Source organism: Xenopus tropicalis, chromosome 7 (assembly GCF_000004195.4).
Source record: "Xenopus tropicalis strain Nigerian chromosome 7, UCB_Xtro_10.0, whole genome shotgun sequence".
In the NCBI taxonomy this organism is placed as follows: Eukaryota; Metazoa; Chordata; class Amphibia; order Anura; family Pipidae; genus Xenopus; species Xenopus tropicalis.
In genome coordinates, this window is record NC_030683.2 from 36353784 (window position 1) to 36497962 (window position 144179).

The 144179-nt window shown below is 38.9% G+C and overlaps 2 protein-coding genes and 1 non-coding gene across 7 annotated transcripts; 1 reads left to right on the forward strand and 2 right to left on the reverse strand.

Annotated features, from left to right (window-relative positions):
- Window positions 1–4683: 4683 nt before the first annotated feature.
- On the reverse strand, window positions 4684–34654 carry pank1 (pantothenate kinase 1). Of its 2 annotated transcripts, none has more exons than XM_004915882.3 (7): window positions 34215–34654; window positions 22706–23058; window positions 18431–18684; window positions 16610–16786; window positions 14898–15021; window positions 12123–12248; window positions 4684–10148 (listed from the first exon to the last, which is right to left on the reverse strand). In XM_004915882.3, the coding sequence occupies exons 1-7, from the start codon at window positions 34444–34446 to the stop codon at window positions 10089–10091; spliced, it is 1326 nt and encodes a 441-aa protein (XP_004915939.1). In that variant the 5' UTR covers window positions 34447–34654; the 3' UTR covers window positions 4684–10088. The 2 variants fall into 2 exon arrangements, with proteins under 2 accessions (XP_004915939.1, XP_002937231.1); XM_002937185.5 differs by lacking the exon at window positions 34215–34654 and adding an exon at window positions 32536–32959.
- mir107 (microRNA mir-107) lies at window positions 13560–13632 on the reverse strand. Its single transcript, NR_049567.1, has one exon. It is a non-coding gene; the product is annotated as a microRNA mir-107 (primary transcript).
- Window positions 34655–48685: 14031 nt separating the features above from the next.
- On the forward strand, window positions 48686–108639 carry kif20b (kinesin family member 20B). 4 transcript variants are annotated; one of them, XM_012966774.3, is made up of 35 exons: window positions 48686–48833; window positions 52808–52998; window positions 53637–53726; window positions 53811–53930; window positions 55244–55382; window positions 59189–59373; window positions 62064–62133; window positions 64483–64710; window positions 67943–68054; window positions 68787–68858; window positions 69899–70045; window positions 70199–70361; window positions 70939–71217; window positions 71324–71463; window positions 72805–72946; window positions 76110–76317; window positions 77319–77380; window positions 78731–78850; window positions 79601–79718; window positions 83452–84592; window positions 86375–86513; window positions 87725–87847; window positions 90539–90599; window positions 91179–91304; window positions 91482–91615; window positions 92988–93143; window positions 93553–93729; window positions 94226–94348; window positions 96326–96433; window positions 98117–98326; window positions 98882–98950; window positions 103998–104099; window positions 104579–104717; window positions 104841–104986; window positions 107214–108639. In XM_012966774.3, exons 2-35 carry the CDS (start codon window positions 52831–52833, stop codon window positions 107289–107291), a joined length of 5595 nt encoding a protein of 1864 aa, XP_012822228.2. In that variant the 5' UTR covers window positions 48686–48833; window positions 52808–52830; the 3' UTR covers window positions 107292–108639. The 4 variants fall into 4 exon arrangements, with proteins under 4 accessions (XP_012822228.2, XP_012822232.2, XP_004915940.2 ...); XM_012966777.3 differs by lacking the exon at window positions 48686–48833 and adding an exon at window positions 48854–48943; XM_012966778.3 differs by lacking the exon at window positions 96326–96433.
- Window positions 108640–144179: the final 35540 nt, after the last annotated feature.

Consider the following 144179-nt stretch of genomic DNA (forward strand, 5'->3'; position numbering starts at 1 on the left):
GCCTTATTCAATAAACCAAACAGTGAATATATCTGTGAAACTGTATACTTTTATATTAGCTGCACCTTGTCAGAACACATTGTTTCCAAGTGACAAGACTTAATCTCATGTAGGAAGCCCAGGTAAAGCAATGTAAACAATTGTTATCTACTGGGAAAGGCATGTTTGTCCCTGACTCCTACTAATGACTTGGGACACCTGGACTTCTCATCTGTCGCACATTCATTATTCCTTCTTCCGCTCTTTAGCCGCACTTTCATTGTGCCCCTATTATTTGTTGCGCAAAGTCCCCGGAACCTTGAACTTTTAAAGGGGTGGTTCACCTTTACGTTAACTTTTAGTATGTTATAGAATGGCTAGTTCTTAGCAACTTTTCATTTGGTTGTCATTATTCATTTTTTATAGTTTTTTTGAATTATATATATATATATCCAAATAGCTGCTGAACAAAAAATTAAATATTTGAAAAAATAAATACATGAAAAATGAAGACCAGTTACAAAGTGTTGGAGAAATGTACCCTCTACTACATCATACTTAAATGGTGAATAACACATTTAAATACCCTTAGCTGCTCAAATTGATCTGGCCTCTCCTACTTATATCCAGGTTCACATCTGGAATAATTGAGTCAAATATTTGCTCCTGAAATGTGGTCTTGCAACCACATAGCCTGCTGATAGGCCCTTTTTTTTATTTCAATATTTTTTATTTCAAAATATACATGCAAGATACAGGCTACTATATAGATATCGTAGAGTAAACAAGGAATCAATACCATAATATATTGGAGTTTTGAGTAGTCAAGAGAAGCTGACGTACAAGTAATGTATAGTCTGCAAGCATATTCTAAGGGACTAGAGGAGTACCCTTACAGGGCCACTCCAAGACCCTTTATTTTATGGTATTATATATCACATGGGCTCATGAAGCCTTAGATACTGTAATATAGCAAGAAGTGATGAGCCGTGAGCAGGTATTCAAAGAACAGTATAACAAACAATAAAACCATAACTATGTACAGTGAACAGGTCTTAATGGTTACGATATTTTAAAGAAATACAGGGGAGCTGATAGGCCCTTTTATGGAGCCACGACAATCTGTTTCTGGGCTTATTTACACATTCAGGCTTAGAAATTCAGTGTAAAATCCGTATTTGTCTGTGTATGCAGTTTGCAGCCAATTGTACTGCGCTGGCTCCATGGATGGTGCATTGGGCTGAGGCAGGTCAAACCATGAGTCAGGATACTGTGGCAAATCCCTAGCTATAGCCTGGTGGTTATGTTGTTTATGCTGGTATTGTGTAATAAAAAAGGTTTGCATGTTCTCATATGAATGGGAATTTGGATCCAAGCAATTTTGCCCTGAGCTACAAGAGAAGTGTGTAGCTAATTGTACTCACACACAATGGATTCTTTTGTTACTGCAAGTATACACTTGCCTGGGAACTATAATGCTGCTTGATATTGATGAGAAATTGCCTGCTCCGCTAGTAAGGCACCGTGGAAGGTTTCAGAACCAGGGAGGAAAATTCTGGTGGGACCACACACCCCCTGCCCCCCCAGTTCTGATGCCTATGCCCCTAGTAATAAATGATGGTTATTCTGCTACTGAAGTCTACGAAGAATGCCTCAGTCCAGGAAAGTGATACAACAACTCCCATTCATTTGTACATCGAACTCATTGTTATTGGGGCCCACAGCAAAATGCTTTTAGTACCCCTAATAGATGTTGGCAATAAGATTTTTTTTTATAAATATATATTAAAAATGTTTATTAGTTAATGTCCCACCGGGCCCCCCAAATCTCCAGCAGTTGCAGGATCTGCTTCCTCTATAGTTAAGCTCCTAAAAACTTGTTGACCCCTACATTATAGAACATGCAATATAATATAATATATAATATACTGTATCTCATTAAGCAGGCATCCTTACAAGCCATATTTACTCTAACATCCTTTCAGAAACATCCGGGTTACGGAAAAGTTATTTTAAAGCAAATAATAATTTGCCCAATAATAGGTATTCCTTGTTGTAAATGGGCATTTACTATTTTGTTTAATATGCTAAGTTTCAACACAGACACAGGCTATGAGTTGAACATACAGAGCTCTGAAACTGGCTCAAGGGCACTACATAGTGGACATTTGGCAACATTCTGAATTTGTTCAATTAGCAGCAACTAGTCTAATGCAATTTAAATATCTGCAAGGTTTTTGTATCAGTATTTACTGATGTCTAGTGTCAGTCACAATCAGAACTAGATCAGTCCACATGCTGTGCTTCCCAGCATGTGCTCAAGTCACCCACTGTTCAGACAAGGATCAGCACTGGGTTAGGAGTCCTTTCATCAAAAGCAAGAGTGGGGAAGAACAGGTGCGCCACCTTCTGTACAGGACAACTGAAAGCAAGCTAGAACTAGGTGCTGATTTTTACCCAATCACAAGGCAAAATAACAAAATACTATATGCCTGAAACAAAAATTAATTTGCAATATACTTATTCTGACTAGCCTTGGAAAGTCTGTAGGTATGCAATATTGCATGGGAAATTCTTTTGTAGAAAAAGAAAGATTAAAGGACTCACCTACAGTGCCCCACGCAGTATACAAAGTGCAAAAATTGCCCATTTTTTTTGCACTTTGCCCACTGAGTGGGGCATTGTACAAATAGCCTTGAACCAAATGCTGCTGTGTTATATCATTCAGACATGCAAGGAACGGAGAGGAAGGAGGTGCAACCTGTATCGGGGCTCTATCTATACTGCCTGCTCTAAGGCCAGGCCTGGGGTGCACCCTTGACTCTGCTTTTTGCAGGGAGCCCCAGATTTTTTAAAAGCAGCTAGTCTAGGGGTGCGAGTGCTGTATAAATGAGCCCTAAGCCTTTGTGCTCCCTTGCCATATATGAATAAAGTTGCCATTATGAGTTACCCTCTAAAAGTTGCAGTAAAAATGTAGGGGTTTGTTTAAAATGTGTTGGACATCTCCATCAAATAGCAGATGGGTAACACATGGGTGTACACTTACATGCCCCTTAGCTGCATGTGGTTTTGTGGGCACAAAATTGCGCTTCAGAGAATGATGCCCAAAAAAAGCACTTTAATTAATGCTTGGTCATCTGTAAATGATAGCCTCTGTATTAATAATCTGTGCCTTATGCCTCATTTGCATAGATTTGCGTATAAAGAAGAATTCATATGTAGGGTAAGCATTTCTACCCTACTGCTTGGCTTAGTAGGGTTTAGTTCTCCTTTAATCACACATATTGGCAAGCGTATACCAAAAGGGATTGTGCTATTCATTTACAGGGTTGAACTGGGCTGGCAGGACATTGGGAAAGGACCTGGTGGGCCCCGCCGACCCAGGCCTGCTCTCTTCCAGAATCATGGTGGTTATACCCCTACCCCCTCACCCCAAAAGAATGCAGCACAGCGTGTGTGGGCATGGATACAAGTAAAAGAAAGACAGCAGAACACGGCATGTGGAAGGGCTGGGTTGTAGTTGGTGGTGTTTGGAGGAGATTGTGGGGCCCCCAAGGTGACAGCCCCAGACACCCCAGTCCGACACTGTTTATTTAATAGGCTAATGGAGAGATGAGCCAGCACAAAGCTGCTGTCCCACCTTACCTAAAACTGAATGCATAAACACCTCTGATCAGTATCTTTGTATTTATGCTTGTCACCATAACAACATCATTCCCCCCCCCTACCTGTATCAGCTGAATTAGTGTGAGATAAGATTTATGGGATGTTAAGTACAATGTACAGTGAGCTAAAGACAAAAGCGCCAATAAACACAGCCCCGTGCATGGTTTTGAGAGTCTTGGCTAGAGGAGAGCTTACTGCTTCTATATTGTTGCAAAGGTTCATGCAGTCAGGACAAGCAGTGCAAGGAACAGATACTACATTTTCTTTACCCATTCCAAGTTTTATTTTGTATTTTTTAAATCGTTTTGCTGTCAGTGATCAGGTGGGTTTAGTTGCTTTAAATGTGTCCACTAGCATAATCTTAAACCCAGAAATGTAAGCACTACTTTGTTGCTAGGTTTCATATTTTTAATTACTTAGCCTAAGGGTCTTATGTTTTGTACCTGGGGTGGGGTAGTCACTTATAGTAATGAACTATAGGATTGTGTAAGACAATTTGTGATCTGTCAGGTCTATAGTGTCTTGGGTATGTGTAACAGGTATTTATTATTGCTTACATGTGCATTTGCTCCTTTCAAAAGGTTGGTAATACCAATCAGTAATTGAAAAAACACTCAATTTTTTTTCAGCCAGTACATGTGAAAATTGTTTCTGTAAAGCAAAAATCCTTCTACCGTTAATGGGAACCTATACCCACTTGTATAACAATGTAAAATTGGGCAGAATGCTGTTCTGGGCACTTTTGCAATTTAGATTTCTTGATGCTAGCAGTTATCACTTTGCTAATTCCATGAATGTGTAACAAGTGCGCCCCCTTGCTGCATAGGGTGGACAAGGGCCAGACAGAACTGCAAAAGTTTAATTTACTAAAGCAAAAAAAATCTCCTGATGGTTCTCTGCTCAGTTTGATCCTTTCCATCACACTGAGCCTAATGGCTTGCTAAACATAGGCCGAGAATCAGCCCCTCTGCTCTGACCAGCTTTCGGATGTGTCTGCACCCCCAGCCGCAGCGTATTTTATACTAAAATAAAACACAGTTTTTCAGATTTGACTCGTATTTTTTTTTATTTCAAGCTGAGACAAAATTTGTTGGCAAATATTAAATGGTAGCAAGGCTTGAATGACAAGTATACTATACAATTATGTACAAGAAGATAATACATTTGAGCAAACGCTCCATCATACATATTATTCTGAATTGTGTCACAGACCAGGAATCACCATAAATTGATCTATAAACTAAAAAAAATATTATTAGAAATCATCATAAATAAAAACTATGGAATTTGAAAAACACTTTAGGTAACTTACAAAAATAAAACAACAACCACCATTATTGGACTCTCAGCCTCAGTCTGTTTCCCATAAATCATATTTTTCTAACAGCGGAAAGGTTTATGCCTGAGGAAGGGGGGGAAGCAAAACTGGAATCTATTTAGGATTTTAAAGGCGCCGGATATGATTCAATGTAAATTAAGTTTCAAGTCATCATGAAGAGAAATTAGTAAAGCAAATCAATCATATCACCAATAATACTGAGAATACTGAAAAAATAGCATAAGAAAATGCCGTCTTGGAAGTGTCCATTGATCATTTAGGGGGAAAATCCTTAAGAAAGCTAAAAAGATGTTTTTTTCCATTATAAAACAAACTGAAAAGTATTCTACATTGTAGTATAAAACACATTCAAGAAATTCAGTAATGTATTGGCAAGTAAAGTTGAACTGAAGTTCTTATGAGCTATTTATTAGAATTTGGCTGTTGTTTTCATGAAACAGTACTGACTATGGATGAACAGCTACAATAATTAATACAAGCATTTGCAATACGATTATAGGTATGGGATTCCTTATCCGGAAACCCATTATCCAGAAAGTTCCAAATTACAGGAAGACTATCCCCCATACACTCCATTTTAAGCAAATAATTCAAAATTGTAAAAATGATTTCCTTTTTCTCTGTAATAATAAAACAGGACCGTGTAAATTATTTTTTGGTAGACAAGGTATGGAGATGCAAATTACTAAAGATCCCTTACCCAGAAAACCATGGGTGCTAAGCATTCTGGTCCCATACCTGTAAAAGAGGGGCCCTGGTACACATTTTTAACAGCTTAGGTACATTACATACATGGAATTACTATCATTTTCTCCATTGTGGTTACCAGTGTAGTCATCCATGGGTTACAATAGGACAGTGATTCAACAGCTCAGCCAGCTTTGGTCCAGTTGTGCTGAATTAGATTATGTTACCCTTGCCCCAGCCATGGTAAAATGCCCTGGAGTTCTTGTACATGTATTTCCTTTTTCATTGTAATAATAAAACAGTACTTATACTTGATGGTAACTAAGTTGCATGAATCTATATTGGTGGCAAAACAATCCATTGTTTTCATGTTTAAATCAATTGTGCGCAGACAGGAGGGATTTCAACCAATACTTTTGCCTTTCAATGTCAAAATTGATCCTGTCTGTACAATGAGCGGCCAATACGGTACCTGTCAATGCCCAGGGATTTAGGGCCTGGAAGGAAGCGGCTATGCCAGCCTTGTGTCACAGGGCCCTAACTGCAGCCAAGTCTTATAGAGGCTTTGTTTGTGCTGGACTGAACTCAGTGGGTCTTTAGTACCTCAGGGACAGTGGCAAATCTACTTTTTACAAACCGCTTCACTGTTGAACATATTTGGGCTTGTTTCTCAATTTTTGAGCTTCTGACTTTGAGTTCTTCTAAATCAAATAAAATTGTATATCGCATACTCGCTTATTTATAACTAAGGAAAAGATATTTGGTGAAACAATAGATTGTAGGCCCTCCCAATCTGATCTGTGCTGATCAGATCTGATGTTTTACTCTGCAAGTTTTGTTGTTTGTTATAAATTAATGTTATAAATTAATTGTCTGTTTGTTATAAATTAATGTAAAGGGCTCTATAACTTGCTGGCCCTATATAAATAAATGATGATGATGGATATGAATTGTTTAAAAATGTTTTGCAAAGCAAATGCTAAATATTTGTGCATGAGCTAAATCAAAAATAAAAAGCTTTATTACCGGTACTTTACCATTTACAGTGTAGAACTTGTCTTTTCCCTGCTAAGTTTATAGCATGCAGAAATTTGCTTTTACAGAGACAATTTAGGGGTTGTGTACATGGAAGACTGGCCTGATAGAAATCTACAGCAATCTGATAGCAATCTACAGTGTAAACTGGGTCGTGCATGGCTCTAGCACCCATTCATCTACATGGGATGTGAGTTCTGAGTTTGAAATGCAGCACAAACCAACCTGGTGTGTCACTTTAAAGCTGCTGAATCCTGCAACTTTCATGTAACTAGATAACCTGGACTGGGCACTCTGCCATTTCAGTAGAAATCCAATGGCCTTTATGGCTGCAGCACCAATCAGACTTCTTGCATCAGATACACTAGTCAACCTGGGGCAAAGCCTGAAATGTTAAGCCTGAGGGTTAAGAAACCATACCATTAAACATGTATTGGGCATTAAAAATCTCTTCTGAGCGCTAAAACAGAAGAGGTTCCATGTGAGTTTTTAAAAGAATTCTATGTATATATACATCTATGTGTTTACAAGTATATAGTATATTGCTGTTTCTTCTAAAAGCTCCCACTTCAGCCTCTTTCAGGTTAGCATTCTGAATAAATGTTCACAAAAACAGTGCTGAAAGGCAAGTGGCAAGTTATTACCAGATATTAGGGCTCAAGTACAATCACAAGCTGCAAAGAAAAGTGCAAAAATAAATGCACAATTGCATCTATCCAAATGCTTTATCTGCCTTTATACACACTCCTTGACACTTATACCTTGCACCACAATGCCAGTCACATCCACTTTGCTTTATTATAGTATTACACCAAAACATGCCAAGGATTGGCAGCTAATGAATCCCAGAATAACAGTTTCACACATCATTTGCAGGAATAATGCAGTTTGCATTAACACTGAGGAAATCAAACTGCAGACACATAATGTCTGTGATTTCCCAATGAGGAGGCACATTTTGTCTGCATAGGCAAAACGCATACGAGCTGTACCATCTCTTAATTTTCTGCAAATATGTTGGCATTTTAGTTAATAATGCTGCATTTTGGGTAACAAGAAAAAAAAACCGCATAGTGGCTAGGGTGCTTATTCTGTATGTTGCACGTATTACAGAAATGAGCCCTATTATGTATATAAAGCATGTACCGGTATATAGTATGCTATGTACAGAAAGTTATGTGCCTTGCAGGAGCAGGATTAGGTAGCATTACATGGAAAACTTAAAATAGAGAAATATTCTTCAGTTTAAAACACACATAAAACACGCCAGCTTATTGACAATAAAATAATCTTGTAGACTGTTTTGCTGCAATAAAGTGCACCAAGTGTCATCTTCCACAGTATCATCTTCGTTTTTCATTGATGGACAGAAAGGAGGAAACACCATATATGTATTTGTCCAGCGGCTAAACTTGCTTTGCTTTTCTCAACTATGATTGTGCAGGGTGATCTCTCCCTATAGGACCAATTAGCATGATAAGATGATTTTTACACTGTGAACCAGGCCAATTGTGGACAAAGTAGCCAGTGCGAATTAAGCATTAGTATGCTATTATTATGAACATCTATGGTGGTTTAATTCTAGATTTTCACAGTCACTATTGTGGTAACTAAAAAGACACATTGCTATTTATCAGAGGCTGCATTATTCAGGCCCATGGCCAGGGCTAGAAAGAACATGTCCTAGTATTGCAAACTCAGTACACAATGAATAGTAGGCTAGAGGTGATTTCAAACATTACAGACACACTAACATATGTCAGATTTGGAAGACGGCAATAATATCTACTGAAGCCATCTTATGCAGGCCACCACTTCCAGTTTTAGCCTCACAATATATGATGGCAGCTATATTTTGCAGTTCTTGGGAGGGGCACTCTGGAGCTCACTGGCAAGCCGAAAAAATCCCCTAAGCAGTTACTCCCCCAGGATATTGGTCCTTTAAAGAGCTAAAGTTAAAAAAAGCAAAAAAAAAGTCCAAGACAATCTCAATCAAAAGGTGAAGACACACTAGTAGCAGCTACTTTTTCAAGGCTAATAAACTCCAGAAAATATCCTGCCATAGACAATACTGAAAACTGCCTCTGCCAAAACACATGTAGGAATAATGATCAGCATAGTCTATATTAGTATCCACAACAAGTAGCAGCTACTAGTAGCTTTATGTGTCTTCACCCTAAATGTGCAGTAAAGGCAAGCATAGGTTAGGAAACACACAAGGTATAGCACTCTCCTGAAACGATTGCTATACTGAATACAGTACCTTTATATGCTACAATGGGCTTGCATACATGTTTGATAATCTCACTAGTGTATTCTATATGGAAACAAGTATTGGACTGTTGATAAACAGAACAGTTCCTTTGAATGTGCAAATAATTGTTTTCAATTGAGGGTAAGGTTAAAATATATACACCCACGTGTAGCAACACCACAAAGATTGCAGAAATAATTTCATCTAAATCAAAAGAAAAAATAAAGACATCTTAAAAAAATACAGTGGTTAGCAATGAACAGTCAAAACATCCACAGAAACACAAACCCCAGAGAATAAATACTCTAACATCAAGGACTTGTTTAAATATTTGTCAGCTTTTGATGAAAAGCAGCAATTTGATAGGTTGCTCCCAGTTCATTCACAGGCAACCTGTTGGTGTCACTTACTGTTAGGCATTGGTCCATTATTCAAAGCCTATGTTCTAGAGTAGAGTAGTCAAAGTGAAGCCTGGCGAGTACCAATGGACGGCTTGCAGCTGCTCCTGAGTCCAGTTATCCCCACAGCAGGAAATAACTAATAAAGTTACACCTTTTTTTTCTAAGCCAATCAGGATCCATAGAAATTCTGAGTCAAACGGTACCTTGTTTAAAGTGACACCGGGTTGTTTCCAGTACTTATACAGTATATACATACTTCTGATGTCAAGGGATAAAACAGCAGCAGTCCTGCACCTTCAAGGGCAGTTTAGAGACTAATGGGAGAATTAGATTCTGAGCACTAAAACAAAAGAGGTTTCATGTGAGTTTTTAAAAGAATTCTATGTATATATACATCTATGTGTTTATAATCTACAGTATATTGCTGTTTCTTCTAAAAGCTCCCACTTCAGCCTCTTTCAGGTTAGCATTCTGAATAAATCCCCCCCACTAAAAGTTATAAAGATCAAACATCATAAATTACTGCCTTAAATTACTCAACAAATATTACTATGGCACATTTGGCACCATTGCACATTTTAAAAATAAAAGTATAGAGGCTCCCAGTGTCTGTTAAAGGAATCCAAAATATTTACAAGTCACAATGTACAAGTGTGAAAATGGCTTCCCATGTATCTTCCAGAAGTGTTTCTGTTATTCTGCCAGCATTCTTACAGCTGGTTCCTTCTCACTGATCCTCATTCATTTTGAGCAATTCCAGGAGAGCACCCACAGCACCAAAGTAACCCTAAGAAAAAAACAACAAAATGAATATGAATTTGGTTGCCTAATAAAGGGAAAGTAAATAAAGTTTCAATGCTTAACTGCATATCAGGGCACAATGCTGCAAGAAAGTTGAAGGATATTAAATGCATCATTATATATAATACACCAACAGGGTAAAAAGCTAGGTCAATGATGTGACTTAATGGACAGGGCTAGAGCTGAACAAACTTTTTACCTATTGTTTTAATTAAAGGGATTCTGTCATGATTTTTATGGTGTACTTTTTATTTCTAAATGACACTGTTTACATTGCAAATAATTCACTCTACCATTTAAAATCTTATTCTTGAACCAACAAATTTATTTTTTTTAGTAATATTGGTGTGTGAGTCTGAGCTTTCAGAAGAAGCCAACGCTACACATTAGAACTGCTTTCAGGTAACCTATTGTTTCTCCTACTCCCATGTAACTGGAGTCCCAAGCCAGACTTAAATTTCTTACTATTGAGTGCTATTCTGATATTTGCTGGGAGCTGCTATCTTGCTCCCTTCCCATTGTTCTGCTGATCGGCTGCTGGGAGAAGGGGTGATATCACTCCAACTTGCAGCTCAGCAGTAAAGTGTGACTGAAGTTTATCAGAGCACAGGTCACATGGCTGTAGCACCCTGAGAAATGAAGAATATGGCTAGCCCATGTGAAACTTTAAAATTAAATCCATTTATGTTTTTGAAAAACAGATTTCAATGCAGGATTCTGCTGGAGAAGCTCTATTTACTGATGCATTTTGAAAAAAAACATTTTGCCATGACAGTATTACTTTAAAAAAGCTAGAGTTGAAATAAAAGCTATTTATCACTTCTAGTGGCCAGTTATAATTAAGTATGTGTTATACTGAACAATCCTGGCAACTTTATTTGTTTGTACCTGGCACACAATGAAAATATATTCTATGTTTCTTTGAAAGCTCCAAGCAAACCCACATGCTGCCCATCTGACATTGTCCCTCACAGGAGGAAGATGCTCATGAAGGAAACTAGGAAGTAAGTCAACCAGGAAGAAGAGCACATATTTACATGTAATAAAGATGGTACATGATCAGAAGCAGAAACAAAGTTGATAAAATTCAGACTTAACAACTGTTGTCACATACACTGGGGGTTTAGATCTCATTTATTCTAAGCCTCAGTTCAATCCTTTACAAAGGACCTGTTATAAACACCTATTTCTCTGGAGAGAGTGACTTATTTTTTACTGATTGTTGCACACCAGCCTATAATTGTACAAAAATGTACATTTTATGAGATGTAAATATCTGTCTGGTTGTGATAGGGTCAATCTTCTCTTTCAGCCAAGTAATTTGGTGACAGCTGATGTTGGGGCTGCTTTTAGGTGAAAGAGGGGGCTGCCCCCATACCTATGAGCTCTATTGTATGTCTGGAGGAGAGACACAAGTCTGTCAGGTCTGGACTGGCAATCTATGGATTCAGGCAAATGTCAGAGGGGCTGCTGTGAAATACCAGACACTCGCTATTGGGCTGGTGGGGGGCTGTTTGGGCTTCTTGAAATGACAGGGCCTATTATGAATCCCAGTCTGGACCTGCTGGCTGTTACCTCTGTGTAAGACGCTACTGGAGCCTAAGATAGTGCCTTAGGGCCTGTAAAAGAGGCAACCTTTGTGGAAGCAGTTATTGTGAAAGTCTGTGTACTGACTGCTGAGAGAGTACTGACTCCTGGAGAGATGCAGCTTACTGCAGTGAACAGAAAGTTATTGTACACCTTATTTGAGTTTAGGTGGAGAAAACCCATATAGACCCCAGGAAGTGACGGTTATTCGTTTACTCAGAGACTTTTGGAAAAGTGACTTTTTTGTTTGCGAGAAAACTGCTTTAAACTGCAGTTTGGTGCCCCTGTCTCCTGTCTGCCTTCACTCTGCCACTGCCATTTTTAACAAGTCCCCACAATATACAGTTCACACACATTGAGATACTCATCTTACCTCGTGTTCTAAGAAAAGGGCTTTTAATTGCCCTTTTGACCAGTAATCCATTGCATAAGACAGCAGTTTCATGGAGACCATGTTAATTCTGAGGAAGTTTCCTACAAATATAACTCTGTCGATGTTCTGTAAGGCAGAAACAGTATCAGTGTTAATATGTTAATAAACACACACATACTAGTCTATCCTCATAACATTTCCTAACCACTTACACTGATTTGCAAACAAAAGGCTGGGCTGAGCTCAGCCATGATATCTGGGTAGGAATGAATAGAGAGCAGGGAAATTTTACTGTGGTGAGCTATAAATTCACACTTTGATAAATCTGCCCCAAAGTAATATTATAACCTAATAATCTTAACACTGGGGTACTATGGGCTGCAGGCAGCACTCTGGACAAAAGTAAAAAGTGAAAGAGGTTGTTTAATGTAACCAGGATCAACTCTTTGTGAGCCTGACAATGAACTCAATATGAGCACACAACAACTGATCTTTATGAAAGAAATGGAAACACCAGTCAAGTAAATAATCAAGAATAAATCAGGATCATACTGCTGAATTTATTTAGGAACAAATGTAGCAGGCTTAACAACTTCAACTCCACACATTGCATGTTCTACACTGGCATGAAACTGTAAAGTGTGCCATATGCCTTGGGAATTAGGAGTAAATGCAATCCCCTTGCCACATGGGGTGGAGTTTGGGCACAAAACAGCCATATTTGCATTTTCTGCATAAAATGTGATTGTGTGTCGTAGGCCTAAAACTCAATTTCAACTTGAAAGGTGCAGTAACCTCCTTTTTCAGCATTAGTGCATTCAGCTTGTGCTGAACATACCTTTTGCTTATTGTTTTAAAAAGCAAATATGTATGTTTTTGTTATTCTTTTATTAACCAGGGTAAAATTGAAAGCAAAGTTTACAGAAAAGGCTCTGTATGAGATACTCCCTATTTAAAGGCTAACAAAGGATTTAGCTGAGTGGGGGGTTGTTTATACAGAGGTCTTCTCAGGACTGCTTATTTGTTTTGATTTTGTTTGAATGAACAGGATGTTGCCCTGTTAAGGGCAAGCTCAACTAAAACCATTTTTCCTAATTAAGTACTCAATTTATACCAGTTTAGTGCAACAATGCCATATTTTTAAATAGTACCAAAACTTTTTAAATGCTAGTGTAAAGTCTTTTAACTGTGCTCATACTGTGCTTAGCTTTGCTATATTTGCTTATATATATTTTTTTATCATTTTCAAAAATTTCTAGCATTTTTTCATAAAATGTTGCAGCCTCCATCTCTCAACTAAAAGCTTTTATATTAAAAAAAAATGATCCAATATCCCACAACTAGAAACTATTCAAAACCTGCTGTCCCTGTAATCTGTATATATATATATATATATATATATGTTTTTGTCCCAGTGGATCCTGTAGCAGTTCTTAATGCTTTGATAGCCCTGTACAATGCTGCTTGAACTCCATGCCACAAGGCAACACTGTAAAGAAGCTGAAAGCAGTAAGATTACATCTCAAAGGCACTGGGCATCCAATATCAGAAATTTTCTTTCCATCCTAGAAATAAGCAGAGTACTGCAGTACTTTGGCACCCTGTCTTGCACTTCTCTAGTGAGCCTGTGTATTTACAGCTCCTCTGTGCCAGGCTTTCTTTGGCCACATAGCTGCCAGCATCCCACGCAGGTTGAGAAAAATCAAAATGAGTCAGGTATTTTCTGAGTAGAACAATGATGATGTAGCTCTAACCAAAACATAAGCAGAGCTTTTAAAAAGCTCATCTACAATTACCATTTCAGAACCTGGCTTGCTCTGGGTAACATTCAGTAAACAACTTCCGCCCAGCTCCCATCTCCCATTGCAAACATGTAAGTATAAGAAGATCACTTAAAAGATGGGAATTTGGAAAGTTACAACCTTATTTCTCTATGTAGTAAACATAATATAACAAATAGATTCAAAGAAAGAAAAAGATAAACCATAAATCTTCCTTTTGTCCCTGCTTAAGAGTAAATACTGTAGATTTTTTTAACAAAAGAAGCCTATTAAAGGTAATTTTTTTCATCATTTGGAAAATTGACCTTTTCTTAGCAATTTATAAATTTATATTTAATTTATATGGGTTTGGAATTACCTCTATTTACAAGTATGGAATCTATTATCTGGAAATCCAATATCCAGAAAGCTCCAAAATATGTGAATGCAATTTTCACATTTTGAATATTTTCCCAGTTTAGTTTTCTCTTTGTAATAATGAAACAGTACATATTTCCTGATGGTAACCAAGTTGCAATTCATATTCGTAGCAAAACAAATCTTATTGGGAATTTCAATGTTGAAATGGGTCGGTGATCTAAATGGCAGAGAGACCCCTTATCTGTAAAAAAGCATTTCCACTTAATATATCCTGTGCCTGTATAAACATAATTATGCTGCCTATTGAGCCTTTAACTAAACATGCTATCTAAATCTGAAAACCAGAAAACAGGTTCTGAGGGTTCTGGTTTATTATTATTTGTAATTGCTAGTGTTTGCTTTCAGTCAGTCCTACCAATCTTTTATTCGGATGTAAAAAACTAAGAAAATTAAATATTTCAAAAGCCACAAAATATAAGCAGTATATTTTGTACCCCAAACTCTTGGGGGTAGTAAAGGGAAAGGTGAGGTCCAAAGCAGTCAGATTTGTCAAGATCCTAGCCTAGCACTACTATAAAAAACCATATAAAAATTAACAATGATCTTTAAAATATATAATTTAGTGCTGTTCTACCTCATTTAGTGCACACATACGAGCAATAGAGCCAATGTTGTTTGTAATAGTGACTAAAGTTGCTCTCGCCAGATCTTCTTTACTGATGGAATCTCTCTTCTCTTTGCTCATCATGTGACCAAAGCTGCCAAACATAAGAACAGCTATGTTATTTAAAAAGAAAGACCTTTTTTTTTTTATCTATAAACAAATGAAAAATAAAGATGAGGAAAATGTTTGGTGCAATACAGTATTCCACTTTAACTTCACTCCACCTACAGTAAGCAAAGGGTCTGCTCTACACTAGAGCCAGAGAGTTCAAAATATGTGCAATATACACAGTAACTTGAGCAAGTGTCAGAAGCTCCTGTTAGGAGAAAACTGCACCGGCCCGTGGTAAAGCAAGTGAACGTTCCTCTTCTTTCTGTCTTCTTTCTTTAGAATCCCGGGGCCGACACATGCGCAGTTGAGCAAAAACTCTTTTTGACCACATACACCCGGCCGGTGTAGTTTTTTACCTGACAGGAGCACCAGCTAACATTTTGGCACCCCCCAGTGATTTAGCCCTTCCTTGTCCTTTAGGCTAATGTCCAAGGGGAGATTTAGTCACTGCAATTTTAAAAAAGCGGGTTCCAGCAACAAGTCGCTCGTTTTGTCTCTACATAGAGAAGAATATAAATCGCCAGTACCTAAACCAACGATTCTATTTCAAATCGCTTATCGCTATTTTTCGAGTGATTTTACAAAGAAAGCATTGTCGTTCCAAACTATTGGAATCCCTGAAAGTAAAACCCACAGAGTGGAAAGTCGCTGCAATTACCCCATTGCACTGAATGTAATTTCTAATTGTGGGCGGGGAATATGATGAGCGACTTGTCATTGGAACTTGCTTTTTAAAAATCGCAGCAACTAAATCTCCCCGTGGGGCATTAGCCTTAAGAATAAAGAATACAAACGCAATTAATTTATCACTGTTATGGACCAATGCACCAAATCTAGATTCAGATAAATACAGGGGAACGGCACAGCCCTCTATTCACTTGTATTAGATTTTTAGTGGTAGATTTACACTCAGTTTTGAACCAAGAAATCTTTAACATTCAGGAAGTAAAGCTGCTGACGTTATCTGTCATCTAGTGTCAATTCAATTATGCAATAATATGCAGCTAATAGCCAAAACAAATACATAAAAAGGCATAATATGTTAAAGGAACAGTAACACCAAAAAATTAAAGAGTTTTAAAGTAAATGAAATATAATGTACTGTTGCCCTGCACTGGTAAAAGTTGTGTGTTTGTTACAGTAACTGTACTATAGTTAATATAAATAAGCTGCTGTGTAGCCCTGGGGGCAGCCATTCAAGCTGGAAAAAAGGAGAAAAGGCACAGGTTATATAGCAGATAATGGATAAGCTCTGTAGAATACAATAGTGTTTTATCTGTTATCTGCTAAGTGCCTGTGCCTTTTCTCCTTTGAATGGCTGCCCCCATGGCTACACAGCTGTATTCTTTATATAAACCATAGTAGTGTTTCTGAGGCAAACACCCCAGTTGTACCAGTGCAGAGCAGCAGTACTTTATATTGGAATTTCTTTTATACACTTGAATTTTTTTGGTGTTACTGTTCCTTTTATATTACTGTCCATTCGACTGGCTGACTTATGCAACCTCACACAGTACCTTCCTGTAGTAACCCCCCCCCCCCCCAATAGAAGAATAGAAACATAGTTATACCTTGATGCTACTGCAGATCCCTGGAGACTAAACCTTTCATAGTCTCCACCATAGATGTCTTTTACCAATTTGTCAACATTAGTGCTATCACCTTTGGCTGCCATTTCGAGAGCTTCCTCAAATGTTTCACAGCCAGTCAGTAGACAACACAGACCAAGGAATGTTCCACCACCAAGGCTGAAAAAAAAATTGAGGACCGTTTGATTTGATATTACTACTGTACATAAAAACAGATTAATTAAAACAAATACAGATTCCACAATTAAGCAAATAAACACAAGCAGGGCTTGTTTTGCAGGTAACTAAATTTGAGTGGTGTCTTTTCATACTTATTTCAGATAACATGCTTTTTCTCCTCCTATTTTTACAAGCATTATTTCCAATTATTTAAATCACAAGTTAGTGTATATTGCTTTGGTATTATGGAAACCAATTATAACCAGTTGTAGTAAACTGTAAATCTGCATGTACATGATGATATTGTGTTGCCTAGCAACACACTTTTTAATTGAATGTAAAAATGTAGAATTTATGTGGATGGCAATCTTTTTTGTCAACTATGTAGATTCTATGTTGCTTATAGTTAAAGGATTAATAATCTCAACAAAACTACTCATTTGTTTATTTTTTGCATTTGAATTGTGTCACGGATATACTAAGAGCTAAATTTATAATATTTCCCATCTTCTCTTCTCTGGAGCTGTTACTGGTCCAGTTTGCATATAGCCTTACAGGTTAGCAAGCCACAGCCTGGCCTATCACCTCCCGTAGCTGACCTGTTGTGTTAAATTCCCTGCTGCCTTTAGTATTTTCTATAAAGAGTACAGCAAAGAGAACTTAATTATGGCATTTTTGTTTTACATGGATTCGCAACAGGTATTTGCAAGATGTTCCCAATATCAACATTCTGGCAACGCATGAATGGATCAAACATTTAGATGCATGTCACAGAGACAATTAGAGGGAACAAAGTATTGGGAACTTTCCTTGGTTTGGCAGTTGTTCAAACCCACTGCATGCCAGTGGGAATAGCTATGAAATATGAGTGATTAGATAGTCAGCAGTGCCTTTGCATTGCAGCCTTGGCTTACTTTTAACAGTCAGCATGACAGGAACACAAGGAGGCATAATACAACCAGAAAGCATTGCTGTTTGTACACAGCACTACACACAGAACAATGAATGCATTTTAAATCCCTTTATCCCTTCCTCACCTTTCTCATGATATAGTCAGATAAGGTTTCAAGGGGGTTTAACACACAGAGGCTGTGCCTCAGCAATTAGACATCTTTTCTAGATAAAAATTTAAGAGGAACCAAAAGTCTCCCTAGCATCCCTAGATAGTAAGCAGAACATTGCTGAGCATTTCTTCAAGGTGGTTTAAGATGCCACATAACTATGGTTGCCACCCTGCTAGAATTTGACCAGCTAGAGCCACTGCCTGATTGTAGTTTAACCCATTTCCCCACCTGAAGGCCGATATAATGCGGGCCAAAAGGTGGCAGCCCTACACATAAACAACTAATAAGAATATGCCCTCCTATTTGACAGCATTTTGCATTTCACTTGAGGAGAGGCAGAATTAACATATGTACATAATTACATCCACAAAAAGAAAGACCAAAGTTGCTTAGGTTACGTCTATATTCATTATTATTTATGTTAAAAGCAAACTTTCCCATTACCAGCAGAATTCTCCAGCTTGCTTTTCATACAGGTATATCAGCAGAGCATGCATTTTGCTATTCACGGCTTTGTTGATATTAGGAACCTATATTTTCATATGCATTTACTCATAAGAATATGTGCAGGACACTTTACCTGGTTCCAGTTACTCTTTTATAATTGTCTTTTGAATACACTGCAAGGATGCTGACCCCTGAGCCTATATTAACCAGCAACATAGGGTAAGGATTGTCAAGGCAGTACGGCTTCTTCTGGCATTGCTCTGTGTCTGTTGGGTTTTCAAAATAATAACACTCTGGACGGCCATTAAATCCCACTGAGTCAACATAAAGCAGGCCTTGAATCAAACAGTCCAGTTCATCTAGTTTATGGAGCTGGAGGTCAGCTATCTGCAAAATATAAGGAATAAAAAGCAAGTTAATGAATAAGCAGTTGTAAGTAGAGCAAGGGATACAGCTTTGCTAAAGACAAGGCCAAAGGACTATATTACTTTCCTATCTAGCACTTTGAACTGCAGTGGCTGTTGCATAACGGTTTAAACTCTATACAATAAAAATAACAAAGCAACAATAAAAAGAACAGAACAAACATTGGTCTTTGGCTCAAAGCAGACAAACATTAGAAAGTGTCACAAGAAGTATAAGTAAAAAACTTTGACCCCCCATAAAGGTGGCCATACACAATACGAGTAGGAAAGATCGTTCATCCACTCTACTAACATTAAGAGCTGAATCGTGAGATATGCTGGTAAAAAACAAGGAATTCTTTACCTCAACTGATGATTCAGCATTAACGTTATGATGTTCAGGCATCTAATCAAAATCTGCAGTCTTGCACTAATCTTTAAAGGGGATCTAAACCCCAAAAAATGAATTGGGTGCTTCTTCTGAGCTGCTATTGTTAGCAGTTTCTGATATATTAGAAGTTATTTGGGGTTATGTAATAAAAGGCACTAATTTTGCCCATGTGCAAGTAACCCATAGTGGTCAATCAGCAGGTAGTGTTTATTGGTCACATGGTTAAAAGTAAATATCTTATTGGTAGCTATGGGTTACTGCACATGGGCAAAATTAGTGCCTTTTATTACATATGGGGGTTAGACTGCTCATACCAGGCTTCTTGCTTAATTGGTCTCTCCAGATGTCAGACCAACTCTAGGGTTAACTGACCATGTAAAAAGCCCAAACAGAACTGAACTTAGATGCCCTTTAATGTACAGTATGATTCCCTATAAAGATATTAGTCCAGTCAAAATATAATTTTAAGCCGACAGACAAATTTGTTTTAAGGGACAACGCAAGGTTACATTTAGTGCTGTGGATGCATTGGCAACATGCCCTATCCCCAAACCGTCTGGTAATTTAAGGGAAAATATACCAATAAACATGACATTTTTTCTCTTTATATATCCCAATCATAAAATAAATAGGAGATTATTGCTGATAACAGCATTTTGTTGGGTGAGCGAGTGGCTGGAATTCTCATTCTGTTGTCCCTCAAACCTTCTGATGATGTGAGTTCCGGATCTTTTGTTTCTGGGGATTTGGAGAGATAGGGGGAGCGCAGTGAGGAGTTTTGCTTTCCATTCATGCTCTGTTGCTATGCAACAGGCTGCGGTTAGGCAGTCTTCTCCACAGCCACTTTGTGGCTTTCAAATGAAATTGACAGGATTATTCTAATGAATGTGCAGGAAATGTCCCCAGCGCCAAGTGCTACCATATTTACCACAGACACAACCTACTTTAGGCAATATTGGTTTTAACATTATATATAAACCTGCCGCCCAGCTGTCAGATGGTTAAAGCAGGACAAATATCTCTGTTTTAAAACCAAACATATATTATTATTGTTTGTGGACAATCCTTCTGTTGCAAGCAAAAATGCTACAAGTAAAACCTTAGAAAAAATTCACTGAAATAAATTTAAATGAGGCAACCTCCTATATCAGACTTATATGCTGATTTATATTTTTTTCCAAATACTACAGTGCACAGGATATGTGAGCAGCAGGTATTTAAGTAGATTAACAATGCGGTGCTTAAACCAGAACTTGTCAGGCAATAGTTGCTTAGAACACCATCATTCACAGTTGACTTCAATACATGTCTTTGAGTGGCAATTTTAAATGCTTTGGCACTTTAACTCTTTAAACCGGTCACAGAGAGCGCTGGCTCTGCTTCTCTCGGCCTATGTTTTGAGAGAAGCAGATTTGCGCTTTTCCTCAGCTCTGCTTTTGCATTTTTGACTGATCTCTGTTCCATGAAGCTGCACTCAGGCTGAAGCTGTGCCTTGAGCAGATCCGCTTCTCTCCGACTGCGTAGAAAAAGCAGGCAGAGAGAAGTAGAGTCAATTCTCTATGTGACTTTGCTCTTACATTACGAATAACCATGCCGCTCAGCTTTCTTCCATTACCTCTGGTGCAATTATATTCTACATAAAAGTACTTTTTCTTCTGATATCATTAAATCTACCAAAAATAATGCCCTTAAGGGGACCTGTCACCTTTTTTATCACGTTAGTTGAGCAAAATAAACTTGACATACACTTCATAAATTATATCAATTTTGTTTCCTTGCAAGTACACAGTCACAGCAAGCAGGCAGCTGCCATTTTGTTATTAAGCTTTGCATCATCCCAAAATCATGTTTATGCTCCACAATGTGGCACCTCATTTCTAGATATCATTACATTTTTGTATCCTGTACATGGGCATCATGAGGCATAGAGGCGGGGCAAGCAATATATGATCGACAGCTTAGATCTTTAAATGCATTTATAACAGGTATGTTTTAATAAAAAAAGAATGTAGGTTTAATGTTTAATTTGCAATGGACTTTTTTTTATTCAACTTTCTATGTGTGGGTGACAGGTCCCCTTTAGACACAGAGCATGATTTCTTGTTTCTTATTAGCCAAACTTAAGTGAACCTGGGCCATGCATTACAGCTATAGAGGTTTGTACATAAATAAGTAGTAAACATATAGATTACCACAGACTGCTGGTATGGCAAAGGTCATATTGTGACGTTCAAACATAGAATAGCAGAGGTTATCAGACTGGTATTACTCCTTAAATGAGAACTTAAGCAAAATAAGTAGGCTAGAAATGCTGTACATTATGTTTTGAGATCTCGTACCAGCCCAAGGCGACCACAGCCCTTTAGCTGATAAGATCTGTGAATCAGAATAAGCCTAAAGTGGCTCAACTTATTTTTTTCTATGATTCCAAGAACAATCTGGGCTTTTGTCTGTTACCTGATCAAGGACTCCCCTGCCCAATTGACCCCCACCCCCCGTGACAGGAGGGCAAGGTGCCTCATATCGATGACAGGACAGTTGGGTGGGAGAAAGATGACTTGGGCTGGAGGGGAGAGCTGGAGTGAGATCTGCTGTGCAAAAGCCCCGCTTGAGCAGGAGTAAATGAAAACAAAACCCCAATTTTAACCTACAGCACGTCATACAAGTTCCCCATCAATGGCATGACTGACTAATGAAAAAATAGCTTTCCTTATACCTATTATCTTTAAAAAGGAAAAGAAAAAAGACAAAAAATTTTAGTTCTTTTTTTATTACTATAATCATAAGCAGAAACCAACCATATGGCAAAATGTGAGGATATAGAGGAAAGGCTCTCAGGTTAATGGATTCAAGCTCCTCTTGCGTCTGCATAATTTAGTTTGGTCCTTTTTAATTATAAAAAGGTTATAGAAGAAATGGCAATAGTGTTCAAATGAAATATTAAACATGCACAATAAAGTGCACATGTTCTGATCTAGTACATTGCGATACAGTTCTGATGACAGAACGCTGAAAAAGTTAGAACACTGTAGCAACAAACAGGCCGAGACTGGGATTCAAATTGGGCCCTAGCATTTCAGGTACACAGAGGCCCAATAAATAGTCACTGTCTACGGCATCTTACAGCAACTTCTCTAGTATATTTCCAGTATGGGCCTGGCGGCAATCAAACCAATTGCCATTGCCCTTACACATTGCTTTCAGGCACAAATTAAATCTTTGTATGTTGATAATAGTATATCTTTGAGTGATTTTGAGTGCTACATAAAATAATTTGTAATAAAACACAAATTTTTACCAAGTAAAGAGGCAGAAGACAGAAAAAACAAGAAAATGGCCATATGCACTGAACATACAGATTTACATACAAAACAGCCAAACACTGATGCAACTACCTCCAAAATAGCTAACAATCTAAGATTATGCCTGTATTCTTGTTCTCCTGCAGTAGCAATTTGCTCTAGAACTTTATCATACCTAAAATTCTAATATGTCTCCTTATTAGAACCATTCTACTAATAATGGTATTTTTTATTCCTGTATTAATTGTAAGAGGTAATTATTGACTTACTGAAAGAGATCAGAAACATATAATACCTTTTACCCCACATACCGTTCTAAAGTCTTCTTCAAACTTATAGGCCCCACCGCCAGTAGCACATAATGTGGTGTGCAAGCTTGAGAAGTTCTTCTCACTTCCCATCTGAATGAATCGGTGCATGGCGCACGTTGGAAAGCGGATAAAGTGCAAATTGCCTTTGCGGCCGCACATGGTCAAGTTTTTCAGTTCTAGGTGCACATCTCTGATTCCAGTTTTCCCATAGGCTGTGTTGGATGTCAAATACTTTCTTATGCTTTTTAAGTTCTCAACCTCTTCCTGTTCCTCTTCTGCTGTAATGTCTTTGGGCTCAAAATAGACTAGCTTCACCAATGTTCCTCCAATATCCATGCCAAACCATGGGAACGCTGTCAGAGGAAATGCAGAAACCATTAATGATAACATAAATATCTACATTAAACAGCTGTAGATAAGTATAAAATAACATTTTAAATCAATCAAATGTATAGAGTGTTAGCTTGAAGTGACACCAGAGATAAATCACAGGATGCCCCTATGTGAACACCTGTCATTTACCCACCTGCATATGTGTTAATGTGTGCTCTTGTGGTCCCATTGAGACCAAATACTGCATTATCAATGTGCTTGCACGTTATGTTGGAATTTTTTGATCTTTTTATAGTTATCATTGCCTTTGCAGGTTGGAACAAAATAGGCAACATGGAAGCCTCCAGCTTTTCAAATAGCAGTAAAGTGGCAACAAGCTGTCACCTACCTTGGTCCTTAATACTTTAGGTGAAAATATGGAAATGGACTTCCTGCTGTGGTGCTAGTCACGCAAATTATTATCAGGACTAGGCTTTTATATGAACCTCGTGCTCGAGGCAGGTTCTGCAGTTGTCTAACTGTTGTTTACCTACAACTTCCCACAACTCATGAAGGCCAATGGCTAATTGCTGCAATCTTGTAATTTGGACAACCTCAATGTTAGCAGGTCTTTTGATGGAACTGACCATCTTCTCTAATTTCAGCACTGGTTTTCGGTAGGTATATGTATATAACAAGTTGCTCTTTCAAATAGAGTGCCCTGATATGTTTATAATCAACTCGCTCATTGCCTACATTTGAACATTGACTTTTTCCAGAAGAGATGGCTGTTTAAATACCCTTCCTGACCAATTTATCTGTATTTTAACTGAAGAATGGGATTTTAATAACCACTTCACAGATGTGACTCACAAGCAGTACAAGGAGAGCCAAGCAGAATGCAAATGTCAGACATTTCCACTGCTGAGTATAGAGCTAACTTGGCAATGTACACAGAAAAGGCAAGTGCTACGTTGTGCTCCTAAATATAGTGGTGACTCTGGAATAATGGCACTACTACTACTACTACGGACTACTTTCTCTCTCTAAGGCTAAGCACTAGGTGGAATCATGCCTAAAGCACCAACTGCCAGCTTTCTACTCCACATATACTGCTGAGCAGTGCCACTGTGAGTCATTATGAATTATCTCACAAAAAGTAGTGTTCCTTGAGAACACATACCAGTCATCACTCCTCATAGAAATTAATAAAAGCTACTGTCCTGGATGCAAACAGAGCTGTAAAAAAATGGACTGTGTCACAGAAAAAAAGTATTTGCTATTGGATTATAGTACTGCATTGTAGGTTGTCAGCCAATCCACATCTGATGGGTGGGCAGCCAATGCCTTTATGGACCAAGACAGGAATATAGTGCAAGAAAACCTGTTTCAGGTCATATAAAGTGGGACTTTCAGGAGGACAATGGTAAAAAGTAAAAGCTCTGATCTTAGTCCACCTGATAATGTGAGGCACTTTTTAAAAACTAAGGAGGTGCAGAAAGAATGCTGGGTAGACAATTCAGCATTGCTTCAAGAATTTGCACATATGCAGGCTATGAAAGTAAAGACTAGAGAGTAGAAACATTACTTACTTAACAGGAATGAGTGCTGAATGCTTGTAATAGTTTACCATGAGAGGCGTTAGAAGGGGGAGACAGTTTATTTCAGGAATGCCTGTGATAAATATCTTAAATAATAAGCGCATGAAGAATGGAGCAGTGTAAAAAGGCCAGCTACTTCTTATCTGGTTAGAATATACTTATTCATTGATTTTAAACTCTATAGGTTGTATAGTGATTCCTAGCTGTTTTTTTTTTTCATCTTGCTTTATAATTTGGCCACCATGGAGAAGGTTTTATGTTCTACTGCAGTCAAGAAAGAAATGATATAAAGTGTTATCATTGTAAATTTCCTTTTTATCCTAATAATAATAATAATAATAATAAAACAGTACTTTGTACTTTTAAAGTTTAAATGATTTTGTAGTAGACTTTGGGGCACATTTACTAATCCATGAATCCGAATCCCGAATGGAAAAAATCGGATTGGAAACGAAAATTTCGCGACTTTTTCGTCGCCGTCGCGGTTTTTTCATCGCCGTCATGACTTTATCGTATTTTACGCGACTGTTTCATCGCCGTCATGACTTTATCGTATTTTACGCGACTATTTCATCGCCGACGCGATTTTTTTCGTATTGCGCAATTGTAAACGGTGGAAAAACCAATCTGATTTTTTCACGACGGCGACGAAAAAGTCGCGACAATTCGCGAAAAAGTTGTGACACAGACGAAAAAAAAAATCGCAAAAATACCGATCATTACGGAAAAAACGCATTCGGACGCTTTTCGGACGTTCATGGATTAGTAAATGTGCCCCTTTAAGTATGGTGATTCATATTACGGAAAGATCCCTTATCCGAAAACCCTAGGTAACCAGCTTTCTTATTGCTTAAGTCAAATCTAATTAAAATCCCTTTAAAGCCACATTTGAACATGGATATTAGTTTTGAGTTCAATTTGGTATTTGGTTAAATCCAAAAAATGACCTTTTGGTGCATCCCTAGTTTAAATATGCAAAAAATAAAGACAACCACATTGAAAATATCCTACAATGTGATCTGCTTTCATGAAAATACCCCTCAATGTTTCCTTCGCTTGACTTTACTTTTAGCAAGACCTTTGCTCTAGATAGTTGTCTGCGAAAGGGAAGATCAGATTTCTACATTATGTCATCTCCCTTGATGTTCAGTAGATTTATTCTGCTGGGTAATAAATGAAGCAGGAATCTATGGCAATACACTAATGGCTACGCTTGTACTACAACTGCTAATGATTACTCGAGTTGGATGCTGGGGGTATTAGTTCAACATTTGAAAATACAAATAAGTATTTCATTAGGTATTGGGCCAAATCGTTTTTGAAAAATTCAGTATTTGTCCAAATACAAAAATGATTTGTTAAAAAGCAAAGGGCTCCTATTATGCATTAACTCTGTGTAATATGTTAAGTATTATGAGATTTTTAGTCAAGCAACAATACAAAAATATGACAGAACAATACACCAATTAATAAGAAACTTTTTTTATCTCAATTATTCCATTGCTAGTTTAAACAAAGGGATTCCAAACTTACTTACTTCAACCTGTTCTTTATCTATGGCCCCCAAGCTTTAAAGCAGATTAATCATTGGCAGAACAAGAGCGGCCATGAGTCTGCAGTTAGAATCCCTGCCCAGTGTATTACCCTCCAGAATAAATCTTTTGAACATGTAGGCAGATGGCATAATGTAGAGATGTATTGCTGTGCGTTGCTGTCACTTTACTTCCAATAGTGAAAAACACCAAATCCCAAATATTTGGATTTTGGTGAATACTACATTTTTCCAGAAAAGATTCAGATACTTATCTAATGAATCCTAGTATGTATATTCGAATATGAAACACATGACTTCAAAGGTTCTTCAAAGATTCCAAACTAGTTTGACTAAGGATTTGTTAAAATTCAAACAAGTTTTGATTCAGCCTTAAAAGAACAGTAACACCAAAAAATAAAAGAGCTTTAAAGTAATAAAAATATAATGCACTGTTGCCCTGCACTGGTAAAACTGGTGTGTTTGCTACAGTAACACTACTATAATTTATATAATATGCTGCTGTGTAGCCACAGGGGCAGCCATTCAAGCTGGAAAAAAGGAGAAAAGGCACAGGTTACATAGCAGATAACAGATAAGTTCTGTAGAATACAATAGTGTTTTATCTGTTATCTGCTATGTGCCTGTGCCTTTTCTCCTTTGAATGGCTGCCTCCATGGCTACATAGCAGCTTATTTATATAAATTATAGTAGACTTTCTGAAGTAAACACACAACATTTACCAGTGCAGGGCAGCAGCACATTATATTTTAGTTTATACACTTTCATTTCTTGGTGTTACTGTTCCTTTAAGGAGGCCATACAGGGGCTGATTTTGTTGTGTGAAACAAACTATTTTAGGGTGATCCAATAACAATTTTCTACTTATTGTTACACTGATGGAATGCAAACGATTGTTTGTTCCGATCACATCAGCCCAACAGTTAATTGGACAGGTTAAAACATTTTCGTTGCGAAACCATAAAATCGGTCAATCGATGGGATGAACAGATCATCATCGTTATATGAACTTCCATTGTACATACCTTTATTTTGAAGGGTTGGGTTAAATGCAAAAGTAGACAAAGGAACAGATATCCATCGGTTAATATATGTATGATCTTGCAGGCAACTCAACAAAGATACCACAAAAGTCTCCTCACATATCGTTAACGATTAATAAATGGTTTGTTAAGATGATTAGTTAGCCAATAAGATCATTAGTAGGGTGGCAACAAAATTTACCCATGTATGCCCAATGTAAGCCTGAAGTGAATCCTGGATTAGGTACATTACCTGTATATCTGTATATTATGTGTTATAGAAAAAGCGACAACAAACTGAAGTCATATTTACAGAAACACTATGGTGACCTCCAGGGATGGATATTCAATTTATCTTAATAGATTATTGCAACTGATTAAAAACCACTAAATTCTTTATCATTTAGCATTCCTTCAAACTATGAACTTTCCTCCATTCTTCCTTTCCTATTTTTATTTGCACATTTCATGACTCTTTTTCATTGTAAATTTACTTAATAAAAATGTTTTGCTGGCAAAAGAATCAATATTTACTGTTGTCATTTTAAAGGGCTCACATTTGTTTGTACAGTGGAGTGGTTGAGCCTTGGGCAAAGTCTATGGAATAAATAAACCAGACATTTTGCTGGTGACATACAGTATTCCAAATTAAAGATAACCACAATGTACTTTCCTAAACTCAGCAGGGCCCATGAAGGTTTCAATTTTCTGGTAACAAGAAAATAAGGGAAACTACAAAAAGTAAGCTGTGAGGGAACTCGCAGAAATGCTCTCGTTACACAGCATACAAGGTTGAGAGTAGAGCAACACAATGGTAACGCTGAACACTCTTGCAAACAAGTGGATCTTTACCCAATTAGGCCACACAACTGGGCCAAATCAAGATGATCTGATCATTTGGACCCAGGGTTAATCAACAAACTGGCACCACCCTGATGCAGACTAAGGGCCACTTTAAATGAGTTGGACTACACCATTTTTAGGAAGACAGGTATGGGATCGCTTATCCAGAAACCTGTTATCCAGAAAACTCAGAATTACAGGAAGGCCATCTCCCATAGATTTCATTTTAAGTAAAAATTCATGTTTTTTAAAAAATTTTATTTTTTCTCTGTAAAAAGGAAAACAGTACCTTTTATTCAATGGAAACTAATCTGCATGAATCCATATTGGTGGGAAAACAGTAGTGACCCTATTACTCTAGCTGTATTACTTCCCCAAATTACAATATAATAATTACAATATAATGTACTGTTGCCCTGCATTTCTACAACTGGTGTGTTTGCCTCAGAAAGACTACTATAGTTTATATAAGTAAACTGCTGTGTAGCCATGGGGGCAGCCATTCTAAGGAGAAAAGGCACAGGTTACTTAGCAGATAACAGATAAACCCCCATTATATGGGGCTTATCTACTATGTAACCTGTGCCTTTTCTCCTTTTTTCCAGCTTGAATGGCTGCCCCCATGGCTACACAGCAGCTTATTTATATAGTAGCTTTTCTGTAGCAAAAACACCATTTTTTTGCAGAGCAACAGCACATTATATTTTAATTACTTTAAAACACTTTATTTTTTTGATGTTACTGTTCCTTTAACACTGGAACTTGTTCCACTATTCCTTTAAATTCCACTTGTGTGGATTCTCTTGTTAGGGGTCAAAGGTAACGCACAATCTTAAGCAACAATCCTATTTACCTTGTTTTTCTCTCGAGGCAACAGAGAGATGAAAAACATAATCAAGGCTTTTGCTGCAAGTAAGTGACCTCTAAACCCTACTCACACTAGTAGCTGAAAGTACACAAATATAGTTTAAATGAAAAAAACACATTCATGCAGTTAAAAAAAACATTAGACAACTTAAACACACCAAAGCAGATGTTCCAAAGTCCAAAATCACATTTTAAAAAAACAAGCTTTAAAATAGTATACTTGTAACTTTTGCTCCCACACCCCAAAAAAGGTATACTTTTTAAGCTCTTTAGAGGCAGATATATCAAAGTTCGTATTTTATTTTAGTTTCCCTGAGTAACAAAAAAACTGGCAATTTCATGTAAAAGTCAATGGCAGCTGTCCTTAGCAATTTTTAAATATGTATTTACTTTGAGGGTTATTTTTCACTTGCAATTGCACAAAAATATGTATGAAAACAAGGATTTTGAGGTATTCCTATTATTAGTACTGTATTTTATTTGATCGTACTTTTTAAATTCAGATTTTTCAATATATAATAACTTTCGTACATTTTATAAAATGTGATTATTTCATGCTAAATACTCAGATTTTGGCTGTGCACCCCACAGAATACTAAAAGCCTTGGAGTGCAGACACCATCAGGACTGATATATATATATATGCACTGGCCTGGGGTATTTTTTTCTGCTGCTGCCATCCTGACCCCAGCTTCCCAGTCATCCCCTGCACCCCCTCAGATTTGAGGCATGCACAGTACTGAACACTTTGGAAAAGTCCTATACTACAAATGCACACAGGTCTTAAAGCCTGACTAAGTTATAGGGGATGCCTTGAAAGCTAGGGGAAGACAGCAGTGGCCCACCCTGGTGAAAAATACCATGGGCCAGCGACCCAGCCTGGGGTAAGTAGTAATGCTTCATATTATGACAGTGGAATGCATATTTGAGGACACAGGGGAGCACACAGACACCACCTGGGCTTGTATCACCACATATAATGCAGTGATGGAAAAGAAACAGCTCCCAGCCACTCTCAAAGTGTAGGCCAGGGAATAGCTATGCCATAGTTCTTAGGTGGTTATTAGAGTTCAGGCTGAGATTTTTTTATCTAAATACACTAACAATAAGGAAATTTGATCCTTGGTGCAACTGATGCGAAAGTGCCTTACAGGTGAGGTTAAGGGCAGGCTTCCCTGGTTACTACATGAATATCTGTGTGTGTCAAAGCTACTAACCACTTATTTCTGAGTCATAATTTTCCAGGATCACGTTTCTATTAGGTGATACCAGAAATGTACAAATGATAAGGGTAAGTAAACTTTAGTCTAACAGGACTATATAGGATGTATCATGGATCAACAACCTACAACCCTTCAGTTTAATTAAATAACAGCTCCCAGTCATCTGGATAGAGTATTGCTGCATCCTCCCATAACCTGCAGATGCTGTACCTCAATTCACACTATCTACTAATGCGTAAACTCAGAAAAGTAATAAGAATATAGTAAATGTGAATTTCTTGTGCTAATTTCCCCACATTTGGCCTCTCCTAGACTGATAGGAAACAACAGATCCCCAGCCAAGAAATTGGAAGATATAGTTTAGGGTTTTAGAGTGTAGAACTAGTTTTTGGTCTACACTTAATATGCAATATGTGACAGGTCAAAAAAATGAATTATCTGTGCTGGTGCCTGCCTCTCTGCCTGCAGCAATAAAAGTGAATGAGGTGCAGGCAGGGGAGGAATTAGGCAGCAGAGTGTATATTGGGTTCAGCAGACCAGCCCAGGACCGCCTGATTTTCCCCAGTGGGCCTGTGGGACACACATTGGGTTAGCAGATAATAGATAAGAAAGTTATAATAAAAAAAATTCAGTACTTTAGAAATGAAAGAAGGATCCCACACACCTATGGATCCACTATTAGGAACATGCCGGCTGAAAAAGGAGAAAATGCCTTGTGTACTGTTGACCTTCTGTGAATCATGCGCATATTGATTTGGACTGGTTTTTTTCCACCCTTAAAATGTAGTGTAAGAACTTCCCAGTTATCCTGCCATTGCCCCCACTGACGTCTCGGAGAATACAGTAAAAATGCCAATTCTTGCCAGAAAACACTCTTGAAAAGATACAATTCTCACAAGTTTCACTCTGACCAAAATCAGGTTGGGCATTAGGAGGGCTCTAAGGAAGTTTATCATTGCGATACACAACAGCCAGAAAAATTCCACAAAATAATTGGGGTTCCAATATAACGGGAGCGTTATGTTAATGCATATTTACACATCTTTGCCAAAAATAAATAACATATACATTTATAGCCAAACATTTTTACTCTTGTTAATGGTCCTTTAAGCATCTCCACTTACAGGGGTGATCAAATGATCTTAATCCTGTGAAAAAACTAAAAATGCTGTCAGAGGATATAACCTAGTGCTTGTAAAACTGGAATGTGTCATTGAGACTATGTTCAACATAGACCCTTGCCAGGTAACACATAAAAGATAACCCTCCAAACCAGAAAAACAGGTTTTTACTGAAAATAAACAGTTGTTTAACAAGTGCATCCCATGACCCTATCCTGTATCCACTCAGCTTCAATCTTTATTGCCTGATACACAATACTAAAGTTCATTCTGTATGCCACTTTTGGGAAACAATATACCATGTGCGTAACTAGACAGAGGGCTTGTTCCTTTACAAGATCAGATTCCTTACAGTGATGCAAGTAACAGACACAAATCCACCAGGTTCAGCCATTGAAAAGAGCAGTGTTGATCCAAAGTATTCTCCTGGCTTAGTACATCCAGAGCATTCTCATGATAATGACAATAAACTGTGTAAATGCAGAGACCTTTGTCCGTACGGATGTTGGAAGACTTCAAATGCCAGAATGCCCCGGAAGCTGAATGCTTAAGGACACTGAAAGGTACAATTGCTTAGGGGTACAAAGTTGTTAGGGTCCCCGCACCAGTGATTCTAGTTGATTTCTTCTGTGTGCTTTCCCTCTCATTGCTGCAAGGCCCTGTAGGTCTGGTTTCCCAGCAACTCCTGTGCCACCTTGAATGAGCACAGATATTCTGCGTCGATTTCTGTACTGTGCATGCGCAGGCAGGGGTTGTCTGGGACACGGGAAAAATATGGCTGTGCAACGCATACATTTCCTTTCATTATGCAAAATCAGTTTTTAGATGGAGATCTCCTATGAAGTTTTATAAGCAAAACCTCCATCATGTTTACATTAGCAGAAAAAGAAACATGCTAAAGGCTATGTGACAGTGTATATCTAATCACACACTGATCACAATCAGATTGTACCTGGGGTACACTGTTGCAGCTAAATCAGTATTGTGATCCAGTTTCTACTAGGGATCACCACTTCAAGACCCCTAGCTACCTTTTTAAAGTTTTTCTGTCATTTGCAATCAATGTCTCTAAGAACAGGAGTACACTTTATAGTAAATACATGGCTGTCAAGGGATGCTGGGAGTTGCAGTGAAACATCAGCTGGACAGCTACTTCCCCACTGTGAACTCTCACCGTTCTATATTGTACAGTGGATATATGAATGCACACTCTGTGCAGGCTTCCAACTAAGTACATGCATAGACAGCTGTAAAAAAAAAAAGGGAGAAATATTGGATATTGTACTCACAATGCTTCTTGCCATCAATAAGCTTCATTGTAAAGTGCTCTGGGGGTTAAATACTGAGTGTGCTGGACTTAGTCTTCTACTGAGCACCAAGGCAGATCCAGAGATGTCCCCTACACCCTTACATTTCAAGAATGCCCTGTGTGAAATCGCTGAGAACAAGGTGACTTTTTTCCCCTGCATATAAATTGCGAAACGTCTCATGAACTGAGCTTTCTGCACACGGTATTTACCATGCAACCACAATAGCCATGCTCTCTGGCTACCTACTGGCTGCTAACCAGCCCAGCCTCCTATGGTGTCAGTGGGTGTGTCGGACTTCCTCTCTCCCCATTGGCTCCGCTCAGATGGCATTTAACTCGGCATTGATTTCAAGCAGTCAGACTACACACCTACTGACTGAGCGAGCACCAATCCATCCCCGCTTTGCTTAATGGTGTCAGGGAAAAGCAAGGGGGGGGGGGGGGGGCAGAGAGTAGCTACAGTCAGAGGGAAAAGAAAATGCTGCATTATAGCATCACATTCCCATAACATGACTTTCCTGGTAGCAAATAGGGCTTTCCAATTGTCAATGTCTGTTTTTACTGGCAGCTACTATCAATGTTAGTACAATACAAAGGCATAATGAGCTCTGTGGGTGGGGGTGAAGTAGATGAATAAGGATTACAGGGCCAGGGGGCACTTCATCCTGGATCAGTAGGTTTAAATAGGGAGAACAGGTTGCCACAAGACATATATATCAAGTTCAGTTGTTTACTCACGTAATTCCTCTTTAACTATTGGCTAAGTGTGGTCTCCTGTTACCTTTGAGGGGTAGCAGAAACCAGCCCCTGAATGCAACACACTGTATTAGATTACTGATACTGTACCAGTAAATCCTGTCTTTCTGGTTTGCCATTCACACATTCGTTATGTTTGCATATTGGGATTTGAGAGGTGGGGGGGGGGGGGGTGGTAATTTCTCCATTCATGGGCTGCCGGTACTGAAGGTGTTACAGCTCTGTGAGAGAAGCTAGATTGCCACTCTGCAGTGCCCAGCAGACAGGGAGGGCATAGAGGAGGATGCACAATCAGTGAAAACTGAAGGAGATGGAGGGGAGGGGTGATACCTTGTCATCCAAACGCCCATAGAGTGAGATGGCACACTGTGCAGGCCAAAGATAGATAACCCCCAGAGCTGGGCACCCACCTGGCTCAATGAAAATGGCGTTCTGTCCGTCACAGTCCCAAAGCAGTATTCAGGCCATTCATTTAGCAGTGGGCATACATGGTCACTGCTGCAGAACATCTTAGCTTAGGTGTCAATCTTCATTTATGAATGAAAGGTTGCTCTGTGTGTCCCTGGCCAGGAGCTTTCCATGCTCACATTATCCTATTACATTTTGCATTTAAATGATATAGGGCTATTGATGACCCCCCCATAATAAACATGGATGATCCTATTAGCCCCCTTATGAATAAGAATGTGAACAGGGGAAGCTGTAGTTCTATAACAGCTTTGGGTCACATGAATCTATGCTGTCACATTCCTCCCTTCAGCTGTTACTTAACTACAACTCCCAGATACCCCTATGCCATTTCTCATTAACAACTCTAAGGTCATAGGCTGATTTCCTAGCTCCGAGGGAAAAGAATTGGGGACGGGCATGCACCATTGTGGGACCACCAAACTGGCCACTTACGGGGTCTGTTCCTTCTGCCTGAATCCATCCTTCTCCTCACCCTGCTCTTCTTGGCCGGGGATCCCTGGTGGAGCGGGTCTGGCTGCCCTCGGTGGTGTTGCATCGGTGTATGGTCAGGGAGGCTCCGGCTCGATTCTCCATTGCCCAGCAGGAGGAGGGCTGGCGGCAAGTGGAACCCATTCTGCATGCAGGAATTGTCGGGTGCCTTGGACTGCTTGCACTGATCTCCCATTATTGTTTGGTATCGTGTCCCTGCCTGACAGCAGCCTTGGAACCCCCCGTTATGCTCGGTCCTTTTGTCTTTTCCACCGACACTAACGCTGTTCTTGAAGTAGGTGCCACCGTGACACAAATGCAGTTCTTCGTGACATCATGGTCACACTCGTGTTCGGACTGCAGCCAGTGCAGTTACCAGTGACGTCATGCACCTCCCACCGCATGACAGGAGAAAGGCGTGTTCCTGGAGACAGGGACAAGCTGTAGGTGGGATAAATAGGCTTATCATGGAACTGGAAGCAGCAAGGGCAGCCATTAGGGGGGTTAGAGTGGGACAACTGTAGGGGGCTCGGTCATTGCCGAGGCCTCAGTATTGCTGAAACGCAGTATTTTATCTTGTTTAGTATTAGCATGACACAGGGCCCCAGTGATAGAAGACCTGGAAGCAGTCTGTAATACCTAACTGCGGAAATTGGACTGTGCAGCAGCTAATATACAGCACTGGCCTCAGTAACACGGGACCACGTTATCATTTGCACTCAATTTGCTACATCCTGCTTTGTATGTTATTTGTGCTTTAGTAATTAGAATTCAATGAATCGGCCATTCAAATTGATGACATATTCAATCATCTCTAAAGGTAGTAGGTAAAGGAATATTTTGTTGTCTGCATGGTTTCTAGTTTGCAGGTGGAAAAGTGCTGTAAAACATCTTTTCAATGGCAATAATATAAATAAAATACATTTGTTGTGCTCAAGTGCAGATCATAGAGGCACAGGCAGGGCCGGAACTAAGAGTAGGCAGAGGAGGCATGTGCTGAGGGCACAATGATAGGGGAGTGCTGGGAATATTCCTCTTCTGCCTGCTTTCCCCTGGGTTCAGCCCTTTTGCCCTGAGCACAGCAAATCTTCCTTCCCTGTCAATGCCCCTGCCCCAATCGTGGGGGAAGGGCATCAAGGCAGGGGTTAAACTTGGGCGCCCCCACCTGGGCACAGGCACCACACAGCAGACACTGTAAACAAAAAGCACTCTGCTCCTGAGGCCTGAGTAATAGCATATTCTGTTTAGTAGTTTAATATATACAGCCCTCACCGGTGCTAGAATTAGAAATGTGCATGGATGAAAGCACTGAATAACCCATTAAAAGAACACACACACAAAAAAAAGCCTTAGTAATAAACACGGGCGATCCTATTAACCCTCCAATGAACTGGGCATGCACCCCACTCCAGACCATGTTTTTCTTGGTTGGGGATCCCTGGTGGAGCAAACCTGGCTGGCCGCGACATTGTTGCAGCAGTGCATGGTCAGGGAGACTTTAGCTCGATTCTCTGTTGCTCAGCAGGATGAGGGTTGGTGGCGCATGGAACCCATTCTGCGTGTAGAAATGGTTGGGTGCATTGGGCTTGCTCTGATCTTCTATAATTGTTTGGTATCAGTGTCCCTGCCTGACAGCAGCCTTGGAAACCACCCCCTGGCCATGCACTGAAAGATACGTTTGTTTGGTTAGGTTGCCAAATGAGTGGGCAATAATGGATTATTCCGATTGCGTTTGCCCATCGGATCACACTGACAGGATGCAGGCCGTCAGGGTGAGGACCACATTGACGAGCTGACACACTCCTCACTCAGATGGGATTCTCCATGGACATCTGCCCAATTGTAGGAGGGCTCCATACAGGGGCCAATAAGCTGCCAACATGACCCTTTGGCATTGTTTATTAGCCTGTGTATGGCCACCATTACCCTTGGTGTTTTTGTGCTTTCCAACAGCGCTAACACTGTTCTTGAACTAGGTACCACCACAACACAAACGCAGTTCTTTGTGAGATCATGGTTACAATTGTGTTCAGACCGCAGTCAGTGCAGTTACCACAGTTTCCAGTGACGTCATGCACCTCCCATTGCATGACAGGCCAAGCTATAGGTGGGATAAATGGGCTTATCATGGAAATGGAAGCAGCAAGGGCAGCCATTAGGGGGGTTAGAGTGGGACAACTGTAGGGAGCTTGGTCGTTGCTGGGGCCCTGAAACTTTGTATACTTATTCTAATTATCTTCTTCAGTTTCAGCAGACAGCATGACACAGGGCTCCAGTGATAGAAGACCTTGAAGCAGTCAAAGAAGGTCATAAAAGTTACCAGGGAACTGTATTATCAGTAGGACAAATTGGACTGTACAACAGCTAATTTACAGCACTGGCCCCAATAATAAAGGGCCACAAATTACCATTTGCACCCAGTTTGCTAAATCCTGCTTTGTATGGTGGCTATGCTTTAGTAATTATGAGTGAAAACACACAGGGCAATTAGTCACCACATATTAGTGTGTGATTAGTTGCAGCAACTTGATATTTGCCCATGGTGGCTAATTCACCGCGACTACGGCCTCTCCATGTGTCTTCGCCCTAATTAAATTAACTGAAAATTCAGAAATCAAAGTGTTGCACGTGCACGTATGTGATCATCTCTTAAACATAGTAGGTAAAGAAGTGTTTTGTTGTCTGCATGGTTTCTAGTGGCAAAGTGCTATGTAACATCTTTTCGATGACAATAACACAAATAAAATACATTTGTTGTGCTCATGTGCAGGTCACAGAGGCACAGGCAGGGCTGGAACTAGGGATAGGCAGGAGTGGCACATGCTGGGGGCACAATGATAGGGGGGTACTGGGAATGTACATCTTCTGCCTGCACTCCCCTAGGTTTATCCCTTCTCTGAACTTGGCAAACCAAATCTCCCCTGATTTCCACTGCCCTGATTGTGGGGAGCCATTGGGCACCCCTGTCAAGGCACAGGCACCACATGACACACTCTGTAAACAGAAAGCACTGCTCCTGCAGGCCAAGTCAAAGTATATTAATTCTTTGCATATTTTTTACTTATCCATATGGGTTCAGCATGGCACACCTGGACACCAAGTGTAATTCAGTAGGCACAGACCATTTATTAGTTGTTCACCTTATGTTATTTAGGAACTCCTGCTTGGGGGTAGTACTAACACAAGTTTCTTAAGGCAGTTGCAGGGGTCCAGCCTGTTCTGATGCACCTTTTACCAGTATAAGTTGAGCTGCTATATCACCTGTACTGTATCAGGCTTCTGTGATTAGTTAGATCAGAGATAGCCTTTCATATGTCTCCCTTTGGGAACTCAGGGCCTGAGCTCAGATATAGAGTAAAAACGTCATTGGCATGAACTTGGCAGGGCTGCTCCTGCCTTGAGGCAATAGCGCTTTCAGCACAAGCACTGTTGTACCCCTTGACCTGCTCCAACACCACAGCGGTAAGCTAGGAGTTGGTTGGGGGCATAGCATTGGGACTGCACTTAAAAAGTGCTGGAGTAGAAAATTCAGAGCAAAAGTCCTAAGGGTTTAGAGTAGGGGTGGCCAGACCTGGTCCGGTCGCGATCGGCGCCGGGCCGCCGCAGAATGCAGAAGTGGGGCGTGCGTACGTACGCATTCACGGAGCACTTCCGCATCCCCGGCTTGATCGTGGTCCACCAGGAATCCTCAGCGGATCGAATGGTGGACTGCAATTGACATATTGGCCACCCCTGGTTTAAAGTGAGCATTCTTAAACCAATTACAAGCTTCTTGGAAAAACAAAATGATTGTAATCCTTGGTGACATTAGGACAAAATGCATGAACTACAGTCTACCAACTCCCCATATGACCAGCCAGAGACTCATCACGGACGAGTTGAAGAGACTGTCCTTGAATTAAAGATCAACAAAAAATGACAAAAAGACAAAGCTTTTTAGCATTTTATTCAGTTTGTAGTAGAAATTTCTGATGGTGAAGAATATTGTCTTCCCCAAACATTTGTCAGCTTACATATGAGAAAAAGAATAAGCCTTTTAATTTAAGAGACAAAAAAAATAACCTTACACTCACCCATAATCAATATATATAAGACATTCTGTGCATTAAGCTACCAAGAAGTGCCCTTCCCTTAAAGGACATGTCAACCCCCCAACCAAAAATTTTAGCAGAGACAAGCCTCACAGCACTGTTTAAATACCTGCCACTCCTGTCCCTCAGAAGCAAACACTGAAGCTGCAGCGATTTCTTGGAGCTTCTCTCACTGCATAGCTGGGTAACTCCCTCTGCCCCCTCCCTTCAGAATCTCCTTGTCTGCCTGGCATGGTGCACATGCGCAGTTCCGAACCGATATAGTGACTTACTAGAAGGAAATAGTGCAGGGCAATCGATGTCTATTTGGAGTGTTAACAAAGCTTGTTTAAAAAAAAAAAAAGCTTAAAAAAAAATCCTTAAGGAGGTCAGGAAGGGGGGGCAATGCGCACATGCGCATTTGTAACATACACGTGCGCTCTCGATGACGTTCCCCGTCAAAATGGCCGCCGGGTGAAACACTGAACGGAGAAAGGAATAATGCGACGGTGCGGGTTGCAGGAGGAAGTGGGGGGAGCGGTATGTATGCGGTTAGGGTGGGGGTAAGGCGCCCTTGGTGTTAGACTTTATTTAAAACTTAGCCCTGACATCTCCTTTAAAACAAAACAGTGACTGTTTGTCCATATAATGCAATATATTTAATCTGGCCAACAATTCAGAGATCGTGGTCTATAGGTAATATGAACATTAAAACAGGAAAAGGATAAGGTCCATCTGACCAGTCAGGGTGTGAGAGGCTTGTCAATACAAAGATATTCCAGGTTCTTATAGTCAGAGAAAACAAGAACAGGGTGAGATAACCCTTTCAACAAGTGACCCTAAAAAGCTGCTTTAATGGCAAAAAAACGTTTTCCTCTCATCTCCCTTGCTGATCCTGACAAACTTAGAAGTATTTAGGTCAAGTTTAAAAAACACTTTAGCCCTCACAAATTCTAGAACAGTTCTGGAATCAGGGGGAGCTGATAACAGTTTTTAAATAGTTATTTTATTAAGTTGTCTGTAGTTCATACAAGTCTGTAGGAAATAGTCTTTCTTATACACCAGAAGTAGGACTAATGAAGCCTTTTTTTCATCAATGTAGTCTTTAAGAAGCATCAGTGTTACCAGTGCCGGGAGAAACAGACGTGCTGGCATCACTTTGGCTCCAAATTCAAAGTTAAAAGCGCTACTTTGTGTATTTTTGCCCAAGCTGGTTCTAAGTTTCTAGCTAAAGCCTGTTTTTGTTTGCCTGTTTTTTTTACTCTGTCTGGTTTTTGATGCTGAATCTCCTCTGCCTGCCTTTGACCATTGCCTGTCTATGACGTTGCTTCTTCCTGATCCCTTTTGTACTGAGTTTTTGCATCAACCATGGCAGTGTTTACAATCCCTGTCTTCCCCACAGCAGAAAGTCCGGGGCCCCAAGAGGGAGTTGATGAAAACCAGGGTTGCCGGTTTATGTTCAGACAACACATAGTTTAAAGAAGAAGAAAAGGTAAAAACTGGGTAATCTGTATAAGAAAGGTCTATGTAAATACAGCCATAAACCGAGTTCTCTATCAAAAGAAACACAATATTTATTTTCTTCTTTTGTGTATACATGTTCTTCTGTGTCACACTTCCTTCTCTCAGAAGAATCCTTCAGGGCACGGCATGAGTCTTCTCAGTTTGCTTCTCTCACCCCCTCCCTTCTCCTCCTTCCCCTGATCTCTACTCTACTACCAGCAGCTAGAGCTGCAGCACGAAAGCTACTGAGACAAAGCTAAAATGGTAGTTGCTATCTTAAACAGAGTGAGCTCCTAGGTCTGTTTACTCAGGTATGGTAAAGCTTTCTGCAGAATGAACACAGTGTTCTAGCTTGCACTATTCTGACTAATCTATTGGCAATCAAATGCTAAAATGCCTTTCCTTCTCCTTTAAGAAACAGTTACAAACTCCAGAATAAAACCTTAGCAGATTCTGAACCCACTGCAGAGAAACACAAACAGATAAATAAGGATCTAGATCTGCCTAAAAGACAGGTGAGACAATCAAACTTGGTATACATGTGATATAATAAAAAAATACTGGGATTAAATACAAGAAATAATAAATACAATATGCTATCAATGATAAAAAAAATACTTACCTCAGCAAAAGCTTTACTTGCCAGCAAACGGAAATCTGTAGAACCTGCTGCAATATCTGAATGCAAAATATGTTAGAAGATCTTACGGCAATGGAAGAATCTATAAGCTCAAGGTCAGGCAATACATTTAAACACTTTCAAATTTAGAGGCTCTAGAGTATACAGAGAAAATTAAGCAGACCAACTGATAATATTTGATGAAAGCATCTCCAGCATTCATTTCACCATTTTACAATACATGAAACTTTTTGATAATTAATAATTACATGTATATTATTCAGAATTCTCTATAATATCAAAATCAAGAGCTAAATATGGGATTACGGTTCAGGCTTTGATATAATAAGAACTTTTTATCCCCATCCTTTTCCTTTATTCTGTACCCCTTATTTGTCTATCTAAAAATCAATAAAAACTGAATTGAAAAAACACAATCTTGCAAGAAATGCCCAGAGAGATCACAGTACAAGCAACGTTTTAATTGGCATCTACAAAGCCTTTATAAATTTAGGAATAATATTTAGGAAATATCAGATCGTATCAGGCCAATTTGCATCGGTTCTGTATTATCTAGAGAAAATAGTGGATAAGGAGGTCTTGAAGCCAGGAGGTAAAGGCTGGATTGAATCTTTCAAAACATCTTTCTCTGAGATGTCAGTCAATCTTGCTGACTATATCTATAACTTTTTCAAAGTCTCCAGGGACTCCATCACAAGCTACTTCATCCATCAAGGACTCTGAACAGATGTCTTATGGCCCTCTCGTTCCACTCAGTGTTTGCTGCATGTCTATGAAAATCTGCCACATACTCCCAGGGCTGTGGAGTCGGTAGATAAATTCTCCGACTCCGACTCCTCAGTTTCTGATACTTCCGACTCCGACTCCGACTCCTCTGTTTTTAATATGCTTATGTATTTTATACATCCAGGAAGGGGAAGGGGCACTTAAAGGAACAGTAACACCAAAAAATTCAAGTGTATAAAAGAAATTCAAATATAATGTACTGCTGCCCTGCACTGGTACAACTGGGGTGTTTGCCTCTATGGTTACACTACTATGGTTTATATAAAGAATGCAGCTGTGTAGCCATGGGGGCAGCCATTCAAAGGAGAAAAGGCACAGGCACTTAGCAGATAACAGATAAAACACTATTGTATTCTACAGAGCTTATCCGTTATCTGCTATGTAACCTGTGCCTTTTCTCCTTTTTTCCAGCTTGAATGGCTGCCCCCAGGGCTACACAGCAGCTTATTATATATAAACTATAGTAGGGTTTCTGTAGCAAACACCCCAGCTGTACCAGTGCAGGAATGGCTGCCCCCATACTACACAGCAGCTTATTTATATATATTATAGTAGATTTTCTGAAGTAAACACACAGTGCGGGGCAGCAGCACATTATATTTTAGTTACTTTTATTCCCCTTTATTTTTTGGTGTTACTGTTCCTTTAAACCAGTGCTGTCCAACTTCTGTTGACCCGAGGGCCGGAATTTTTCCAACCTACGTGGTGGAGGGCCGATAATGGAAGCCAGTTTTGACCACTCCCCTTTTTGAAACTGCACCCACTTGAAACCACACCCATGTTATCACATGACCATACCCATATTAATGGTTGTAGTACAGCAAAAACCTGCCATACTCTGCCTGCCCTACCCTGCCTTTGTGTGTGCCCTACTCTGCCTTCCCTACCCTGCCTGTGTGTGCCATACTCTGCCTGCCCTACCCTGCCTGTGTGTGCCATACTCTGCCTGCCCTACCCTGCCTGCGAGCCATACTTTCACTGTGTGTGCCATTCTTGGCTGGTTTGTGCCATACTTGGCCTGTGTGTGCCATACTCTGCCTGCCCTACCCTGCCTGTGTGTGCCATACTCTGCCTTCCCTACCCTGCCTGTGTGTGCCATACACACAGGCTTGCCCTATGCTGCCTGTGTGTATGGCACACACAGGCAGCCTACAGTGACACAATGCTGGCACTGCTCCTACAGTCTGCACAATAACTATATATTAAAAAACTTTTTAATTGCAGTACCACCTCAGTATATGTTCTTTTTGTAGTATGCAGGGATTATTTGTGGGTTTCTACTGCTCTGAGGTGTGAACAGGGGAACAATGTGGGTGATTACATCCTGAGCCTGAGGTGTGAACACTGCAGGGGGTGAACAATGCAGAGGTTAAAAGGTGTGAACGACACAGGGGATTACATATTTAAACAATACAGGGGGATTACAGCCTGAATCTGAGGTGAGAACCATGCAGGGGGGGGGCCAGTTAATCACAGTACTGATACCATTTAAAGCTTACACAAGAGTAAGCCATCAAAGCAGCCAGACAGGTGGGGGGCCACACAGAGGGGGGTCAAGGGCCGCGTGCGGCCCGCGGGCCGCCAGTTGGACAGCACTGCTTTAAACTATTGACTATCCATTCCCTTCACGTATACAAGTATTTCCAGTCCTGCAAATTTATTTTTACTTAATTAGTTATCAGTAAGAGTTATGCTAGGTTCCCAGTGGGCATTGGGTTCTCTGTAACAGAGGAACACGACGCAGTGGAGCTGCCGCACCTTAACTGTGCGTTACGTCCCATTTAGTGAAGCATACAGTCAATGAAAAGCATGCTTCATGGTCGCTTAACGTGTTCGTTTATGTACTGCGTGCATTGGGCTTTATTCTTATAGCAGAGAAGTAATTAATTATGACTGTTTGTGAATTGGGACATTTAAACTTGCTTTATTTTTTTTATTCCCATTTAAATTTAGTAGGAGTAGGTTAATTTTTTGCCGACTCCGACTCCAGGTACCCAAAATTGCCTCCGGCTCCTCGACTCCGACTCCACAGCCCTGCATACTCCTCCTAGATACAAGGAATGGAGGACCTTTTTAGCAATAACATTTTTCTTATCATCATAATAGCATGAAGAGATGCAATTTTAAAGAGTGCTTTCAGTTAAGAGGGAATAAACTATTTCTTTAGGACACAATAGGGCTGATTCACTAAAGTACGTTAATTTTTATTGCACGCTTTTTTGCGTTAAAATTGACGCAGAAAAAAAACGTGTGATTCGCTAAAGTATTATCGCATGCGTTAAGTCGCATATTGCGTGCGTTAATTTACGCGCAACCGCATGCGTTAATTTTACCGCATTGTGTTAATTAGGGCGCAGAAATAATATTAACGCATTATTCACAAACACTTAGACGCGCTAAATATCGCATTTGTCTGTGCGAAAATTAACACCTACTTGGGGCAGGCGGTAATTATAGAAAAGTACAGTTAATGAGCTTTTGGCAACACAATATGGACTTTGCAGTGGGATTTATTCAAGTCTGTGTTGGCCCTAGAGTGATGCAGCCTCCAGTTTGCACGGAAATGGTCATTTTCATAAAAGTAGTTTTACGAAAGTAATGCCGTAAATGGCTAATATGGCGTGCCTTTTTCGCACGAGGCGACTATTTGTGCGCGATGCGTTGATTAGTGCGTGTTCCGTTAAATACCGTCTTCTCGATTTAAATAACGCAAGCAGCATCGCGTCTAAATTAACGCAAGTATGCTTTTAGTGAATCGTGCATTAAGACGTGATGAAAAAGTCGCGCAAAATACAGAAACAATGCGACGGTGACAAAAAAAACATCGCAAAAATACCGATCATTACGAAAAAAACGCATTCGGACGCTCGTGGATTAGTAAATGTGCCCCAGTAAGTTGGTAACATATTTTATAAGATTGTGAGGATATTTGTTGCCCACAAGATGGCAATATTATTGTATCAAATGATTGAACAAACAGCATCACTGGTTCTGCTGAATGTATCTTGGTCTGGGCCATGTGATGCAAATAAAGGATTTTTGGCAAGGTTGTCAAGCCAGTACATAAACAACAATAATTAAACACAGCATTTATGTAGTTCTTTTAAGTCCTAAAAAGATACAAATATAATTGATAGGTAGCATATTAATACTGTTAGGTAGCAGGTAGGTAATACTGTGCACATTTCAAAAAAAGATGTTGCATATTAAAGACCAATGTTGTATATTAATAAACAAGCCAATTTATTATCTGTAGTTTTTTTTTTTTAAGAATTGTTGGATGAGCTAAGATCACTCCAAGATCTAAAAGAAACATGAGGCTTTTTTGAAAAGGGCTACACTAAATACTACATTATCCCCAATGCAGCAATAGCTGTATCTCTGTAGCTATTTTCCGAAGGACCCTTAGCTGTGGGCTATATGTGGTAACAAGTGGTAACTGATTTGTGTCTCTCTTCTGTTCTTGGTGGCTATGGGTATATTGTGATCTACAATTCTTGGGTTGTCGATAGGGTTGGCACCTTCTCTAGAAAATAACAAGCCTTTCAATATTTTTATATTTGTGCTCTATAAATAACTGATATCAAGCATCACTGCCACTGGCCATGTGGCAACTCTAGTTGTAGCCATGGCTAAAGAAGTCTTTCATGAGGGCTCTGAGGTGCTAATTGGAAAAAGATCTATTGGAAAAGATCTCGTTTGTAGATCTCAAAAGTGTAGGTGGTAGTTTCATTTAAAGTTCATAGTGGGGTGAAAATCATTAAGGATGTCATCTATGTAGCGGGGTATGCTTGGGGGTTTGTTAGTGCAGGAAGAGAGGAAATTCTGTTCTGGCTTTGCCAGGAACAAACTGGCATACTGGGGTTCAATCTGGATCAGATTTAAAGGAGAACTAAACCCTAAAAATGAATATGGCTAAAAATGACATTTTATATACTGTACTTACTGCACCAGCTTAAAGAAATACTGTCATGTTTTTTTCAAAACGCATCAATGAATAGAGCTTCATCCGCAGAACCCCTGCAGTGGAATCCATTTTTCATTTAATTTTGAAATTTCACGTGGGGCTAGCCATATTCTTAATTTCCCAGAGTGCTACAGCCATGTGACCTAATATACTTTAATCATATTTTAATGCTGCACTGCAAGTTGGGGTGATATTACCTCCCTCCCCCCAACAGCCGATCAGCAGAACAATGGGAAAGGGAGCAAGATAGCAGCTCCCAGCAGATATCAGAATAGCACTTAATAGTAAGAAATCAAGTTCAGCTTGGGACTCCTCCAGTTACATGGGAGTAGGAGAAACAATAGGTTACCTGAAAGCAGTTCTAATGTGTAGCTCTGGCTCCTTCTGAAAGCTCAGACTCAGGCACAATGCACTGAGATGGAATATTACAACTAAAAAAATACATTTGTTGGTTCAAGAATACAATTTTAAATGATAGAGTGAATTATTTGGTATGTAAACAGTGTAATATAGAGACAAAAAGTACCCCATAAAAATCATGAAAGAATCCCTTTAAAGTTTTAGCATCTCAGTAGCAATAATAATCCAGGCCTACAAACTTGTAACAGGAGCTCCCCATCTTGAAAAGTGTTTGTGACACTCACATGCTCAGTGTGCTCTGAGTAGCTGTTGAGAAGCAAACGTTAGGGGTTACCACAAATTATCAAGCAAAAAATTAGGTTGGCCTTTCATATAAACTGATGCCACAGGGCTAATTATTAAGTTGTGATCCTAATTGTACTGGCTGCCATGTAGTAATTATATGTATTAATTACTAATCAGCCTTATATTGTGGTTGCCTTGGCTGTTACAGAAGCCCAAAACATAATATTCAGCATTTCTACCCAAAAATAGGCACGGCCATGTTAAAATAAGCACGTCAAAAATAGAAGCGGTTGTGGCAAAAAAACGCGCATGACAAAAAAAGACAAGCACAAGAAAAAATTGCGCAACAAACGCATTCCACAGATTTTTTACCATTTTGAAAATTTTCCATCTAAGTGAAACAGGACAGATTCACTCATCACTAGTTACAATATGTCCCAAATGATCATGTGAAAGGAAATCACAGTAAGACACTATATAATTGATCAAGTATCACTCCTTATATGTCAAAATACATATGTGAAGCAAATGTTCAAAGTGCACTCAGAAAATTAGGGAGGAATGTTCAAAGCCTTGCAGAAAAGGGGGGATCTTTTGTTGCACTTCCACAAAATAAATCATGGGTGCCCAAAATTGCTGTTTGCTGCTGCTGATTGGTTACTACAGTGCAGCGTGCTGAGTTGTGCCACCCTCCCCTCCACAGGGGGTAGGTATTGTTGGCAACCAGGAAAAAAATCTGGGAGCCTCCAATGCCACCATGAAAAGAGCATAAAAACTAAAAATTACTGTTGGTACCCAATAGATTCTCCTAAATTAACCTATATACTGTCCTAGTCTTCGCTTAAAGGAGACACATTGGATAAATGGGAAAAACCCTAATTTTGTAGGCAATTATGAATAATATACGGTGCTGGTTTCACTTTGTGCTAAAAATTAATCCTAAGCACAGTTGGAGGGGGAGAGCCAATCACAGCCCTGCACTCACACAAGCACAGACAGGCTTCAGTTCCCTATCAGGTCAGCCTAGCTGCTGATTGGTTCCTATCCTACAGTGCAGTGTACTGAGGGCCGCCGGCTCCCCAGCTCATCCAGAGAATTCAGCCAGCAGGAAGTGGAACAGATGGGCGGGGCTAGTGGGGTTTTTGTGGAATTTCTCAATAAATCAGTCAGAAACACAACTTTTTAAAGACACAATCTTTCTATATCTAGAGGAGTATAATTCACTGGTACATTCATAATTTTTATAGGATATGTCTCCTTTAAAACAATGGTCAGCCTTGGGGGCCCTGGAACTTTCTGAAACCTGCACACATTGCAGATAGGTCTAAAAGAGACAATGAGATTAGTTATGATCAAGTTTTACCAATTGTCCTTTAAATTAGCCCTTTTCTGTTTCTCAATTGTGAACAATCTACCCCATTTACGAACCAATGACTTTACTGTAAAAAAAACAAACAAAAAGCTTGATTACTTTTGGAGAATTTCCCCATTGCCTTCCCCTAAATCAGCCATTATGTTAAAACATAATCCTCGCAAACAACAAAAAAAAAAACCTAAAAAGTTTCTTTAATGTCACCTGTCTATGAAGATTTTCATTCATCCAGGTCATGGTATATCTAGTATAAATAAATTTAAAGCAACTGGACTTGTTTAGTAATCATTGAAGACGTTTCATGTCAAAGTGGAGAAACCATCCCTTAACAGAGGCGGGGGACTTCGACACCATCTGTCTGCTACATACAATGCTGTTCTAACATCTGTACCCCGGCAGTTTCAGAACTCTTCACACATCCATTCATGCAACTCCAAAAAGTAACACCTGTTTGAAGAGTTGCATGATACTTTGGTAATCCTCTCAAAGTAACTCCACAGCATTCACACCTCTGTGAGTTTCAGATGTCACCTCTCTGAAGAGTTACAAAGTGCCATTGTGATTGGATTAGTGGAAGAGTATATATGCTGAGGACTTCCCATACCAGTCAGTTGAACTGAAGAAGCTGCTCGGATGAGTAGTGAAACGTCTTCAATGATTACTAAACAAGTCCAGTTGCTTTAAATTTATTTATACTAGATATTTAATGTCACCTATTCCTATTTTGCTATTTTCCTATGACTGCTTAACCAAGCGCACTGACTGCTTAACCTAGCGCTCTGACTGCTTAACCTAGCGCTCTGACTGCTTAACCTAGCGCTCTGACTGCTTAACCTAGCGCACTGACTGCTTAACCTAGCGCTCTGACTGCTTAACCTAGCGCACTGACTGCTTAACCTAGCGCTCTGACTGCTTAACCTAGCGCACTGACTGCTTAACCTAGCGCTCTGACTGCTAAACCTAGCGCTCTGACTGCTAAACCAAGCGCACTGACTGCTAAACCAAGCGCACTGACTGCTAAACCAAGCGCACTGACTGCTAAACCAAGCGCACTGACTGCTAAACCTAGCGCACTGACTGCTAAACCAAGCGCTCTGGCTGCTTAACCTAGCGCTCTGGCTGCTAAACCAAGCGCACTGGCTGCTAAACCAAGCGCACTGACTGCTAAACCAAGCGCTCTGACTGCTAAACCTAGCGCTCTGACTGCTAAACCAAGCGCACTGACTGCTAAACCAAGCGCACTGACTGCTAAACCAAGCGCACTGACTGCTAAACCTAGCGCTCTGACTGCTAAACCAAGCGCACTGACTGCTAAACCAAGCGCACTGACTGCTAAACCAAGCGCACTGACTGCTAAACCTAGCGCACTGACTGCTAAACCAAGCGCACTGACTGCTAAACCTAGCGCACTGACTGCTAAACCAAGCGCTCTGGCTGCTTAACCTAGCACACTGACTGCCAAGCCACTGACTGGCAAGCCACACCCCCCTCCGCTAACTTGCAGTCGTGACGCCCAATCTCGCGTGATGAGACTTGTGACGTCGGGATTTTCAGAAAGACAGGCGCCAAGGAATTTTGAATTACCAGCTCTGCGGGACGTGTAAGTAGCTAGCCGGTACTGCGTTAGGTAAATAGGGAGTGTGCTTTGAAAAGCGGGACTTTTGGGTTTAACTTCTGCAGCTCACTCCCGGCAGGGGGGCCGTCATCTATGTAAGTGTATCACAGCCGCGGCTCAGGGGACAGCCCCCCCCACCGTGATGTCAGCCCCCCTGAGTGTCTCTATGCGGGAAAGTGTCTGGTAACTCTAGTTAGCCGTTTATTCCTCCCTGGAGACCTGCTGCCTTTGCCAAATTTTCTTCTAAACACCTGGTAGTGGGACCAAGAGAGCAGGGAACTGTACTACGGAAGCCTGCTAGCTAGGGCTCACTGTTACTGGGAGGCACCACTGCAGGTGCCTGAGCCTTATAACCCCAACTAGCAGGGAATTTATAGAGAACAAAGCTCTGCTGCTATGTGCTGCCCTTGAGCTGCAGTCTAAAGCTGGCTGCCCACCTACAAATACAGTCAGACATGAGGGTTATTGAGGGTATTATTATCTGTGTGTATTAAGCAATCTGCATATTGTGGCATGGATGTCACACAGGTTTAAAATGTCCGCCTGTGTCCATTAATATCAGTATAGAATGTTACAATACTGATAGTATGATCTTTACAGATCCCACAGCTAATGTTGCCTTGTGTGTCTCCTCTGACAGATCTTTTCTCCATGTTGATGGTTTGTGAATGGCCAGTGTAGGAAACCACCCAAAACCTGTTTTTTGGCACAGTGAAAGAAAATGTAATTCTAAGCATCTTTTCTGAGTGGTTTAAAGTTTGTAAATAGAATGGCAGTTGAAAGCAGTATTTCTTTATCCACTTTTTTTGTTTGAATCTGGCTCTTAAAACAATGTAAGAGAAGTCACTTCTTCTCCAGTTCTTTGATGGCTATAGCTACATTGTTTCAGCAGTCAGAGCCAGGAATGCAGAGGATATAAAAGAAAACAGGCAAATACTACTTTCACTAGCAATTATTTTCAGTAATAACATTGAAATCATTGGGTATTAGTCAATGTATATTGATAAATTGCTTAGATTTACATATTGTTTCATTTTTACAAAACAAAAGATAGAGAACCCCTCCAGTAAAGTCCTTCGTGTAGTCTACTAGCTGTGGAATTGGGTTGTGGAAAAGCAACCATACAGGCCATACACGCACCTATAATACCAAACAAAACCTTGTTTTGTACTATATTCGGTGCGTGTATGGTGGCTCAACGAGGCGACCAATATTGCAAAAGGCTGTGAATATCGGTTGACTCATCGATCTGCCAGGTTAAAAGATTTTGTAGCAAATTCTACATTCAGAGCTGAATTGGCAGGTGGAGGTAGAATTCCTATGGTTTCTACCTCCATATCTGATGATTCAGCCCTAAACATCAGTGGAGGGTGGGAACGTCGCATTAAAGATCAAAATTTCTACATGTATGGCCACCTTAAAGCTAATGGCAGGTAGTGGTTTTCTCTGATGGCATTTGGAGAAAAGCTGATCCACTGACTCCTGCTTTCTGTGTGCATGTGAGCTGATAGGCCTGGGATCTGTCAGTCAGCACACAAACAGCTGGTTTCAGTGCAAAAATGTATACTTCAACATTTCTGCACTTAAATCTGCTGTGTAGTGACAGGCTGATCCATGCATAGCAGCTCACATACATTCAAAAGGCAGCGAATACTGGCATTTCTACTATACTTTTTTTAACTGCTGAAGTACTGCAGTTTTTCTATGCTGCTCCCCTTTGACCTGCACCAAGATACAGGCAGCCAGTGGGTGTAAAGAGAAGCATATGGTAACACCTGAGCTGCAGGCTGACACAGCATGTTCTTTTGTTGTAAGAGATGTCAGTTGCCATAGGCTGGTACCCATAGGCACTGTGTTTCTGCAAAAAGTGCACTGCTGGAGTGATGAGTGGATTCCGCTGTTCACCCGTATATACTCGAGTATAAGCCAATCCGAATATAAGCCGAGGTACCTAATTTTACCTAAACAAAACTGGAAAAACTTATTGACTCGAGTATAAGCCTAGGGTGGGAAATGTAGCCGCTACTGCTAAGTTTCAATAATCGAATAAATAATAAAAGGACACTCAGCGTGACCCCCTGTGAACTCTTCATAAATATAACATGTTGGCAGCTGCAGATTAGGGAAAGGTGGATGGAGGACCCTTTCACCTTCCTGCCTTGAAGAGTTACAACACTGCTGATAAAAAAAAAAAAGAAAGAAAAATGCAACAGCAGCAGACAAAAGCAAGTTTGGGAAAGCTAAGGAAGCAGCCATACTAAGTATTAAGTACTTGCCATGCTGCTGTGTGCGCTCCCATTGGATCATTTGGTGCTTCAATCGTATGCAGTGTGCAATCCCTTCATGTTTGTGCTGTGTGCGTGTCCAATCGCATAAAGGGTTACATTTGTATATAGAGATGCCTTTACTGCCTTTACTGAGGGTTAAACTGCCTTGTGTAGCAGTGTCACACTTTCACCAAGAGTTCTGGGAAAGTTCTCATAGAATGTTCAGTTGGGAACAACTGTGTGCGTCGCTATTCTAAACAACCTTTTTGGACAAGCAGAAAACTGGGAGAGTACTATTGCTACAGGGAAGGTTTATGCTCCCTGTAGCAATAGTACCAAAGCAAAATGTTTGCAGCAAATTCTCCCCATATTTACTAAAATGTTAAGCTTAAAATTGACACTGTGCTGTAATCAGTTAAAACACTTTGAGTTTAGATGTCTTTTTCTTGTTTTCTTGTTAGTTTAATGTTTCATCTGAAGCACCTCAGTTTAAAATGCAATGCCAAACATTTTGCTTTAGTACTATTGCTACAGGGAGCATAAACCTTCCCTGTAGTACTCTCCCAGTTTTCTGCTCATCCAAAAAGGTTGTTTAGAATAACGGCGCACACAGTTGTTCCCAACTGAACATTGCGGGGGGGGACGTGCGTGCGTCCAAGCGCCTGTGCTGCTGAAATTCCTGGCCTGAAAGGAGGCTTTCTGAAGTAGGCTGCACACTTATATAGGGGAAAACAGGCAGCAGCTCTGCTTGCAGTGCTCCTTAGTAAGTCAGGCATATAAATGTGGCCATCTGTACTGCTGAAAATCATGTGTTTTCTTTAAAAAGGTGTGTCCTTAAGATAGGATAAAGAGCAAGTTATTGTAAGCTCTGGCAAGTTTGAGAGTATGGTGTGAAAAGAGTTAGTGTTTTAGTTTCATATTATGGCCACCAGCATCTATGCCTATTGACATGAGTGGCTAACCTTCGGCTGTCTATGTGAGTCATCTTCCTGAAAATAGATGCACAAGACGTAACCAGCTTACAACTCAATTTGCGCATTTGTTACACACCTGGCAGAACCATTATTCTGTGTGTTGGACACATACAGCTTTGTCAAAATTTGATCCAGTTGTATTTTGAATGATGGTATGAAATGGATTATCTGGTTGGTTTGTGACCACCGTTGCCATGTACCTTTAGCCAACGCGCAACGAATATGATTGCTAGCAAGGTACATCTTCCATATCCTCGAGTATAAGCCGATGCTTACTTTTTCAGCACATTTTTGGTGCTGAAAAACTCTGCTTATACTCAAGTATATACGGTAATTGTCTACAGACCCCTGATTCTTTGTAATGGGTCCTATCAGAAACTTGCTGTATTGACTGCTGTGCCTGCAGCTCAGTGGGCTGCAGGCTATTTGGCAGCCCCTATGTGGACTGGTAGCCTATAGAAGACTCTGTTTGGCAATTACACTGGCTTTTATGCAACCAAAACTTGCCTCCTAACCAGAAATTCAAAAATGAGCACCTACTTTGAGGCCACTGGGAGCAACATCCATGGGGTTGGTGAGCAACATGTTGCCCCCGAACCACTGGTTGGGGATCACTGGTGTAGCCAGATATACGGTTGCATCAGGGTTAAGCTGTAGGGTTTTCCTCTATTTGCAGCTATTGAAAGTGTGCTCCATTAATGTCCCTGTTTTTTTACAGATGGTTTTCATGTTCTGGGAGCCATGAAGCCTGCCCAAGAAACCTATCCGCCTCCCAGGCCTTCTTATCTCGGTGTATCAATAACTTATCCAGAAAGGGATGAACCACAGCCGATTGATGATCTCAGAACTAATTTGGCTGAAAAGTTTTTATCACTTGGAGGCTCAGTATCAGAAACCAACCCCAACCAGGTACTTCCTTAAATGCAGTTTAGGTAGATCAGATATTGCTGTACCAGCTCATACTACATGACACATTAAAAGGGCATTATACCCCCATGTTGAGCCATTTTTTAAAAATTAATATCTGTTTTTTTTTTTGTTTTTTTTTTACATCCCTTTCCAACTTTCTGGTTCATACTGTTACCTAGCGACTGAGAACCCCTCTCCTCCTTTACTTTAGTGATCATAAGTAGCTCATTATTTAAAGGACTGCTTAGTGGACTTGTGTTTTAGCCTCTCTTATGAACCAGGAAGTTTGAATGAGACTTAGTTTGAATTTCAGTTTTTGTACTGTTTAGTGCAAACCTTAGATTATTTTAATTAATAAATAAATATGTCCGGCACAAACTTATGTATTTGTTTACCATTCATTTCCGTTTTAAAAAGAAGCTTCGCAAAACTACCTTTTTTTCCCACCATTGGGTATATGTTTAATAGACACAATAAGTAATGGATACATAATTATTTCTTTCTTGATTCTTTCTTGTAGTTTTTATAAAGCCAATCTGTTAGCACCTTCCAGAGTAGGCTGAGCCCATGTGGAGAGAGAGTTCTATCTAATGATGATTAATAACATAGTCATTATTTAAATTTTATTTTTATTATAGAAAAATTCTTTGGGGTCCCAGGAGCATATGCAGGTTTACCTTCGTGTTCGCCCCTTCACTGCCGTAGAAATTGAACAAAATGAAGCTCAGGTGAGTGTTGTGCCTTATCTATAATTATAGCTATTTAGTGTAATACAGTAAATAACAACATACTCTTTATTTTATTTTTTTTAGGACTGCATCAGTATTCCTGATTCCTCTAGTGTTTTGGTTAAGCCTCCACACAATTCACAGTCTTGCCGACTAAGTGATAAAGGCAATGGATCTATGGCTCAGAAGTTTACCTTTACACATGTAAGAACGTTGAACTGCATCTATTATAATAAAGTGTGAACTTGTTTACTTCTAGGAAATTCTAGGAAATAAATAAAATATAACTGTCAAAAAGAACTGCACCCAGTATAGTTCTATTTGCTTCAATCTTTACTGCAGGGTTTTGCAACTTTTGTGTGTGTTTATTTGTGGCTCTGTCTGTTTTGATGACTGGGTGCCATAATTGTCCCCTAAGGAGCCACATGGTCTGTGTGCCTCCAGTTGGACAGTCATAGTTTACTGTATTGTTTACAGTTTGAGCAAAAACTGTGTATTGAGAATGCTTACAGTTTATATTTTATTTAAAGGGAAACGAAAGTCAAAGTCACTTGGGGGTGCCAAAATGTTAGGCACCCCCAAGTGACTTTAACCGCTTACCTCGTACCCCGGGCTGGTGCCCCTGTTAGGAGAAAACAGCACCAGCCCGGGGCACCTGGAGCGCAGCGCTTCCGTCTTCCTCGCTTCCTTTTCCTGAGTGCCAGCGGTGGGCGCATGCGCAGTAGAGTGAAAAGCCGACTTTAACATTTAAGTTCGGCTTTTCACTCTACTGCGCATGCGCGCGCAGCGAATCAGCAGCAAGGAAGCGCCGGCAGCTACCCCGGGCTGGTGCTGTTCCTTCCTCACAGGGGCACCAGCCCGGGGTAAAAGGTAGGCGGTCAAAGTCACTTGGGGGTGCCTAACATTTTGGCACCCCCAAGTGACTTTGACTTTATTTTTCCTTTAAAGGGCAAGGAAACCAAGTACATATGATATTTCACTGATAGAGATATATATATATATATATATATATATATATTATTATACATTTTATGGTACTTGGCCCTCCCAAACCACACTACCTACACTGCCAAATTGCCTGTATCTTTTAATAAAATGTTGAGTGGGGTTGGTGGCCACCATGTGTGGAAGATGTATTTATTTATTTATTTTTTTGCTCTGCTGCAGCAATAGGAGCATGTATAGTTGAATGTAAGGATTTTTTTCCCCTCTGCAGCAAATTAGAGATGCTTCAGATGGGGTTTTTTGCCTTCCCCTGGATCAGCCAGCAGTTAGGCAGTTTATATATAGGCATTATGTATGGTTGAACATGATGGACATACATCTTTTTTCAACCTAACTTACTATGTTACTATTAATTAAGGACCAGATCAGCTTCAATGCCACATACTTCTGTCAGCAAGACAGCTGGAAGGAGTGCCTCTATAGCGGGCATATGATATATACATAGGTTGCCTTATCTCTTAATGTTTTTTTTTCCCCCCATCACTTTTACCTCTGATTTTCCTTTTGTGCAGGTATTTGGTCCGGATACAACACAAGCACAGTTTTTTGATGGCACAATAAAGCAGCATGTGATTGATTTTATGAAGGGTCAGAACCGTCTGATTTTTACATATGGAGTGACAAATGCAGGCAAAACTTTCACCTTCCAAGGTAATCATGGCTTTTACTGTTCTTCTCCTGGCTTGCTGGGGCTTCTCACACTGCCAGAAAAATGATCAGCTTATAAAGAAAATCTCAGTAGTATCCTCAAGATGTCAGTCTTTCCACAGGAATTTGCTAGCAATTATTTTAGTTCATCAAATATTTCCTTATGTTTCCCTGTGATTTCCCCTAATATACAGGTCCCAAAGCACAAATGTTTCTCTTGATAAAATTAGATATTTCATATAGGTATGTTGTTAATAACTCTTAGGCTTGCCCGCTTTTTTTAAGCAATGGTGTTCTACTTTGCTAGTTGTAAATGTTTATTATTTTATACACATGTTTTATACCTATGATTTATTTAGTACCAAAGAGAGACCCCTTAGTTGGTGGTAGCTCTGATGTGAGGGAGCCAAATGGTCCTAGCATTTTATCTGGATTTGTCACAGCCTTGCCATAGATGTCATACACTAGTAAACACTGTTATTTACACTAGTAAAGAACAGATAGGCAACACATTATTTATTGTGCAGAACTATCTATTTGAATTGGGAAACTGGCTGTACAATACTGGTGTACATAGTCTGTTCTCCTACTAAAACACCATATTACAGCCACATGAATCCCAACAAACATATTTATGTGCAGCCAAATGTTATTGCTCATCATCGTAGGTACTAGGTAGATTTATCATCCTGGGGTCCAGGTTATAGTGGTGCACAGGTCAGCCCAGTACCAGAGGTAAAGCAAGTTCGGACCAGCAGATTACATATGTGACAAGTGGAGGGCCTACCTCCCCAGTTGACCATTCTCTTCATCTTTCACCCTTGCTAAGCTTAAGACTGAGCGCCCCATGACTGTTCCAAGTAAGACTCAGTATGGGAACCATTGAGGTAGAATTTTGTATTCCCTGTGCTACACTGCCCTCTAGTGATGTTTTAGCTAATATGTGAAAATATATGTAAAGAAATGTATGTATGTATAACTTTATTCATAAAGCGCCACAAGGGTACGGAGCGCTGTACAATCTTACAATATACAAAGTGACACACAGGGATGACAAGTGTTATAATAAATAAGTATAAATACACAGGGAGTAAGTGCCATGTGGTATGAGACACAGTAGGAAGGAGGTCCCTGCCCCGTAGAGCTTACAGTCTAAGTGACTGTGTGATTAACCACTCTAACATAGCCAAAACCAAGCAGCAGGCCTGATTCTACCAAAGAGTGTGCTGGCAAGGGGTAGTGTGCTTACAAACTATGATGATAGTACAATAAATTGGTTGGTCCCTGTCAGCAAGTATACTCAAAGAAGCATGAGGCCACAATGTGCTGATTAAGGTAGGGGTACACAAGTGTTCTACAGGGAGGGGCTAAGAATTCACAATTTCCTAATGGTACATGGTTTGGGAGGGATCTAGTGGTTTTTGCAGCTGATAAGTCTGTGATTAAATTGATGTCGAATAGAAATGTATATTTCCTGTTAAAATGCATAAGGCAGAAAATGTCAGGCTGTATTTTTTTCTCTTTAATTGTATGATTAAGGGGGAACTTTCCCGAAAATGAAAACTTAATATAAGCTTCATGAAACTGAAATAAGATATGTTAAAAATATAACCAATTAAACATTCTGACCTTTTTCCAAAATAATTTTGTTTTCACTATCTTCCTCTTATCAGCTGTCTCTCTTCATTTTCTCTGCATGCAGGAGCTGGGACTCTTACTTTGAATGACTATTAGGTCTTTGGGGGGTTGTTCGTTTTTTCCTAAGGGCTGTGACACACAGGGAGATTAGTCGCGCTGTGACTGGCATCCTACTGGCGAGAATGTAAATCGGCAGTCAGATGGCATACGCGGCGGCACAATTTGCCGAAGTTGCCTTGAGAGGAGACTTCAGCAAATCGCCGCGCCGCATATGCCATCCCACCGGGATTTTACATTTTCGTCGGTGGGATGGCATTTCGGAGAGATTAGTCACCCGCCACAAGGGAGATTTGTCTCGGGCGACTAATCTTCCCGTGTGCCACAGCCCTAAAGAGCCATGAATGGCATTTGACCCCTGTTTATCTCCCTAGCTAAGTACTGAAACCATTGTATTTACAGAGCTCATGTTATTTGCTAACTAAACATGTGCCATATTGTCTTATTCCTGCTTGAATGCCTGCCCCCCATGTCGACACAGCACTTTATTTAAAAAAAAACTGTATTCCAGCTTCTTAAGCAAGCACACAGTTTGTGCCAGTGATGCATAACTGTATATTATATTTACAAGCTCCTCCTTTAAATGTGTAGTCATTCCTATGGCAAAATAACTATTGCTCTGCATGAAACAGAGCCTGTGATTAGCATACAGTTTTATCTATAAATATTTAGTGATATATATATATATATATATATATATATTACAGACGGTAAGGGGAGATTTATCAAAATACAAATTTAGCGCATAATACATAAAACACACACGTTCTATTAATTTCTATTGGATTTTTAGAAGCATATTATCAAATAGTGAACGCTAGTTTTCACTCATTGATAAATGCACTTCTGAGAATCCTGTTGGAATGAAGAGAACGTGAGTTTTTATGTATCAAGCTCTGAACTCACTTTTTGATAAATCTGCCCCTACGTTTCTTTGGTGTTTCCCAATCAACCATTGTGGCCTAGTAAGATTACTGTTCAGCTTTGGTTTGGTATTCCCAAAGGGGGTAGTTCACCTTCCTTTCAAGGACAAGGAAAGGTTGAAATGAAGTGTTGTGCATTTAACTGCACCTTTATACAGTTTTCAGAGCGCTTGCTGTTCCTCCTGTTGATGCTTTCCCTTTCTCCGTATGCTGCTTTATTCATAACTTGCAGGCAACACTAGGGTAACATCACCAGATTCTTTGCATTCCATCCTCCCACTGCCCGGGACATGGTTTTCTCCCATAGCACTATGCGCAGCCTCATTCCCTTTAGTATTCTGCTTTGCTTCTTCTTGATTGATGACGTCCTAAAAAATGAGGGGGGGGGGTTTGTGCATGCTCCGTAGGTTACTATGGTGTCGGCCACTTGATAAATGGAACTAAGAAACTTAGGAGGGTAGCTTTTAACTATACTAGTGTCTGTTACACAAAGTTAACTTAGTGATTCATTACACTGTAAAGTGAACTTTTATTTCTGCAGAAAATCTTATTCCAAGATTATGGGATAAACTTTTCTTCCCCTCAAGGTAATTGTAATATGATGTAAATAAGCCAGATCTTAATACGTCTTCACTTTTTGTTTTTTAATTAATTGCTTTTCCACCCCAGGAGCCAAAAAAAATGTTGCTCTGTGAGGCTACATATTCTCATTATTACTTTTTATTTTCTAGCTCTCTATTCAGGCTCTCTCCTATTCATATATCAGTATCACATTTACTGTACAAAAGGCTTTACAGGTCTGCTTTTGATAGCACAAGCATTTGCCTCACATCAGGGATCAGAATTCTTGATGGGCTGGCCTGGAGCTCACAGTTTGGGCCAAGAAATGACTCCTCCAGCAGTTGTTGGGGGTTAGCCTCCTTTGATGACAATCTGAAGTTCGCTAAATCATGGCAGCATGCTTGGGGCTAGTTGGGTCATAGATGGGAGATGGCAGGTTGTGCTTGGGGCACAAACTTATTGACCCATACATCCCCAATAGCCTTGTTTTTATTTGCAGGAAACATTGCAAAACATTTAATTGTTTAATCTATAATTGTAACTGAAGTGACCAGATGATTTTTCAGATACATATATGCTAAAATAAGAGGGTTTATGTGTGTGAGCATTACATTTCTTTTTCCCTTGTAGGTACAAAAGATGATGCGGGTATTTTGCCTCGGTCAATGGATATGCTTTTTAATTCCATTCAAGGAAGAGTGTATACTAAAATGGATGTGAAGCCATATAGATGTAAAGATTACATACGATTAACCAAAGAGCAGGTTAAAGCAGAAGCTGCTCTTAAGAATTCTGTACTTCGTCAGATGAAAGAGGTAAATCTCTATCAGTGGAAGGGCGCATATAAAAAAATGAAAAATGAGACGACAACTAGTTACTATGTAAATGTAAACCTTTGCAGTGTGCCAGAAGGTACAGTTGTAAGCTTGAAGAGTGTAACCCTGCTGCTTTATTGATATGTGTTTTTGAAAGAGACTATAGATTGATATATGTGCATGCAGCAATCAAGGATTAGCAGGAAGGGAGTGTAGAGACTTGGGTGGGGGGGAGGAAAGAGCATATAAATTGGTTAGAAGATGGGTGGAAGGGAAGTACTCGGGGCACAGAGATGGTTGGAATGGAAGAAAAGGGCATGGAGATCATGAGAATAGGGAGCGCAACGCTATTAGGGAAAGATCATGAAGGAGGCATGGAGACTGGATAGGAGATGCAGCCACAGAGATTGCATAAGGAGGAAAGCAAGACCGTGAAGGCCAAAGGAAGTGAGTAGATATCAGGAGATGGCATTGAGAATTACAGAAATCTGAGATGAGTGTAAGAGCCCATAGAGGTCTGGACAGGGGACATAGGCACATTTTCTGGATGGAATAGGGTCTGTACATCTACATCCTACAGGACTACACCCATATATCCAAATTATAAACACAATCCTACTAAATAAATGAATGGGAGCATTGGCTCAGGAAATTGCCATAGGCTTTAATAGATTAGCACTGTCAATATTTCATTTCATTCTCGTAACTCCCTGCTACAATTTCTACTGTTTAAATAAACAGTAAACATTATTTACATTAGTTTTAGTCAGAAGCCAATTCACCTGCCTATATGTACCCGAAAGAAACCCACACAGACACGGGGAGAACATATAAACTCCTTGCAGATAGTACCCTGGCTTGGATTGAACTCAGGACCCCCAGCGCTGCAAGGCAGAAGTGCTACTCATGGGAAGGGTAAATTTTACCTGCAACAGAGATATTCCCTTCAAGCTCTCCATAGACGGTCCAACATTGGCTGTTAAATCAAACACTCCAGACTAAGGGTGAAGCCACACGGAGATACTAGTAGCAGCTACTTGTAGTGGCTACAAAAACACAATTTACTGATAATTGTATCTATGTGTGTTTTAGCAGAGGCAGTTCTTAATATTGTCTATGGCAGGGTATTTTCTGGTCTTTAGTAGCCATGACAAGTAGCTTCTGTTAAGTAGCTCTGTGTGTCTTCACCCTAATGGGTAGCTTATTGGCCTCTGTATGGGAGCAAAATGATGGCCTGCTGGACTGATATCTGAGATAATTAAAATCTTGTTGAATGAGGACTACATGGGGCCATTGATCCTGTCCTCTCTTGTCACAATGATATCAGCTTGATTTGCATACGACCTGAGGGGAGAATCTAGGTATAGATCCCTTTATTTGCAGGCATCTCCAAATGAATGGACCTAAAATTTCATATAGACTTGGGTTTATGGCTTATGGAAAATACTTTGTTCACTTGTCACTTGCAGATTCTGTTAATGCCTGGATGAGTTCTTGATCAATCAGAATATCCAAGGCTATTGTGATACTAATATCTACAGTTAGTACTAGTGGTTGTATTTATAGTTTATGTATGTGAGTGTATAGATTGGTAGGTGTGGGTTAGGTGTGCTGGGTTTACTTGGATGGGTTGAACTTGATGGACACTGGTCTTTTTTCAACCCTATGTAACTATGTAACTATTTCTGTAAAACAACAATGCAACACAATAGTGTGCTTATTGACTAAGTTCTTCCATTTAAAGGGCCAGTATACACTTGTGTGCACCTTATTTCAACAGGAGCAAAATAAGTAGACCTTATGCTGTAATCGAGGATTGTTTTGCATTCATACTTTCCTATAATTCTGAACTAGTTTAATTACTGTATATACTCGAGTATAAGCTGATCCAAATATAAGCCGAGGTACCTAATTTTACCTAAGAAAACTGGAAAAACTTATTGACTCAAGTATAAGCCTAGGGTGGGAAATGCAGCAGCTACTGCTAAGTATTAACAATCAAAATAAATACCAATAAAGTTACATTAATTGAGGCATCAGTGGGGTATATGTTTTTTAATATTTATTTCAAAGAAAAACAGTAAACTAGCTCTGTAAGCGGAGAAGAGGGTCAATAAAAACAATATGAGTACTACCCCACGCTCATTGCGCATTGGCAAACTGGCAGCAGACCCAGTCCCGGAGGAGATTTAAGGGGAAATAAGTATTGCTAGTGGGAGCCTAGGCCAGGGCACTGGAGGGTCTGGTTGCAGGTGGCCTAATTAGCACACAAAGGAGAGAGGGTGCTAGTCTAGAGGGACCCATGGCACCCGACTCTAGTATAAGCCGAGGGTGACTTTTTCAGCATATTTTGGGTGCTGAAAAACTAGGCTTATACTTGAGTTTATACAGTAGATACTGTTCTCTGCATAAACAACCAACTCCCACCATCCCTTTGTGGCCTTATTTTGACTTTTATTGTTTGCTCTCTTTAGGTCAAAAAGGAATAGAAACTGATTTTCCTAAATTGTGTGTTTAAGTATTGACTACAGCTCTACTTGCAGTCACTTTTTCTAGATATGTCCTTCTAATTATTTAGAAATTAAAGTTCGAGTACTAGGGTTTTGCTAAATAGAGAAATAAGTACAATTTGGCCTCTGTTTTTGTAAGTATGTTTTCGAATATATCATTTTTTGTGTGTTGATTTAAAGGTGGATTGCAGTATACGAAGTAACAATAGCAGGACCTGTCAAGATACCACAGACTTCAGTAATGATGAAGGTACTGTATGAGACCTGCGCTTGGGCGTTCTACAGTTTTCAGATAGGACTCAGTGGGAAAAAAAAAAAACTAAACACTGTCTGGTTAGAGGAATGCAGCTGTAGGATTTGTTATCTGGAAAATTTGGGAGTAGGGGGTTTCTAGAAACAGTTTATTTTCCATAGTTTGGATTGTCATTAGTTGTCATAAAAAACATTTAAACGTTAAATAAACCCAATAGGATTGCCACCTATATGAATATTACCATCAATTTTTTATTTTTATAAATGTTTTATTTTTACAGAGAAAAAGGACATTAAAAAAAAAAAAAAATTTGAATTATTTGCTTAAAATGGACTCTGTGGGAGATGGCCTTCCTGTAATTCTGAGATAAGAGATTCCATACCTGTGCAATGACTTTTATATGAAGTGTTGTATATTTTATTCTGCTTTCAACAGTTCTGAAATGTATGCACATATTTTATATAGTTTAATTTTTTGTGTGGAGTGGGGGCTATATTGGATACCTGAAACCAGATAGCTTCTGAAATGGAGAACTGCTGAACAAAAAAGCTAAATAATTTAAAATTGTGTTAGAATATCACTATCTCCATCAGACTACAAGTTCATTTAAATGTGAACTCCCCCTTTAAGCATATGGCAAGGCATAGTTTCTGCTGTCAATTTTCCATCAATAAAACATACATGTGTGGTCTAATTTTAGGCAAATGACGGGCCGCATACTTGGGTTCTCATGCCAATTGTGCCAGTGTTATAGGAACAGTTACACCAAAAAATTAAAATGCTTCAAAGTAATTTAAACTAAAATGTACTCCTGCCCTGGTAAATGTGTATTTGCTTCAGAAAAACTAGCTGCCCCCATGGGGGCAGCCATTCAAGATGGAAAAAAAAGGAGAAAAGGCACAGGTTGCATAGCAGATAACAGATAAACTCTGCAGAATACAATGATGTTTTATCTATTATCTGCTAGGGGTTTCTATGTTGTGGTGGGCTCTTTAAAGGAAAAGTAACGCTAAAAATTTTTAACTAAAAAAATCTATTCTACCCTCACCCAATAATTGCCCTATCCTGAAAACTATTTGTTATTTATAATGCTTTAGAAGAAAATACCTGTAAAAAGCTTGGCTTCCGGTCATTTCACCAAAGGCGATATGGCGACACAGGGAAAGTTTCAGGGGAAGCGTTCACTATGCGGCGATTGACTGATAGAGTCTAGCCTTCCTTCTGTATAGGAAGGAGTCAGGCTAGACTCGATCAATCGATCACCGCATAGTTAAACTTCACCCGATACTTTCGCCTGCATGGCCATATTGGCTTTGTTGAAATGACCGGAAGCCAAGTTTTTTACAGGTATTTTCTTCTAAAGCATTATAAATAACAAATAGTTTTCAGGATAGGGCAATTATTGGGGGAGGGTAGAATAGATTTTTTAGTTAAAATTTTTTAGTGTTACTTTTCCTTTAACAAATTTCCTTTAAAAGTCTTTCAAAAATGCTAGGAAAATACCCTTCCATACACAAAAATGGTTTATTGCACTGACCTGCTGGTCGAGTCGTGGGTCAGGTGATTATTGTTCGAAAGTAACAGGTGAAAAAAAATTGCCTTAGGCCTGTGACACACATAACAATGCCTCTATGTAAACAAAGAACCTATCCTGCCCTCACTCATCATTTGAGTGAAGTGACAAGAATGAATGTAATCCACCCAGCCAAATAAATGCTGGCAAAACTAGAAGGTAGTGATGAGGCAGAGAGGGATTTGCTTATTGTTATCTGGAGCAAGCAGGGGATTGTTCTCTCTGGATAAATGCCAATAATTAAAATTTTGCCTTTGTCTTATAAGTAACCTCTGGTGTTAAAGGGTTTGTCCACCTTTTAAGTTAACTTTTAGTATGCTGTAGAGAGTAATATTTTAAGACAATTTGCAGTTGGGCTTCATTTTTTTATTTGTAGTTTAATTTTTTCAGTTTTTGTTTGGCCTCCAGCAGCTAATTGGTTGCTAGGATCCCAGCCATAGTGTGGTTTGAATGCAAGACTTATATATGAATAGAAAAGGACATGAACAGAAAAATAAGTAATAATAACAACTAAACTGTAGCTTTGCATAACAATATTTTTTTGGCTCAGGGGTCTATGACCCCCTTTTGAAAGCTGCAAAGAGTTAAGAAGGCAATAAAAACAAAAACTATGAAAAACAAATAATGAAGACTCATTGAAAAGTTGCTTAAATTTGGCTTTTCTATAACATACTAAAGGTGAACCATCCCTTTAAAAGGTGTATTAGCGTTATCATGGTTTGTTTTGCAAATGTGTGCTTAGCAATGCCAGGTTTGATTTTCTTCTCTTTTAGGTTTCACAAACTCAAGCATGTTATCTGATATGGACATTCATGTAAGGCAATCGGAAGAGTTCAAACTGCCTTTGGACAGTTTAGCTAAATTCTCCGTCTGGGTGTCTTTTTGTGAAATCTACAATGAGTGTATTTATGATCTCCTAGACCCAATATCGGGTGATAAGTCCTATAAAAGGAAAACGCTGAGGCTTGCTCTGGATCTTAAAGGGTATTCTTTTGTTAAAGGTATGTGTGTGAAATCCTACCTTCCATCAAATAATGACACAAAGACCACATAAGACCACAAAGCGCTGAATTGCACAAACTTGCTGCAGGGCCATAAAACATGCCCATACTTTAGGTTGGATGGAAATACAACATTAAAAGGTCAATTTGTACTTTAGTAGTGATAATATATTGTTTAGGATCTGCTTCATGAACTGAAATCCAAATTTTCCACGCATATGACACTCTGACTGGCCTTTCCACCTCTAAACAGGGAACAACTACTTAGTTTGGAAAATTTTGATATCAAAGGGCATATAAATACAGATTCAATTAATATAAACATACTTAAATGCTTCTCCGAGCAATTTTGTAGTTTATATACATTCTTTTTTCTTTATAGTTGTTTCTGATATATGTGCAGATTTAAACTAATGCACACTTTTGGCTCAACAGCTCTCTGAGTCGGAAGGGGACATTTACTTTACTTTACTGTTACTCCTTTCTGGACACAGACCTGCAGCTGCCCCATGGCAGACATTAAAGGAAAACTAGAGCTTAAAGGTGGCCACACACGTGGCGATTTCCGATCTTTCGTGCGACAGGGCTGAAACGGCAGATAAGGAGGAAGAAACAATATAATTTCTACCTCCTTCTGCCGATTGAGCCCTGACGGCAGATTTTGATCAGGCGCCTTCTATGGCGCCCAATCAAAATCTTTTAACCTGGCCGATCGGCGAGTTGACCGATATCAGCAGCCTCCTGCGATATCAGTCGACTCGCCGACTTGCCATACACGCACTGAATATCGCCAGCTTAACTAAAGGAGTAAACTAGAAAAATTGCATGTTACGCTTTGGGCTTCTATACCAGCCCAAAGCAACCACAGCCTTTAAGCAGGGAAGATCTGTGCCTCCCAAGATGCCCCCAGGAACTTCCCATCTTCTTTACTGCTGATTCACTGCACATGCTCTGTGCTGCTTTGTTACTGAGCTCAGGGAACAAAACATAAAATACAGTATAATAGAATATAAATGTCAATATATAAGGCTGATCAGTAAATAATTTAGGTTCATATTTTATGGCAGCTCTGAAACCTGTACAACTAGCACCAGAATTAAATTTTTGAGCCCTGTAGCATCAGCTTATATGGCAGGTCAGCCTCATTTTCTGTTTGATAATTTGTGATAGCTGCTTGTGTTTAGCTGCTCAGAGCAAACTGAGCATAATGGGGAGCTCCGGATCATTGCTACTGTACAGATGCTGAAACTTTAGGCTGGTGCAGTAAGTTCAATATACAGGTATGCGACCTGTTATCCAGAATACTATGGACCTGGGGCTTTCTGGATAAGCAATCTTTCTGCATTATGGATCTCCACCATTCGTCTCCCAAAAAAACATTTAAAACATTAAATAAAACCCCACTGGATTGTTTAGTATTCATTATATTTTAGTTATGATTAAGTACAAGGTACTTTTTTATTATTGCAGAGAAAAGGAATAAAAAATAAATAAATACATTTTTGATTAAAATGAACTCCACAGGAGATGGCCTTTCCATGATTCAGGGCTTTCTGGATAAATGGTTTTTGAATAACAGATCCCATAACTGTATAAAATATGGCATGGAATATTTTTAGCCATATTCATTTGTAGAGTTTAGTTCTCCTTTAAGGACAGGTCTGTGCTCTACACTACATGCTGTAATTTTTATCTGCCATGAGGTGCAGATCAGGGAAAGTGCGTGCATCCATTACACTAGGGCAGTGCTGTCCAACTGGCGGCCCGCGACCCCCCTCTGTGTGGCCCCCCCACCTGTCTGGCTGCTTTGATGGCTTACCTTTGAGTAAGCATTATCAGTACTGAGATTAACTGGCCCCCTGCATGGTTCTCACCTCAGATTCAGGCTGTAATCCCTCTGTATTGTTTAAATATGTAATCCCCTGTGTTTTTCACACCTTTTAATACCTGTATTGTTCACCCCCTGCAGTGTTCACACCTCAGGCTCAGGCTGTAATCACTCCCATTGTTCACTTCTTCACACCTCAGACATAGGTACTGTAGGCAGAGTATGGCACATACAGCCAGCATAGGGCAGGTAGAGTATGGCACACACAGGCAGCATAGGTCAGGGAGGGTATGGCACACACAGGAAGGGTAGGGCAGGCAGAGTATGGCACACACAGGCAGCATAGGTCAGGGAGGGTATGGCACACACAGGAAGGGTAGGGCAGGCAGAGTATGGCACACACAGTCAGGGTAGGGCAGGCAGAGTATGGTACACAGAGGCAGCATAGAGAAGGCAGAGTATGGCACACATAGGCAGGGTAGGACAGGCAGAGTATGGCACACACAGACAGCATAGGACAGGCAGAGTGCTGCCTGTGTGTGCCATACTCTGCTTGCCCTATGCTGCTTGTGGGAGGTGAACGTGGCAGGGGTTTGTTAGCAGTTGGAAATAGCCATTAAATGGTCCCTAAGGTGTGTAATTATGTACTGGGGGTTGCTCTGCTATCCACAGGGGAGGAGGAGGCATATGGAATTTAAGGGTATATCTTAATATGACATAATTCTTTCACATATGAATGATGGTTGATATCCCCACAGTAAGGACCAAGCATTTGGGATTTTGCTGTGCTACCACCATTGTGATAAAATAGGTGTGGTTTGAAGTGGGTGTGGTTTCAAAAAGGGGAGTGGTCAAAACTGGCTTCCATTAGCTGCCCTCCACCATGTATGCTAGAGAAATTCCGGCCCTCGGCACCGTAGAAGTTGGACAGCACTGCACTAGGGAATAGAAGTTCAATAGCATTAAGTAAATAACACCTAGTGCCAATAAGTGTCTCCAAACCTAACCGACATGCATTTTTAATTAACCCATGGGTTGCTGAAACTTTTTTTTTGTTAAAGGTTAAATGGTTCAGTCTGTATTTCTGTCTTTATACACACCTATGGGATAAAAGCCACAACTCAAGGACAAGATTGCTTACTATAACAAGCTTTTGTACTGTACTGAGCATCATTACCGAATGTAAAAGATGTTTGCAGCAGAAGTAGTGTTTAGTGTTAGGCTGCAATTGCATTTATTTATATAATAATGCTTTAAATAGATGTTTTGCTTTTCTGTTACTACCATATTCTGCAAAAGTCACTTGTTTATCTGTAGGATCATAGTTCAAGGTCTTTTCTATATTTAATTCTTTACTGTTCCTCTCTAAAGCTGAATAAAATGTTTTCATTTTTATCTATGTAGATCTTCAGTGGATAGAAGTGTCTGATGCAACAGAGGCATGCAAAATTCTAGCTTTAGGGAAAAAATTCCAAAGCATTGCATATACAAAGCTGAACAGTTCATCTAGCAGGAGGTGAGTTCTGATCTAATAAACACCACCACTATTTTAATCAGGAAAAGTGAGTCTTTTTTCCCATTGATGATATCTGTAGCCAGATATCTGTTTAGGTGACCATACAGCGAGCATGTGCTGAATAAACATTCTGTACAAGTGGCTATCCTCGTGTATGGACACCTTTCAGTTCCACTTATGCCGGTGCACTATGAATTCACCAACATGGCACAGTTACAGTAAGTTTTCCAGCATGATCTGTGATCCAATAGAATTGGAGGATGACCAGTGAAAATAGCCCCCCAACCTGACATTGAAGTACACGTGGTTGGACACTATAATTACCCGTATCTTGGCTAAGATGGCAAGTTTTAGTTGCTAATTTGTAATAACGAACTGCTGTGTACTGTATAAGTCCCATGCATGTAAATTTATTTATATCTACTGAGGCCTGTTCCAGTGTGGTATTAAGTATACATTCTTAAAGAACTGGGTGATGCATATATGCACAGGGCGCTGTTTTATATGTGCATTACTTAATGTACCACAGAAATACAATTTTATTCCCATTATGTAATATTATAAATCATATATGTAATAAAATATGATTTAGCTATTAGTTTAGTATTCCGAAAATGGTTTATAGCAGGGGTTTGTTTTTCCAAAATTTCCTCTCGAGGGCAACTTCAGGATTGATATGTTACGGTATGTAAGTTATATGTTTCTTAATGAGGCTTTTCTGCATTCTTTTAGTCACAGCATCTTTACTGTTCGACTGTTAAAAATTGAAGATTCTGATATACCTCGAGTGTTGAAAGTCAGTGAGTAAGTGAATTAATTGCTTTATATTAAACCAGCTTAGGATGACAGTTGTATGTTGTTCCATCAGTGTTAAGCAAAAGTTTTTAGAACACTGCCTGCAGCATTACCCAGCAACTTTCTCACTGTTATATCTCTGCCCATACACCTTAAGATCCGCTCGCTTGGTGATGTCGCCAAGCGAGCAGATCTTCTCCTTATATCCCCCACCAACGGGTGGGTGATATCGGAAAAATCCAGGCTAATTCGATTGTTTGGCCCTGGCCCCTCTTAAAGGCATTAACAGAATCTGCCATTACAACAAAAAGAACATCCCTACCTATAATCCCATCTAATGTACTTGTACAGAGTAATCATGTCCCCTCGCAAGAACCTTTTTTTCCAGCGAAAACAACTCCAACCTAACAGTCTAACCTCATACCCCAGATCCTTCCCAATTAAGGATTCCCAACACACTACCATTAAGTGTATAACTTGCATAACTTTGCACTTGTCCACATTGAACCTCATTTTCCATTTTGCTGCTCAGTTTTCCAATTTTATCAAATCGCTCTGCAAACTGCTAGCATCCTGCATTGAACTTATTGCTTTGCACAATTTAGGATCAGCAGAAAAAATAGAAACAGTACGCTCTATGCCCACCTCCAGGTAATTTATTAGATTAGAAGTGTTGCAGGAATTGCTGTAAAATCTCAGTCATAGGAACTTATCACTGTCACCAGTACTAATTCAGGGTTGTGTTGTTAGTTAATTTAAACATGGCCCTCCGGCTGAGCTTTTTTTTACAGTGTAGAACATTGACAGCTGTAAGGAGGAGAGTATTTCATTATTCTTGCTGGGCTGGCAGAGGGATGATCCTTTTATAGGCTTTTTTTATTGCTAGTCATAGAAACACCTGTTATAGGAATGTGTCAGTGGTAGAGCTGATTCTTGTATCGTAATAATGATTGTACTGGGCTTTCATCATTAGTCACTTGATGTTTATTTATTGAAAATGGCTCTAATTTACATAATGCTAGTTAAAATATGGTTCATTTTTCCCATAGATTGGCACTGTGTGATTTGGCCGGTTCTGAAAGATGTACAAAGACTCAAAATGAAGGAGAGAGACTAAAGGAAAGTGGCAATATAAATACATCCTTGCTTATTCTGGGCAAATGTATTAATGCACTGAAGACAAGTCAGCATTCAAAGTAGGTGTTAAACCATTTTTTGGTTATTACTGTTACACAGAGGAATACATAAAATAGCATTTATTTGTATAACATAATATGGTATTGTATGTGAAATTGTATTTGCCAGCGCACATCCTTCATCACTGCCCTTACCATCCTTTGTTTTTCTAGGGCTCATCAGCATGTCCCATTTCGGGAAAGCAAGCTTACACACTACCTACAAAGTTTTTTCAGTGGCAAAGGAAAAGTGTGCATGATTGTTAACATCTGTCAGTCAGCCTCTTCTTATGACGAGACCCTTAACGTTCTAAAATTCTCGGCTGTTGCTCAGAAGGTACGTGTCACCAGATGTACACATTGCTTTCAACAACATCAAAAGAAATTAATGGATGGACATTTAACTGCCTCTGTCAGTACTGACAATTTATGACAGGGGTATCCAACTGAAGGCCAGCAGGCCTGTTACACTGCTAATATTGCAGTGTGTAGTGGGAGTGCCCCCTGCTGTTTAAGCAGGGTTATGTTGGTCAGAATGCCAAAACCCAATTACTAAAACAGGAATCGTGTGCTGCATATGCTGCACTTAGCTGCTTAGGTCTATTCCTCCTGTCATATTAAACAATAGAAAAGTAAACAAGTTTTTGCTGTTCTAGGGACACATTACTGATATTAGCAGTGGGAAAAAAAGGCAAATATCATGAAATTGAAAAAAAATGCAAGTTAAATTTTTGTACTTTTTTTTTGCAAAATTCTTTACTTGCAGTCAAAAAGAGCTAGGTAGGTTCTTCTACTCCGAAATGTTTCTTTCTTTAACAGAGGATATCTTTGTATATTTTTTGAGAATTATTAAACTTAAAATAAAGCTGCTGTTTTTTCACTATGCTAATTCCCCTACCATAATGTTTAATTAGGTTCTTATCCTGGAGTCCTCTCAGAATTCAGAGGCTTATGGTCAGAGAAAAAGTGCTCGAGAGGTTTCATTCATAATCAACAATGCAGACAGCAAGGTATGGAACTCAAGAAAGCGAGCAACAGTGCAGTGGGATTCACGTCTTGAAGATGTGCCAGAAGATGGAAACAGTGAGGAGGATTCTGAGGAAGAGGAGTGCCTCGACTGTACCTATCAAGACGAGGAGGAGGATGACGGTGTTCAAGAAGATGAACTTGTTATTAAAAAAGATGCCTACCAGGTATGTGGACTTTTGGTCATTTTAACTATTCATGAAAAATAAATGTAAAGTTATAGAACACCTCATTAATGGATTTGTTAGCATGTCAGTTGATCTTTTTAATTAGAAACTACTGGACCTTGTAGAAGATTTAAAAACGAAGCTGGTGAATGAGAAAAAAGATAAACTCCTTATGGAATTAAAGATCCGTGAAGAGGTAGCGAAAGAATTTACTGAACATTTCATGCAACGAGAGAAGGACTTTAGGTAATGAGTACATGAATTTAGAAAACCGAGGTTGTAATCATGATGGTGCAGAAATCACCTGTGAGCCATTGCCCAAACCTTTTCTGATGTGTCAATTTACATTAATCATTTTCATTTTTTTGCTTTTACTGGTTATCTAAAAAATTATCTCCAGTAAGTGGGACATGCTAATAGAGTTTAAAAGTCACTTCAAATTTTAGATTACTATTTAGGGATCTTATGTGACTCCCATCAGGGTTAGGGTACAAGGAGCCGTGCGTCAGCCAATGCAATCCCATTCACTACTTAGTTTCTCTGCACTGTGTTGGCTTGTGTGCAGGTACACAGCGCAGATTTGACAAAAAAAAAAAAAAAAAAAAGCAAAATTTTGTATTTTCTCATTACGTCTCCACATAGCCCAGTGCAGATGGAAGCTCATCAACTTCTTTCAGTCTGCCAACATATGCAAGTGAGAAGCTGGGGCACAGCTCTGTGGGCCGTTGGCCTTGCCATTCCGTTATTTAATCTCCATGTATGTATGTAATTCCAGCTTGTATTTTAAAAACCATATATACTGTGTAGCTGGGTATTGGTTTTTGTATATAAATAAAAGAGTGCACATATTCTTTAAATTTCTCGCTTTTCCTTGTGTTCACTTAATCTTATTACTTTGCTTACCAGTTAAATGGTTAGAGTAGTTTTAGGGTTATTTGTAAATGTAACTGTATTATCTGTCTCTTACTATTCTCTCCACTGCTTGTTCTGACTGCCCATACCATTGTAGCATTGTATCAGTAGTCCGCTTTCCTCCAGAAAAAAAAGCATTTTTCGCAATGCTGTGGCTGCTCTTATTAACCTAGTTTAGTATAGTAGAATAACAGTAGTATGCAAGGCATTGTTTGTATTGGAGCCTTGGCTGGCGCACAGCTGATTTCTACTACGCTGATTTACAAATGATGTAAAAGTTTGAATTATATGGAACTTTCCAATTTTAATTAATTTTTTTTTTCTTATGTAAATATAAAAAAAAAAGTAGGGTGATCCCTAGAGGCTTACTATTGAACATGTTCATTTAAGGCTAAGACACATATGACTTTTGATTTGTCACTACTTATGGCTGTAAGCATACCACTTCAACCTGTCACAGATTGACAAGAGTGGAATGAAGAGCAGTGTTGTTTGGACCCATGACTTGCTTAAAAATGCTCCAGCTGCTGTTATTATTTATTATGTGATAATGGTGGGTACTGGGCAACATGTACCATTTCCTATGCAAAAGAATAGGGAGCGAATAATCAGCCTGAGAATTATAAAGTAACTGAAGTAAAAAGCTTATAATTTGCATTGTTGTTTCTACTTTAGTGAACACTTAGAAAAAGAAAAAGAGTTGATGGAGGAACGATGTGATGAAAGAATAGAAATTTTCCAAGATTTGGTGAGAAAATGTTCTAAGAGTGAGGATGAAGGAGAAGAAGATGAAAATAGAGACAATACAGCAGACCAGGTACATTTTCTCCTAAATACAGTTTTGAATTTGTGTAAGTATGATTTGATTGTACCCATTTCTTACCAGAATTTCCTTTCCAGACGTCATGCATCATTCGCCCTTACATTTTTAGTTACAGTCAGACTGCCTAAAACAGGAAAACTGTTAGAAACATGTATTACGGTATTACTTGCATTGTCTTTCTCAAATGTGAGGCTGGACACAAACCAAAAAATCATGACCAAACATTGCAATGTAGCTCAATTTGGTTAAAGGAACAGTAACACCAAAAAATGAAAGTGTATAAAAGTAACTAAAATATAATGTGCTGCTGCCCTGCACTGGTAAAAGTGTGTTTACTTTAGAAAGTCTACTATAATTTATATAAATAAGCTGCTGTGTAGCCATGGGGGCAGCCATTCAAAGGAGAAAAGGCACAGGCACATAGCAGATAACAGATAAAACACTATTGTATTCTACAGAGCTTATCTGTTATCTGCAATGTAACCTGTGCCTTTTCTCCTTTTTTCCAGCTTGAATGGCTGTCCTCGTGGCTACACAGCAGCTTATCATATAAATTATTGTAGAGTTACTGTAGCAAACACACCAGTTTTACCAGTGCAGGGCAACAGTGCATTATATTTTTATTACTTTAAAGCTCTTTCATTTTTTGGTGTTACGGTACGGTTGAATCATAAAGTCAAAAACTTGCTGTATGATGGTGGCTTAAACTGGATTTAAAGTAGCTGCTGAGCATGTTAAGCTGTCCGTACATGGGGTGCCCACCAGAGGGGCAGATATGTGCAGGCATGCATGTGCACCAAGGCTTATAGGATTGTTTGGTCAGATAATATTAGGCGCCTGTGAAGAGCTGTTAAGGTAGGACTGACGAAGGGAGGGTGTATCTCCCCCCCCCCCCCCCCCCCCCCCCCCCGAAACGTTGATCAAGGTGGTCACAATAAATGGGGTAAGCTCCCCGACTGCATATATTTGTGTGTGCTGCTCCGTTACAAAAACAGTTCTATCGAGGACTGTATTAATGCCACAGACCAGTTCTTCCCTGTTCTGGTATGTTTATCTGAACTGAAGCTGGCAAACACTGAAAGATCTGCTCGTTTAGCAAAGTCTCCAAACATGCTGATATTTCCCAGATATGCCTATTTCCCAATATTTTTCAATCAGGCCAATCAGTTGGATCATGTTGATGGGATGAGGGCCACATCAACTTGCTGATGGGCTCCTTCCCCCGACATTGCCAAGCGAGCGGATCTGCTCGTGTATGGCCACCTTAAAGTCAATTGCTCTGCTATAGGCAAAGTACTTATTGTGTAGTTTTGTATGTTTGTTTGTTTTATAATTTATGAGTGATGATTGCAGCCATGCCCATTAAAAAAAAGTGGTTTTAATAGGCATTCACACCAAGTTTTACAGTAACTATAGGGCTTTTCAATGTCTGCTGGAAACTTATTTTTAATTTAAAAACAAGTGAATGTGAACTATAGCTTTTCATCTAAGGATATCAGCAGCCCTCTGAAAATAACATTTTTATCATGCTTTCTTTGTCCTCCTTTACTTTTTAATTTTTGTTTTTGTGTCAGGTCAAATAAATGATTTTGTCCTTTTGATGCGCTGTTCTTGCATGACAGCAGTAACTGAAAGCACATTAAGATGTCATTTGTCTGATCTGTTCCGCTAAGAGATTTTTCAAATACACCATAATTATTATTGGAGGTAGCGTGGGACACAATGCAGGTCTTATCAAATTCTTTCACAGGTTACTTTTAATGCCATCAAATTAAAGAAGGAAAAAATATATTCCCTTCACATATTAACCTTAGCTGTCAGTTTGTGAAATATTAATTTAGCAATCCTGTCATATTATTAAACTGACTCATAGCTACTTTCCTTTTGTGTGTGCTTTATACATTGTGCATGGAAAAAACTACTTGCTGTTAAACTCTGTGCCAATTATTTTTGCCCTTACCCAAGCATGCAACATTACAATGATGTTTATCTTACGTATTGTAGTTTATACATATTATATAGACATTTTATTGGAAGTTATGGGTTACTGGATACATGTGTGATCCATAAATGTAAATGTTTGTGTATCTGATCAGTTTTGAACGCTTCTATACCCACAAAGTTTAATTGATTATTGTGAATAATACCCAGGGTTCTTTAAACAAGATGGTATTATATTCTTTCACTCTGTATGGTTGTACATGCAATTATAATACATTAATATTTGTTTGAACCACAAACTGGTTGTGTTTGATTTGGTATCTATTTGGTATTCCTTGCACAGGGGCAGCTACATATATATAAATATACACAAAGGACTCAAATTAAATTTAAATTAAGTCTTAATTTTTTAGTGTACTTTTTTGCCATTTCTGCATATCCCCAGGTTTCAAATGGAGGTTGCTGACCCTGTTGGTTAATAACTATTAGTGGCTACAACTTGATGTTTTTCTTTTTATTAATCTTTCTAATCAGGCCATGTCCAGTTTATGTTTCAGTCTCTTATTCAAGCCACTGCCTGGTTGCTAGGGTAAACCCTAGAAACCAGGTAAATGCTGAATTTCTAAACTAAACCATTGCTGAACAAAAATCACATAAGGACAATTACAGTTTGTCTCAGAATAGCACAAATTTACATCATACTAAAATTTCATTTAGAGGTGAACTTAAGCATATTTGTAACTTCTTTATAGAACATAAGCTCTGCAACAAGTATCTAATAATAAAATACTTCTATACTTTTTCCAGTACATAAATAAAAAAGGAATGATACATCCCTGGAGGGAAGAAAAGTGTGTGTGTTTAAATATTTTAAACATTATGTGTATCTGTTTTGTTGGGTTGTGGGTTGGTTGCTAAGGGTTTCTGCCCGTGAGCAAATTTGCCCAGTGTTTGTAAATGAGCCTAGTTGTTTGCTATGCAGAAACCTTAGTAGTAAAAGTGTGAAACTCTACCCTTATTCTTGAGTTGTGAAGCTAATGTCAAGATATAAACCTGGGACCCTGTGAAAAATGTAAAAGAAACTCTTTATATCTATATAACATGGTTGTTAGCTTTGTATATCTTCTGGGATCTAAACTGGGCTACTTGTCTTTTTATAGTAGTCTGTGGTGTTCATTCTCATTTATTTATTTTTATATTGTTTCTACCCTGTTAGGTGGAACAGACCGACACACCCATTGATGGGCTCTTTATTTCCATGCAGAATGACCTGGCAGTAATAAAGAAGCAGGCAATGGATGCCCAGGTTCAAATTATATCAATTCCAGATGTTCCAGGCATAATTTCAAAGATGGAGCAAAAGCTGAAACAAATTTCTTGTGACCTTTCAAAAACACAAGAAGAACTAAAGAAAAAATCTTCTCGTAGGTTCCTCAAATATTTTCATCTTATATGGAGGCCATGTAGCCCAATGGAAATATGAGCTATGTTTTCTAGGACTGCAAATTCACATATTTGTGCATGGACACACACTTATTTATAGGACCCATGTTGAGTGGGGGAAAAACAGCAGGTTTCCAGAATAATGCATGTTTACTTATTGGCATGGGGATAAGCACTGCAAACATAAAATGTTTAGAATCTGAACCGTGATTTTGATGAGCTGGCATGGCATAAAAGACCAGACTTATGGTTTACTTTTATTGATTCCTAAGTAATTTCATGTAGCTGGAGTTTGCAGAAAATTCTGTTTATTGCTGCTGTTTGATAGATGACCGTTTCTATACTCTTAGCTCTGACACCTAGATTGCTCACCCAATTATACTGACTTACAGGACTATCAAACGTTTAGTGTCTCTTCCCTACAATTCAATTGCCTAGTCTAAGCCTAGCTCCATCAGAAAACAGATGCTTGTTTATTTTTGAGTTAGGGACTTTGCGTATTATGCACTAGTATGATTAATTAAAGTGCAAGGTAAGAGATGACACTGACAGCCGAATATTTGTAATAGGTTGGTATGAGGTTGTCCATTGGTTACCGTGGGGGTAAGTAGTCTCTTGGGCCACTGTCAGGACAAAAACTGTTCTGGTTCATTTTTAAGCAGCACATAGTGAGTGAGCTTCTAACTTTTTTACTCAGTGTCAGTTCTCTTATATCACTGAATGAGATAACGAAAAAAGCTTTTCAGTGATTGAGAGGTGGTAATTTGTTGAGTAAGCTAGTACTTGATTTTGCTGTATTACACCTGTGGATAAAAACCCTAATTTTATGGATTATAGAGATCCTTCATTAGCTGAGAAACAAGCAGTTATTAACAAACTGTGCCTGAGTGTAACTTGTAAGTGGTGGTTGGGGTCTATAACTTTACACAAACCCATGAGTCATTGAAATCTGGCTAATTCACTCTTCTAATTCTCCTTATAGAACTAGAAATCCAGATTGCAAAATGCAGCAGAGCAACCATTCAGTTGGAGGAAACTGAGAAAGTAAGGTTTTTTTTTTTTTTTGTTTTTTTTTTTCTTTATTTTCCAATGGATATCTTTTAGGTTGATAATTGTATCAATCAGGTGTTGACAGTTACAGGGCAAGACTTCTGGGTTCATTTCTTAGCAAGACCAGGTAACTGCATACTGTATAATGGCTTGTGTAGCCCAGTCTAACCACAAATCCACAGCTATTTGAGAGCAACTAGGTGATCTAGGGCTGGGCGATTTTTTTTTTTTTTTTTTAAACTATATTCATTTTTCAGATACCGCAATACCGGGGTGTCAGGGTACTCACCCGTGCGGCCCGGTCTTGCGCACGTCCAGGTGCGCGTGCGTCAAAGCGCACGTACATGTCAAAGCGTGCACGTCCGTGACGTGCTGACGGTGCCGGTTCTACGCATGCGTGGGGGGTATTTAAAGCTATCAAACGCCTCCTCCTGTGCTATGTTGTCTGTGGCCTTGCCTGGGAAACTAAGCCTGCCTGATTTACGTTACGACTTTCTGTTGCCGATCCTTCGCTTGCCTGACTCTGATTTTCAATACTGCAGTAATTATTCTCTAATTTATTAGGAAATGGGGTTAACACCTAATCACGCAAGGAAAAAAAAAATACCGTCAAATACCGTGACACCGATATAATTTTGAAAAATACCGTGATATAAATTTTTGGTCATACCGCCCAGCTCTGAGGTGATCCATGTTCTCCGTAAGCAGATACCCTCTTTTATGTATCTCTGCCAGTCCATTTAGTTTTGAGCGCCATGAGAATTATCTGATTATTGTCTCAGATAAATGCAAGCCTATTACTTGTGTCATGATCAAATGTAATATTACATCATATATTTATTACATTTATTTTAAAGGGGACATATTGTCTAAAAACGAATGTGCTAGTGCATTATACTCCTCTAAATATAAAAGGTTTGTGATTGGAAGGTTGGGTTTAGGGCTGATTTATTGAGAATTTCTCCTAAAACCCCAGTTGTTCCACTTCCTGCTGCCTCCTTTCCTAGCCTTTCAGGGGAACTGGCAGTGCTCAGCATAGTGCATTGTACTGTACACTAGGTGACCCTGATAGGCAAATGAAGTCTATCTTTCCTTGTGTTAGTGCAGGACTGTGTTTGGCTAACCCTCGAATATTGTGCTTCTGGCAGGGACCCTAGAACATGCTGACCCCTCTTTTTTGCTATAACCATTGTAGATTTATAGGGAGCTCCAATAAAGGGGCCATTTTTAAAGTTGGTGATCATTTTTTGCCTATAGTAAAAGCTGATGTATATCATGTATTATTGCCATCAATTAGGGGGATTTGTACTTATGCTATATTTCGCTTTTTTTTTTTTCTTAAAGAAACTTTCTTCAAACAAGCAGCAAATTGATCAGCTTGTGAGTATGATCGAACAAAAGGAATCTGCAATCGACAGGTTAAAAGATCTTGTCTCCCACTGGGAAGCTAAATGTGAGGACTATGTAAGTAAACATTGTGTCCAACCACTTAAATATATATGGATTTTTTCTGTTGTTTTAAATATACCATGCAGTCTTGCTATGAACACACTCATAGTGGTTTCCATTGATCCCTCAATGACCTTCTGAGTAAAGCAGCCATATAAAAGTTTCCACTCTGCATTAATACAAAATGTGACGGAGGGAAAGTTATTTTTCTACATTCAGGTATAAACGCCCATTTAGGTGTGTATTTTATATTTAATGAATTTCCTTTTATATTTTATGCCCCAGACACCTATAACCATGCATAAAGTTAAATAGGTCATGTTCTGATTTGTACTCCTCTGGCAGTGGATTTGAGTGTTGTAATTAGGGATGCAATGAATCCAGGATTCAGTTTGGGGTTCTGACAAGATTCGGCCTTAAAATCATGTGACTTTTTGTCATGCAAACACATGAAAAGCTGAAAACGTTTAACCCTTCCGTGGCCTAATTTTCATATGCAAATTAGAATTCGCTCATGAAGGGGTTTGGCCGAATCCAAAAAAAGTAGATTCGGTGCATCCCTAGTTGTGATGTTTCTCTGTTTTCATCATTTTATGTTTGAAAAGTATACCAGGTATCCACAGTCTTACAGGCTGTTGGAAAATGTTTGATTTGTAGTTTAGCAACAACTATAGACTCAAGAGGTACAGAATGCTGGTTTGGTGAAAGCTTTTATGCTTGGTTCCAATCCTGAGCTCTTCACATATACTTTGTCTTGTCATACAGGAGAAAACTGTGAATGGCATCAAAGGAGAGATGATTAAGGTCAATACCAGTGCAGCTGGCAGGAAGCGTCCACCAGAGGACCACCAGTGCCCTGAGGAACAGCCCCCTTCAAAGAAAGGTATCTGCTCAGAGCAGCAAAGCATGAAAAACCCATTTTCCTATGTGTCAATGCAGAGACAGAATGCAGCCAATCGAAAACGTTATCGTCTTAAAAGAAGAAAGTCTGCCACATCAAATGATGTAAAATGGAGATAGCCTATGCACTGGAATAGTTTGTTTCAGCTACTTGACTATTAATGTGTTTTCCTTATAATAAAATATTTAATTTTTCTATATTCTGCTTCTGCCTCTACTGCTTCTGTGTTTATTAACCGCTATATGTTCATACTAAACATCTTCGTAGCTTTTAGAGTAAAGGAACTCTAGCCTAAAATACTAATTGCAGATTCTAATGTATACCAAACCATTAAAATTGGATATAAGTTAACAACTTGCAATTTTTTGTTACGGTTTGGGAACATAAAAAGGTTTGCAAATGGGAGAAAACACCTTTTTGTTTTCAGGCTGAGTTGGCCTTTATTCTTCCCTTTACAATTAAAGAATAAATACTCTTATAGAATCAAGTGCCCCTTTTAAAAAGCTGGTAATGCATTTTGTTTGGCATCCTTAGTGATTCTAGTCTTGAGCCCTACCCCCAGGTTGGCGCTTCTGGGCACTTTACACAAAGCGTAGCCAATGCCATCTTACCCTAGTTATCATCTATGTAAGTTCTATTATTTGAAAATATACAGGGGGGAGTACATGTCTATATACATTTGTTCTGCAAATTCCTTTTTAAAAAAAAATAAATGAATAAATAACTTTGTATAAACAAACCCATCCCTTTCACCAGATTAACTCCATAAAGAGTTCATTATGCATAGGGTGTATGGCTAATAGAACACACATCGCTTATCTGATGGCTGAAAAATGCCTGTGCCCGCCACCCACTTCTACGAAAATAGCAGTCAACAATATGAGCTGTGTATGTATTTTTACAGTTGAAATTATAATTGGTTTTGTGCACTTTTCTGCTTTCTTTTGCATGGACTGACCTTAGATTAGACATTTATATAGACTAACTTTAAATTCATTAACCCATCTTTGTCTGCATACCTGCTTTTTTGTGTTTGAAACTTCATGCAGCTTTTGGCTACTGTCTCACCTGTCTAGTAACCCACTGCCGAGCTATGAAGACTTCTTCATAGCTGAACGTTTTTTCGCTGTTGAGTTTTTTGGATCAGTTGCTTCTAAGCCCATTTGTGTCTTTCAGAAACTTATAGCAATATGAATTTACAATGTCTGTACTTGTCTTAGGAGTATTATTAGCTTAAAAGAGAAATGTTTGCTTGTCTGTAACACAGGCTGTGGGCAACCTGTAGATGTTCGCTCTTGCTATGGTAAGTATTTCCATTGTAAGCCATCTTTTCAGTATTATATGATGCTGAAAGTGAAAATATTAGGATAAGCAAAGAATAAAAAGAAATCATATCTCATATATTTCAGGGTTGAATTTTGATTTATATGGCTGATAACCAGTGCTACCCTAGTGTTTAGCTCAAATCTATGAGTAAACGAAATAACTTGTTTTCAACAGAAAATACGTATTTTGAAATCTATGACTGCCCCTCTTTCTTGGCCATGGCACCATTAATGAAAGACAGATCTATTTTGCTATAACCCTCACATTATTTTTGTAAGAGGTTTAACACTTCAGTGGATAAAGGATGTTGTGGCCAAACTGCCTAACAACAATAATAGTTCAGACAAGCTAAATCAATAACTCCTTTAGAAAACAGAAAACATATCTTTTAGTTCTTAATGTTTTAATTTAGAAGAATAAAAACATAATAACTAATAAACAAACAAATGAATGAATGCAAATGAAAAAAATGTTAAGTATTTTTGGGAACTTTGACTTAATCATGCATGCAAATTGTAGTGGATGCTTAAAGGAGAAGGAAAGGGATAGTCACGGGGGCCAATATATTTGGCACCTCCCAGTGGTGATAATAGCTTATCTGATAGATGCTCCTTTGCTGAAAAGTGCACCGTACCAGGGGTACTGAACTTAAAGGGACAGTAACATCAAAAATTTAAATTGTTTTAAAGTAATTAAAATATAATGTGCTGTTGCTCTGCAAAAAAATAGTTTTTGCTACAGAAAAGCTACTATATAAATAAGCTGCTGTGTAGCCATGGGGGCAGCCATTCAAGCTGGAAAAAAGGAGAAAAGGCACAGGTTACATAGTAGATAAGCCCCATATAATGGTGGTTTGTCTGTTATCTGCTAAGTAACCTGTGCCTTTTCTCCTTTGAATGGCTGCCCCCATGGCTACACAGCAGCTTACTTATATAAACTATAGTAGTCTTTCTGAGGCAAACACACCAGTTGTAGCAATGCAGGGCAACAGTACATTATATTGTAATTACTTTTATACATTGGTGTTACTGTTCCTTTAAAACAAAAGGCCAACTTTTAACTTTTCTGTGCATGCCGGAGAGAATATAGAAGAAGTGGGAAAAGATTACAGCATGGTGCCTCACATTTGGCACTCCACTGTCATTTTATCTTTTTTTCTGCTTTAATAATTTTGTATTCACAGATAGATTTTATTATTTATTATTGTTTTAAAGATAGAAATGGTTTAATAATTTGCTTCCTCAGTCTGATGTCTATTTCTATATGTTATATAAATGTATGCTGGATAGAGATGGTTCCCATTTGAGAGTAATGGCACACAGAACCAATGCCACTTTTTTGCCACCCACACAATTCCCAGCTCGGTGGCAGGGGCAGCAAACTCTTGCACCTTTGTAAATGCACATCCATTAGTGGATGGTAATATCTAGACCCTGTTAATGGCCTGTTAATGTTCTTGTGAGTCAGGCATGTGCTAACTCTTTGTGATCCATTGCACTAAATGGTGCAGTGTGAAGGTAAACTGCTAGGTTAATCAAACTACAAGCCATTTTGAAATATATTAACAATTTTTCCACCACTGTTTTGCAGTTGTAGAGAAGCATAGCTCAGATTAGATGACTCTCATTCTGAAGATATGATAAGTGGTTAATTACAGTACAGTAAATATTTGCGCTTGCACTGGGAGAGCAGAAATAGCAATGCTGTAGTAATTAATGCTTGTGGAGGACCCTAAGAAGGTGGTTTTGCTTAAGTTTTGGTGTGGGTGTCAGTGCCCTCTAGAAGTCCTGCATTAAAAATCAAGTGGGACAATGGATGCAAAATCCATTTTTTGATTATCCAGCTTATGTTAGATCCCCACTTTTACAGGGAACTTCTGGCAGAAGCCACAGAGGCTAAGATCAGGCCTGGAAGTTCAGGCAACTTTACCACTTGTAATTAAATATAACTCTAGTGTCATCACCAGCTTGAATAGGCCTATAGGCCTTGTGCTGGGCATGAGTTGGATAGCATTGTTTTAATTATGAGTTTGTCTATATTGTCGCCTTCTCTAAGTGTATAGTTATTTATTTATTTATTTTGCATAGTCAAGAACTTTTTTGGTTGTATATTTTTCTTTGCAGTTTTTGTGCTGCCTATTGAATGTATATGTTTGTAAAATATTTCTGTGTTTATAAATATATATTTGCCACTCCTCAAGTTCTTTATTTAGACGTAACCTATCTTTCTGCGTGGCACTGTTTTTTTTATTGTGTTTTGTATAACCTATTATCCCCACTGCCTGAATTGTACTGCATCCCCAGGGATAATCACAGGCTTCCTTTGTGTCATCTCTCCACATCATGTGCACTCCTTTAACAAAAATGTTCACCTTTTTTCCTATTTATAGAATTTGCTGAAGTTATTGACACACACAGACCAGCAGCCCTTAAACAAACACATGTCAATAACAATAGCAAGGAGCCAGCCATTCAACAAGAAGTGGAAGGTCTGCGAGTAGAAACGGAAAATTACAAAACACAAATCCATAATCTTAACTGTAGCGTTTCTTTGTTGGAAGAGAAACTTGCTAGAAGTGAAGAACAGGTCACTGAGATGAAGTCCAAAAACCAGACTCTGATCTCCGAACTGCAGGCATGTAACGATCGTACCTTTAGCCTAGAGGGGACAGTCAAAATGCTGATGCAGGAGTTAGATCAGAATAAACTGAACTCTGCCAACAAAGTGGCACAAATCAGAACTATCCAAAATAAACTGGATGAGATTGGCAAGAGGGTGGACATTCAAGGCAAAGCAGACGAAGATTTTTCTAATATACATGATCTAGTCGAGGAATGCAACCAGAAGAATTGCCAATTAGATAATCTAAAAGAAAGCAATTCTGCAAAAGTCAGCTCTAACAGGGAAAGTACTTTTTACAGTGCCATTGATGGTTTGTGGAAAAAGTGCCAGGAAGTTCTTCAGGAGTCCAGTAAAAAAAAACATTTGATCCAAGAACTTGAACAAAAACTGGAGACATTAGACAAAGATATAAATACAATGAAAAATGAAAGAGAAGATTTACAGACTAAGTTAAATGCCCAAATCAGTACTCTAAATGAAAAGGATGACCTTATTGTACATCTCCGTAACCTCCTGTCAGAAAGGACTGATATTTTAGAGAACCAAAGAAATGAAGAAGCAGAGTCAGAGAAAGCGATCCAAGAGCTAAAAAATCAAGCAAATGCCAATGTGCAGCAGATAAAGGAGTTGCAATGCCTTTTAGATTCTTATAAAGAAAAATGTGAAAGTCTGAAATGTTTAGAAGAACAGAACAAAGCAAGTGCCTCTGACACTCTCCAGCTGGAACAGAACTTAAAAGAAGCACAAACAAAATACGAGGCTTATGAAAAGGATATAACAACATTAAATGAGGAGAACAGGAAACTAGGAAAAAATATAACAGAACTGCAAGAAAAACTTAATGCTGCGGAAAAGACAAGCAAAGACAAAGAGGAGCAAGTGGGACAGTCAGCTAAAGAAATAGAATTGTAAGTTTATAAGGCAGTCTGTTATTATTGAATAGTAACTATGTTATGTAGTACTACAGTGTTGCTTAGGGCAATGACTCATTAGTCGCCAGCGATAAACCTCTTCTACTGTGTGCAACTAATCTCCTTAAAATGCCTCCCCCCCCAACAATGTAAATCACCGGTGGCATGGGGCCGCGTGTGTGAAGTGGCTTAAAGTTGTCTCTTGGGAAAAATTTGGGCTTCTTCAGAATGTAGTTGCGTTGAGTATCATTCCACACCAATGATGATTCCCCATGTGTTGTCACCAGTGGTAGCTAAGATTTAGCACAGGCATCAAAGCTTCCCTTGTGTTATTTCCTTTACATCTCCAGTCCAGTTGTATGTTTGGGATGTCAGTCCCCCTACCATCTGTTTAATATAAGTGTTGTGTGCTTTTTTGGGGGGATTTAAAAAACAAAAATACATGTAGGTGTTAGAGATGTGCAACAGGAACATAGAAAGGTACATTATTTTCCTGTCCGTTGATGCTTCTGTGTTGCATCTATTGCCTTATTTTATTTAGATGCTTAGAGGTTTGCTAACTACAGCTTTGTTTACTATTATTTCACTTGTTAACCTCTATTAACTGCTATATGAGAACCATAGGTTTCCAAGTATGTTGTGTATTATCCATAGTTAGGTCGGTTAGGACCTAATTAGATGGAAGAAATGTTCACAATTCCTATTTTATTTTCATAGAATTGTGATATAGGGAGTTACGTAAATCTAGAACCTGTAACAAGGTGTAGAAAGTCTGGGAGATATAAAAGAAATATTGTTGACAGAACAGTTGTCCTTCCTTTGCACTTCCTACTGGAAATGTTTTTTAATTTTCAAGTTCTGTTCATTATTTGGGTGCTTTAAAACAGTATTACATTTTCATTACATACTGCCTCCCCCAATAGTTATGTGGAAGTGTTATGAGTTAGATGTGTTTTTTCCATTCAACTCAATAGAGCCAGATTAATGTAGATTAATGTATTGAAGAGGTGTTGCCATGTTAAAATTCTAATTAATAATCACAGTCTAAGGGCAGTGGCACACGTGGAGATAAATCGCCCGTGATAAATCTTTACTATTGCGGGCGACTTATCTTCTTGAAATGCCATCCCACCGGCAAGAATGTAAATCATCGCTTCAGTCGCTCGAAGTTGACTCTCAAGGAAACTTTTGGCGACTTCGGGAAACCGAAGCAACGCATATGCCATCCCATCGGCTATTTGCAACCTTTTTTTGTACAATAATAAAGGTGCGGGTATGGCCACCTTTAGTTTCATTTGTCATATTATCAGTTGCTTCCTTTAGGTGTTGAGAAGCTACCTGTGTATGTTCCAGAATATTACAAGCTCCTTTTGGGCTTATACATTTCATTTATTTACAGGGGCCTGCCTTCTCTAAAATATCTATTATTTAGTACATGATGTAACCAGAGCCCCTTGCTTTAATTCAATGTACAAATGGAAATAAATGTCAAGAAAATTCTGTCTGCAAAAAAAAAAAATCAGAAAGGGAAGTAAAACCCTTAACCTTATAAAAAGGGCAATTTATATTTAGGTTTCATAGATACAGTGTAAAATTGTATGCTAAAATTTAGGTATAGGTTCTCTTTTATTGGCAGTGGCTTTTAGTTGGTAGAGTGTATGGAATTATAAATATAGGTATGAAGTGATATGGCTTACTTCTAGAGATTGAAATAACTTCTGTTTGCATTATCCTGGATAAAATCAACTTCTTCCCTGTTATTCTTTTGTGTATCTTAAGGTTAAAAAAAGACCTTTCACAGCGAGCTAGTGAGCTTAAGGTTCTCCAGCTAGATCTCCAGAGGAAGGAAGAGGACTGCACTGAGCTGAAAGATAAACTAATGGATTCCAAGAAACAAATACAGCAGGTGGAAAAAGAGGTAGGTCATTTGCCATGATCTTTTTGTGAACAGAACCTAGTAAATAAAAAAAAAAAAATTAAAGTCTTGAACAGTGTCAAGTTTTGAATTGTATAGTATCTTAAAAGACCAGAGGATACCAAAGAAGTTAATGTATTCGATTGGCATTCCATACATGTAAAAGTAAAACTTTAATTTATCCTGGACCCACGTCTATTTTCTTATCTGCCTTTTTAAAGTGGGTCCTGCACAGTTCCTTGCAACTATATATAAGCAATATTTATGACGTTTCAGAATGACCTGCCAAAATTTGTATTTGTAAGAATATCATACTTTTTAGTGAATGTAAAGTATTATTCACTTCAGTGGGAAATGCCTGAAAGTGCTGTGTGTTACCTCAAAACTGGCCAAAATCTACAAGTACTGATGATATTGTTTGTTTCCCATTCATGTTGATTTCAGGTGTTTTTTTTTTTTTTTTTAGATAACTGAAATTGGCTTAATTGCTTGGTGTTTTAGGGTGTTACTAGCTTTAAAGGAGCAGTAACATCAAAACGTGAAAGTGTATTAAAGTAATTAAAATATAATTTACTGTTGCCCTTCACTGGTAAAGCTGTTCTGTTTTCTACAGAAACACTACTATAGTTTATATAAATTAACTGCTGTGTAGCCATGGGAGCAGCCATTTAAGATGGAAAAAAGGAGAAAAGGCACAGGTTACATAGTAGATAAAAGATAAGCTCTGTAGAATACAATGGGATTCTATCTGTTATCTGCCAGTGCCTTTTTTTCAGACCGAATGGCTACACAGCAACTTGTTTACATAAACCAGGGATCCCCAACATTTCTTACTACTGAGTCAAAGTCAAATGTAAAAAGACTTGGAGAGCAACACAAGCATCATAAAAGTTCATGGAGGTGCCAAATAAGGGCTAAGATTGGCTGTTAGGGGAGCCTCTATGCACCCTATCAGCTTACACGGGGCTTTATTAGGTAGTAAATCTTGTTTTTATTCAACCAAAACTTGCCACCAAGTCAGGAATTCAAATATAACTACCTGGTTTGGGGGCACTCAGAGCAACATACAAGAAAATACGCTTGTAGTTTTAAGAATAAAACTTTAAATGGTATAGTGAATTATTTGCTATGTAAACAGTATAATTTAGAAAGAAAAAGTACAAAAGTAAAGTAAAAATCATGACCGTATCAATTTATTTTTTTAACTTCATCAGGTCTCAGGGATGCGTGAGGAAAAACGTCTGCTAACCAACAAAGTTAATGAATATGAAAAACTAAAGAACCAAATGTCTCGTGAATTGGAAATGAAACAACGCACAATTCAACAACTTAAGAAGGTTTGGTGTATTTTTATGAAATTTAAATGTGTGGTCCACCTCAGCTGACCAGCTGGGAAGCAAAGTGAGCTTTATTTCAGTCTTTGTGAAATGGATTTTTTTTTTTTAAAGGAACAGTAACACCAAAAAATGAAAATGTATAAAAGTAACTAAAATATAATGTACTGCTGCCCTGCACTGGTAAAAGTTGTGTGTTTACTTCAGAAAGTCTACTATAATTTATATAAATAAGCTGCTATGTAGCCATGGAGGCAGCCATTCAAAGGAGAAAAGGCACAGGCACATAGCAGATAACAGATAAAACACTATTGTATTCTACAGAACTTATCTGTTATCTGCTATGTAACCTGTGCCTTTTCTCCTTTTTTCCAGCTTGAATGGCTGCCCCCGTGGCTACACAGCAGCTTATTATATAAATTATAGTAGTGTTACTGTAGCAAACACACCAGTTTTACCAGTGCAGGGCAACAGTGCATTATATTTTTATTACTTTAAAGCTCTTTCATTTTTTAGTGTTACTGTTCCTTTAATAACCGTACATAGTTATCACTGTATAGCTGGCTGTTCATGTCCAGTTTTGGCAAAATTATGCTCTACTGCCTTCTGTTCCTAGATGTCAGTTTGGGGGTTAGTTTTGACAAACCAATTTTTGTTCCTGTTGGACAGCAATTTACAGTTAATCTATCCAAATGAAATATCTTATCTGACAGTGAACCATGTTGGTGGGTGCAATAGCAGATGAGGAAGTTAGGCAGCCAATGGGCTGCCTATTTTAAGCATACCTTTAGACTTATCTTTGTATGTTTCACCTGGTATGCCTAAATTAGTGAATGTAAAGCACAGTGGGGACTCTCTTATGAACATCCGCAATTCTGTTCTTAGGCAGTAATCCATAGCAGCCAATCAATGATTACCTCATTTTAGCCGGCTGCAATCAGGCCAGGGGCACACCCAGAGATTTCTCTACGGCTGATCTGCTCCTGTCCACCAGTCAAACTTTAAACTATACATTTTCGCACAGAGATCCCCCCCCCTGGGGGATGAGATCAGATTGCCCAGCAGGGAAAACACAGTGTATGCCTTAAGCTGGCCATACACGTGGCGATCTGACGCTGTTCCGTGCGACCATCGGTCACACGAAACATCGTCAGATCCGCCACACACCATTCAGGGCTGAATCGGCAGGTAAGGAGGTAGAAACAATAGGATTTCTACCTCCTTCTGCCGATTCAGCGCTGAAGGGAGATTTCGGTCAAGCGCCTTCTATGGCGCCCGATCAAAATTTTCAAACTGGTCCGATATCAGCTGCTTCCTGCGATATCGGTCGACTCGCCGACATACCATGCATGCACCAAATATCGAACGAAACGAAGTTTCGTACGATATTATCGGTGCGTGTATGGCTACCTTAAGTCTAATGAAAGCAAATATTTGAATAGTTGCCATGGGTAACTGCCCAGTTGCAAGTGTGCCCAGTGGTGATAAATAAGCCCCAGTGACACAAACCTGTACTGCTTACTCTCTTGCTAAGTATTCCTTTTCTACCCCATTTCAAAGGACTAAATACAATTCTCGGCTTTATTTTATTGGTGTTTTCAATACATATGAGTTTAAAGGAACAGTAACACCAAAAAATAAAAGCATTTTAAAGTAATTGAAAAATAATGTATTGTTGCCCTGCACTGGTAAGACTGATCTGTTTGCTTTAGAAATGCTACTTGTAGCTTATATAAGCAAGCTGCTGTGTAGCCATGGAGGCAGCCATTCAAGCTGAAAAAGGAGAAAAGGCACAGGTTGCGAAGCAGATAAGCTCTGTGACAGAATGCAATGTTATTTTACAGACTGTATCTGTTATCTATATAACCTATGCCTCAAATGGCTGCCCCCATGGCTAGACTGCAGCTTGAAAACAATTATTTTTTGTTGTTACTGTGCTTTTAAAGGAAAACTATACCCCCAGATTGAATACTTTACTAACAGTTCATATAAAGTGGCCTATTAAAGAATCTTGCCAAACTGGAATAAATATATCTGTAAATATTACCTTTTTGCATCTTTTCCATTGAGCCACCATTTTGTGATGGTCTGTGTGCTCCCTCAGAGATCTTTACGAAGGGTAGAAGCACACCAATATACCGGCAATTCCTTTAACGCATTTATTGCAGAAAAAAGTGGCACAAGCTTTTGGGGGATATCCCCTTCTTCGGTTATATGGAATGGCTTGGTAGCAGCCGAGGAATTAAAGCACCCTATGTAGTGGTGTGTATGTAAGTGGTGTGCCGAAGATTCTTTCTATTTAACTCTCTCAGAGATCACCTGACAGGAAATAATGCAACTCTGACTGTAAAAGGAAGATGAGTGAAAGTAAAAGACAGTATTTTGTCCATTCTTTGGCTCATGTGAGCTAACATGTATGTGTGCCCTTTGTTTGTTTGTGTGCTTTGCGAACTAAAGGAGGCCCTTAGTTCTTAAAATGTCAGTTTTCTATTGAGAATTACCCAGTGGCACATACTACTTAAAAAGTATATTTTTCATGAAAATGCTTTATTTAGATGAAGCAGGGGTTTGTTCCCCTTGTACTATTATAGTATGATATAAAACCTACAGCGTTACACTGTACAGATGCAGTAGCTCTGTATAGAGATATACATAAATACAAATAATACTAATTGAAAATTCTTTTTTTGTTAGGAGTCTGCTGATAATGAGAAAAACGGTGATGTAATGCAGTTGTATCAGAAAGCTTGTCAAGGTAATTTGTTTATTTGCTTTAAACACATTTTCTCTTTGAAGTTAATTTGTCAGCTCAATGGTAAATTAGTTTTGACCATTCAGTGTATTTTCTTTTTTGTTCTACATCTCTCAAACATTGAATCCAGAAAACAGAATGATGACATCACTGGAAATCCTTATTCGCAGATTTAGTTTACAGGTTATTTATAGCTCTTATATACTTATGTTTCAGATGCTGTTAAAAGCACTACTAACATCTGTAATGCTAGCAACCATATTTAAATGTTTTACTAGGAAGCTGCTAAACAAATAGTTAAGCTTTTAAAATTGTGTGATTTTTACAATCCCTGCCTTTTTTTTAAAAAAAGCTTATAATAACAATGTGTTCTCATACTTTCTAAAGTTCATAACTATCTAAAGTGAATATGTCAGATTTAAAAATTGTGTAATCCAACTAAAGTGTGTATAGTAGTGACTCAAAGGCTGCATTTGATAGACTTGAGTTGTTTTAGCCTCATAATTGCTGTGTTCTTAAGCCTAAAGAGTATTGTGAGAGACCTGATGCATTGACACTCTTGTCCTGTACTTCTGTTTTTAGAGGCTCAAGAAAAAGAGAAGATAATTGAAGACATGAAAGAGACACTTATTGAGCAAGAACAGACTCAAGTAGAACAAGATCAAGTACTTGAGGCCAAAGAAGTAGAAGCAGAAAAATTATCTCAAGGTGTGTGCTTTGTCTCTCTTTTGCCTGCTGCTCAACACACGTGCATAGAAGTGTACTGAATAGATGGATTTAGCAACTGGCCTTGTAGCCGTGCACAATAAGTTATATGGAAATATTGTTCAGGGATGTTTTTTTACTACACTTTTAGTCTAATAGTGACATTTGTTTTATCTACAGAATTGGAGGAATGGAAACAAAAATATAAGGAGCTTGAGAATAATCTCTATAAAGGACAAGTCAAACCTGATTGCGAAACGAATAATGCAGAAAGAAATGAGGGTGAATTATCTAAGTTAAAGGATCAGTTAAAGGTACATGCATGGATAAAATTCCAATATTTATATCTACAAGGTAGAGGAGGGTGAATAGGTTTATTTGTAATAAATATGCTCTGCTTTCTTAGAAGGTGCACCTTGAAAAAGGTCCCAAAAGGGACCGAAACGTCGGTTGTACATGCAATTATAGTACACAAGAGATTTTTTGAAACACAAAGACCCTTGGTGCTGGCTGTTTTATTTTGATATTTATATGATATCCCGTGCATATATATATATATATATATATATATATATATATATATATATATATATATATATATATATATATATATATATATATATATAATCTTTCCTTGGTGTGTTTACAAGTCTGCAGCAAATGGAACATGTTAAAGTAATTTAATTTAATTGTCAGTCCTATTGGGCAATTAAGCAGACTCTACTAAACAGGAGCTAGTGTTTTTTTCTCTTTATACATCTTTTATTATTTTTATTGCCAAAATTGATACGTTCTGTTGCTACCCAGAAGAGTGTCATTATGTGAAAGAAAACTACAAATTTTACAGTGGGTTAAATGTCAGTTGGGGAGAAATAATTTTTAAAATGTTTTAATAGTGAATTCATAGATAATATGAGATTGTTGATTATGGATATTAATTGGCCTTATAATATTTCGATAAATTGCTTATAATAACTTTCTAATTATGGAGTTGACCTAAATGGGTGGGACAACTTGCAGCTTGTCTAAAGTTAGCTGTTACACATACATACATAAGTGTACTATTAGAGGACTAATTCCATGCATTTGCTTTGAATGGAGGCTGCAACTCTTAGAGATGGGACTGCAATCCTAAAATGATCCAACTGCAGTCCCTACAGCCTCTGTACCACTGCCTGATTAGTACAGTGGAAACTGCTTTCATTTACTTCTATTAAAGACTGATGGGATTACCAAATGTACAGTCCTGTCAGTGGCAGATTGTCATAGGGCCTTTCTAGGTGATTGCCTGGGGCCAATAGTTCAAAGTGTGCCACGGGGAGGCCACCTCCCAGGTAATTACTGTCCTTGACCTTTTGCCAGTGTGAAAAGTCAGATATGTGCATATTCAGTATCAGTAGAGCACAATGAACGTGAGTGCCATCGTTTTCATCTAAGATATAAAAATTGTATATGTTACCTCAGTATTTCTCTAGCGTCATTTTATTTGTGTGACTGTTTAGCCTGAACACTTCCATTGTTAATGTTAGCAGGATTTAACTTTATGCAAGTGGGTGTTTTAATAGTGTTAGAAATTCCGATTTATCTTAAGCATGCATGTGTATGTTAATCCCAGATGAAATAGTATATTACATGTATCTGTGCAATCTAATGTCTAGTTTATCATCATTCCCATTTATTTAAAAGGAACGTGAAGAAAAGAACAACACTGAGAGAAAGAAATGGCTAGAGGAGAAAATGAATCTTCTTGCTCAGGCTAAAGAATCCGAGACCCACAGGAATAAAGAGATGAGAAAATTCGCTGAGGAGCGAGAACGCTATAACAAACACCAAGCAGAGATGGTAGCTATTTCTTTTATATTACTTTTAGCTCCTACAGACAAACATGTTTTATATGTGTCTGCACTTTGGATGCCAGCCCATAACAAGTCAACTTATACTTATATCATATATCAATGTGAGTTTCTATACCTGGGTACATTATAAATACTGCTTTTCCTCATTATGGGCATGTGAATTTTATTATGGTCAGGGTATGGCCAGCTTTTATATTTTAGGTAAGACCTTATCTGGCCTAAATATACCTGATGAACCAAATATTATATTTAAGAACTGGCAAGTCAGAGACAATGCATAGTATGTCCCTATTACTACGTAGTGTCTATTTAAGCAAGTCTCCAACCACAATACGGTAACTATCTTACAGAAATTACAACTTGGTTCAATTATTAACACTTTTTGTTCTTGTTAGGAACACCTAACATTGCAGTTGACAGAAAAAGATAATACCTTACAGAAGTGGAGGGAAGAACGAGACCAGCTTCTTTCGGCACTGGAAATTCAGCTAAAAAGTCTGCTTTCCAGCAACATGGAAAAAGATAAAGAAATTGAAAACCTTAAAAAAAGTAGTACCTCAAGAACTCAGGAGGTAAGATTTCTAAGAGGGTAGCCAGTGTTCCGCAGTACTGAGCATGTAACACTTCAAATCCAGATTTCTGTTAATATTAAACCTAGTACATTCAGGTCTTCAGGTGGCCATACACGGGCCATTGTAGCTGCCGATATTGGTCCCTTAGACCGATTCGGCTGCTTATCGGCCCGTGTAGGGGCACCAACGACTGGCCTGCCTGACCGACATCTGGCCTGATATTGCCCTGATCTAGAGGATATGTTCCTGAAAACAATGCCATTTACACTGGACGTATAAGTGACATCTGTGACAGTTTACTCCAGGACAGACCGAAGTCATAAGAAATAATATAACTGCAGCAGGCACAGGAACCACAGAAGTTTCTCAAAATAGATTTCCTTTTTCTCCTAGCATTTCATAGATAAACATTACTCTTTGTTTTAATGTACAAATAGATAACATTTTATTAAGAATGCTGGTAGTGCACTAATAAGCATAATGTACTTTTCTATAGGAAGCTTCAGATGTGGCAGAGCTAAAGCGACTGCTTTCTGTACGAGAAGATGCTATTAAGGAATTACAGCAGAATCTTGCTAATTCACAGGACTCTAAGACTAATAAAACAGTAGCAAACCAGGTAAGAAGAAGAAGAAAAAAACCCCTCAAACTTTCTTCTTTAAGTGAAATTTCACCTGTTCTGTTCAGCTGCTATCTAGTTTGGAGTTTTAGTGCTATCTTGTTGCAGTTTACCATAGCAACCAGGCTTTGCTTGAGTGACTGCAAGATAAATATGAAATATATCTGAACAGAAGGATACATAACAAAAAGTAAAAAAATTGTAGCTTCAAAGTGCACCAATTTGAAAGCTAAGAGCAGGATGTAGGGTCACTTTCCCTGCCTACAACAGTTATCTGGGGTTTGGTAACACAAAAGTTAGAATCAGTGCATAGTGATGTAACTTGTGCCATATGACCCAATGTTATTAGAGGTCACCTCGAATCACCATGACTTGTAAAAAAGCAGTCTGCCTGCATCAATGTGCCTTTATATTGTTATAGAAGTCCTTGGTGACTTATACTAGTGTTTTTTTTATTTTCTTGTGTCCAAAATGATGGGGAACACAAACTTGAAGGATACAAAAGTTATAGCAAATTTGTTTAGGCTTTCAAAATCAGCGTGCAAGTCAACTATTTTCCAAATACTACTGTGCCAGAAGCACTTATTATCACACTCTACAAGAATTGCAAATATATTTATTAAGAACATAATGACATTTTATTGTTTTAATAATTGATGTGTAGCCCTCTGATTAAGCAGAGAAACCCTGTGACTGCTGTCAATTTGCTTGATTTGGCATTTGTTTAATAGCATGCTTATTCCTATTCTTCTAACAGAGGGCTGTGATTAGCACTTGCTGCGACCAAGAAGGGGGCGCTAATAAATGTGCAGGCAGTCATGCATAGAGCAGTGAGTGGCAGCTGATAGATTTGTGTGCTAGTCTGTGCTGTGGTGCAGGAAACATTTGACTAATATAAAAAAAAAAAAAACCCAAAAAACTTTAAACCTGGGATGATCTGAACTTTTCAGCTTGTTACCCAGTGACCAAAACTCTCCAGGCACTGACTAAGGGTGACTTAAAGGGGAATTTATTGAAGAAATAAATCCACTAATCTGTGTTTTAATGACATTTTTTAAATATAATTTTTAACATCTAATTATCTGTATGTTTATCAAGCCAACATTTTGTTTGGCTGACTGCCCACGTGCTGTTATTTGCTGACAGATTTTATCTGCTCTAACTGTCTGATTCCAGCATTTGTCAGCTGCTTGGCTTTCCTGATAAGGGTTCTTTCTGTAATTTGCTTCTCCATGCTTTGTCTACTAAATTTTTTTTGAAGCATTAAATAAACCCAACACTATTATTTTGCCTCAAATAAGAATTTTATATTATATTTAGGTTCACGTACAAGGTACTGTTTTATTATTACTGGGCAAAAGGTAATAATTTTTTTTTTTTTTTTTTTTTTTTTTTTAAATGATTTGCTGATAATGGGAGATGCCCTGGAATATAGGTTTCTGGATCATGAATCCCATACCTGTACTTGTGAACTGCTTGGTTGGGTCATTGGAAAAGAAATGTAAGGTTAAGGAAGCACACTAACAAACTATTTATATATCAGAAACTGTAAAAGAAATATACAGGTATGGGATTCCTTATCCGGAAACCCGTTATCCAGAAAGTTCAGAATTACGGAAAGGCCATCTCCCATAGACTCCATTATAAGCAAATAATTCTAATTTTTAAAAATGATTTCCTTTTTTTCTCTAACAATAAAACACTACCTTGTGCTTGATCCCAACTAAGATATAAGTTTGTTAGTTTTGCCTCCTTATCGGAGGCAAAACAAGCCTATTGGGTTTATTCAATATTTAAATGATTTTTAGAAGACTTAAGATATGGAAATCCAAATAACGGAGAGATCCCTTATCCAAGAAATCCCAGGTCCCGAGCATTCTGGATAGCAGGTCCTATACCTGTACTAAAACTGTAAAAGAATGTCTGCTAAGATTTAACAGCTGAAAGTCAATACTGTACATGAAACTGTTTCTCCAGGAGGGAACAGAAGAAAAGACAGAGACTGTTAAACCTGAACAAGTTAACCGGGAGCTCAACAATACAAAAATCTCTGTGGACAGTTCCTCCTCTGCAGATGACTGCCAGGTCAGTACTTCAGCGCCGATCGTCATGATTGACTGTCATTATTTTTTTTCATGTTCTCTTTCATAATGATGCACAATACAATCAAAAGTATCTGACAAGAACGAAGAGTTCTATACGTGCCCATTTTGAATATACATAGGACATTAAGACATTTTGTGCACTACTCGGGTAATCCCAGTGGTTGCCAATAAAAAAGGCAACCATTTAGGAGGTTTTATTATTTATTGAAAATGTTGTATATTGCAAAGTATACAAGGCAATATTATCACAATATTATCACAATAAAGGTTCATCTCTAAATGTTATATATCCATTTAGATCTAAATAAGCCCATGAGTCTTGCAATGAGTTCATAGTTCCATATCATAGTGCCTGGGGACAGACATTTTTTTATGTTCCCAGACCTCTACTGATTATTTTCTATAGTTATAAAGTATATAGGTTCACTTAAAAGTAATATAGAATAAACAACAAGATTGTTTGTTCCTCGGTCTTGTACCAGATAACGTGAATGTCTGTCAGTCTGCGTTGTAATTGTTACCGGTTCCCTAGTGGGAATCCCTGGTGATTATTTATCTGCCAGAGGTTAAACCATTTTGTATTCTCTTACTTTTTTTTTGTCTCCAGCCTTCTAAGGGCTCTGGCACACGGGGAGATTAGTCGCCCGCGACAAATCTCCCTGTTCACGGGTGACTAATCTCCCCGAATTGCCATCCCACCGGCAAAAATGTAAGTCGGCGGTGGGATGGCACACGCTGCCCTGGCGATTTCGGCAAATCGGCGAAGTTGCCTCGCGAGGCATTTTTGGCGTTTTGCCACCGCGTGTGCCATCCCACCAGCGACTTACATTTTCGCTGGTGGGATGGCAACTGATGGCAACTCGGGGAGATTAGTCGCCCGCGAACAGGGAGATTTGTCGCGGGCGACTAATCTCCCCGTGTGCCAGAGCCCTAATATTCAAGCACTATTATGTGGAGAGGAGGGTTTGGCATTCCCTTAATGGAGTGGCGTATTGAACCCAGGGGGTCCATATTTTCTGAAATTGCTTTTGTCTATCATTTAGTATGCTTTTAAGTTACATTTAGCAGTTTTAACCATGAAAGCAAGCAAGTTGCAGGTGAAACTTAGACCCTGTGTAAAAGCAGTATAATGAAGCAGTAGAATACTTAATCAATTGGATGAAAGTGAGTGTAGGACTGGCCAGACAGGGGATGACTCACGTTTTTTGGCGGATATCAGCTAAACGGGGCTGCATCCGAGCGTATTCCATTCATTCGGGTACAGGCACAGGTAAGAGCAAATTGTGCGATGCCGCATTTTTTTGGCAAGTGTTTTCCAGCTTGCCGAAAATATACGCCATACACATGGTGTGGCAAACCCATTCTTTGCCACCAAGTAGGAAAAAAATTGTCAAAAATATAATTCTACACTGTAGCCTTATAGCAATTTTGTAATGTAACTAGCGACCCTAGCCCAAATCTACTCTTCTAGGCAGATGGTAATATTATATGGGTAATATGTACACGTATGCCATTATTGACGCCAGTCAGCTTAAAAAGTGCAGCACATATTTTTTTTTTCCACCAAATGTTGGTATACTTGAATCCTGGAAAGAGTGTTATGGATAAAAATATGAAACAAAGCTATAGGGAAATTTTTTGAAATGCCTTCTTTATCTTCTAGTCACAAGGTGGGTCAGACACTGTATTAGATTCTTCCGCAATATCGACTGAATTTGGCAAGGTCAGCAGGTTCCCAAGACCAGAGATGGAAATTCATTTTAGCCCAATGCGACCAAACAAAATGGAAGTGAAACATCATGGAGAAAGTTCCCCAAGAACAGTCAAAATCACTCGGACTACAAGGAAAAGGAAGAGTGATGAGATGGAGCAGGTGATTTGCCTTTGAATGCCAACAGTTCTAGATATATGTTAATATATGTAAATATCTGACTCCTATTATATACAAGGCTGACTTTGGTACATTCTGTACTTTATTTCTTTAACCCAGTTTGTTGCATAAATTGAGTTCAGTATATCACTGACATTTTGATAAAATACAGTTTTAGATTCGTTTTGACAACAGCAATTTGTCTAATATGGCATGTTATGTGTTGCCATTTACCTTCTGCAGATACGAAAGGTAACATTGCCTTAAAAAAGAAATCTGTAGAACTGACAGCAGATTTAGAACGTGTCAGCCCTGCTGACTGATCTGTGTTTACATCTCTGCAGTCCGTTCTGAATGTTTATTTATCTACTGGAAAATGTGCTGTATAATTGACACTTATCAAGTAAGGGGTTGTGTATTGTTCTGCCATCATTATGTTATTGCATAATTATTATTAGAGATTATCACAAGGGTGTTTTGAACAATTCTTTACTATCTGGTGGTCTATGTCAAGTGTTAAACATGAAATAATTATGTCTCTAATTGATTTCCTTTAAGAATATAATGCTCTCAAGCTGCTGGAAAATTAAATGTAAAGACAAAGCGGAATCTGGGGGCATTTGTCAGGTATTTGACTTTATTGCTGGGAGTAGGTGAATTTTGTTACTCATAAATCATCTTTCGTCTTATAGATCCTTTTCATCAATAACTATATAGTGTTTCTCTTTAGCTAAGGTAGTTTGCCACTTGTTTTGTTATGAGCATTTCCTTTTTTTTGCCTATTAACGTTATCAGGGTTAATTAATTTTGTACACCCAAAGGAATGATAAAGTTCATAGCGATCATAAACAACGTTGTAACTGACCGTAGCATTGTTATAGGCTTCATAAAGAGATTGCTGGCCCTTGTGTATAGTTGACTTTTTATAGTGAAAGTTAATTAACCGGGACACTTTGGGGGGATTTTAGAATTCTAGATTCCTTGTAGCTGTCAGCCTTAGTCTCATGTACATTTTATTTTATTCCAAACCTGGGATTGTATTAAATGAATCACTTCACGTGAAACATTTGTAACAAAAGCTGTAATGAAGCAGATTTTAAAAGCTTAAAAGTGCAGTATGCCATTTTTAAAGGAGAACTGAACCCTTCACAGGAATATGGCTGTAAATGCTATATTGTATATACTGAGCTTAATGCACCAGCCTAAAGTTTCAGCATAAAGGTCTAGGACTTGTATTTTAGGAGTGTCACTCAGATGCTCTGGGCAGCCACTGAGAATCAAAGCTTAGGGCTACTCAAAAATCATTAAGCAGAAAGGGCTTATTAAGTTCTGATGCTAACCTTACTGGTTTGAGAGCTGCCTCACAGTGTGAACCTAAATAAATTACTAATCAGCCTTATATGGTGACATTTATAGTTTATGTATACTGTATATTATGTGCCAGTCCCTAAGCTCAGTGACAGCAGCACAGAATATGTGTTGAGAATTAGCAGAAATTAAGATAAGTAGCTACTAGGGAACAATTCTTCTCAGCTAAAGGGCTGTGGTTTCCTTGGGTTGGAACTGAACCCTAAAACATAATGTACAACATTTCTAGCCTAAGTTTTTAGTTAAGCTTTAGTTCTCCTTTAAACATAAGCTCAACGAATAGGGCTTGTGCTCAATATACACTATGCTCTACTTTCAATCACAAAATAGCTACAGATTTTATTTATTGCACTAAAAGAGAATAAAACCAGCTTCACTTAAGCACATTCTGTCACTTCTGTGACAGTTGCTTTTTGTCTCAAAGGCTACATAATAAGAAAGGAAGGGGGTTATCTATACCAAGTGCCTTTTAACAAATTAGTGAAAAAAAACATTGGTGCTTTAGAATGGCAAAAAGGAAAGACATGTTCAAAAGAATTATTTAAAAATGGCTAATGCTGTTTATAAAAAAAAAATGACAAGCCTTGTTACAGCTAAAAGAAGAGAACACTATACAGTACTGAATTCCAGTGAGGCACTTTCTCTATTGTCCTGTAATTAAATATTCAAGGTTCCCGGCATTTATTTTTTTTTACATAACTTGCTGAAAAGGAAATGACGCCATTACCTGTGTAAAGATGTGCTTGTAATATGCCATGGCAGAATGGAAGCTTTTCTACCCTGTTTTACACCAAGACGCTGGAAACAATTCTGTAGTTGCAGAGTAGATTGAAATGCACACACACATTTCTCTAATAACCTCACTTCCTAAGCCTAGTTATTATGCTGTGTAAAAAAGGCATCTTTTTTTTTTTCAAGTGTTTTTTCTTCCACTGGAACGTAAGTAAAATAACGTCGTAAAATCTATCATTCTGAGGGCAAAATTCGGCATCTATTTTACACAGGTTTTACATCGTTATTTTGGTGAGGTTCGTTTTACACAGTATATTATTTATTATTATTATATATTTTGTGATTATATATATTAGAGACCCCCAAGTGTGCTCATTCATTATACACTTACTTTAGGGGTCTCGCTGCATTCTACAGAGTGCAATGCCGATGGGTGCAAAGCATACTGTCTGCCATAGGGCAAGAAGTAAGTACAGGATGCCATTGTGGCCTGGGCCCACTGGTGCTCCCTAATGTCCATGCCTGAATGATGCACATATTAAGGGGTTAGATGGAGGATGTCTACATCCCTCTCCATGCCCACCCCCTTATGTAAAAGCAATGAGAGTGCTGTAATCATGGATTCTCTTTTGAAGCAAACACCTTCAGCAATTTTTCGAGGTAGAGAGTAGGGCTCAAAGTGCAAAAAACATGCCTCCACATTCCTTTTTGGAGAGAGAACCCCTTTGTTATTTTTTTTTTATTTTTTTTTAAAGATACAGGGTAGGACTTAAAGTAAAAAAAAATGGAGAATTGTGCCCATTTTTTGTTTTGTTTTTTGCATCTTGCACCCCAAAGTCTATGAATCTACATATTACCAATCTCACACAGAACAGTAATATTATCAATTTTGCCTTAATATTTTGGGACATAAGAGAATTGTCTCACTGCACCGTAGCCCTATTACCTTCCATTTGTATTAGTTAATCATTATTTGTTTTGCCTTGTGATCTTCCCATTTCATATTATTAACTTAGATGATGAGACACTAACACAAATCTTGTTTGTTACTGCAGTCTATCACCTTACGGCAGTGCTGTCCAACTTCTGTGGTACCCGAGGACCTACATGGGTGAAGGGGCAATAATGAAAGGCAGTTTTGACCACTCCCTATTTTAAACCAAAGCTACATTTAGCCACACTGATTTTATCACAAGAGCTTTTAAGACTATACGGACATTAAGATTTGGTGCTAATGCAGGGATATTACCCTATGCTCATATGTTAAAGAAGTTTATTTTGTAATATTAAGAAATGCCCTTAATCCATATGCCTCCTCCTCCCCTGTAGATACAGGCAGTATAGGGCAGGCAGAGTATGGCACACACAGGCGGCATAGGGCAGGCAGAGTATGGCTCACACACAGGCAGCATAGGGCAGGCAGAGTATGGCTCACACACAGGCAGCATAGGGCAGGCAGAGTATGGCACACACAGGCAGCATAGGGCAGGCAGAGTATGGCACACACAGGCAGCATAGGGCAGGAAGAGTAACAGTTTGTGCAGCAGTACATGCAGTGGCACAATGCCAGCGCTGCTTCTACAGTCTTTCTGAGGTGTGAGCAGGTGAACAATGCAGTTGCCTACAGTCTGAGGTGTGAACAAAGCAGGGGGTTCAAGGTGTAAACAATACCAGGGGCTTACAGCCTGAATCTAAGGTGTGAACAATGCAGGGGGCCATTAAGTCATGCTTACTCAAAGGTAAGCGGTCACAGCAGCCAGGCAGGTGGGGGCCACACAAGGGTGGGTGGGCATGGGGTGCCAGTTGGACAGCTTTGACTTAAGGTTGCAATGTCAAATGCAAGCGCTGGGAATTGCCTCAAATTTTTCCCATTGTGGAAAGTAATCATTGCTGGTGTTCCACGTGTGTGTTGATTCTCCTTCTGTACTATCAGAAACGACCTGCAACAGTGATAGTCTGTCACTGCTGCTTTTCCAAGAGTGTAATAAAACTGTTGATTGTGACATTAACCTGCAGGGAGTACCCTACATATTCTAAATGAATATATATATATATTATATATATATATTATATATAGCTTTACCAACGTCATGCCTCTCTATATATGAAACCATGCCTTTCCCTGATACTAAGGGGGTCAGCATAACTGAGCTGGGAAGAACTGACATAAATATAAGTATAAAATAAGTGCACTGACGCTTATAATCAGTAACATGGGGAGATTTGGTTTCCATGCTGATGGCGGGGAATTGCAAATTATTAGCAAATAAATCATTTAATATTATATATGCCCATAAGGAATACTAAATATTGAAATTATCATTTTTCTGGCCAGTTTAATAGCAAGAGAGCAATAATAAACTTTATAGACCACAGCGCTGCACCTGAAAGCATTGCAAAGCCAGATGCAAGGTCTCGGCTGCAAGTGTAATGATGTATTGATCCTCATAGTAGCAGCTCCCTATTGAAGGCCAAGGCTCTAAAGCTTTGTTCCCAATGAACTAAATGGCAAGCACTTTCTTTAGCTCTTTATACTGAGCTTATACAGCTGCATATTCATTTGTAATTCCAGCATTAATCTCTGCAGTCACATAGGACTCACTGGTAAGGTTACAGAAACTATGGAAAGAGGTAACCATCCAAATGGTCACAGTACAACACTCTTCTTGGATGGCCATGCTGAATATTAGAGTCTCTAGAACTGGCAGAGACTTTGTTAACAAGTTGGAGCTATGATATCGGGAACCATAGTTCTACAAGATCTAAAGTGCACCAGTTTGTTTACTGTGTGCTTTTTATATAGAAAATGTTTCACTTACTTGTTTCTCTCTGCATTGTATAAACCACCCAGTGCCGTGAAGGGTAAGTATGTTGACATCAAGAGCACTGTGGTACTGAGAATATAAACTGACTCAATTTGCTTGAAATTTCCAGATTTGTTGCTGAGTCCCTTGAGAATTCTTAATCCTTCATACTTAGCAACTGCTGCTACTTCTTCATAAAGCCTATTTTAAAGGTCTCTTCTCCTTTCCTACTGCCCTGAGAGTGCCAAAGATCTATGTTTGTATTTTTACTGTACCATATTGCACCCACTTTGTTATGGTTATAACATTTTTTTTGTGGGAAGACTAAGGGTGAAGTCACATGGAGCTACTAGTAGTGGCTACTTTTTCACGGCTACTAAACACCAGAAAATAACCTGCCATTGACAATACTGAGAACTGCCTCTTCTAAAACACACGTAGAGACAATCGGTAAATGATCAACATTGTCTACTTTAGTGGCCACGACAAGTAGCTGCTACTTAGTAGCTTCATGTATCTTCACCCTTAGATGACAGTAATATTTATGAATATATTTTCTTGTAGGGATTTTACAGCAGAGTCCTGGGTACTTGGATGAGACATATGTGAAGCCTTATTGAAAAGCACGGTTCTAGCTGCTGGGTAGTTACAACTTCCAGCACCTTGGAAGCATGGCTGCTTTCTTGGAGCTAAAGTTACAAAACAGCTGTGTGAACTACTCCTGTTTCTGTTTTTCAGATACATCTGTGTTTTGTTTTTCTGTTCTGTAGGAAGCTGTAAAGAGTGAAAATAAGAAAAACACCATATCAAGGGCAGGTGTAAAAACTCCGTCCTCACAGTCCACCGTTGCCACTAACAAGAGTGAAACAAAGGTTTGTGTCAGTTCTTTATACAGAACATTTTAAGCTGTTCATGATGCTCCTGCTCTCATTGGACTACTGATTTGCTGTGAGTGTGCTGATATCACAGAATCACATACTGATCTCCCCTGCAACTTTGTGTATATATCCCCTACATATTCCCCAGTATGGGGGATGTGCAGTCCTGGCAGAGTTCATTATTCATATCACATTAAATGGTGCATCAATTTTTAAGCTACCTTGTTTGTGATTGTGGTATCCTACCCCCATATGTAATAAAAGGCATTAAGTGTGCCCAGGAGCAGTAACCCATAGCAACCAATATGATGTATGGTTTTAAACAGGTGACAAGTAAATGCTACCTGCCGATTGGTTGCTATGGGTTACTGCTCCTGGGCAAACATAGAACGTTGTATTACATAACCTCATTAGCATTTTATGTTAAAACAGATAATTTTCTGGTTAATTAATTTTATTTGATGTATTTGTAGAGAGTTCAGAGAAGTACGCTGAAAAAGCAGCCGTCTGTTTCAAGTACAGTGAGTACAACTTCTGCAAGGAAAAAAGATGGAACCCTGCAAAAGCTTGGCGATTTCTTGCAAAGCTCACCTTCCATTTTCCAGACAAAAGGTACTGTCCGATCTGTGTTGTGCTGTTTCTTTTTTTTTTTTTTTTTTTTTTACTGAAGGCACTTTTTCCCCTTTATGTTGTGAAAATGTAAAACTGTCCTTTTTTTTTTTTTTTAATAAATAGCAAAGAAACTACTTGAAACAATTGCTGCCCCTAAAGCTCTGGATGTTGGAATCTGTAAAGCCGAGAATGATAATAAGCCCAAGAAAAATAGAAGAAAATTATACACTACTGACATCTCTGTGCCACTGGACATCCCTGCCAATTCTGTGAGTACAAATTATATTTTTACTTGGTGTTACACAGTTCAACATGCATTTGGACACATCGCTTCTTGTTTATAGATACATTAGCAAATATATGTGCTTGAGTGGGGTTCCTCCAGGTACTCTGGCTTCCTTCTACACTTAAAGAACCCTACAGGCAGGTTATTTCACATCTGGAAGTTTAGATGGTGTTTATGCACCTTTTCTACCTAAACCAAGCTGAATGAGCTTGTGTCAAAAAGGAGGTATATTTTCCCCCAATAGGCATAAAGTACTGAGCTAAAGAATGTTCATACAGTACAAGAGAGCTAATGTGGCAATACAGAAGCTGCAATAAGTAGAATACTAAAGGCATATTATATAAATGTCACTTACCACTTACGAGAAAAAATGGCTTTGACCTTTACAGTGCATTTCATCTGGCAAACTAGTGACTTGCACTTATATACAAGCTATGTCACTAATTTCTTACTAATGGAGACAAGCAAAAGAAAAAAAGTGCTGAAAATGAATTTCAAATGCTGCTAATAATCATGAGTTTTACCCATAACTCCCTCCCAGATTAGGAGGTAGCCATTCCACTACTCCTCTCAAGCATTTGCTTTGTGAATGTGGAGTAGGGCAAGCTAAATTATCATGCTTCCTGTTGTACCCTAAAGAAAAAAGGGTAGCAATTAGGGTTATAAAATGGCGAGCACATATGATATATGGGATAGGGAGTCATATGATTTCTGAAGAGGATATGGAATGTCTTATTTGGCAGTTTGGTAGATGCTTGGGGGGGACAAGGTAATAGCCAGATATGTGCTTGTTAAAATTTGTTTTTATTTTAAGGTATTTTAGAGAAATTGTTTCAAGTTGCTTTATCCAAGATTTGCCCTCAACACATTGTAACATTACATTGTAACCTGTATGGGTATAGGTTAAGGTACTATCCATAATAGTATTAGCGCATTACTTTTTCTGTAATCCAGAATGCTTGGGACCTGGGATTTTCTGGATTATGTAAAAACCTTCCACCTGCAGCCAATTGATTTTATAATTTTATAGGGTCATGAAAATACATGTTTTACAAGGCAATAGTGCATTATTTCATCATATCTATTTATTTATATATATATATATATATATATATATATATATATATATATATATATATATATATATATATATAAAGTTCCAAAAGATTTCAGCACTCCCACGAATCCTCAATCAAATGACCCAGGTGCTACCCACTTGGCATACTCACACAAAATCCCACATAGGCAGGTGCTTACTGGGAAAATTTACTAAAACCTTTTTCAAGACCAGAATACTAGTAATACAAACACTGATTTACATATAGAAGTGTTTGTATTACTAGTATTCTGGTCTTGAAGTCCTTATAGTGTCTGCACTCCAAAGCTTAGTGGCCGGCACACCCTTAAAATTTGTCATAAGTTTATTTAAGACATATTGTTTTAAAAGAATCCGACATTTCGGTCCTCAACAGGACCTTTCTCAAGGATGTGTATATGTATAAAAAATATATATATGTATGTATGTTGAACCCCTAATTTTCCTCAAATGTATGTCTTCCTGGACTTAAAGACCCCTTTTTCATAGTCACATACAAGCATTTTTTCTTTCTTAGATTTTACGTTTCCAGAATTTATGCTGTTTTGACAGTCTTCTGTAAAATTAGGCTTCTACTGAATACATAAACCTCCCAGTTCATAGGAAAATATTCTGAATGCTGCCAATGGGAAAATGGTGCCACTAGCCAAATATTAAATACACGTCAACAATAAATGGTGCTTTATTGGACCTCTTGGATGTCAGTTACAATCTGTGTGCATTGCCAGCAAATACTGAATAACCCTTTGGGCGCCATTAATCCACATCCCCACACAACATGCAGCGTCATTTAAAATGAAATGGTGGAAATGTAGAAAGCACTGTAATTTCTTGCACATAAGGGGTTAACAAATCTAACAAAGAAATTAATTATCTAATGGGGAAAACTGCAGGAAAGAAAATGGGAGTTTTGACAGTGGATATGATTGCCTGTATCAACTAAATGCTCCATGAACGTGTATCTCTCAGATAGCGCTCTGTTCTGCAGCTTTCTCTAAATGAATAAGGATGGGTAAATATAAATACACTGGCTCACTGAAATTATATGTCTGCTAGCATTAGTCAGAGATGATATTTATCTGCTAGAAAAACTCACTAATGCTCTCTCTTTCAGATCGTTATGGACACAAATGAGAAGGAGAGTGATCACCTCATCATGAAAAGGCGCTTAAGAACAAGAACCGCTAAATAAATACTGTTATTAGCCTATCATTTTTTAACCATGTACATAAGTGTAATATTGCTGCTGATTTTATGTTGCTATCCTGTAAAAGCTGCCTGAGAATGTTTTATAATTTCTTTTATTGAACTAAATGTTAACGTTTTTATTTTGGAGCCACACAGCCACTATCATAATGACTGTAATGTCCATTAGGTACATTTATATCTCTTCCAAAATAGCCCACCTATGTAAGTGTGTATAATATTCAGAATAACATCTGTAGAAAAACTGCACTGATGTGGCCTACTTTCTTCTCATTTGTCATTAAAGTGGATGGGACACAGCTGCTGGTGACAAATTTGGTGCTTCCTGAGAGAGAGTTGGGGTCATTTGCACAAATTTGCATGTGGCAAGTGACAAATGCCAACCAATCAGATGTTTGCTTCCATTGTTCTGCCTGCATCTGGCTATAAAAAAATAAAACTTATCACTGGTTGGCTGCTATGGGTTATTGCCCAGGTGCAATTTTGCCCCAGTAAGTTATTAGAAAAAAAAAGTGTGGTGATGCCTTATTTGCAGTTAAACTCTAATGGGTATAGGAAAAAAGCACTGGATTATTATGAAGTTAGGGTCAGATAGGTGATTTAAAAGGGCAATAAACCCTCTTGTTCTCAACATAAGCAATGAATAGGGCTTGTCCTGGACTATTATTTTAAATAACATCAAAATAACTCAGCAGCACAGTGAGAAGCCCTCTGTATAAACAACCCCCACCCTTCCTCCAGCTGCAGTTGTTGTTTTGAATGTTTCTGTATAAACTGGGAAGTAGAAAATGATCTTACTTTCAATTTCAGATTATGCCCTGTTTTGTGCAAAAAAAAATGCAAGCCATACATAGTTTTTATTTAAAATGATAGGCAAAAAGTCATTCATGCTACTCATTAGGCTAAAAGTGAAACATGCTCTATACTGCCCCTTTGACTTACCCCTCTAGATAATTAAAACAAAGACTTCTACTTTTAACCACTGAGGCGAAGGGAAAAGATGGCTGCATGTTAATTTGTCTTTTTGCCCAGCTTCCATTTGTAAAATATAAAGGTACTATTTTGGCTTCCATGTTTGAATGCAGTGTTATGAAAGCACATGCTTCTGAGAGGATAAATTGTCCCTTTCCCCTGAAGTACATATACGCCACCAACACTACTGTATATATTCTCTTTCAGTGCTCTCTTTGGGAAGTTGTTGGCAGTCGTTAGCCACTGGCTTTTTATATCTCTGTTTCTTAAACTCTGTTTCAAATCAACAAACTGTACCGGTTAATCCAAATTGTGCCTGTAAACACACTATTCAATAATAAATCAACCACTTTTATACCTTACAAATTGAGTCAGTGCCCATTCGATCCTCAGTGGAAACCCAAACGCGCATTGCTGCGTAACTGAGCATTCTGGTAAAGTGGGTCTTAAATAATGAATCTGATAAGATCTGAGTCTCTCTCGTGTATTCTGCTCCTGTAATTAAGAAAAAGCCAAACATATATCAAAGTCAGCCCATAGCCAATAGACTTGGCTGCGTAGGAATACAAAGTAGCTCTCAGGTGTGAGCTTAGAGTTCAAGTTGGAGCTCTTTGTCACATAGTTAGCTTCAATGTGAAAAAAAATCTTGGTTCTTTCAGTGGTTCAAGTATAAAAATGCAGCATCTCACATAAATGTTTACAAGAACTACTGAGAATGCAAAGTCTCCCGTTTTCTTGCGTATATCGGCTACATGTGCCTGCACCTGAGCGTATCCCATTCATTCGGGTGCAGGCACAAGTAGCAGACGTAGGGCTGAATTTCCGGCAAGCGTTTATCCGCTTGCCGAAAATTTCAGCCCTACGCCTCGTGTGGCATTAGCCTTACAGGGGTTTTCTGTTTTGTGGTCAATTCCAAAGGAATCATGAAGGTACAGATATGGACTTTTAAGCTGCAAATTTGCAGGCTTTGCTTCAATTGGGGTAGGGGAGGGAGGCACAAATGCATGCATGTCCTGTAGTTCTGCGTTTAAAGTGGTTTTTCACCTTTAAGTTAGTTTTAGTATGATGTAGAGTGCTATTATGAGACAATTTGCAATTGGTCTGTTTTGTGCCTTTTGTTCAGCAGGCCTTCAGTTTGGAATTTCAGTAGCTATCTGGTTACTTGGTCATTGCACATTATCCAGCAGAAAAGCAGAGGTTTGCTTTTCATAGACGCACATGATACAGGGCCATTTGTACACATATAGGGCACATTATCCAAATAGAACTGGATTATGAGCTGCCATGTAATGAGCATTCCAATTCATTACTTATCTTTTTTTGCTGAATCAATCAACCTAATAAATATGCAGTACATTTTGAATCAGTCCCTAAGCTTAGTAACTGACTGCAACACAGGTGGATCAGCAGAAGATAGGGAGCTAATAGGGGGGCATCTTAAGAGGCACCGATCTTCACTGCTGGGGGTACTATTTAGCTAAACAGCTATCAGGATGGTACAGTCTTAGTTACCTTAGAAACCAGGTAGTTGTTTGAATGAGAGACTGTATTATGAAGTGGGAAGGGACTGAATAGAAAGAAACAATACAAAGTAACAATTATAATCAAATTGTAGCCTCACAGTAACTGCTTTTGGCAGTGTTTAGTGACCCCCATTTGAAAGGATGTAGAAGAGGAAGGCAAATAATTAAAAAAACTATAAAAAAAAAATAATTGTAAAGATGCTATGCCTGAATAAAAGATCTTTTCTATGGATACTTATGCCGTGAGTGCTCTCTGTGGACTGGATGTGAATTGTTGGTCAGTACGAATGGAGAAGTTGTGCTCACCACTACATTTAAAATCATTAGATGGGGGTGACCACAAAATACATACAGACAGCAACAACAAATGCTCTGCACTCACCTATTACCAATATATACAGGACATTAAGACATTTTTAAGCTACTAAGAAATGCCCTCCCCTTTAAGCAAACAGGGATTGTTTGTCCATATATTACAAGAAGGCCATCTCTCATATAGTACATTTTAATCAAATATTTAATTTTTTTTTTTTTTTAATGAAAAAAAAACAAAAAACCAGTAGCTTGTAATTGTACAAGACAGATTAATTATATCTTAGTTGGGAGGTAAAAGTACCCTTTATTGGAGCCAACACAATGCTATTGGGTTTAATTCATGTTTAAATAATTTTTCAGTAGACTTAAGGTATGAAGATCCAAATTATGGAAAGATCCCTTATCTGGAAACCCCAGGTCCCAGGCATTCTGGATAATAGGTCCCATACGTGTATATTGCGCAGTATGGCACAAATAAGGAACAGAGTTCTGGTGGTATTGGATAGTTAGAAATGGACTGCCTAGTACCCTAGGAGCACCAGTCCGACATTGAATGCAGCAAAACTTTTTGAAACGGAAAAGCATTAATTTTTGGCCATTTACAAAAATGTGGTATAAATAAAACACTAGTATTTAGGTTGGTGGTAAGTACAAATGTATCTACTTAAGCAGATGTTACTGACAAATGTAAGCACGTTTATATGCTATGGCTGGTCTGTCTGTGCAGAGCCATGGGCTTATATCTCAAGGTCATACATTTGTTCATTACCATTTGTATATGTTTTCCCTGTATAATTTGCAATGCAATTCAGCTGCTGTGGGCTGTGTTTGAAAACAGAATATTATATATAAAGATAAATGGCAGATCTGTTCCAAGTATGGACAATTCGGAAGTCTGAGAACCCATCAGCTCCATTGCATTATTTGGCTTTGGTAATTTATTGACCCAATGACTGTTACCTTTTAGGGCCCCAACCTTTGCTTACAGCAGCCAATTGTCATGTACTGTTTGTGTTCTATTATTTGAGAAATAATAGAGATTGTGGGTGTAAGCAGTTATCGCTCTATGAAGCTCTTTACTTGCAGTCCATACTGACAACAATGGAGCAGATTTGTATAAGAACTGTAAGTACTTTTGTAATTTGCACTATGTGGCTCAGTTCAAATGATTCATGTATCATAATGCACAGTTCACTGTAAAACCTGTTCACGCACTACATACACTATTGTATGATAATTACTGATATTCACCTGAAAGTGCATCTCCACCCAAACTGGTTTTACATAATTACTGCAAATGTAATTCTTATTAACTTTCCAATATAAATTAATTCAAATGTTCAATCACTTTGAGGTTATTTGTAAATGTCATTGCAATTGAAAGCAATTTTTTCTCTTATTATTCCCTACTCTCCTTTCTGACTGCTCATGCCATTGAAACATTGTATTGGTAGCTGCTAACGATGTGGGTTTGGGGCAGCAAACACACATTATTGGCAGGCGGCAGACAGGCTTTAATCACACCTCCCGTAACTTCACTATGCCCTGTTTCACCTCCGTCTGGTGCTATTTATTTACTGTACTCACTCCGACATTGCACCTCCATCATTGACATCAGAGATGGGCGAGTTGAGTTGTAAGTAGGTAGGTTAGGGTCAGACTTGGCCAGTACATTTTATAACATTTATATTTGGTTTACAACCCCTTTAAAACCTCCCATGGGGCATTTGATTACCTGCATGGGGGTTCCTTTTAACTTAAGGTATGTAGTTAAAAGCTTATCCTGCCCCTAGATAATTCTCTCAGTAATACATCACTGTGGTGCCCAGGCATTTTTCCTCTCAGTGGGGGACTAGCACATTGTGTGTAATGAGTCAACAAAAAAACTTTGTTAAACACGAGGGACTAGTCCCCCATTTACATTGCCCTGAAATAAATATTCAGCTATTAAATCCTCCTTCCTGCCTCCATTTAGTGAAACTGAAGAGTAACCTCTGCTCCAAGAAATGCCGAGTGGGCGTAGTCCATTGCCTCAACCCACACCATCTACTACATTAAGCGACTTCCAGCATTAACATATTATTCTCTATTTGATGCAACGGATTATTTTTAATGGCCACTGCTTATTTCATTTGCCTTTCAGCTCAGTTTTCTGCTTGCATTCCATGCGGGGATTCTCGAGGACTGGAGCAGATAAATGGATAAGTGGCTGAAAGTCAGGACTTTACATTTAAGCACGGGGGGCACCAAATCCTGTACTGGAGAGGAGAGGCGCTGATTTCCTGATAGCCCCAACTGCTCATGCAGGGTTTGTGTCGGTGGTGAGACCCAAAGCTTCTATGATTGTGCAGAGGATGACTCCCAAGTACGCAGCCGTGCTGTTCTGCATTTTTAGGTTTAGGTTGGCGACAGGGGCAGTTTTTTAAGTTATGGAGTATGCGATAAGGGAGAGGTGAGGGGGGTCGAGGCAGGCCAGTTAAGGGGGGCTTTAATAGCTGGGGGGGGTTTAGTTCTCCTTTACACAATGAAATAATGGTTAACTCCATGAAGATTATCCTGTAATGCCTTAGCTTTCTATTAGGAAAATGTGAGAATAATTGACTACTAAATCTGAATATGTAGTCAGTTGCCCAAATGAACATATGGTATAAAGGTGATACCTTTATTGGCTAACTAAGATAATCATAGCAAGCCTTCAGAACATAATAGTTTGGTTTTTTTTCCAGCTTGAAAAAGGAACTAAAATGAAAGCTTGCTATGGTTATCTTAGTTAGCCAATAAAGGTATCACCTTTATACCACTTTTGTTATTTTTTATTTCAAAAGGGTTACCCTGTAATACTTACCACATTCTGTCCATGGGTAGCGTCCCATGTTGCTCCAGCTCTTTATCAAGGCCTCCCCCACTCAGGAACTCCATGAAGGCATGCTGCTGGTTACACAGACAAATGGAAAGAGTGGAGGAAGAAATGACACACACTTACAGCAACATAGTGTAGTACTTATTTTATCAATTACAATAATGTAAAGCCAAATAGGATGGGCCAAGAAATCTCTATTTTTATCAGCAATAAATCCCTCATGCTGTACATGCTGCAAAAAAAATGTTTCATATCATATGGCATTAGCTCATTAGCATTGTGGATAGCTAAAGGGGAATTCCTGCATTTTCCTATTAATTTCTGCAGACGTAATGCAACACTGGATATATAAATCCTGCATGCACATGTATGGGGGGAACAAGGCAAGCAGGCCTTATATGTCTGTGTATGGATTTCTACTGTATAATATGGTGTATGCATTTTAAAAAGGGCAAATCAGTTGTTTGTGTTTAAAGCTGGCCATACACGCACTGATAATATCGTACGAAACCTCGTTTCAAACGCGAGTTTTTCGTAGCCATTACGACTTGCGCGAAAAAACGCGAGTTTTTCGTAGCCATTCCGAAAGTTGCGCAAAATCTGGCGATTTTTTCGTAGCGCTAAAACTTGCGCGAAAAGTCGCGCCTTTTTCGTAGCGTTAAAACTTAAAAGGCGCTACGTTTCGCGCAAGTTTTAACTCTACGAAAAAATCGCGACTTTTCGCGCAAGTTTTAACGCTACGAAAAAAATCGCCAGATTTTGCACAACTTTCGGAATGGCTACGAAAAACTCGCGTTTTTTCACAAAAATCGTATTGGTAACGAAAAAGTCGCGATAATTTCCAAAAAAATCGCAAAATACTGATCATTACGAAAAAAACGCAATCGGACGCATTCGGCCTGTTCGTGGGTTAGTAAATGTGCCCCTAGGTGTTAATTCCAGGGTTCTCTTGCATTCATACCCCATGTATTTTGCACCTTCCACCTTACCAAGGAAATCAGGCACAACCAGAGTTGTAATGGAAGGTCCCAGTATAGAGGAGTGTCTATAGATTCAAGCATCTTTGTGAATAGCGCATAAATAGATGCAATTTTATTTGCAGCTTTGCTCTTTGCACAGCTCTTTGTGTTAGTGAATGAGCTAAATCTTATGTTGCTTTGACCATTGCCAGGTAAGGGCTAATGAATAGGCCGTATTATACGCACAGTAATGAAATGTATTGTTCTTCTGATTACAAACTGTTTCTCCTGCGTTGCTTTCCTGTTTCAGTGATAGTTGAATCCTGCCCTTAATTTATTCACTTTGCAAATGTACCAGATGTCTGTTTCTTTTTATAGATATGCAGGGTATAATCTTATTTTCTGCATATTCTGGTTTTCGTCTGTTTATGGCTCTGCGGTGCTTGTTATTTTTTATGAATATTTATATTTATCCTTCATCTTATACATCTTAGTGCACAGATTAAAAAGTCCAGATGTTAATTTCAACACAAAGCTGCTATGGCACCTGAAACCTCACTGAAATAGCCCGCAGATCGCACACAATTGTTAACACTGACCTTGACATATTCAGGGGAACTGTGGGCTTATTAACTAAATCCTGTAAAATTACTGCCATAAAAATGTTGTTAATTTGAAACCAGTTTTGTTCATTTGAAAACAGTAGGAAAAACATTCAACTTCCAACTGCATTGTAGCTGTTCCACCAGTGACGTTCTATATTGGTGTCTGCCATATTCTTTGTTCATCTATTTAAAGGGGACCTGTCACCCACACATAAAAAGTTGTATAATAGAAGTCCTTTGAAGATTTTTTTAATTAAATCATCTATACCTGTTATAAATGTATTTAAAAATCTGAGCTGTCAATCATATATTGCCTGCCCTGCCTCTATGCCGCAGGCATAGAGGCGGGGCAGGCAAAATATGATTGACAGCTCAGATTTTTAATAACAATTAATTTAACTTTCCATTCAGCACTTCCTATACATCACTTAGATGGCAAATGCATAAGACTTTGGGGTGATACAAAGCTTGCCTTAATAACAGTTTACACAAAATGGCGCCGGCCTGCTTGCTGTGACTACTAATTCCATGACTGAAGGGAAAATAAATTCAATAATTGAAATAGTGTAAGTAAAGTTTATTTTGCTCTGCTAATCTGATGCAAAAGGATTTGGAATTATTTCTTAGGGTGACAGGTCCCCTTTAAAGGGATGGCTCACTTTTAGGGTAAGTTGTTATATGATGCCCTATTTCTAGCAACTTTGCACTTGGTCCTCATTATTTATTTTCATTATTTGACTTCCTTCTGATTCTTTCCAGCTTTCAAATGGGGGTCGCTGACATCAGCAACGAAAAAACATTTGCTCTGTAAATGTACAATTGTATGTGTATTCTTTATCTGTCTATTACATCCAGCCTGGTTGCTAAGGTAAACTCTAGCAACCAGATAGCTGCTGAAATTCCAATTTGGAGATCTGCTGAACAAAAAATGTAAATAACTGAGAAACCACAACAAAATAAAAAAAATGCAAACCAATTGCAAATTGTCCCTTAATATCAATATATATTTCATACTAAAAGTAAAAAAAGTAAAATAGGCATGTAACTGATTCTGTTTGCCCAACCAGTGGTCCCCCCCCCACACACTTGTTGCTTATCTATCCCCCATTTCCTCACCCCCATTGTCACATGCTTCCTAGGCAACCAGGTTGGCAACCTCGCCCCGTGCGCAGATGGGCCACACACAGGGGCACGGTGGCTCCCTGGGTTGCCTAGGGTGTCTGGCTTGGCCCCTGGCATTCCCCTCTAGTATATCTAGAAGGGAGTGATGTGAGTACTGAGATGCCGGCTATAACATTTTGTCTGAGTAGGAATGAGTGACCTTTTTCTCAATTAACTTTTTTTAATAGAACGTTTAACTATTAGCAGTTTCAACTATTAATTAATTTTGCCTTCCCGTTGGCTTCAACAGATTATGACACAAAATTGCTGTTTTGAAATATTTAGCAAAGCAAAGCCAGCCAGTTTCGCTCATCGCTGGTCTTGAACCTGAATTTTGAGATTAAAGCCTAATTCTGGGCCTTAATTATTTCTTTGAGATATTGTCTACTTTTAACTGCATGCTCTAACAAGTGAATCCAAAATTAATTACTTAATATGAATATTTGTAAGTTATAGCTGTTAGAAACAGGTAACAAGGAAATTACAATAAGTGGTTGGGGAATCCCTGCCTAAAGTCCAGTTATGGGGAGATTTGGGGGTCATAACAATTTCTTGAAATCCATCTTGAAGGTCAATTAGATTGAGATTTGGGCTGAATACATATGTGTTGTCCTAGATATTTCTGGTTCTGAAACTGAATGGGTCGTGCAGCAGTGTTTTTCATATACCTGAAACCTAAAAGGGCCTGACCAAATGTTGGAGCCTAAAGGACCAAAAGGTCTGAAGAAGGGTGTCTCCTTTGCACACATATATCTGCACATTAATTAGAACCTTCACTAGATCCCCTGCACTCTAGAACCTCTTATTGACTCATGGGTCTCCCCCCTTACTATGCCCTGATGGGCAAACATGCAATGACAGTGCAACAAAATATACATTCAAGTTTTACATACAAAACACAACTTATTACTGCTATGGTAGCTGCTTATTTATTGTTTTCCCTTTTATTTTCTAGGAAAGTAGGCAGTCCTGTACTGGAATTTATCTCCCTTTCCCTAAAAGTCCTGCATTTTAACAAAATATTTGAGTTTAGTTATATAAACAATCTCTAAGTGTTCTTCACAAGTTGACATTCTAACTTGAAGTTTGGAATAGTTACACAAAGTCCCCAGATTATATCATTGTATATTAATAAATTATTTTTTGTTTAAACAGACTTCCAAAGTTGGTATGATTCTGAAGAATCAGAAATAGACTCTTGGTTTTCCAGGTTATGAATTTAAAATTCCTGAAATTAACTGTGTTTATTCTATGGGCTCCATCCATATGGACGGCCTTTCTTCTATTTGAACCTATTTTGAAGTTATTTGTACTGCATGTGAATTTAGCTTTTTACCAAGTGGTGGGGTGGGGGGGGGGTGGGACAAGGGCTTGGACTAGTCATAGGCAGACAGAAGAGGTACATGCCTAGAGCCACCCCACCATTGTGCCCCTTGACCGATCATCCTATGATCCAGTGATCCCCAACCAGTGGCTCGTGAGTAACATGTTGCTCCCCAACTCCTTAGATGTTGCTCCCAATGGCACTGAAGCAGGTTTTCATTTTTGAATTTCTTAATTGAAGACAAGATTTGGAGGCATAAAGACCATGGGTACTGTCAAGCAGAGCCTCCTGTACTCTGCCAGTCACAATCACAGCCCTTATTGGTCACCCCCTAGGAAATGTTTTCATGCTTGCGTTGTTCCCCAACTTTTTTTACATTTAAATGTTGCTCACAGGTAAAAAAAGTTGGGGAACCCTGCAAGTATGATCCCATCAGATCCCAGTTGACCATTCTGTCCAAAAATGTAATCTGTTGATATGCCATGTTGGCAGTACTTGTGGCGATTTGGTTTAATTGCGGGGAAGTGCCTTTCTTTAAATTTTCCTGCTATTAAGTCGAATTGCCACAAGTAATATAATTTACTTGCAACAATTTATATGTTTGCGAAAGGGATGGCATTTTTGGGAGATTGGTCACCCACAGTAGCGACACGGTTCCAGAGTGCCACCACCCTTAGGTAGCTTATCAAAACTAAATTCACTTAAGACAAGCTTTTCATTATAGATCAGATTATTCTTCTTATACACCACAGATTCCATGGACCAGACCATACAGACAGCCTGTCTAATCCCAAAATGACTATAACACTTCTACTCAGGGTGTGTAAATGGGTCTATATACTTATTTATATACTGTATATACCCATGCAAAATGAGTGCAGAGTTGTCCTACCCAGATGCCACCTCATGCATCACAGGGACAACTTCTCATTTGCACCTACTTTGCTCCTATTTGCAGCATGGGCAAATCCATGAAATTTTGGCAAGAGAATGCTTTCTGTGCATACAAAAACACAACAAACTTTTCCCTTGTTTGCACTCCTTAGTAAGCCAGCTCTACATTCTTCTATGGTGGGGCTGTCAATCATTTGGCTCTGCAAGAATCCTTTCAGTAACCTCCACACACACATGAAAAACCTAGGGTTAACTGAAATTTGGAGGCATGCCCACCCCTCTGAGACTGGGTTCTCATGTTTCTCAACTTCCCATATGGTACTTTCCAGAATAGACATGGCATTCATATCCAAGGAACTACTCCTTAACATACAATCAGCCACGTACCTCGCAAGAGGCATTTCATATCATGCCCCTCTACAGCTACTATGGAACTCAGGCTATCCCTCACAAAGACAAAGCAAACCCTGGTCACTCAACCCAGTTTGGTTGAATATTATCAATAATGATCAAGGCCTGGCAGCCAGTATCACAGAATTTTTCCAAGTTAACCTGACAAGTAACAACATAGGCATCGCTTGGGAAGCCTTTAAGGCATATCTAAGGGGCCTACTACACTCAGAAATCACAGCCATCAAAAGAGCATCAACAAAAGAGGAAGCAGAGATAGAACAGCATATACAGAACCTGTCAGCACAAATTCAAGTAAACCCCTCCCACCAGAAACTGCAGTCCCTAAGGCAGCTAGAAACAAACTATAACAACCCACTACAACAAAAAGCTAGACGTAGCCTCCTATTCAACAGGGCAAACTACTTTGGGCATAGCGAAAGGGCAGGCAAACTGCTAGCATACCTAGCCAAAACGTCTGAATCCCCCCCTATAATAACAGAAATATACACACACAGGGACTACTAGTCACGCAAACAGAACAAATTAAAGAAACCCTCCACAACTTTTATAAGAATCTATACACTTCAAAACAACAAAATACTAAGGAGGAGATCAATCAATTCCTCAACGAAATTACCCTCCCATCTCTTTCTCAAGAGTTCAATGACACATTAATACAAGACATAACAGAAACTGAGATATATGAAGCCATTAAGGCATTCCCCCCTCCGTAAAGCAGCAGGTTCAGATGGCCTACCCATAGAAGTCTACCAAAGATTCCATAAGGAACTTACCCCCCATTTAACCAAATTATATAACAACGCACTTACAATGGGAACCTTACCTCCATCATTATACAATGCCACAATAGTTCTGCTCCCTAAACCAGGCAAAGATCCCAGATACAGCGATGCCTTTAGGCCTATTTCCCTGCTTACCACCGACATAAAAATCTTAGCAAAAGTCCTTGCCAATAGGCTAGGAAAAGTTATACTCCAATTAGTACATGAAGACCAGACAGGCTTCATGCCGGATAAATCTACTGCATTAAACATAAGACGCTTATACACTAACCTAACATACCTTCACAACAATTTAGGGCAACGAACAATAGTGGCACTTGATATAGCCAAGGCGTTTGATACCGTAGAGTGGCCCTATCTCTGGCTTGTAATGGAGAAATTCGGTATTGGGCAGAAATATATCAACATGGTAAAACTACTATATATATCCCCCAACGCCTCTATTCGCATAAATGGGGAACTCACCCTACCTTTAGCACTGGGAAGAGGAACTGGACAAGGATGTCCCCTATCCCCCCTACTATTTGCATTAGCCATGGAACCGTTTGCCCAGCATATAAGATCTCACCCAACAATAAAAGGCCTAAAAATTGGACAAATAGAGGAACGCATCCAACTATATGCCGACGATACATTGCTGTATATAGGTGATAGAGGGAATTCAATTCAAAGCACAATGGAAATTATAGGTAGATTCGGGCATAACTCAGGTTTAATTACAAACAGCTCCAAATCTATGGCACTGCTCATGGACCCCCCAGGCACTAGCGAGGACCTGTCCGCCTTCCCCTTCAAAATTGTTCCACAACTGACCTACCTAGGGGTGAATATAGCACTACCCATAACCAACTATGCATTGATTAACCTTGATCCAACGATAAATTGGCTACAACTGAAAGTTAGAACATGGTCCTCCCTACCCCTGGGCCCCATGGGCAGAATACATCTAATAAAGATGTTGGTATTACCTAACCTTTATATTCTGCAACAATCTCCAACTTGGATACCGAAAGCAAACTTTCTAAAGCTGAACTCTCTATTCCGCCAACTTATATGGGCCAATTCTAGATGTAGGCTTAAGCTGGACACTCTAATGCGCTCTAAATCAAATGCAGGTACTTCTTTCCCAGACATGTACTTATACTACATTGCCGCACAACTATCCCATCTGATAACCTGGCTGGAACATTCTAACCACCTCACCCTAAAAAATATTTGGGCCCAAATTACGGGCCTCCCAACACACTCAATAGGATGGCTACTATGTAAACCCATCAAGCGACCTCACAACAACACAATAAGCCCAGTACTAGCAAATATCCACCGCATATGGAAGGCTGCCACCCAAATAGTCCAAGACAAGGGTGTTGACCCTCATACCCCCATTTGGTTTAACTCAAGGTACCCAACCCTAACAGGTACTGGACATATGAAACTATGGCTTGATAAGGGTGTCGAGACCATAGCTGATATGTGGGCAGACATGACACGGTGCCCTTTAGAACACTCAGACAAACTTGGGATATACCAAATAACCAATGGCTGCAATACAACAGAATTAAAAAAGCTCTACAGTTGGCCCACAAAAAAGAGCCAATAGTAATATGCAAGAACCGGTTACTATCCCATATTAACAGACCCTCCACCAAAGGGCTAATTTCTATTTTATATGCACTACTTCTCCAGGAAAGTAGAACAAAACCACTAGAAAACCTACGAACTAGGTGGGAAATGGATACTGAAATAATACTAGGTGATGAATGGCAAGAAGCCCAAGAATCACACCAAACAGTATCTTTATGCTATAGGCTTCGCATGATCCAACTTTATACTATACACAGAGCCTACTATACCCCAACCAGGCTCCACTCTATCTATCCAGCCATACCAGATGTTTGCACTAGGTGTAATACTGAAAAGGGTACACTGATCCATATACTCTGGGAATGTCCCCATATTAAACCATACTGGTCTGCCATCCTACATGAGCTCGACACTACAATACAGAGCACCCTTCCTAGGACTCCAAAAGTCTGTCTGCTAAATGTTCTTAGTAAAGCTGTCACTAACCAATACCACCCTATGCTTACCAGCGAGGCTCTCTTCCTAGCCAAAAAACTTATAACACAGCACTAGAAAAGTACAGTTCCCCCAGATATCCATAGTTGGGAAAGCTTAATGATTGAAACTTGCAAATTGGAACAACTAATATACCTTAAAAGAGGCAGCCCAAGCAAATTCCACAAGATCTGGGATCAATGGCTGGATAGACACCCCCTACCTAATGCAGTCAATGACCAATAAAATATATATAAATACAGGGTCTTAACCACGTATAAGAATTTATGACTAAAATGTGTGTTGATGTATAATAAAACATTGCTACTATTTGGGTAAATGAAACTTTTATTGACAATGTCAACAGAATATGCATTCCATGTTAAACAATTCTTTTCAGATGTTGTAATGCTTCATGTACATTCAATAAAAACTACCTGAATTTAAAAAAAAGAATCCTTTCAGTAGAGGCACAGAATGGGGTACTGACACAGCCAATGACTCAGTTAAAGAACAAGAGTCCTCCCAGTAACTGATGGAATTCCAGTTCTAGCTTTTTAAGTTCTGAAGGGAAAAATGGCTCACTGATCTTCTGGAGGGTGGTCTTTATAGGGGCTTTGGCATTGTTCAGTCTTGTCAGCACCAAATCCTGCCTTTAATTTATGTTCATTGTCTAGGCACTTGGAAATGTCTGGAGTAATGCTGTCAGGAACAAACAGTACCTCTCATACTTCCCAACAAGTCATAAAAAATGTAGATCACGTGCCTTCCCCACACCATGTTGGTTACGGCTAATCCAATTAAATCCCCACCCCACTGTGGTGTCCGTACTTTGAGATTGCCCCGACTAAGTAAGGGACACTAGGGGTAAATGAGTAGGCTCAATCTGCCCCCTCATATTATATTTTATATTTGTTGTGCAGTTGGAAGTAAATTCAAATGAAATTATATAGATTAACAGATGACACTTAGGGGCGGATTCATGAAATCACAAGTTCGAATCCCGAATGGGATAAATTCGGATTAGATAAGAAAATTTCTGAAGATCGCAAATATCACAAAAATGCTTCGAATATCGTATTGGCGAAATTTTCGTACCGAACAGCGGAAAAACCTTTCTGATTTTTTCGTGCAAGCATACGAAAAAGTCGCGGGGACGACAAAAAATTCTGCGAAAATACGCTCAGAGCGTTCGTGTCTTAGTAAATCTGCCCCTTAGTGGAGGGATCTATCACAATTGCTAACAGAATTTTCCATAGGTTCTTCAGACTGCTGTGCAGCTAATAAGGCAGCAGTACAAATGCACAGGGTTAAACCCACAGAGTGTCTATGCTAGTAGGGACAGAGAAGAGTTTTGACAAGTTTTAAAGAGAAAAATATGTTCACACGGTGCTTTTAAAACTGTACTTATCTGAAGCCAAGAAGATGGCATTTTGAAAGCCATATCATTTTATTAGCTTGAACATGATCGCAGTGAGAGTCCTTTTAGTACAGTAATTGCAGGCACAGCATGAATGTAAACACTGCTTAGAGCCTTGAACATTTTATTATCGAAGTACAGAAAACATTTTTAAGTGTTAATAAGAACACCCTTTAGTAAAATTTCTACTTCACAGAATTTTAAAATCAAAGAACTACAAAGATTGAAGTTAACCCCGGGGGGCTTGTTGCAGAGTTCAGCAGTAATGCGGAATTGTACTAAACAATATGCTGCATTTACCCCAGTACGATAACTGAAAACAGTACTGTCCAGTTGGTGCCCAGGAAACTTCATAATTTACCTTCCTTAACAGGAATTCAGAATTTCCTCCCTGGAATTGTGTATTCTGCAATTGGATGCAGGGTTATGATGGGAAGAAGGAGAATAAAGGCAGAAATGTGACCTACTAGCCCATAGGCTGGCTGATAGAATAACCAAGCCTGGCACTACAGTGCTTGACTGGGACAGCTCGGGTTTTGCATAGATCCAATTTAAAAATGCCTGGCTAGCAGGGAGTTGGGGAGCAACACAAGCATGAAAAATGTTCATGGGGTGCCAATTATGTGCAATGATTGCCTATTTGGCATACCCCCTGTGGACTAATGGAGGCTCTGTTTGGCAGAACACCCGTTTTTTATGCACCAAAACTTCAAGTCAAGCCTCCAAGTCAGGAATTAAAAAATAACTATCAACATCCAAGGGGTTGGTGAGCAACATTTTGCCCTACTGTGTTATACAGTATATGACTTATGTTTGATAGGTTTTAGTGCCATAAAAACATCATGATCCCAAACCACACTTTTGATTGCTTTGGCAGAGCATTCATTTATTGCACCTGTATATATATGTGTACAGTATGTATGTACATAGAGTTAGAGCAAACTTTGTGACTATTATTACTCTGCCCCATCATTCTCTGGCTTCTTGGAACATATGATATTTGTACATGAAAACATTTGTACATTAAAGTGGATTATGGGACCTACTCTGAACAGCATGAGGTCCCATTGGTCAACAATCACTGGTCTAAATGACAATGTAATCAATCAATAACAATAAAATAATGAAATCATTCTGATATTACAGTTTGCAATGCTTTGTATCAATTGCAGTGACTATTGAGTTTAGCCTTGATGAAAAGGCACTAAAGCCCCCTCCATAAGTTTCTATAAAACAACAAACTGCTACTTATGTTTTCCTTGGCAAGAATTAGAAGCCAAAACACATTAACATTAGCCACTTCAAAACCATTACATTCCGCAGGAGACCAGAAACGCTGCATATTATTTTGGCTTAAGGTCAGATTTAAAGATGTGAGTTTATTATAGGTGTCTTTTATTTCATTACAGACACAGCTGGAACTGGAAAGTTTATTTTCCAGAAAACCCCAGCTCGCTTTGAAGTTTCCACAATGTTGTTCGATTGCATCAAACTGTTTGTTAGAAAACTGTGAATTTTCTGACATTATTTAATACATTTTTGGGAAATAAATGTTCAGGTAAGAATACATTTTTTTTTAGCAGATAGCAAAGAACCAAAGAGAAGATAAACACAGGAATGGTCAGGGAAGGAGAGACCGTCAGTATACAGTCATTAGATATGCATCATTAATATCCTTTAAACAACAGTAGGAAAAAATGACAAAACTTGCAAAGTAAGAAATTACCATAAGCTAAAAGTACAATGCCTATTTTAAAACAAATGGATATAAGGTGAAGCAATGCAGTGGTAATAGCGCACTGGGCCCCCCTGCAAAGAATTTCTGGAGGGGCTCCAGTGCACACAGCAGCCTGGCCCTCCACCTGCTTGTGCCCCAGCTACTTGTGCGAGGGTAGGTAAGAGAACGGCTGGAGAGGGGGGAATTCTAAACTACAGAGGAAGCAAACCCTGCTGTCTGTACCTCCCTGTCCCCTAGACTCCCCTGCAACTGTGGGGTCTGTAGTTAAAGAGATACTGACACCAGAAATGAAACCATTTTTACATCTGTCATAACATTGTCTTTGCATGCTATTTATAATTTTATAATCTGATCCCCCATGTTCCTCTATGGGGGCTGCCATATTTGTGCAGCATTAGGCCGTTAGCATTAGAAGCTGTAACTGACAGGTTGGGAAGGGACAGACAGGTTGGCAAGTCAGGTTTTGGGATTTCAAGTAACAATTACTTACAAAAGCAACCCTATCAGTAAAAAATGATCAACACGACCTATAGGCAACTTTTTATGTAGATTTATATTTTAAAAAGTTGTTTTTTCATGTCAGTATCACTTTAAGGCACTGAAGTTATGATATCAGCATGATCAAATATTTATATGCTAGCATGGTGGCACAGAGGTTAGCATTACTCCCTTCCAGTGCTGAGGGAGCACCAGGAGAACCAGAACTGATTTAGGGGGCCTGTCAACTTTTATGCCCTCTCAGTCAGGAAGGTTGAAGCCCTACATTACAATGGTGCATCTACTTTTACAGCAGAACCAGTTCTTCTTTTTCAGTTTATGGCTTTACTTGTAAGTGATCTTACCATTGGCAGGTCCTCTCGGCTGAGGCCATTCTTTTTGTGTGTGGGCTTTTGGGCACAGTGTGTTTATGACAGGTTTGCTTATGTCTGCATTGGCCAACCCCTGCTTTTATGCTATTGGATGCAAAAGGGCATATGTGCACATAAAATGATGCAAAGGGGTGGGAGGTGCAATAAATCATTAGGAAAGGGACTTTCTAGTGAATATGCTCAAGAATGTTGTCAGCATCCTAAGCCTACTTGTTGGTAGATCCACCTACCAGATCCTTATCTTGGCTACAAGACTCCTTAATATGGCTTTTAGCAAAGCAGATGCTTTATTTGTAAGTCAAAAATACAGAATCTTGGGAAGCGTTCAGCCACACAGAATAAAAATGTATCACAGAAGACTTCAAAAGTGTTTTATAAGCTACTACTTAACATTGGCAGATAGCATGGGAAGCAAAGAGTTACTTGTAAGAATCTTATTGGTCAAAGCTAGCCCACCCAAAGATGTTCTGGACAGAACTGCAGGCTAGAAATAAACTTGATCATCTTTTGTTCAGTATGCCTTATGTGATCACAATGAATGGTATATGTATCTGTATTATTTATGTAACATTATAATATTATTAAATATACCTGTAAATTTACCATCCCAGCTTACCTGCCTTGGTTTGTCTCTCAGGAAACACCTGTAGGGGTCTTAGGCCAGCCTGGACTGGCAATCTGTGGATTCTGGCAAATGCCAGAGAGGCTGCTGTAAAATGCCACAGTCACTGTTTACAGGACTAGTGTAGGCTGTTTGGGCCTCCAGACGTAGACTTAAGTGTCCCTTCAAACTTACCTGTCATCAATAAGGGGGCCATTTATAAATGTTTAGATTTTTTTTTTGTGCTTCAGATTTTTGCACCAAAAGTCACGGGAAAAAACACCCTACAGTTACACTTTGGGGTGTTGGTACCCCAATTACTGGAACATGTAATAGTAATTTGGATAAAGGTTTATTTAAAACTGTGCATTCTGGGAAGAGTTTTCAGGATGTAACATGAATTATCCTTTTCCTTTGGATATTGTAAGCAGAATGACATTTACCAATGTTGCACAGCGCACTGGATTCTCCGCAGCACCTTCCTGTCCCCAGATTTCACTTTGAAAATCTTGTTACCTTATGTTGGGGTCTATTAATGGCATCGTTACCCTGGCACAGAAGTGTCTGGGCCCTGATGAATTACACATATATGCAATCATGAAACTGCAAAAGAAACATGGGAGCAGCTTGAGAAAGCACAAAAGAGTGCAATAAACTCTAATTGGAAAATGGTATCAGACTAAGATGATGAAAAGGCTGCATATGCAGGTTTATAGAAAATGTGCCTTGCAAAACATATTGGAGAAGCAATAAAAAAACCTTTATATTACAGAATTGCTGCTCGGTGATATCCCAGATAGCTATGAAACACTTGTCTCAGCACTTGACGTGTACCAAGATGATATATTGATAGGGAAGTATGTCAAATGCAAGCAGGGTCATGGATTCAAGAGTAAACCAGAAAGTACAAAGAAAAACTCCTGAAACGGAAACTTTAAAGATGAAAATACTGACAAATAACTGCAATATGAATTTGAAATACATTAATCTTTTGTGTTTGAAAAGGCAGGTCATTTAAAAGCACAGGGTAGGGGCTGGAAAGGTACCTTGTACAGGTATGTTGAGTGATGCTGGCTTATAATAACAGAGGCTGTGGCTTATAATTGTGAAAGTAGCTATATGGGACATGCCAACAATAAGCCCATCCCACAGTTATAAGCCACACCCACTGTCTGGTTTCACTCATATTCAAGCAAAGTCATTTCGTAGCTCCTTCTTCTGAACAGTTTGATGGGCAGTATGCGTAGACTTACCAAAGTATGTGGCTTGTAGGAACCCTGAAATGAAAACTGTGCAGATGACTTTATTTGGCTTCTGCAAACACAGCCCCTGTCTGTGTATTATGTGCCTTAACACCCCAGCATTTTCTATATTTCCCTTACATTATTTATAATACTGTATATCGTCCTCCCACCATTACTCAGTCTGCTGCCATTCTCTATCTTCATTTTCTCTTTTTATTTCTTCTTATTTCTCCTTATTTTCTTCTTCTTTCCCATTCTCTATAACCCTCTCTGAACTCCACATTCTTCTGTATAAAGGTGGTCATACATGTAGCAATAACAATCTTTCCTGCGACCATTGGTCTCAGGAAAGATTGTTCCCTCCACTGACATTCAGGGCTGAATCGTCAGATATGGAGGTAGAAACAATAGGGATTCTACCTCCACCTGCTGATTCAGCCCTAAACCGTCCCGGATCTAAATCTTTTGACCCGCCTGATCAACGAGACGCCCGATATCAGGTGCCTTTGCAATATTGGTTGCCGTGTCTATCCGCCATACACGCATTGAATATCATACAAAACGAGGTGCAGCCCAGAAATGCACAATGTGACTTTAGCCTGAGGGTATCCCAGCTAGATGCTTGTTATATAGTTTGCATAGCACCACAACCTGAATCTCTTGGGAGGGAGTGCAATATATTACTCAATCACCTTCAGAACATCAGTTTGGTCATTAAACTCCAAAATCAGATGGGTATTGTTTAGTGCTGATCTATTGGTACAACGTGTTATTGTGCTTGTGTGCTGTGAGAGTGATAATATAACAAAACCATTACTAAGATCCAGATGTGAACAGCTCAGGAGAAGGATGGGAAATATTTGTTGAGTGGCTAGTGTTATTACGTAGCTTATTACTAATATAATGTTGTACTGTGTTATTCATTTTGTCAGTAGGTGGCTGAATTCATGTTATTGTGTGTCTGTAAAGTTTTCTTTAAACTTCACATTTTACATTTACATTTTTAAAGAGTGACCAGGATGTCTTCAGGATGTGATGTAATATCAATTGTATGTTAAATAACATATCCATGTCTATTGCATCATCCTAAGTGTAACTGCATAAAAAAAAAAAAACAATAGAAAATTCTGTTAGCAATTGTGGTAGATCCCTTAGCTAAGTGTCATCTATTCATCTATATAATTTCATTTGAATTTACTTCCAACTGCACAACAAATATAAAATATATTATAAGGGGGTGGATTGAGCCAACTCATGTACCCCTAGTGTCTCCAACTTAGTCAGGCAGTGTCAGTGGGGTGGGGACACCACAGTGGGGTGGGGATTTTGTTGGATTAGTCGTAACCAACCCGGTCTGGCCAAGACATGTGATCTACATTTTTTATGTTGGGAAGTATGAGAGGTACTGTTTGTTCCCGACAGCATTACTTGCACTCCAGCCATTTCCAAGTGCCTAGACAATGAACATAGAATAGAAGGCACAATTTAGTGCTCACAGGACTGAAAGATGCCAAAGCCCCTATAAAGACAACCCCCCAGAAGAGCAGTGAAACAAGTGCCCCTGCAGAACTTAAGAGTTAGGACTTGAATTCCATCGGGAAGGGGGATGATTCTTGTTCCTTAACTGAGTCATTGGCTGTGTCAGTACCCCATTCTGTGCCTCCACTGAAAGGATTCTTGCAGAGCCAAATGATTGACAGCCCCACCATAACAGAATGTAGAGCTTGCTTGCAAACAAGGGAAAAGTTTGTTGTGTTATTGTATGCATAGAAAGCATTCTTTTGCCAAAATTTCCATGGATTTGCCCATGCTGCAAATAGAAGCAAAGTTGTTCATGTGATGCATGAGGTGGCATCTGGGTAGGACAAGTCTGCACTCATTTTGCATTGGTATAAAAGTATATAAAAAAGTATATAGACCTCTCTACACACCCTGAGTAGATGTGTTATAGTCATTTCTGGATTAGACAGGCTGTCTGTATGGTCTGTTCCATGGAATCTGTGGTGTATAAGAAGAATGATCTGATCTATAATAAAATAATGTCTTAAGTGAATTTAGTTTTTATAAGCTACCTAAGGGTGATGGCACTCGGAAAGATGTGTCTCCCACAGTAAAAATGCGCTACTGCGGGTCACCAACCTTCCAAAAATGCCTTCCCAATCGCAAACATTGAATTGCAAGTAAATTATATTACTCATGGCAATTCGGCTTAATTGCAGGAAAATGTAAAGAAAGGCATTTCCCCGCAATTAAAGTAATGGCAACATGCTGTATCAACAGATTACATTTTTGGACGGGATGGTCAACTGGGATCTGATGGGATCATAGCATGATCTGTCAAAGGGCATAATGGTGAGGCGGCACTAGGCATGTACCTCTTCTGCTGCCTACAGTCAGTCCAAGCCCTTGTCCCCCCACACCACTTGCTCACAAAGATAAAAAGCTAAATTCACATGCAGTACAAATAACTTCAAAATAGCTTCATATAGAAGAAAGACTGTCCATATGGATGGAGCCTATACATTGCATGTTCTATAACTAGTGGGTACAGGGTTAGCGATTTGCCACCCCCAGTAGTTAACTATTACTTCAAAATCAGTCCTATAATTTGGAATGTTGGTTAGTATTACAGTTGTGTACATTTTATAACATTTATATTTGGGTTACAGCCCCTTTAATACTTCCAATGGGTCACTAAATTACCTGCACAGGGGTTCCTTTTCTCTAACTTAAGCGCTGTAGTTAAAAGCTTATCCTGCCACTAATAATAATTGCTTTCCTACAATAATGCATCACTGTGGTGCCCAGGCATTTACCTTCTATTTGCTATTTTCTTTCATCAGCTTGGCAGTCCATACAGGGTGCACCCTCCGTGTTGCTGGAAAGGAATAGTGAGTGCTGTGCAGCTTTTTCAAGGTTTATGATACTTTATAATGTTTTAATGCCTTTTTTTTGCATTTTCTCCCATAGCTGACCTCTTGACAAAAGCGGATTTCTTGGAATCTAGATCCTTTGAGGCTACCTCTTGTCAGTCAGTTTCTGCTGCTCGATTTTCTCTGCCAGATATAAAGTGAGTCTTTTCAGAACGTATAATAAGAAGTGAAGTGTTGAATTAAGACGATATACAGTGGCTGTTGGAAGGGAAGTCAGGGCACGGAGGGCCCAAGCTTTAGATTCTTTGTCCTTTACAAACTGCTTTTAGACCAGTATCACAAGATGAACCTTCCCTTAAAGATATTCTGCCAGTCAAGCTACTGCACAATCCAGGCCAGACTAGGGTAACCTGTGCACCTTATTAAAATTCAGATACAAATACACAGGGGAAAAACACCTTCCACAACTGTTGCAGGGTATTTTGCAGGCCAGGATCCTATGAATCATAAAAACTGAATTTTTATTAAAGGCAGATTCTTGCATTTTTCCCAGGCTTTTAGCTCAACTGAGATTCTGCAACTGTAGGGTTAACTGAATACATGCATTGAAATTAGTTTCGCTGACCTTTAAATTGAGCTAGAAGCTGGGTATTAGTAGCCTAAAATTGCTAACATCTCCTCAACCACCACAAAGTAATTGAAAGAGTACCACTCCAGTAAGTTTACAGATTTTATTTTTTGTGATTTAGGTTCTCCAAGTTTTGCATGTAAAGTTTTCAGTGTAACTGTAACGGAAGCACACTCAGGGCTAGTGTTGTTTTAATGTATTATTGGGGATATCCAGCCTGTGGCCTCCCAGCTGTTGAACTGCAACTCTAAGCACAGCTGCAGGCAGAACAGGTACTGTATATCCATACATTGTTTTCTTTCCTTCGGCTTGGATCAGCTGTGCTCAAAGCAGGCCAAGCACATTCACATATTGGCACAGGGATCAGGTTTGATAAATGTTTGTTTGTTAGAACCTTCCAGACTATCAGGCTGCGTCTGGAGACTTAACTGCCTGATATCAAGCAAATACATTATTCAATTTGATTTTTCACAGAATGCATTGTCGCCACCAATTCCATCCCATTCCATGGGCAGGCAAATGCACACTTCAGGGTGCTCTGGCTAAAGTCTGCCCTGTGTGCAGAGTGACAGCCTCATGTAAGTTACTATAAACATGGATCAGGGTTTTCTCAACCAGTAGAGAAAATGTATGGGGTGCAACAATCCTAAAGGGTTATAAAAAAATAATTGGGCTAATCAAGTGATATGGAAGGTTATACACAGTCATTCTGAGACTATGGCATCTTAAGAGAATCGGTTTCCTGATTACATCACATAAACCGAGGATTAGGATGAATCTATTAAAGCAAAGCTATCATAAATAGACATGTAGGGATTTTGTCCTTTATCCTGTGTCAGGGGCATAGCCACTGCCAGATCAAACTTATTGAAACCAAAGCGTCGGAGCTGGGGGGGTACAGGGCGACCATAAACAGGAGGATTGACGTTACTTCTGCAACCGATGGTGCATTTAGGTCCGGGGGTCAAGGCGACACCGGCCCTATATACAACCCTGTCCTATTTGGGTCTCTAGAGAGAATGGGGTAGGATTTCCCCATCCACTGTTTAGGAATGCATGCCCTGTGAAAGCTGGAAGTTTGCTATTGGCCAGGGGTGTTGGATGGGTTCTCTAGGCCAAAAAAGTGAGGGGATGCCAAGGTTCTGCCTCTTTATACTGCTATACTGCCCTTACTGGAGAGGGATGATGGTGCTGCAGAGTTGGAGGCAGGAGATGGTAGTGGCAGGAAGAAGTAGTTAGTAAAGCAGCCAGAGGCTCCACATAGGAGGAAGCAGGAAGCGTTAGTAACTTTAAGAGGGTAGGCTGTGAAAGGGAGATGCCAAGAGGAGCACCACAGTGAAGGCCTTTTACTGTATGGCTGTTACATCTGTTAAGGGAATAGTACTGATAGTAAAATCTTTCCTGTTCCCATGTCATCTGGGCAACCTTTCCCCCACGGCCCATCTGATATAGGGAGTTCTGTGTAACACACACCCTAATGGGAGTTGCAGGGAGTTGTAGCTATAAGGAGCTGTGATATATGATGAGTTAACAACAGTGTGTGGGGACAATTCAAGCACCCAAAGCTGCAGCAGTACCGTAACTAAAGGCGTGAAATTCTATTAAAAAAAATGAGGATTCAGCTATTAAATCTGTTTCTTGCATACAAAGTGCCTCCATTTAGTGAGACTGATGGGCAACCTCTGCTCTAAGAACTGCCGAGTGGGTGTAGTCCAGTGCTTCAACCCACACCATGTACTACATTAAGCGACTTCCAGCATTAACATATTATTCTCTATTCGATGCAACAGATTATTTTTAATGGTCACTGCCTTTCACACATTTCATTTGCCTTTCAGCTCATTTTTCTGCTTTCATTCCAAGCAGGGAATCTCGAGAACAGGAGCAGATAAATGGATAAGTGGCTGAAAGTCAGCACAGGGGGCACCAAATCCTGTACGAAGTGAGTGTACCGGAGAGGAGAGGCGCTGCAGGGTTTAGCCCAAACACCGCTAAAGCAAATGGTTCTCTTTTGCTGCAGAAATAAAAAAAAATCACAAATTGAAAAATGGCACCCTTTACGTATGTCTATTGGGATAATACTGGCAGCAGAGTTTAATGGATTCAGTTAGCCATGGAGTGTAGTAAGTAATGTGTGTGACCAGTAGGTTTCTCAGAACAGTCACATTTGCCAGAATCCAAGAAGCTGCATGGGCATAACTCAACTCAGCAAATATACCTGGCAAAATGTGGGTGGCACTAAAGCTCTGGGGAAAGCTGTGCTAGTATTGGAAATGTTTATCATGTAAGTAAAGTAATTTATTGCAGTTAAACTGGTTTTCTTCGCTGGCCTATTATGTACCAGTACCTACAGTATATTTACGTTTGACATTTTGATTTGCTGTTTAGCATGGTAGTTGTAGCCTGTGAGTGACACCTAACATGCAGGTAAATTCACAGATACAAAATAAATACCCATATAAATATGAATGTGGCTATTAAAGCACAAGGAAAGGGTAATACGCTGTGGGGTTATATATGTTAGCCCCCCCCAGTGTATCCAAATGCTAACTTTTTCCCCACACTGGTGCTTCTGTTCCTAAAAAAAATTATTGTTCTTGGGATCTTTTCTACCAAGGGTCCCACTGCCATTGTCTACTTCCCAAGCCTCCTTGCACAGTTTGGTAAAATCAGAATATTATTATTTTATGCATGCACAAGTCTAGGAGTCTGAAGAAGCCACTAAGGGAGCCTTTGGAAATATAGTTAATTAGGTCAGAAATGCTGCCCCTTGTGCCTACTGCCTCCCTTAGTGGCACATAGGTGGGTGTTGGCCATGGACACACTAGAGGATGCTCCATGAATGTTTCACCAATGATAGTTGTTTTGGGGGGCAAAAAGAGCTCATGTGCACTGCTGGTCTGTGGTCAAGATTAAATGGCCATACTGTAAGGCAGTGCTGCTTTGTAGGACAGGCTGTCACCATGAGCTTTCATAAAAGATAACTACCGGTACCAACAAGAGGAAACCCACTATATACAGTAATTCTTCCCTTGGGTTTAACCAATGATTGCATTTTGTAATGTACATACAGTTTAAACACAGGGGGCTTAGCTTCATAAGTGCATTTATCATTTTTTCGTTATTACAAAAATGCAAGACAATGTTTTTCATGTGTTGTTTTGTGCACAGAATAAATAAACACAAGTGTCTGATGGAGTTTGCTCCAAGAAATGTCTCAAAAAGAGAATCTCACTGAGATGCTTGAATGAAATATTATGAAGTAAATCACCAATCTAATAATGTCATAGCACATCCTGGTCTTAAAATGTCATGACAAAGTCAATGAACTTGTTCACCTTAAGTTGAAGGACTTTGTTGGCTCTCAGCGATGCCTACTGCAGAGATTCTGAATCCATAAGTGTGTTAATTAGCATTAAATATGAATATATACTTAGATATTTACATAACAATGAAAGACCTTTTCATTATAATACAGGTTAAAACAAAAGCAGCACAAAAGCAGTATCTTGCCATGTAAAGCTCTTTAAAGCCTTTTATGCTGCTTAAAGGGTTACACAAGATTAATGTGAACAAGGCACCTGGGCCAGATGGAATACACCCTCGGGTACTGAGAGAGCTAGGGTCAGATATACTGTACAGTGGCCTTTGTTTCTGATATTCTCAGACTCGCTTTCATCAGGTATGGTACCTAGGGATTGGAAGAAGGCGAATGTCATTCCCATATTTAAAAAGGGAGTAAGATCTCAGCCTGGCAATTATAGACCTGTAAGTTTGACATCCGTGGTGGGCAAGTTATTTGAAAGCTTGTTAAGGGATCACATACAAAAATTATGTAGTGGAGAATGCCATTATGAGCAGTAATCAGCATGGCTTTATGAAGGACAGGTCATGTCAGACCAATTTAATTGCTTTTTATGATGAGGTGAGTAAGAAGCTGGACAGTGGGGATGCAGTAGATATAATCTATTTGGATTTTGCCAAAGCATTTGATACCGTTCCCCACAAACGACTGCTTTCTAAACTAAGGTCTATTGGTCTTAGTGAAGTCGTTTGCACATGGATAGAAAACTGGCTACAGGATCGGGTACAGAGGGTGGTTGTTAATGGTACATTCTCTACTTGGAGTAAGGTTCTCAGTGGGGTCCCTCAGGGTTCTGTACTGGGTCCACTTTTGTTTAATTTGTTCATAAATGACTTAGGGGAGGGTATTATGAGTAATGTATCGGTGTTTGCAGATGACACAAAACTCTGCAGACCAGTCAGTTCTATCCAGGATGTGACATCCCTGCAGCAGGATCTTCCAGATAAGGGATATTTTATTTTCATAATTTGGATCTCTGTACTTTAAGTCTGATAAACATAATTTAAACATTAACTAATCCCAATAGGATTGTTTTGCCGCCAACATGAATTCATGCAGCTTAATAACCATCAAGTACAAGGTTCTGTTTTATTATTATTGAGAAAAAGGGAATCACTTAGAAATGAAAATAGTTTGCTTAAAATATTTCCAGGTACTGTATCCTATACCCGTAGAAGTGAAAATAAGTCTGAATTTTGTTATCTTTTTAAAAAAAACAAAAACATTTTTAAAGCAAAAAACAAATAAACAAAATACAGAGAAATCAATAGCACTTGTGCAGTAGTAGCTTTGGTGCAGTCTGGCAGCAGTTCATGGAATATGAATGTCTTGTTTATTATACATGTACAGGTATGGGATCCCTTATCCAGAAACCCGTCCAGAAAGTTCCGAATTACGTAAAGCCCATCTCCCATAGACTCCATTATAAACAAATGATTCTAATTTTTAAAAACGATTTCCTTTTTCTCTGTAATAATAAAACAGTACCTGTACTTGATCCCAACTAAGATATAATTAATCGTTATTGGGGGCAGAACAATCCTATTGGGTTTATTCAATATTTAAATGATTTGAAGCAGACTTAAGTTATGAAGATCCAAATTACCCCAGGTCCTGAGCATTCTGGGTAACAGGTCCCATTCCTGTATTGGGATATCCTTGCAATAATCTGCCCCATTCCCTTTCTGAAGGGACAGTGAAGAGTAAAAAATATTCTATATATTAATTCTATACACAGTCATTCATCTTCAATATAATGGCATTCAAAATCTAAACTAAATGAGAGAAATGATCCGTCATTTAAAAGACTGCACAATCTGTTAATGTATTAATATGAAATAATGAATTAGAGAATGGGCAAATGAGAAAAACATCAATAAGAAAACCATTTCAGTAGATTTTCATTAGTGATGAGCAAATGTTTTTGCCAGGCATGGATTCGCCGTGAAATTCTGGATCTTCATGAAACCGTGGCAAAAATTTGATGTGAAGAAGACAAAAAAGTCACCAAGAGAAAATGTCGCTGAGGCAAAATAATTGCTGCAGAAAATATTAACTTTATTGTATTTGGAATTAGAAAAAAACGCCCATTGACTTTAATGCATTTGGAGTAAGAAAAACAGTTGCACGTTAAAATCGTCACCTACTGACTTAATGCATTTCGAGTTTTTTTTTTAAATGCAAGTTTACCCAAGTAAAAAAAAAACTCTCCTATTCACAAACTTGAAAATGAACAAATAAGCCCATAGGCATTATTAATAACAAACCAGATACCCAGTCCACTAAATTACTGAATGTGTCCATTGGCCTGGGTTCAGCAGTCCCAGACCCAATGCCCAATAGGATGTCACCAAACACCATAGGAGCACATAACACTGAAACACTGATCAGCTGGCATTGCAAGTGTATTATAGACTCTCAATCTCATATGAGGCCACCTTGTAAGTGGTGCCTCCTGTTTGTATAGCCATGTCCTGACAATGACGTTTGGTTAGACTGTGATATACAGTCTTGGATTTGCACCAACTCTGGAGCTGCCTAGGGAAAGGAATTTGCATCAAGCATCCAACCCATTGGAATTAAACTGATAGCTGTGCTTAGTGAAGCAGCTGGAAGACCAGAGACTGTTAGCCAAAGAAACACTCAGCAAATGCAGCTCATAGTATCAGCTCATGGCAAAATGTATGTTTCCTTGTACCATTGCTAAATTGAAAGTGTTGGCATCAATGATAATACAGGTATGGGATCTGTTATCTAGAATGCTCAGAACCTGAGGTTTCTTGACCAAAAGGATTTTTCCATAATTTAGATCTCCATACCATAAGGCTACTAAAAAATCATTTAAACATTAAATAAACCCAATAGGATTGTTTTGCTACTAATAAGGATTCATTATATCTTAGTTGGGATCAAGTACAAGGTACTGTTTTATTATTGCAGAGAAAAAGGAAATAATTCAGAAAAAATGTAATTATTTGATTAAAATGGAATCTATGGGAGACGGCCTTCCTGTAATTTAGAGCTTTCTGGAAAATGGGTTTCCGGGTAACAGATCCCTTACCTACACAGTGTAGTGTAACCACCTTAAAGGACATAATGATGCTATTATACACGCTACACATATGTACACATATTAAGACTAGATACCACTTCAGTATTGTTTTATTCGCCTATAAAAATGTGTGTAGCGTCTATAAATCTATACAGAACTGTAAATATTCCCTCCTGTGAGATTTACTGTTCCCTGTTGTTGATAGTTTAATCAATGCAATACTTTGCTTTAAACACGTTTTTCCGCAAGAGGTTTATGAATAATTTGACATGGCTAATGGTGTGAATATGGAAGATGCTATGCATAAATACTATACTAAACTCATTAATTGGAAATCAATTATTTAGATGTACTGTAAAATTATGCAGAAGAGATTTGTAAACATTATTCAGTTCAATCAGCCTTTTCGGTTTGTAAAAAGAGCTCAGCATCTTTTGTACAAAGGAATTCCTGAATGCAAATATATATCATTGAGTGGAGTCATAAAATGTTTCTGTTTATTCTCTTTTTACTTGGGAAACATTTACTCCATTTTTAACTCATCTTTGAACTTTAACTGTTTCTTTGCCCAACACCACTGGCCAGCTTCCACCATTCCCCAGAATAATAACAAGTGATAAAGGGGTTATTTAACTTTTCATATCATTTAGAGAGTAATACTCTAAGACCATTTGGTGCAAAGTACCTTAGTAACCAAAGAGTGGTTTGAATGAGAGACTGGTACAGGTATGGGACCTGTTATCCAGAATGCTTACGATCTGGGGTTTTCCAGATAAGAGATCTTTCCGTAACTTGGGCCTCCATAACTTAAGTCTGCTAAAAATCATATAAATAAATGAATAAAACAAATAGGCTTGTTTTGTCTATAATAAGGGTTAACTATATATTAGGATAAAGTACAAGGTACTGTTTTATAATTCCAGAGAAAAAGGAAATCATTTTTAAAAATTAGAATTATTTGCTTATAATAGAGTCTATGGGAGATGGCCTTACCCTAATTCGGAGCTTTCTGGATAACAGGTTTCAGGATCCCATACTTCTATATGAATAGGAAAGGACCTGAGTAGAAAAATAAGTAATACAAAGTAACAATAACAAGAATATTGTAGCCTTACAGAGCAATCGTTTTTGACTACAGGGACCCCCATTTGAAAGCTGGAAATGATCAGAACAAGAGGTCAAATAATTAAAAAACTATACAAAAAAAATGGAATTTGCCATTCTATAACATGCTAAAAGTTAAAAGACCCCTTGATGAAAGATTAATACATTGGTATTGGATTCTTAAAGCAACACTGCTCAGTAATACTTTCCCCCAGATTTCCCAAGCTAGTGACCTGCCTCTATAGTTACACTGCTGTCTGCATTCAACCCTGCATAATGTAGCTCAGATATACTAACAGGTCCAGTTCTCTCCCCTCAACAATATATATGATACATATGACAGACACACACATATATACTGTATATATTTATGCTGTGCTCAGTTGAGCCTCAGAGTTCAGTTTTTCATTAATCATATATTAATGGCATTCCAGCTTGCAATAACAGTCCCATTAGTGGACTCCCACGCACGCACATGTGACTCACCTCTTCAAGGAATATGCTAAGATTTCTTATTTAAGGCTTTTATACTGGGCAGCATCATTTCTACCTGTTGTGTTTTTGTCTTCAGTTTAGTTCCAAGTCATTTGAACGAGATGCCTTTAGAACACTTGACAAAAGGATTTCATAAGGTTTTTTCTTTTTGTTTAAAATAAAATATTGGCAAGATCATTCAATAAGCCTACTAACTAAAAGAAGGTTTAAAAAAACGATGGTAATTAGGCGTACTACTGAGACATTTGTACAAGACATAGTAACCTATTTATAATCTCCATAGACCAATTACCTTCCGAACAAGATGTAATTGGCTGCTCCCCTATCTGGCCACCTAGATATCGATTGGACAGGCTGTTATTTTATCGGTAGGGGCTGAGCCTGAAGCTTGAATTAGCCTGTGTGTGGCCAGCATTAGACTATTTGTAAATATGTTCCTGAGTAGCACAGTGTGCAAAAAGTGCAAGCTTTCCTCTCTTCTACATCTGTACCCCAAATGGTTACTGGGGAGAAGTGCAGTAGGGGAGCAAGTCAGATGTCAGTACAGACTGCAATCAAGCAAGGACATTGCATAGGGCAGGCAGCAGACAAACAGGGCAGACTGGGATTCCTGGGGCCCACCATACACCATACATATATGCACCACTAGCTGCTGCCGTACACCACCATTATGTACATGGATGATTAGGGAGTGTTACCAAATATAGGGCCTATGGTGAAAGTGAGCGTGAGAAGAGAGCATTGCACAGTTCCAACATTTCTAGGCCCTTTGAAGCAAGATCACTACAGACAGTGTCGGACTGAGATGGGCCCACACTCAGAACTTTAAAGTCAATGGGAAGTTTATCAGCATTGAGGTAATGCAACTGAGCAATCTAAAAGAAACAACAACAAAGGGTGTGGAAAGACCTCTATATTAAACTAGGGTCATACATCCAGTTTATTTTCTAATTGTAGTTTAGAACCTGTCAATAGCTCCACTGAGAGTGGGTTCTGGAGCACAAGGGCCTGTACTTTCCATGTGAATACAGTGTTACCTGCATTTGCCAGTGCTATATTCATGAGGGATATGCCAGGGAGACACATAGGCGCCCCCCCCCCATCCTGGCCTATCCCAGTCACCTAACTTATGTGTCATACAGATGTCCAAGTCAGGGAATGCCCCTTAGAACTCTTGCACTTGCTCTGGGGCTTTGTTAAATGACTCCCCTAACTAAGCTGATTTACTAAATCGTTAACTAATTAACTATACTAACAATCTGTTTATATATATATATATATATATATATATATATATATCCTGTCTTATTCTTAGGGCAGTGTCAGTTCATCAGAATGTGACTGGTCTGAGTGTCTGATCTTTATTTTGACCTATGGAGTGTTAGTGCCCATTGTTTTTCAGCAGCAGCAGCAGCAGGCACTGTGTGTCATCCAAGGCCATATTTCTATATGGTAGCTTTGGGGGGAGTGGGCCTCTGGGACCTGCTGGAGGGGATGGGGGGTACCTCAGGTAGTCAGTGTCTGGGCAATGTGAAACCTCTACTGCAACTGAAGTGTGTGTGTGTGTCTGGGGGGGGGGGGGGGGGGGGGCTTTGGAGTCTGGTGCCTTAAGTAGCAAAGACCCTTAATTCAGCACTGGTTTAATGTTTCGAGAAAGGAGTCAAACAATTATTTAATCATTTTCTGAGGTGCAATGAATCATTTCAGTGGGAAAAAACAGTAAAATGATAAACTGACCAATAAGTCTTGGGATCCTTCAAACCAAAAGTTCACATAAATCTTTCAATCTTAGAGAACAGACAAACATGATTCCCATTGGAAAATGTCTTAGCTACTGTAATTAAAGCAGAATGAAAGTGTAACAAAGGAGTAGGTAGAAATTATGTTTTGGGCTTCTGTATCAGCCCAAGGCAACCACAGCCCTTCAGCATTAAAGATCAGTGCCTCCAAAGATGCCCCAGTAGCCCCCCATCTTCTTTTCTGCTGATTCATTGCACAAGCTCTGTGCTGCTGTCACTTACCTGAGCTTAGGGACTGACTCATAATATACTGTATATATAGGATATAAATGTAACTAAACAAGGCTGGTTAGTAATTAATTCAAATTCTCATTACATCGCAGCTTAGAAACCAGTGCAATTAGCATCAAAATCAAATCTACCCTGTAACACTACCTTCTATGACAAGCAAATCTCATTTGCTGCTTGATAATTTGTGACAACCCCTAAGCTTAGCTTTTTTACAGCTGCCCAGAGCTCACTGAGCATGTGCAGTGTCACTGACACTAAATAAAATCCAGAATGGTGACTCCCCTGTGCACAACTTTGAGGCCTTAATCATTACTAGTATAGAGATACTGAACCTTAAAGCTGGTGTAGTAAATTCAGTATATAAAGTACAGCATTGCTACCCATATTTGTTTTGAGGATTTGTTCAAGTTTGGGTTGCCAGCTTTGAAAACTCCAATTTTCAGTGGAAAACTCCAGTATGTACCAGAAGCTCTCCAAAGCAGACCTGGTAGTTGTAACTTATCTTGCTACAATGTATTATCTAATAGTGTTCCTGCTGTGAAATTAGTTAGCTGGGTGGATATACGGATGTTTACATGTTTATTTCTGTAATAAGTATTTTTACATGGACAAACAACAGGAAGATTATTGTATACATAGGAAGCAACATTTGCATTGAACCAGGGTCCCTATTCTACATAGGGTAGATCCTCTTGATCCTATTAAATATAATGCTATGTCTTTCTACATGTCTTTCTTTTGGGTTGCAAAACTTTTTTCCAGATTTGATCTGCCCCCCCACCCCAAAGATTCTACTGATTTAGTAGCATAAAACAACAGTAACAAACCAAACCAAATATTCTTCAGGTCACAAAGTACTGAAAAATCTCCTTTTAAATAACAGAGTCCAAGAGTAGTTTTAAACAATAGCCCTTATGTGCCTGAATGGCAAAAGTTCTATTAAATCATTTATATAAAAACAATAATTGAATGAATATAATGCTTTTAAACCATCATCAATAATATATTCAGTACATAATGATCAATTTGCTTAATATAGTTAGTCTTTTCCAAAGACGCCTAATCTAATCTAACCTCATGTTGGGCTAATTACTAACAAGGTTTCATATGCAATATGCTACGGGTGACAGTCTATTAATATGTGCAGCAAGTAGGATATTATCTCTAACTGGTTACTCGGATTCACAGCTCCACACATTCGATTTGATGCATTCCCGTAATTCATGCCCATGAATCAGTCATGAAGGAATTATGGGCTCATAAATACTAATTCTAAAGTAAATGAAATACTGCTAGGCAATAAAGTAAGGTTGAGCTGCTTATAGAAGATGACATTTTGCAAAGAGATGTTAATCATTTTAATGTACTTAATAATATGCACAATGTATATTCGGCCTGTTTTGTAATAATTGTCATTTGATTAGACTGATCTTTCTGTTTACCTGTGAGTCACGGGTGCTGATACTATAGAACTTATGTTCCAGGTTCTTCCTTGATCCTTGCTTTACTGCATTTTTATTGGCAACATACAGAACAGCAAGCTCAAAGCCACTTGGAAGGGTTGAATTTAAAAGTTAGCAAAACACCCTATAAGTTAACTTTTAGTATGTTATAGAATGCCCTATTCTTAGCAACTTTTCAATTGGTCTTTATTTTTTTAAAGTTTCTAAATTATTTGCTACCCTCTTTTCAGGTCTCAGATAGGGGTCACTGACCCTGCCAAACTATTGCTTTGTGAGGCTACAATTTTATTGTTATAGTTAATTTTTATTACTTAACTTCCTTTTCAGTCTCCCTTCTATTTATATTCTAGTCTTTCATTCATACCACTTCCTGGTTGCTTTGGACCCTAGCAACCAGATAGCTGCTGAAGTTCTAAACTGAAGTGAAGCTTAACAAAAAGCTAAAGGTGAACTACCCCTTTAAAGGGCCAGTAATAAACCTGTAGCCTCTACAGAACTTCACTGAAAATGACAGGTTAAATGGGCGGAGAGGATTCTGCACTGATCATTGTGTGTGTGTGAAATCAGACTGTCCTAGAACTAACCTGGGACCACATTGCTGGATAGACATCCCACCAATCAGATCACAGGGCAACTTGTCAGCTTAAATGATTTTGCCCATATTCTGAATATTGATCTGATAGACCTGTGAACTAGCTGGTCAGCTACATTAAAGTAAGCCATTATGGGCTGTATTAACGAAAGGTTAAAACTTAAAATTTGTGGTATTTTAGACAAATATTAATATTCTCCACTACATGGCCAATTTACTAAAAGGAAATTAACTTTGCAATGGTAAAGTCTCTCTTTGCATTGGTAAAAATTCACATCTTTTCTCCAGATAAAATTTCTTCAGGGAATATTCATCAATTTACTAAGAATACAAGAATGGATTTCGTCCAGGCTGGCAAACTGCCATTATAAAGATATCTTATCTCGTTAACTATGTCACCACCTCCATGTTAATATTCCACATACGTCCTTTCGTATAAATTCCTCTAGACAATTTTCTCTAATACAATTGTATGGAAAAAGAATACAGGTATGGGACCTGTTATCCAGAATGCGCGGGACCTGAGGCTTTCTGGATAAGGGATCTTTCCGTAATTTGGATGTCCATAATTTACAGTAAGTCTGCTAAAAATCATTTAAATCTTGACTAAACTCAATTGGATTGTTTTGCCCCCAGTAAGGAGTAATTATATCTTAGTTGGGATCAGTTTGTTGGCTGATACCCATATGACCTTCGATCCACTATTATACAGCGTTTGCTGAAAAATTCATGATTTCAGTCTGTCACTCATCTGCTGGGTAACAAAAGTGCGAGAAAACCAATCGACACATTGCTATGAAGCAAAGATTATCTAGAAAGGAAGACAGTAAAGATAATCACTTTTACTATTCTGTTCTTTGTGTGACATTTCCCAGGGAATGTTATGCGCATTCTATCTTTCAGTGTCATTATTTGAGACTGGATTTTTTGAGACTGGATATTTAATATATTAAAGGTACAAGCCCTACTGGCACATCATACTTTGACAGGCATAATAAATAGTATAGCCAATCAGAAAAAATAGAAGAAGAGAATGATAAGAGAGGAGAATGCCCTGAAATCTAAAGGCTTGACTATTCCCAGGGCAGAGGAAGTTTTATGGATGTAAAGTAGATCCCTGTCAATTCATATGGAAAAGAGGGCATATTCTTTGCAACAAAACAGAAAACAGAAAGATAAAAAACACCAGAAAGTTAGATGTAACCCTTGAGATGTTGAGGGTACAATAGAGCTCACAACTACAACTCACACACAGGGCAGGGCCTACTGTGAGAAGGCAGCTAAATGGGATAATGAAAATATAAGTTGGTATATTTATTAATGCAGGTGCTTCTTTTTTTTAGCTATTCAGTGGTACATAATGAGTAATATTGTAATATGCCATTGAAGGATGCAATTACATTGAACCATTGTCAGACTGGAGTGTCTGCGGCCCACTGCCCAGTGCAGCCCACTCACTTTAGGGGCCCCCCCACCCCCCCACCCCAGAAGAAACAAATGGTTTGTGTTTTTTATTTATATTTTATGTATACTT

Coding starts and splice junctions, on each gene's coding strand:
- pank1 (XM_004915882.3), bottom strand. CDS start 34,446: ATGGGAGATCAGTGCAAGCAGTCCAAGGCACCCGACAATTCCTGCATG. Junction 18,685..22,705: donor TTGAAGAAGACTTTAGAACG/GTATGTGGGGTA, acceptor TATATTTTGCAG/ATAGCTGACCTCCAGCTCCA. Junction 10,149..12,122: donor CCCTTTTCTTAGAACACGAG/GTAAGATGAGTA, acceptor TTTTTTTCTTAG/GGTTACTTTGGTGCTGTGGG.
- kif20b (XM_012966774.3), top strand. CDS start 52,831: ATGAAGCCTGCCCAAGAAACCTATCCGCCTCCCAGGCCTTCTTATCTC. Junction 68,859..69,898: donor CGAGTGTTGAAAGTCAGTGA/GTAAGTGAATTA, acceptor TTTTTCCCATAG/ATTGGCACTGTGTGATTTGG. Junction 98,951..103,997: donor AATCTGGGGGCATTTGTCAG/GTATTTGACTTT, acceptor TCTGTTCTGTAG/GAAGCTGTAAAGAGTGAAAA.